Source organism: Haematobia irritans, chromosome 1, assembly GCF_050003625.1.
Source record: "Haematobia irritans isolate KBUSLIRL chromosome 1, ASM5000362v1, whole genome shotgun sequence".
NCBI classification, from domain to species: domain Eukaryota; kingdom Metazoa; phylum Arthropoda; class Insecta; order Diptera; family Muscidae; genus Haematobia; species Haematobia irritans.
In genome coordinates, this window is record NC_134397.1 from 5,446,740 (window position 1) to 5,590,918 (window position 144,179).

Genomic DNA, 144,179 nt, shown 5'->3' on the forward strand with positions numbered 1-144,179 from the left:
TGGGAACAGAGGTAGTTTAAATTTACCATAGCTCATGTAAGTTTGCAGTTTGAAAAACAGAAGCATACTGTTCGCTAAATCAAGGTTCGTCTTAATTAAATTCATTTTCTGAGTCCTCTAGTCATGATGGTTCGTCCTTCTATTAGCAATAAATTATTCCATTCCATATTTATAAGAATTAGGATGATAATTAGGAGAATTGAATGGGTGGGTCGTTTCAACCTCAAATTGGCCCAACAATTCGGCATAACACCGTCGTGGACATGCTTCATCAAACAACTAGTAACGACCTCAATGAAAATCATTAAACCAACCTTTGAAGGCAACTTTCCAAGGAGAAGAACCACGGTGTGCAATTTCCAAATATTCTCCGATTTTGCTACTTGATTTAACTTCTAAAATATTACGAACATATCTCTTCTCCAGTTGTAAAAAAATTTTTGACACTCTCACTTCCATTACAAAAATAAAATATGATTCTGTGGCTGGCAGTTATTGACGATGAAGAGTAAAATCAATCCTTCGAGCAGACTACACAGAAAAAGCCGATAAACTGATTTAAAGCCAAAATGATGTACCACGTGCGAAAATTTAACAAAATTATGCTTTTGAGATTTCTATTTCATTGGAATGTGGAAAATTTCGAAAAAAATAATAAAATTTAATTACAAATAAATATTTTTTTTTTGCAATAAAAATAAGTTAAATTTAGCGATAGTTGAATTATGGATTTTTTCAGTGTAGATCAGCTCATAGAGACAATTTCCATTCCTAACGCATAACTTCTCGAGACGTTAATCCTGGTTTTCAGCTCATTTATTAAGCTTTACCACACTTGCAAAGTAAGAACTTGTGAGGCCGCTAGAATTTAAATTGCGAACTTCACTTTTAATCCAAAAACACATGGCTAGACAGACGAACAATTGGACATCACTAGATCGACTCAGAATTTAATACTAAAGCGATTGGTATACTAAACATTAGGTCTTTTGCCATTTGGGGAAAATAAATTTCTCTTGACTGGAACTTATTTGTTATCAGCACGCTCCAACTGACGCGTGCCGTCATTCAAGCAATGCAAAACAAACCATCTTAGTTTATTTCTAGTTCCAAATATTCCAAATCTTATACACGAATAACAAGAAATAAATATGAGCATATTTAAATTATTCCACTATATTTGAGGCAAACCATATGCTCTAATGCGTAATAGTAGTCTTTGTGGTCAATGTCAAGTTTATGGGAATCCTGGTTCTACTTTATCGAGACTGCATCTAAAACCTCTCAACATACTTAAACGGACTTTCTTAAATTAAATTCAAGTTCAAGACCTGACTCAAAAGAACGCAAATGATATAAATAAGCAGATGCACAAAACAAAACTGGTTCATCCAGAATAGTTTGTTGTTTCTCACAAAATACTAGAGTAGGAGATTCATTGCGATTTACTAACATAGTGGGAATTGTTCCAATTAAGCATGAATATTTAGTGGGTGCACTGATATATACTGTTTCCATTGTATAAAACAATGAAATTAAATAGAGATGGGGTTAAAAGGAATGAACCAGTATTCGTAGATGTTGTGAAGGGAATAAATGCGCTTGCGTAGTTGTGGAATTTTTTTTATCATCAGTCTAGAGTAAACCACAACAGATAAAGGAGCCTGTTTGTCCTCATAGCAAAAATCCTCAGTTTCACTATGGAGATCAATCTGGGATTCAAAAGTTCTTTGATAGTTGTAAAGAAGTAAGGAAGACCATTTTAATGGAAACTTGGAAACATTGAAGATTTATGATAGTAACAGAATCCTGTGGAAGAATCAAGATTTCGTTTGTGATAGTAATATAATCCGATTTATCTATCTATTTTGCAGGTTCATTTTCCACAAATTTCAACAAGCCCGACTTGATACCCGGAAATATGAAGTCATTACAACCAACTGTGGACATATTAGAGGAGTTAAGCGCATTAATGCTTGCCATAAAAATCACAACTACTATGCCTTTGAAGGTATACCGTATGGCAAGCCTCCTGTGGATGAATTAAGATTTCGTTCCCCTGAGCCCATTGATCCCTGGAAGGGAATTCTTAATTGTACGCAATCCAAACCAAAACCTTTGCAAGTTAACATCTTCACCGGTCTAACCGAAGGCTCCGAAGACTGTTTATATTTGAATGTTTATACAAAAAAGGTAGGATGGATATGAGTTAGAGAAGATTTTGTTGGGACAACGGAACCTTCATTCAAGTAGAAGTGAAGTCGCGAACAACTGGTAGGAGGTTTGTTACGGTGACAAGAAGATTCAGGTTACCCTTTCTCATGTCGGCTGACATACACCTAAGGGTATGGTTATACTAGCAAATATCTTCCCAAAGTGAGTGTCAATTTTTTTTCCCCGAAGCACCGTTGAAATATCTGTAAACCGTTTTTGGAAAATATTCTTATCGCAATGTAATAAATCCAAACCGTTTGCTGGTTTGGCTGTGGCGACTGTCATGCTAGTCTTTTTGAGTAGTTATCCAGTCATTTTCTTATCTGGGTCATCCCATAGTATTTTCGACACCCTTCCGACCGTTGCATTAGTCCACATCCCGTGCCCGTTCATCCAACTCGACCCGCGGTGCTCTATTGGTATTGTATTCTCTAAGTTCATTTTCTGGCATGTCCTGGCCAGAGATGGTCTGTATCAAACTTTTTTAGGTTTGCGACTGTCGCAAAGTTGTAAACGTCACATACGTGTCGTAAATGTAGAAAAAGTAACAAAAGTCGCAAACTCAAAATACTTTAGTCGCGTCAGCTAGGCAGCAAATTCGATGATATCCAAGACGATGGTATGTGCGAAGAGAAGGTTTTAGTCCCCACATTTTCCGTATTGCCTTTTGCACGAGTACAGGGTAACCGTGGATTTTCTTGTCCTTTATTAGCTTTAAGTTCAGTCTCCTGTCCAATATAACCCCAAGGTATTTTGCACACCCACCAACGGGAATTTCGATACCACCTAAGAAAATAGACTTGACCATGGAAAAACTTTCACAAATTTCTGCAGAAACTCACAGCGAATGTCAAACTAAATTAAAAAAGGTTCAGAATTTCTTCTATTCAAAATTAGGTTTTCTACAGTAGGTTTACAACTTTTGCGACATACGTATTATACCGTCGCAAATGTATGTTGCAAAAGTCACAGTTTGTGACAGGCCAACCCTGGTCCTGGCATCCATATGATACGGATCCTGCAGTATTACGAGTATTCGTTGATCACGCTTTTGCATTGCAATACGGTGTGCGATCGAACCATAATATTTTCTATTGCCTTCATTGAAGGTACTCTCATGCATCTTCGATTCCCCGGATTCCGACACCTTTTAGAGACCACCGCTTGTCGAAAACAATCTCTTGTATCTCAAATACTCTCTTTTTCTTTACAGTTGAGTACCAAGGAAAGTCCCTTACCGGTTATGGTTTGGATCTATGGCGGAGGCTTTCAAATTGGAGAAGCCAATCGTGATTTCTATGGGCCTGATCACTTTATGACACAGGATTGTATAGTGGTAACCCTAAACTATAGAGTGGGAGTATTTGGTAACTATCATTGGCAACCCATTCACAATAGGCTTGAAATCTACTAAAGTAGATTTGAAATCTATTTCTTTAGAAGCCAAATGAAAGTTGAATCTAGTTACAGTAGATTTTGAAAGTTTAATGTGATTGAGGTATAAAAAATTCTTGGAAATACCACGATATTAATTTTATCTCCTAACATCCCTTTCAGGATTCCTATGCTTGAATGATCCCAAAATAAAAGTACCTGGTAATGCTGGTATAAAAGATCAAGTCTTGGCTTTAAGATGGATTAAGGAAAATATTTCACATTTTAATGGTGATCCCAATAATATAACAGTTTTTGGTGAAAGTGCTGGTGGAGCATCCACACACATTCTAATGCTGACACCTCAAACCGAAGGACTTTTCCATAAAGCTATAATACAATCCGGATCAGTACTAAGTCCCTGGAGTGTTACTAAGAAACATGATTGGGGTTATAGATTGGCTTGTCATCTGGGCTATAATGGGGATGACCGTGATTGCAATGTCTATGAATATTTGATGAAACAAAATCCCCGTCGATTGGCTACAAGTTCTGGCTGTCTACTTTCCAAGGAGGATTTGGTGGAAGATAATCTTTTTTGTGCTTTTGTCCCGGTGGTTGAACCATACTTATCCAGTGATTGTATAACAAATAAACCATTTGAAGAGCTACTCGTAAATGCTTGGAGCAATCATATTCCCCTAATTATAGGGGGCACTTCAGCAGAAGGTCTATTCCATTACCAATTTGTTATGAAACACAAAACTTTGCTTGAAAACTCTAAAGGCCTACGTCTTGATCACTTGCTTCCGGATGAGGTTAAACATACCAAAGTGGCTGAAGATATGCTAGCCAATTTTAAAAAGGAATATTTCGGTGGAAAAACTCCAACATACAAAGATCACCTCTTTGAATATCTGGACCTAATGGGTCATCGATCTTTTTGGCATCCCATTTATAGAACTATAGAAGCTCGAAGAGCTTATGCCTCCCAAGTAGCCACTTATTGCTATTACTTTGACTGCGTTTCCCCCACTTTTAATAATTATTCTAAAATTCTTTGTGGTGACCTAGACTTCAAAGGTGGCGTTGCCCATGGAGATGATCTGTGTTATTTGTTTCACAGCATGGTTTCGAGTAATGTGATACCTAGCCATTGGGAATACAAATCTATTGAAAGAATGATTGCTATGTGGTATAACTTTGCTTTATCTTCGAATCCGAATTGTGAAGAAATATCATCAATCACATGGGAGAGTGTGGAAAATTCAGACAATCGAAAATCTCTTGAATGTCTACATATTAAGGAAGTAGTGGAATATAGCAGACTACCTATTTGTGAAAAACTTAAGTGTTGGACTAAATTCTGTAGCAGTAATATTTAGTAGTAGAAATAAAAGTTAAAATTTAAATAAATGGAAAAAAGTCCTAACACTAGTGTTCCAAAATATAACCAGAAAAAGTCAAATTTTGGTGCGCTTTATAGGATGGTGGCAGTATTGACCAGAAAATGATGCGAATCGTTACGTGACTATAAATGGTGAGCGCTATGGTGAGACGATATCCAACTTGTTTGCCCAAAATGCAAGACCTTGACTTTCATGACATGTGATGTCACATACAACACAGCAAGCGTAACAATGGAGTTATCGAGAAGCGAGTTCCTTTCGGTACCGGTCGGCTAGATCGTGCGATTTAAGGCCTTTTTACTACTTTTTTGTGGGGCTAAGTTAAAGCTAATGCCTTTACAGACCGCTTCAATGACGCAAAGCATTTATTCGTAAGATACCGGCTGAAATATTGGAAAGAGAATTCTAAAATTGGACTAATCGTATGGAACATTTGAGGCGCAGTTGCGGGTAGTCTTTGCGTAAAATAATTTTAAATTATATGAACCATACTATCGATTCAAATAAAGATTTCATGCATTATTCTGAACTTTATGTGTTTTGTTTTGAAAAATGTCCATATAGCTCTTAAAAAATTATTGTTTACCTACATCTCGTACCAAATTTCAACCGGAACGGATGAAATTAATTTCTTCAAGATACTCAGGCGGAGAAATTTTGGGATCTGTTTTTACTGTCAACCGTTATGAACCAAGTTTTACGCGCTTGTTAAAGGGCATATACTAAGTCGAAGTCAAATCAGGGGATCAGTTTATATGGGGGCAATATATAAGTATGGATCAATATGGAAACATTTTGCATGGTGGTTACATGGAATGTATTACCAAATTTCGGTCGGATATAATAAAATTTGCCTCTCCGAAAGTCTCTGGAAGTCAAATCTGGAGATCGGTTTATATGGGGACTACCCAGCAAAAAATACTTCAGCAGTAAGACTCTAGTTTATGATCATTCCTTTACGTCATTGCAACCAATTCATGCAGTATGGATGCATAAAAGGTAGTGCTGTTTTCCTTCACGCCAATAATGCTATTCTCAAGATTATCATCTCTTCTGAGCAATAGCTCTATTATTATAATAATACAATATCTTTATTATTATAATGAGCAATTATATCAGCGCTATGTAGAAGCTGCTCTAAATCGGGACATCGCCCAAAAAATCAGCGCTGATTCGGTTGTTTTGTAAGCAGTTGGTACTGCCTCTCTCCCTTACAATCCTGGTGAAATAGTGCTCCATTTTTTGATGGGTATGTATATTTAAGGGCAATATTAGCCAATTAATGCATATTTGTTAGAGAGGATACACTTACGTCAGGTAAAAAAATTTCAACACAATCGGATAAAATTTGCTCTTCCGAAAGACAAAACTAGGGGGAGCTATAACTAAAACTGCTCCGATATGGTCCATTTCCAATACCATCCGAACAAAGTTTCATGTCGGAAGCTTGTTTCGTTCAGAAATTGGGGTGATTTCAACAGATAGATGAAGGGACGGACATCTCTAAATCGATTCAGTACTTCACCATGACCCAGAGTATATACCATACACTTTATGGTATCTGAGACCAATATATCGGTGTGTTGCCAACGGAATGATGAAGGTAGTAAACCCCCAATCCTATGGTGGAGGGTGTAACAAGAGGCACAACATGGCAAAAAGGTGACCCAAAAGTGACTCAAAGCATTATCACATCATCAGATTGAACAAGTAAGGAAAGTCTAAAGTCGAGCGGGGCCGACTATATTATACCCTGCACCACTTTGTAGATCTACATTTTTGATATCATATCACATCCGTCAAATGTGTTGGGGGCTATATAAAGGTTTGTCCCAAATACATACATTTAAATATCACTCGATCTGGACAGAATTCGATAGACTTCTACAAAATCTATAGACTCAAAATTTAAGTCGGCTAATGCACTAGGGTGAAACACAATGTTAGTAAAAAACAAGTATATACGGCCGTAAGTTCGGCCAGGCCGAATCTTAAATACCTGCCACCATGAATCAAATATTAGGGTTTCCTTTGAAATTTCAGGGGGGTTTGAGGACAAATCAAGCAGAACAGTTCAGCCAGTATACTTCCCGAAGATAAATTTAATGATTTTACCTATGAAGACTATATCAGATTCTGGATTTGTAAGAACCATTTTTGTTTGAGTTTTAGAGGAATCATTAACATCTCTTGTAAGTGTGCAAGAAAATTATAAAATAACGTCTTGATTTCAAATCTTAAATCTGTAGATTTTCACCCGCGAAGTAAAATCTGGAAGTTTTACATTGAGTTTCAAGCAATTTTCAAGATCGGTGCGCCTTCTATACTCTCAAGAAGTGAAATTTTAGGCAAATCGGATAAAAACTACGGTTTCTAGAAACCCAAGGAGTTAAATCGGGAAATCGTTTTATCGGGGGCTATACTAAAACATGGACCGATACTCACCGTTTTCGGCACACTTTTTATGGTCTCAAAATAATTCTAGATTTCGAATTTGATGCAAATTGGATAAAAACTACGGTTTCTAGAATCCCAAAAAATAAAATCATTTCTTGCACACCTATTTATAGTCCTAAACAACCTCCAACAACCACGGTTTCTACAAACCCAAAAAGTTAATTCGGGAGGTCGGTCTATGTGGGTTCTATACTAAAACATTGGCCGATACTCAACTTTTTCGGCGTATCTCTTTATGGTCCAAAAATAATTATAGATTTCGAATTTCATGTAAATTGGATAAATACTACGGTTTTTATAAACCCAAGAAATAAAATCCGGAGAACGGTCTATATTGGGGATATATCAAAACGTGAACCTATACACGCCCTTTTCGGCACACATCTTTATGGTCATAAAATACCTCTAGATTTCCAATTTCAGGCAAATTGGATAAAAACCACAGTTTGTATAAGTCCAAGAAGTAAAATCGGGAGATTGGTCTATATGGGGGATTTACCAAAACAGGACCGATACTCACCATTTTCGGCACACCTCTTTATTGTAAAAAAATACCTCCAGATTTCCAATTTCAGGCAAATTGGATAAAAACTTCGGATTCTAGAAGCCCAAGAAGTAAAATCGGGAAATCGGTCTATATGGGGGCTATACCAAAACATGGACCGATACTCACCATTTTCGGCACGCCTATTTATGGTCCTAAAATACCTCTACACGCTCACAAAAAATCGCTTCTGTAACATATACTCCCAAACATATTTTGCTTCAAGCATATACATTTTTGGGTATTGCCCAAACATTTATATGTTTGATCTCTTCCAATATATAATATGTTTGAAAGCATATTGGTCTAAACAATATATGTTTGGGTAGTCTAAGTTCCAAACATTTTGTATTTTTGCATCCAAATTCAATAATGTTGTCTTCCAAAAAACAATATGTTATTATGTGACCATATAATATGTTTGGAAGCATTTTGCATCCAAAAATATTATATGCTTAAAAACAATTCTCCAAAACAATATTGTGCTCAAAATTTTATTTATTTATTTATATATTTACAATCATAATGAATTATGAAAATAAACAGGTAATATAGGTGCTAACAACATAGGTTTTCGACCTGAATGCTCAAAATTTTGTTTCTGCCCAATTGTATATTCCCCGACATCTTTCTCACTTCCACGAGATTTTTTAGTTCTTAGCAGCTTTTTCTGTAATACAAACATTGTAGAAGAAATTAATCAATTTTATGATTTTTTTTATTTTAATTTTACCTTTTGCCGGACGGGGACTCGAACATCGGACCACACAGTTTGTAAGGATCAAAGAAGTAGCTGATCAATTGCCCAAGGAAAAATAAAATGTTAATTTTGTAATAACAAGCAACAACCACCAACTTAATTCAATATCGCTCCCTGTTAAATAGCGCTCCAAGCTACTAAACACATATATGTTAATAGGCTATTTCTAAATTAATATATGTTTGCATTCAAGCATATTATATTTACAAACATTTTATGTCCCAAACATAATATGTTCTAACATATTAACATATATGTCCCAAACATGTTATGCTAGTTTATGAACATTATATGCTTGCACTCAAAAATATTGTGTTTAAAAATTTGTGTTCCAAACATATAATGTTTATAGCCAAACATATGAAAAACAGTCTTTTTCAACCGTGTAGATTTCCAATTTCAGGCAAATTGGATAAAAGCTACGGTTTCTATAAGCCCAATACCCAAAATCGGGAGGTCGGTTTATACGGGGACCATACCAAAACATGGACCGCTGCTCACCATTTTTGGCACACCTCTTTATGGTTCTAAAATACCTCTAGATTTCCTATTTCTGGTAAATTGAATAAAAACTGCGGATTCTAGAAGTCCAAGAAGTGAAATCGGGAGACCGGTTTATATGGGGGCTATACCAAAACATGGACCGATACTCACCATTTTTGGCACACCTCTTTATGGTCATAAAATACCTCTAGATTTCAAATTTCAGGCAAATTGGATAAAAACTACGATTGCTATAATCCCAAGACGAGCTTGTGCAAAATTTCAGCTTGATTGTTTCATTATTGAAGACTGTAGCGTGATTACAACAGACAGACAGACGGACATGGTTATATCGTCTTAGAATTTCTCCCTGATCAAGAATATATATACTTAATATAGTCGGAAATCGATATTTCGATGTGTTACAAACGGAATGACAAACTTATTATACCCCCGTCACCATTCTATGGTGGTGGGTATCAAAATATGGGAAACATTTAAATCTGAAACAAACGAAACTTCGCAAAAGTTTATTTATGATTTATCGCTCGATATATATGCATTAGAAGTTTAGGAAAATTAGAGTCATTTTTATAACTTTTCGATTAAGTAGTGGCGATTTTACATGGAAAATGTTGGTATTTTGACCATTTTTGTCGAAATCAGAAAAACATATATATGGAAGCTATATCTAAATCTGAACCGATTTCAACCAAATTTGGCACGCATAGCTACAATGCTAATTCTACACCCTGTGCAAAATTTCAACTAAATCGGAGCAAAAAATTGGCCTCTGTGGTCATATGAGTGTAAATCGGGAGAAAGCTATATATGGGAGCTATATCTAAATCTGAACCGATTTCAATAAAATTTGGCACACTCGACTACACTACTAATTATACTCCTAGTGCAAAATATCAACCAAATTGGGGTAAAACTCTACCTTCTGGGACCGTATTAGTCCATATCGGGCGAAAGATATATAAGGGAGCTATATCTAAATCTGAACCGATTTCAATAAAATTTGGCACGCTTGACTATAGTACTAATTGCTCTTTTTGTGCAAAATTTTAAGGAAATTAGAGTAAAACTCTGGCTTCTAGGGCCATATCAGTCCATATCGGGCGAAATATATATATGGGAGCAAAATTTTAAGGAAATTAGGGTAAAACTCTGGCTTCTAGGGCCATATCAGTCCATATCGGGCGAAATATATATATGGGAGCTATATCTAAATCTGAACCGATTTCTTCCAAAATCAATAGGGATCTATTCTGAGCCAAAACACATAATTGTGCCAAATTTGAAGTCGATTGGACGAAAAATGCGACCTAGACTTTGATTACAAAAATGTGTTGACGGATGGACGGACATGGCTATATCGATTCAGGAGCCCACCCTGAGCATTCTTGCCAAAGACACCATGTGTCTATCTCGTCTCCTTCTGGGTGTTGCAAACATATGCACTAACTTATAATACCCTGTTCCACAGTGTGGCGTAGGGTATACAAATGTGCCGATGTTGTAATCCAGGCACGTAAGCAGAGAGGAAGTTGGAGGGGGTATGTCTTAGACACCCTATAATAGAATTTCGCTTACAATCCTCTCGGGCGCACATAAAATTGCTTATAAAATAGGACCAAGTTCTAATCAAATCCTTGATGTTTTTACAATGAATTTTATATTTTAAAATATTTTTCAAATTACATAAAGAGAAAGTTAACAATAATTTTTTTACTCCCATTTTTTATAAGCGGATATTCCAAACAAAAACTTACTACTTGCATTTCTATAAAACTTAAACATATTTTATTTGTGAACTAATAACAAATGAGGGGCAAAGATCCACAATATTAAAACAAACTCTCATTGTTTTCATGGGGAAGCACAGCCATTAATAATTTCGAAAAAAGAAAAACGAAACAAACTCAAGAGAAAACATTCTTAGCGATACTCAATGTTCAAAGTTTACATTATACATTATTATTTATTTTGTTTAATTTCATAAGTTTAGGTAAAATGGGAAGAAGAATAAAATACAAAATATTTTGTTTAAATAAAAAGATAATCAATGTTATTAATGTTTTGTCGAAATTGTAGTAAATGAATTAAATCATGAATTCACATTGATGTTTATATTTCTTAATTATTTGTTTTTTTTTTTAATTATTATTTTATTTTTTATATTTTTGTTTTTTTAAAACTTTAAATCTTTTGTTATTCTAGTTTGCTTTTTAGCTGAAAATATATGTGTATACTTAATGTTTTATAGTAATATCTTGAGTGCAAAATGCATGCGATATTTGCTACGGATGATGCTACAGCGAATACTGCGACAGAATTTTGACCCAATAATTCAAGAATAAACACTATTATTCTCACTCTGAGATAAGGTTATGGTAGATCCAGCAAATTACCCACAAATTTGTCTGAAATGCGTAGAAAATCTTTAGTATTTGAAAATTGTTCATACTGTAGACAGCACATCTTAATCACTTTCATTTCAGTGAACTGAAACAAAATTTTAAAAGTAATGTAGAGAAAATAATCATATTGAGCAAATATTTGAAATTCCGCGTATAGAAAATTTTACTACAACAAAACATATTCCCTGTGAAATTAATAATAAAAAGGTATATGGATAATATTACAAAGGTGTGTGAAACTAAAAATAAAATCATGCCGCTGATGTCACCTATGAAAATGAAATAATTTAAATTAAAAAAGAAATTTATAAGTGCTTAAAATCGTTTTAAAAAGTAATTTGTAAAAGTGCCTACTGTGCTTTGGACTATTGTTTACTTGTGCATGATCAGGGTCTTCTTCGAATGATAAACCAAATGTTTTGTGATAAAATTCGTAAAGATTAATGTGAACAATTCATACACAAGGGTGGTCCGATAATGACTATCGTGTAGCAAATTCTTCTAAATAGAGTAGTATCCTGTTGTTGCTGTTGTATTATTGTTAGTATTTTAATGTTAGAAGTAAGAGAATTGTTTGAATAGCTTTTAAAATGTTGTTTTAAGTAACCGTATAAGGCCTTTGTAAGGTTTAGTTACATATGAAAAGAAATAAAATTAAATGAAATGGTTACTATTGTGATTTTATCCAAATTTAAATGGTATTTTATTTTAGTATATGACAGTAAATTAAAATTATGAATCAAAATGAAATGGTTACTATTGTGATTTTATCCAAATTTAAATGGTATTTTATTTTAGTATATGAGAGTAAATTAAAATTATGAATCAAAATCAAAACTTATTTCAATTTTGCGTATGACGGGGAGTCGTTTTGATTCTTCGTACACTGAAAAAATATTTACGTGCTATTAAATATTACACAAACTAAATTTTAGGATGCGAAATTTACAAAATATTGAGGACAAATTCCTTTAAAATAATGAAATTTTAATTAAAATAAAGTTTATAAACTTTCCTTCAAAAATTTGTTTCATTAAATTTAGGACCAAAATTTTGTAAATTTTGCATCCCTCCGTTAAAGTCGCATGTCTTTGATCTAAGGCTAATTTTCCTTAATGTAAAGAAACATATTTTTGATTTAAAGAAATTGTCCTTAAATTAACTGAAATATTGAAACTTTAGATTTAAGATAAAAACGCTTCAAATATAGGCTAAGACTTATTTTCAGGATTTAGCGCCTTTGGTTTAAAGTTTTTTGGAATTAAAAACAAAAAATAACTTTTTACTTTGAAGTATCCGTTACAATTTGGATTTTTAAAGTGGAATTTGTTTCTACGTGAGTACCTTTGTTAATAAACCGCTAAAAGAAAATGAAAATTTGATAAGTGAGATCTGTATCCTAATTTTAATTTTATTGGTCCTAGATTTAAAGCCAGATAGGTCGCTAAAAAATTCTTTATTTTAAAGAAGCCGCACCTTTGGCTCGGAATCAATACCAAAATCCCTAAGGGAAGGTCAAAATCTTTGGATCCAAGTAAACTTTTTTTTTTGAGTGTAGTCAAAGAACAAAAATTTAGCTAAACGAAATTCTCATTTGTAATAAAGTACACAGCAAAATTATTTTTTCCTTCCACCATGAAATAAATTGATCCGAATAATTTGTATGTCAAATTTCTCCATTTACTGAAATTATCGTATAATTCATTTAAAAATTTTATCCATTTAAAAAATTAATTGATACAATGAATTGATGTTTATAAAATTGAAAAAAAAATTAAAAATTTTTAATTAAAATTTGTTTCCTAGTATCATGTACGGAGAACTCAAATTTAAAAGAGAGTTGAGTCTTGAAATAAATCTTACTTCAATTCTACACTTATTTGCCTAGGAATCAATAGACAAAACACTTTGGAACCAGCCAAACAGTTTTTGGTACATATTTTGGGGTCATGGTGAAATACTCAAAATTCGTTTCGGGAAATAACAAAATTTTATACCAGCCCATTAATTTATCCAATAAAAGTTTAAAAATACCACTCCACTTTTTAAGTGAGATATAAACCATAAAATTCTTATTATGGAAGATTTACTCAGATTAAGTTCCTAGTAGACTTAGTTGCTAATGTTTTGAACAACACTGTACACTCAAAAAAAGTTTACTTGAATCCAAAGATTTTGACCTCTCCTTAAGGATTTTCTATTAATTCCGAGCCAAATATGTGTCTTCTTTAAAATAAAGCAATTTTTAGGGATCTCTGTGTCTTTAAATCTCAGATCAGATAAATTAAAATTAGGATACAGATGTCATTCATCGGGTTTTCATTCTTTTCTTTTTTTGGAATATATTAAAAAAGATATTCATGTACCAACGAATGTCAGTTAAAACAAGTATATACGGCCGTAAGTTCGGCCAGGCCGAATCTTATGTACCCTCCACCACGGATTGCGTAGAAACTTCTACGAAAGACTGTCATCCACAATCGAATTACTTGGTTTGTGGTATCTTAAAGCTTCTTAACATCGGTTTTTAAATTGTGACTTAGTCCATACGTGGTAGAGAGCCATAATTGAAATATGGGGGTAGCTTATATGGGGCTACATAGAATTATGAACTTGATTTATCAGAGGGCTATATATAACTATAGACCGATATGGACCTAGTTTGGCATGGTTTTTAACGGCCATATAATAGCACAATGTACCAAATTTCAACTGACTCGGATGAAATTTGCTCCTCCAAGAGGCTCCAAAACCAAATCTCGGGATCGGTTTATATGGGGGCTATATATGATTGTGGATTTAAATGAATCAATAGGACCACTTTTGGCATGGCTGTTAAATATCATACACTACCACCACGTACCACATTGCAACCAGATCGGATGAATTTTGCTTCTCCAAAAGGCACCGGAGGTCAAATCTGGGGATCGGTTTATATGGGGGCTATATATAATAATGGACTGATATGAACCAATTCCTGCATGTTTTTTTCGATACCATATACTAACATCACGTACCAAATTTCAACCGATTCGGATGAATTTTGTTCCTCCAAGGGGCTCCGGAGGTCAAATCTGGCGATCGGTTTATATGGGGGCTATATATAATTATGGACCGATGTGGACCAATTTTTGCATGGGTTTTTGAGGCCATTTATTAACACCACGTACCAAATTTCAACTGAATCAGATGAATTTTGGTCTTCCAAGAGGCTCCGGAGTTCAAATCTGGTGATCGGTTTATATGGGGACCATAAGCGTAGGAAGGCCTCTGGGAGGGGGCTTAGACCCCCCCAGAAAAATGTTAGCCCACCCCCCAGAATTTGAAAACCTATTTACGATTTTACATTTTTATAAAAATTGAACAAGTATGTACTCGTACAACGCACAAGGACTTTCATGCACAATCGAATTACTTGGGTTGTGGTAGAAGTCTGATATTTATGAAATAAAGCTGTGGTTGAACTTATGATTTAGTTGAATAAAAAATAGTAATTGATATTAAAACTATTCTTTCATAAATTAATATCTTAATAATGCGGCAAAAAAGCGTCGCCAAAAAGGAAGTGAAAAAGTTCTTTTTGGGTCTGGAAGTGGTACAAAATTGACGGAGAAGCGATGAATGTAATATGAACTTGTCATAGAACGAATGTCCACCGTTTCAACAACCGTTGCAATGAATTTGCATCACTTCTTAAGGTGTGATCTGAATTCAGTGTTTTGAATGTGAATAAAAAATTTTGTGATATTTTCCCAAACATATAATTTTTATACTTTTTTATGATTTTTAATGCATTCTAACGCTTGTTTGAAACGTTTTTTCAAATATTATCGATTTTTCTATAATGGATTTAGCATTTTTGAGGCAAAATTTGAATAATTTGTACCATTTTATTTATTCTTACTCTTTTTTTAAACTATTTGAAAAAAGAAAACAAAAAATTACGCATTAAAATATAAAAAAATGAAGTAAAAAAACTTCCTTGTGTAGTTAAAATATTTAACTTCTTTGTGAGGACATTTTTGGAAGTGCTTTTAAAGTTGTGCCTTTAGAACAACTCTCAATTTTTTGCTGGGAAAAGTGTGGAACTACCCTACGGGAAATGGATCAACCACAGAACTGGTACAGGACTAGTCCCTGGTGTGTATGGACCAGTCCCAGTTCTGATCAAAACGTATGGAGGGACCGTCCACCTTAACATGGGTTTGTCATTGACGGAGTAAACTTACATTTTAGGACGCGTCTTGGACTCACCCCAAAGAACACGTCCTGGGACAATTTAGCAGGAGCAACCCATAAACAGGTCCTCAAGAACCAGTCTCGGACAAACTCTTAGAAATCGCTTTCAATTTGGGCTCCTAATCGAACCCGAAATGAAAAAAATTTTTTTTTGAAATATGTCGAACAAAAGGTTATTCTGATAATTTTATTTCACTAACGGCCATTTTCTTGTAGCTCCGTTAGGCTTTAACTGCCAGTTAATAGAAATTAAATTGCAAATATCTTCTCTCCGGTTAACTGTAACTGGCGATCTTTCAGCAGTTAAATTTCTAACTGGCATGTGGAATATATACGCAAGATGACAGATATATCCATGGTACGGTTTAAAAGTTCGTTAACTAACGGAGCACTAACGGAGTTTCATGAAAATGGGGGTAAATGTGAAAATTGCAACTAACTGGAGCGCAGGTACCAGTTCTGTGATAGGTCCGTCAGTGGCAATTTGCACCAATTTCCCGTAGGGTACTTTTAGTTGCTTTATTATAAATTGATTCTCGAGTTATTTTGATGTCTATTTTTTATTCAATTTTATGAAATAAAACATTAGTTGAACCTATAAGTTCAGTCTATAAAGTTTTAGCTAGGGGGGCTACAGCCCCCCCCCCCCCCTAGGAAAATTGTCTAGCTACGCTAATGATGGGGGCTATATATAATTATGGACCGATGTGGACCAATTTTTGCATGAATGTTAGAGACCATATACTAACACCATGTACCAAATTTCAGACGCATCGGATGAAATTTGCTTCTCTTAGAGGCTCCGCGAGCCAAATCGGGGGATTGGTTTATATTGGGGCTATATATAATTATTGACCGATGTGGACCAATTTTTGCATAGTTGTTAGAGACCATATAAAGGGTGATACGGTCAAAATTTGGTCAAGGGAAAATATTCACTTAGGTTTTCGCTTTTCCAAATCCGAATTGCCGGGCCTCACGCTTGACACCTGTCATCAGATTTTGTACAGCCACCTTGTCTACCATCTTCGCCGCAGAAAGCCAGTTTGCCTTGAACTGCTGCTCGTCCTTAGCAGTTTTTTTGGTCTTCTTTAGGTTCCGCTTAACAATTGCCCAGTATTTCTCAATTGGGCGGAGCTCTGGCGTGTTGGGAGGGTTGTTGTCCTTGGGAACCACCTGCACTTTGTTGGCGGCGTACCACTCCATGGCCTTTTTACCGTAATGGCAAGTCCCGGAAGCTATGAAAATGCTGCTTTTCAAGCCACAGGTACAGATGGCTTGCCAAACCAGATATTTCTTTGCGAACTTTGACAGTTTTATGTGCTTGAAAATATCTGTTACCTTTCCCCTTCCTTTTGCCGTATAAAACTCTTGTCCCGGAAGCTGCTTGTAGTCGGCTTTGACGTAGGTTTCGTCGCCCATTACCACGCAGTCAAACTTCGTCAGCATCGTCGTGTACAGCCTCCGGGATCGCGCTGTGGTCGTCGTATTTTGTTTATCATCGCGATTTGGAGTCACTACCTTCTTGTAAGTCGATAGTCCGGCTCGTTTTTTGGCTCGATGCACGGTTGTAGACGATACATCCAGCTTATTTGCGGCATCTCGGAAAGAGAGGTTAGGGTTTCGCTTGAAACTACCGGCAACTCTCTTTGTCATCTCAGTGGCCTCCGGTTTTCGATTTCCCCCAAATCCAGACTTCCTGGCTGTCGACAAACGTTCCCCAAACACTTTAATTACATTTGTAACGGTTGATTTGGCAACTTTTAGCGATTTTGCTTTGCGTGCGAGTAGCTCGTGCGAGTAGCTCGGATTTACGAGATGCGCGAGCAAAATTTTTCATACGCTGCTCTTCTTGCTTGGACGGCATTTTGACAACTGAAGAGTGAATGCCAAAATCAAAATAGGAGCAATATTCTACACACACATACATTCAAAATGAGGGGTGTTCCGGTTTTTTAAATGCAAAATTGAAAGAAATACGTCAAGTTTATATTGACCAAATTTGACCGTATCACCCTTTACTTACACCATGTACCAAATTGCATCCAAGTCGGATGAAATTTGCTTCTCTTAGAGGCTCCGCAAGCCAAATCGGGGGATCGGTTTATATGGGGGCTATATATAATTAAGCACCGATGTGGACCAATTTTTGCATTGTTGTTAGAGATCATATGCTGACACCATGTACCAAATTTCAGCCGGATCAGATGAAATTTGCTCTCTTAGAGTCCCCGCAAACCAAATTTGGGGGTCCGTTTATATGGGGGCTATACGTAAAAGTGGACCGATATGGCCCATTTGCAATACCATCTGACCTAAATCAATAACAACTACTTGTGCCAAGTTTCAAGTCGATAGCTTGTTTCGTTCGGAATGTTAGCGTGATTTCAACAGACGGACGAACGGACATACTCAGATCGACTCAGAATTTCACTACGACCCAAAATATATATACTTTATGGGGTCTTAGAGCAATATTTCGATGTGTTACAAACGGAAATTAACTTTTTCAATATACCCCCATCCTATGGTGGAGGGTATAAAAATCAAAATTATAACATATAATTCAAAGTAAAAAGCATTTTCTTAAGTCCAAGAAAAACTTTAAACAAAAAATGCAAATCCTTAAAATAAGTGATTTTATCTTAAATCTAACGATGGTAAAGGTCAGTTGGTTTAACTTAAGGAAAATTTCTACTTTAAGGAAAATTTGCTTTACTTCAAAGATCTCCGGCTTCAACAGAGGGATGCAAATTTCCAAAATTTGTGTTCTAAATTTAATGAAAAAAATTTTTTGAAGCTAAAATTACAAACTTCATTTTAATAAAAATTTCATACTTTCAAAGTAATTTGTCCTTAATAGTGTGTAAATGGCATGTATTTAAATTTTAAGTTGCGTAAATCTTCCCTATTAAGCCAATATTTTTTTTTCAGTGTAGGTATTTAATACGCCTTCTTTTATCTAACATCGGCTCCATATGGATTAACTTACACAACCATAATCCTCTATCATTGATTTATAGTAGAATTGTATTTGCTTTCATTTTAGATCATAAGCTATTGAAAATTGAATAGCAGACTGCCAAATTATTTCATAGCGAAGCAGTTTAACTAAAACATCAATATGGAGGTCTACCTAGATTTTATGGAAAATATACGAATGGGTGGAAAGTAAGTATGACGGAGTAACAGACATAAGGCAAAGCTAATTATCATCACTCGCACAAGATTCATAGCCCACAGATATGAACAATGCCGGACATCTACCAAAGAATATGAGATAGTGAATACACCAAAGGGTGCAGTTAAAGGAAGACAACGTCGAAATGTTTATAGGGAGCATGGTAAATATTATGCCTTTGAGGGTATACCCTATGCCAAACCTCCTTTGGGGGAACTAAGATTTAAAGCGCCTCAATCACCTGAGCCATGGCATGAGGTTTTGGACTGTACCAAATGTAAGCCCAAGCCTTCACAATTCAATTACCTCTCCAAATGGAAAGAAGGAATGGAAGATTGTTTGTATTTGAATGTCTATGCTAAGAGGGTAATGTATCCATATAGGGTTGGGCACTGATGTTTTTCTTTAAAGATTTCTTTAATTTCAGTTGCATAGCTCAAAACCTTTGCCAGTTATGGTATGGATATATGGAGGAGGATTCCAGATAGGCGAAGCCACAAGGGATTTATATAGCCCAGATTATTTTATGCAGCGTGATGTGATTTTGATTACCTTTAATTATCGCCTGGGAATATTTGGTGAGTCATTTGGTAGTCTTCTCCCAAGCCTTCGTAATAATTCTGTGTGTTGTTGTAGGTTTTCTTTGCTTCAATGATCCCGAGTTGAGAATTCCCGGTAATGCTGGCCTAAAAGATCAAGTCTTAGCTTTACGTTGGGTCAAAGACAATATTCAGTATTTCAATGGAGATCCTAACAATATCACCGTCTTTGGAGAAAGTGCTGGTGGAGCATCTACACATTTTTTGATGTTAAGTCCCCAGACCAAAGATCTATTCCATAAGGCCATTATCCAATCGGGTTCAGTACTTTGTCCCTGGACCTATACCAGCCATCATGATTGGGGCTATAAATTTGCCTGTCACTTGGGCTATAAGGGAGAGAATAATGATCAAAGTGTCTATGAATTTTTGATGATGAAATCTACCACGGATTTGATACTACGAGATCTAACTCTAATCACCAAAGATCAACATTTCAATAATTTAATATTTTTCTTTAGTCCCGTTGTGGAACCTTATGTCACAGATGAATGTCTCATTGATAGACCTTACAAAGATCTCTTGGCCAATGCATGGTCCAATAACATTCCTCTTATTATGGGATGTACTTCCGATGAAGGTTTACTCTTCTACAATGTGACTCGTAAATTTCCTTTTAGGATCAATGAATTGAATGATTGCATCAATCTCTTGCCCGATGATGTCAAAGCTTTGCGCAATGAAGATGACCTCAAAACAATGGGGTTATGCCTCAAGCAAATCTATTTTGAAGGCAAACAACCCAATGCCTCGGAACACTTTAACCAATATTTGGAACTCATGGGCCACAGAACATTTTGGCATCCTATGATAAGGACAATAAGAGCACGTTTGGAATATGCCTCTCAATCGCCTATCTACTGTTACAAATTCGATTTCAATTCAGAATTTTTCAATTATTATCGCACTCTGAATTGTGGTCGTACCGCACGGGGTGTGTGCCATTCTGATGACCTACCTTATTTATTCTACAGCGTGCTGACCGAAAAGCTTTCTACAAACACCAGGGAGTATAAATGCATGCAGCGTATGATCAGTATGTGGTATAATTTTGCCTTGACCTCAAATCCCAATTGCCAAGAAATAGAGCCGGTTGTATGGGATCCGCTTACGGATCTGAATGACTCAACGAAAGTTTTGTGGATAAATGACAATGTGGAGAACAAAGAGCTGCCAGAATATGGAAAACTTAAAGTTTGGGATGAGTTCTATAAAAAAGAGGAATTAATTTAATATTCAATTAAAAGAAAACAAACAAAGCCATCGAAGTGATGAAGTCTTAGCGCAATCTTAATAATTTAACAATAAGTTTTCCAGAAAAATCGCCTCAGGTTATGGTCACACTGGGCAAATATTTGACAGAAATCAAAATATTTAGAATTCGTCGCTACAGCCAAACCACCAAACATTTTTAGCTCATATTGGATAATTAAAACAGGGTAGAATAATTTTCCAAAACCGATATGCAGATAATTTGAAAATGCTTGTGGAAAATGTTTGACACTCATTTTGGTCAAATATTTGCGTAGTGTGACTATAGCCTTAATCTCCTTACCTTATGGGGAAGTGCAATACAGTTTCTTTCTAATCAATTAACTTTGAATTCATATACTATAAAATTCCATATAGACTCTCAGCAAGAAAACATGGAATTATTTTTAGTGTACAATAACAAATTATCTTTTAGAGATCCACATAATTTTCGCTTCACTAGAAGTTCTTTTGAGATGATATATATATATATATATATATATATATATATATATATATATATATATATATATATATATATATATATATATATATATATATATATATATATATATATATATATATATATATTTTGTCCGTGGTAGATTTTGTACTGTTTGGTAGATTGGTAGAATTCTTGATGTTTTGTTGGATTCTGCAAAATATTCCTTTTCGACTAAGAGTAACTTCACAAATTTTCTATAGAAATAAAATTTTGACAAAATTTTCTATAGAAATAAAATTTTCAATAGAAATAAAATTTTGACAAAATTTTCTATAGAAATAAAATTTTGACAAAATTTTATATTGAGATAAAATTTTGAAAAAAATTTCTATACAAAGAAAATTTTTGTTTTCGTTATTTGTCGTTTTTTTTTTTTTGTTAAAGTTTATTTTATTGTAACTACTACATAAATCGGACTTAAACTCTAAATCGGAATACAGTAAATTAAAAGTTTATTTACAAAAAATTCAGCTCGAGAGTGAGTGAGTCATATATTTGTTGGAAATTTTCGTTATATTATTTTCTTCTCTTTGTTTTATACTCGGTGATATTTAAGAAAATTTAAATTTATTGCAAAAATTTTCTAAAACAAAGGATTTATATATATATATATATATATATATATATATATATATATATATATATATATATATATATATATATATATATATATATATATATATATATATATATATATATATATAAATCCTTTGTTTTAGAAAATTTTTGCAATAAATTTAAATTTTCTTAAATATCACCGAGTATAAAACAAAGAGAAGAAAATAATATAACGAAAATTTCCAACAAATATATGACTCACTCACTCTCGAGCTGAATTTTTTGTAAATAAACTTTTAATTTACTGTATTCCGATTTAGAGTTTAAGTCCGATTTATGTAGTAGTTACAATAAAATAAACTTTAACAAAAAAAACGACAAATAACGAAAACAAAAATTTTCTTTGTATAGAAATTTTTTTCAAAATTTTGTCAAAATTTTATTTCTATAGAAAATTTTGTCAAAATTTTATTTCTATAGAAAATTTTATCAAAATTTTATTTCTATAGACTATTTTGTGAAAATTTTATTTCTATAGAAAATTTTGTCAAAATTTTATTTCTATAGAAAATTTGTGAAGTTACTCTTAGTCGAAAAGGAATATTTTGCAGAATCCAACAAAACATCAAGAATTCTACCAATCTACCAAACAGTACAAAATCTACCACGAAAAAAAAAACTGAATTAATCACAAAATTAATTGATAGAATTAATTTTTTAATTGAAATGTCTACAATCACGAAAATGATTGTATCAATCACAGTTTTAGTTGGACATACAAAAAAATACTTGAATAAAAAATTAATTGACTTCATTGGCAAATTTCAATTAATTTTTTAATTGATTCAATTAAAAATTTAATTGATGTTTATTAATGTATTTTTTATGTATTTTTAATTCGATTAATAAGTTGGTTGTTTTAAATTAATTTTTAATTAAAAATTAATACAATTTGCATGACTTTTTTAACTGACTTAGTCTTCCGAGTTTGATTAAAAAATTAATTGTATCAAATAATTTTTTAATTAAAAATGTTCAGTCATTGATTTAATAAACTTAATGTCTCTATCTTGATTAAAACAAAACTTCAACTTCAATCAACTTTTTAATTGGAAATATTTCGGTCATATTTGTTCTGTACAGTTTTGGTACCAATTGTGGCTATGAGTGTGATAAAGACACTCATTAGGATTGCCCTTAAAAATCTTCAATAACTGCTATACAAGTAAGCAAACGAGGTCCCATCCAACCAACAGCTTTCTGATGTTTATGTAGGAATTATCTGACGTACATCTAAATAACTTGTTTTTGAATTTTAATTACTTAGCAAAAATATGAACAACATCGACACCGGTTACCGGTGCTTTTTTAATGAATAAATACAAACGTCAAACATAATGTCTCTTTAACCGGTTTACATACACCACGCATGCTACCATCAGAGTGAACTAAACGGCAAACAGCTGTTATTGTTTACGAAAAAGATACATTCATAAAAACTAAAACATATAAGAACAACAACAATGCGTAAATTTTCCACCGCATCGAAAACAAAAACAAAATAATGATGTCAACAAATGCAAACTAATGCTCTCTCAGAGGGAAGAGAATGCCAGTTATACATATGAGATACAATTGCTTGAATGCGGAACAAATACACATCAGGGATGGAAAATATAGTTCTACAGTACTTTTTTCAGTACCTTTTAACACTGGCCAATAATGTGATAGAGGTGTGCACGTGACATGAAATTATCACGATTCTCGCGTAAGTCATGTCAATGGCAGAAGCATGAGTATGCGTGATCATACACTTTTTTTGAATGGGACAAGTTTTCATGAGTCGTGACATTTCTTATTGTGAGTGTGAGTCTTGAAAAGTTTTTTTTCGCAGCCAAATGAAATTTTCCCCTTTTTATTATGCCTCAGACATTTTATAAACTAAAACTGGGTATAAAGTTCAATAAGCATACACATAAGTTCAATATGAACTAAAGCATAAGACAATTCCCAAACAATAGTAAGAATGAACTACTCTATGGTTAAACTCGTCTTGATTTGGCGCCAATGATTTTCTTCTTTACTTTTAGTTCATTTTTTCTTCTATGAGAGGGTGTAATTACGTGAATTGTAGTTAAAAAGTACAGAAGGGCATTAAATTTTCCTACTTTTAACAACGCTTTGTGGAAATCTCACAATGTGGATTACATTGTGGGTGTGAGTGAGCATGAGAAAAATATTACTCACGTGCACACTTCTATAGCTATATAAAATTACCTGATTAATCGAGAAAGTTATTTGCCCAAAATTCTACCAAGAGCGTAACACTTTTTACCTTAATACGAAACAAACTATTTACTAAAATCTAATAATATTTGTAGTCATGAATACAAAATATTTTTTTTTTTTTTGAGTATTCATACAAATAAACATTTTTTAGAATTCGTTTCTATCTGATGTATGTTTTTTTTTGTATTAAAAAATTTTGTGAGAAGTACTTTTTCCTATATAGGATTTTCCATCCCTGATACACAGTGTTGTGTGGAAACAAAATACCTATGCAAGAACCCTACAAAGCAAGAAGCGTGAGAGAGGGAAAGCAGAGAGCATTTTGTTTCAATATAATTACATTGCTGGTGATGACACAATAGTTTTATGCATTTTTATTAGCAATAAATACTCCACAGAAAAATACCATAGTTGGCGATTATACTACACGTATTACATTATACTATTATTAAATTAGATGTACAAAGTGAAGAGAAATCGGAACAAACTAATTTTTGTAAACTAAAATAAATATTATCAATGATGTAGACGTCATTATAGAAAGTATATTTAATGTACCTTAGTACACCCAGACTGGCATATGATAATTCCAACCATCTTTCAAGAGCAAAATTTTATTTTTGAACAAGTAAGGAAAGTCTAAAGTCGGGCGGGGCCGACTATATTATACCCTGCACCACTTTGTAGATCTAAATTTTCGATACTATATCACATCCGTCAAATGTGTTGGGAGCTATATATAACATAAAGGTTTGTCCCAAATACATACTTTTAAATGTCACTTGATCTGGACAGAATTTGAAAGACTTCTACAAAATCTATAGACTCAAAATTTAAGTCGTCTAATGCACTAGGGTGGAACACAATGTTAGTAAAAAAAATATGGGAAACGTTTAAATCTGAAGCAATTTTAAGGAAACTTCGAAAAAGTCTATTTATGATTTATCGCTCTATATATATGTATTAGAAGTTTAGGAAAATTAGCGTCATTTTTACAACTTTTCGACTAAGCAGTGGCGATTTTACAAGGAAAATGTTGGTATTTTGACCATTTTTGTCGAAATCAGAAAAACATATATATGGGAGCTATATCTAAATCTGAACCTATTTCAACCAAATTTGGTACGCATTGCAACAATGCTAATTCTACTCCCTGTGCAAAATTTCAACTAAATCAGAGTTAAAAATTGGCTTCTGTGGTCATATGAGAGTAAATCGGGCGAAAGCTATATATGGGAGATATATCTAAATCTGAACCGATTTCAACCAAATTTGGCACGCATAGCTACAATGCTAATTCTACTCCATGTGCAAAATTTCAATTAAATCGGAGTAAAAGATTGGCAACTGTGGTTATATGAGTGTAAATCGGGCGAACGATATATATGGGAGCTATATCTAAATCTGAACCGATTTCAATCAAATTTGACACACTTGACTACACTACTAATTGTACTCCTAGTGTAAAATTTCAACCAAATTGGGGTAAAACTCTGGCTTCTGGGACCGTATTAGTCCATATCGGGCGAACGATATATATGGGAGCTATATCTAAATCTGAACCGATTTCAATAAAATTTGACACACTTGACTACACTACTAATTGTACTCCTAGTGCAAAATTTCAACCAAATTGGGGTAAAACTCTGGCTTCTGGGACCGTATTAGTCCATATCGGGCGAAAGATATATATGGGAGCTATATCTAAATCTGAACCGATTTCAATAAAAATTTGGCACGCTTGACTACACTACTAATTGTACTCCTAGTGCAAAATTTTAAGCAAATTAGGGTAAAACTCTGGCCTCTGGGGCCATATAAGTACATATCGGGCGAATTATATATGTGGGAGCTATATCTAAATCTTAACCGATTTCTTCCAAAATCAATAAGGATCTATTCTGAGCCAAGACACATACTTGTGGTAAATTTGAAGTGGATTGGACTAAAACTGCGACCTAGACTTTGATTACAAAAATGTATTCACGGACAGACGGACATGGCTTATCGACTCAGAAGCCCACCCTGAGCATTTTTGCCAAAGACACCATGTGTCTATCTCGTCTCCTTCTGGGTGTTGCAAACATATGCACTAACTTATAATACCCTGTTCCACAGTGTGGCGCAGTGTATAATGAAGATTATATATCATGTGGCAACCATGTTAATGTCTCAAAAATTAAGTATGAGATTTCGGCAACCATGTAAAGGGTGATTTGTTAAGAGCTTGATAACTTTTTAAAAAAAAAACGCATAAAATTTGCAAAATCTCATCGGTTCTTTATTTGAAACGTTAGATTGGTCCATGACATTTACTTTTTGAAGATAATTTCATTTAAATGTTGACCGCGGCTGCGTCTTAGGTGGTCCATTCGGAAAGTCCAATTTTGGGCAACTTTTTCGAGCATTTCGGCCGGAATAGCCCGAATTTCTTCGGAAATGTTGTCTTCCAAAGCTGGAATAGTTGCTGGCTTATTTCTGTAGACTTTAGACTTGACGTAGCCCCACAAAAAATAGTCTAAAGGCGTCAAATCGCATGATCTTGGTGGCCAACTTACCGGTCCATTTCTTGAGAAGAATTGTTCTCCGAAGTTTTCCCTCAAAATGGCCATAGAATCGCGAGCTGTGTGGCATGTAGCGCCATCTTGTTGAAACCACATGTCAACCAAGTTCAGTTCTTCCATTTTTGGCAACAAAAAGTTTGTTAGCATCGAACGATAGCGATCGCCATTCACCGTAACGTTGCGTCCAACAGCATCTTTGAAAAAATACGGTCCAATGATTCCACCAGCGTACAAACCACACCAAACAGTGCATTTTTCGGGATGCATGGGCAGTTCTTGAACGGCTTCTGGTTGCTCTTCACTCCAAATGCGGCAATTTTGCTTATTTACGTAGCCATTCAACCAGAAATGAGCCTCATCGCTGAACAAAATTTGTCGATAAAAAAGCGGATTTTCTGCCACTGATTTTGGTAATAAAATTCAATGATTTGCAAGCGTTGCTCGTTAGTAAGTCTATTCATGATGAAATGTCAAAGCATACTGAGCATCTTTCTCTTTGACACCATGTCTGAAATCCCACGTGATCTGTCAAATACTAATGCATGAAAATCCTAACCTCAAAAGAATCACCCTTTATATGTTTGCCGAGAAAACGAAAATGTCCCATGGTCACCAGAGATGGTCTCTATCAAGCTTTTCTAAAGGGTGGTTAAAATTTCAAGGGCCGATGTTGATTTAGAATAAAATACAAACTATACAAAATATCGGCCAAATGGGCGCCGCGACCTCGGTGGTACACCTTCATCCGATGGTCCCAATTTTCGATGACGCTGAGGCATAATGGAGGTTCTATGCCGTTAATGTGCCGAATTATCTCATCCTTTAGCTCTTGAATTGGTGCTGGCTTATAGACGTACACCTTTTCTTTCAAATAACCCTAAAGAAAAAAGTCCAACGGTGTCAAATCACATGATCTTGGCGGCCAATTGACATCGCCATTACGTGAGATAACACGGCCATTGAATTTGTTGCGCAAAAGAGCCATTGTTTCGTTAGCTGTGTGGCAAGTGGCACCGTCCTGCTGAAACCACATATCGTCCACATCCATATCTTCCAATTCGGGCCATAAAAAGTTCGTTATCATCTCACTATAGCGAACACCATTCACAGTAACTGCCTGACCGGCCTCATTTTGGAAAAAATACTGCCCGATGATGCCGCCAGCCCATAAACCGCACCAAGCAGTCACTCTTTGTGGGTGCATTGGTTTTTCGACCATCACTCTTGGATTCTCATTCGCCCAAATGCGGCAATTCCGTTTATTGACGAATCCACTGAGGTGAAAATGTGCCTCATCACTGAAGATGATTTTCATCGAAAATTGATCATCCACAGTTGCCATTTCTTGGAACCATTTAACACAATGTTGGATTGTGTATCTCTCCATGGTTCAAATTGAGTAAATCAGAAATAGAGAAATGTCAAATAAAATTCGGAAAAAACTTGGCGTTTAGGTGTGGTTTTAACACAATGTTGGATTGTGTATCTCTCCATGGTTCAAATTGAGTAAATCAGAAATAGAGAAATGTCAAATAAAATTCGGAAAAAACTTGGCGTTTAGGTGTGGTTCACATTCAACATCGACCCTTACAATTTAACCACCCTTTAGGTTTGCGACTGTCACAAAGTTGTAAACGTCGTAAACATACATTCACATAAATGTAGAGAAAGTAGCAAACGTCGCCAACTCAAAATACTTCAATCCCTTCAGCTGGGAAGCGAATGATATCCATGATATGTGCGAAGAAATTGCAATTCTCAGGAATGTTCATAAAGTTATTAACGTATTAAAAAAAAAAACAACTTGAGAATAGAGTTATTTCAATTGGAGACTCCAAGCCAAAATTACTATGAACTACTTGATGGCGTAGTAAACGAGACGGTCGATATTCGCTCATCTTTTCTTTTTACATTTTGTGCAGAAACTGGAAGGAAGGAAAACTACTTAAATCTTGCATAAGTGAATTTATGTTTAGAGAGAATTTTATAAAATCTTTTTTTTTTTGCTTATTAGAGCCAATTTCCATACTAATTAAAATTTAAAAAATTGTATCTAATCATTCGCTGATGCAACTAAGGCTTGGGTGGACTTTATGGACACGCAAACACAGAAAAGTTTGAAGTTGCGAATGAGAGATGTAAAACTAGTAGAGTTTTGAATAAATACAATATAAAGCATTTTTGCATGCCTTTTATCGGGGAGCCTAACTAAATTAAATTAAACAAGTATATACGGCCGTAAGTTCGGCCAGGCCGAAGCTTATGTACCCTCCATCATGGATTGCGTAGAAACTTCTTCTAAACACTGCCATCCACAATCGAATAACTTAAGTTGCGGCAACGCTTGCCGATGGCAAGGTATCTTAAAACCTCCAAACACCATCTTCTAAATTTTATGTAAGTCCATACGTGGTATATATTAAATCAAAAAAGATCGATCCAATACGTATATAATTCAGTTTGACAAAGTAGACATAAAATTTTGACAAAATTTTGTACAGAAATAAAATTTTAACAAAATTTTCTATAGAAATAAAATTTTCACAAAATTTTCTATAGAAATAAAAATTTTGACAAAAATTTCTACAGAAATAAAATTTTAACAAAATTTTCTATAGAAATAAACTTTTGGCAAAATTTTCTATAGAAACAAAATCTTGGTAGATTATTTTTGGCTCGAGTGGCAACCATGATTATGAACCGATATGGACCAATTTTTGTGTGATTGGACCAATTTTGGTATGGTTGTTAGCGACCATATACTAACACCACGTTCCTAATTTGAACCGGATCGGATGAATTTTGCTCCTCCAAGAGGCTCCGGAGGTCAAATCTGGAGAACGTTTTATATGGGGGCTATATATAATTATGTACACATATGGACCAATTCTGGCACGGTTGTTAAAGATCATATACTCACACCACGTTCCAAATTACCACCGGATTGGATGAAATTTGATTCTCTTGGAGACTTCGCAAGCCAAATCTGGGGATTGGTTTATACGGGGGCTATTAATTATGAACCGATGTGGACCAATTTTTGCATGGTTGTTAGGGGTCATATACCAATATCATGTACCAAATTTCAGGCGGATCGGATGAATTCGCTTCTCTTTGAGGCTCCGCAACCCAAATCTGGGGATCGGTTTATGTGGGCGCTATATATAATTATGGACCGATGTGGAGCAATTTTTGCACGGTTGTTAGATACCATATACCAATACCATGTACCAAATTTCAGCCGGATCGGATGCAATTTGCTTCTCTTTGAGGCTTCGCAAGCCAAATCTGGATATCGGTTTATATGGGGTCTATATATAATTATGGACCGATGTGGACCAATTTTTGCATGATTGTTAGAGACCATATACCAACATCATGTACCAAATTTCAGCCGGATCGGATGAAATTTGCTTCTCTTTGAGGCTCCGCAAGCCAAATCTGGGGATCGGTTTATATGGGGGCTATATATAATTATGAACCGATGTGGACCAATTTTTGCATGATTGTTAGAGACCATATACCAACACCATGTACCAAATTTCAGCCGGATCGGATGAAATTTTCTTCTCTTTGAGGCTCCGCAAGCCAAATCTGGGGATCGGTTTATATGGAGGCTATACGTAAAAGTGGACCGATATGGCCCATTTTCAATACCATCCGACCTACATCGATAACAACTACTTGTGCCAAGTTTCAAGTCGATAGCTTGTTTCGTTCGGAAGTTAGCGTGATTTCAACAGACGGACGGACGGACATGCTTAGATCGACTCAGAATTTCACCACGACCCAGAATATATATACTTTATGGGGTCTTAGAGCAATATTTCGATGTGTTACAAACGGAATGACAAAGTTAATATACCCCCATCCTATGATGGAGGGTTTAAAAATATTCACAATTTCTTTAATTCAAAATTTTTATTATTTTTTTTTTTAGATGTCACAAAAGTCACAGTTTACGACAGGCCAACCCTGAACATGTTTGGGGTGATCATAATCCTTTTCTGTGTGGACATATAAAGGTACAAGTGATTATGTATTAGCCTGTCATTACTGATTTTTATTGGGTTATATCGATTCACCAGAGATGGCAACATGTGGTCGTCAATATAAAAAGTGGATACAAGAATGCTTAGTAAACCGATATGGTAATTTTGAACAAAAATTGTCTATATGAAAAAATTCTTTTTTTTCTGAATTTCTTATATCTGTTATGTACATTTTTTTACCAATTGGTACAATTGTACAACTAGTGTTGTCTTGCCAACACTTCCATTCAAATGCAACAGCTATGGAGAGAGCGTAGTTGAATAAAAACAAACTCTGAGCGTAAACCCATTGGGACAGCCGATAATATCTGTAAGCAAGTACACCAACGATAATGGTATATCTTTATACAACAGTTTTTATTGTTGTCAATTATTCTCGTATTTTTTATTTAGATTGCAAGCAGGTTGGTCACAAAACGGACCGAAACTCATAATTAACCCTTACAACGATAATTCGAAGGCAAGGGTTCGTTCGCCAAACCTACCAAGCCAAGAAAAAAACTTTTAAGTGAATAAAAGTGAATAACTGATTCATTACGTTGGCAAATAAATAATTTGTACGAGAAATGTCAGCTGAGTAAGTGCAAAAACTATTTAACTAAAAAGTGACAACTATACCAAAGTCTTTAAATTTCTAGCACTTTAGTAATAGATACAAGTCTGGGTAGCGTAAAGGGACAGAAATGTCAAGGCATTTATGGCCATGAATTCTATAGCTTCGAGAAAATTCCTTTTGCTGAAGTTCCCGTAGGAAATTTACGCTTTCTTCCGCCCCAACCAAAGAAGCCATGGACGGACATTTTGGATTGCACACAGCCAGCGTCAAAACCAATGCAAACTAATCCAATGAATAATCAAATTGAAGGCAGCGAAGATTGTTTATATTTGAACATTTATGCCAAACAGGTTTGTAGACCACCACACCATAGCATAATCTTGTGGCCAAGAGATCACAACAGATTATCTCTTTTTAAGAGAATGCTAAGAGAGCCTTATAATTATTTAGTAAAGAGAGGAAGATACAGTCATTTTGCTTTAAACTGAGAGAATATAATAATATCTCTTTTAAATTGCTCTCCCTCTATCTTGTATTAAAAGTAATATATACTCTTTTGTGTTTTCTTTTTTCAGTTAAATTCTAATAAACCTTTGCCAGTCATTATTTTTCTCTTTGGTGGAGGTTTTGAAAAGGGTGACCCTACCAAAGCTTTACATGCTGCTGATTATCTGATGATGAAGGATCTGATCTTTGTTACTGTGGGCTATCGTTTGGGACCTTTTGGTATGTGATTTAAGAGGCTATACGAAATTATATTTCTAAAGAAAATAATTAATTTCTAGGATTTCTGCAATTTAAAACTCCCGATCTGAAAGCTCCCGGTAATAATGGTCTAAAGGACCAATTAATGGCTTTGCAATGGCTAAAACAGAATATCAGCAATTTCAATGGTGACCCCAATAATATTACACTAAGTGGCGAAAGTGCTGGTGCCGCCTCTGTTCACTATCTCATGTGCAGCCCCTTGGCCAAAGGTCTTTTCCACAAAGCCATTTTAGTGTCTGGCAATATTCTCTGTCCTTGGGCCCATTCACCTTTGGAGAACTTACCCTATCGTTTGGCCAAAGCTTGTGGTTATGACAATGCTGCCGATGATGAAAAATCAATATTCGCATATCTGCAACAACAGCCTGCAGAAAATCTACTAAAACCCTATTTAAATACAAAAGAAGAAAACCTCAATGATTGCCTATTTACCTATGGACCTTCGATAGAGCCATATCCCACAGATACATGTTTGATTCCCAAACATCCAGAATATTTGGTGGGCGAAACCTGGGGTAATGAAATTCCTGTTTTGATGAGTGGAACATCATTTGAAGGTCTCTTAATGTTTGCCCGTGTCCATATGGCACCATTTCTGTTGACCGAATTGGAAGATAATCCCCAGCACTGTCTGCCATTGAGTTTGAAATTGAAATATCCATCCGGTTTACAAACTGAGTTGGGCAAGAAAATCAAATACACACATTTTGGCAATGAAAAGGCTGTCATGGCAAATATTATGAAATATTGTGAGGTAAGTGGGGAATTGATTTTTATTGACTTCAAAAAACAAAAAAAAAAATCTTAAAAAACTCAAGGTAGAAATAAAAGAAGACTAACTAAATTTATCATGCAGATAAGGAATATGGTCTGCTCATACGTGTTTCAAGAGCATTATGTAACTTTTCACCGGGAATATGGAAAATTTGGTCGCAAAAGTATTGTTTCCTCTAAATATCATTATAATTTTCATATGCGCTTATTGAACAAGAAGAAGAAGAAGGAAATTGATACTATTCAATTATTGAAAAGAAAATGCCAGTTACCAATCTATCTATGCATTTCATCACAGGCTATAACGAATTTCCATAGGTTTCAGTATAAATCTGGCGTGGGCAAATGATTCATTAGGGGGTTTTATAAACTAACTTCTTATAGAAATTACATACTCGAATTTTATTTATTTTTTGTTCGCTAAAAATATACATGCTTGCCGAAATAAAATGCATAAATCCCAAGTAAATAATATAAGTGAGACAAACATGTTTTATGTTCTTCGTGAAATAATATTGAGTATTGGATTGTTCTCTTTTTCTCACCTAGCTCACTTGCCCTTAATATAGTGATTACAATATCTAAAGGCATAATAAGTTTACTAAATGATAAATGAGATACATATGCCTTTTGTAGAACTTCTTTTTTCTAAGATCACAGGGATTTAATTTTTCCTGATTTGGGCTACCATACAAAGAGTGTTCTACCACACGCAACCATGTTACGAGAGCAAAATCTTATTTTTGGACGGTGACCATGGAACATTTTTGTCGCAAGAATGTTGTTTTCTCGGCAAACATATATATGGTTGCCGAAGTCAGACATATGCTTTTTGAGAAAATAACATGGTTGCCGCAAACATGTTACATGTTCTCCGTCCAAAAATAACATTTTGCTCTCGAAACATGTTTGAGGTGATCATATTCCTTCACTGGGTGCAGACTTGTGGTTTTCGTGTTTTTATATATTTTAAAAATTTTTCGTTAAATATAAAATACATATTTACATTTATCTCATAAATATTGTTCTCCTCTTTCTTTTATGAGTATTTATTCACTACTTTTTGTTTTCGTCTTCTCCACCTTAGTATGCCTCCCATAAAGTGTTTTGGCATCCAATTCTACGCTTGCTGAAAGTACGCACGAAACCTGGTACACCCATGGCCGATACCTACCTGTATCGATTTGATTTCGATTCACCAGATTTCAATCATCAACGCATCAAATACTGTGGCAAAGAGATGCGTGGCGTGGCCCATGTCGATGATCATTCGTATCTGTTCTATGGCAATTTCTCATGGAAACTATCTCCAGAGACAGATGAATACAAAACCATTGAACGCATGGTTGACATATGGTATTCCTTTGCTTTGCAATCAAACCCCAATGGTAGTTTTCGGGAAGAACTCAATGCCCCTTGGTTACCGGTAATAAAGCAACAGACAGATGGCAATCTCAAATGTTTAAATATCAGCAAGGAATTGAAGGTGATGGATTTGCCGGAGATGCAAAAGTTAAAGGTGTGGGATAGTCTGTACGAGCAGGAGGATGTTAATGGCAAATTGAATGGATGAAATGGAATAGTTTTGAAAGAAAAACGTGAATTTACTTTTAAAGCAAACTGGAGATATTTAATTTGATATAAAATGCTTGTTTATATTTATTATCTAAATATTAAAATTGTATATTGATTGCGAAACATTTTGATCAATTTATTTTAGAAATGCTGAATTAAAATTAATTAAAAAAACAATACAATAAATAAAAAATAATATAAAACGTGTCGGCTTTAAAAAGTGGTCACTTGCCACTGAACCAAAAATAGAATTGGGCAGCACTCATTGAAAAGAGAGAAATTCACCACTCGTATTACAATGGAGTCTAAATGAAAGACGCGTCTATTTTCTATTTGATTTCCCTTGCGCTGAACTGAACTAAGATGATAAATTCCTTTAGTACTTTAAGAACCTGATGCTTCAAACCCATGGTGGATGGAATATGAAGATTACACCTAACTAATTTTGACACAGGCCTCATTTGTGTATTACATCAATTGATAATGATTGATGTTGATATTAAACTGCAAACATAAATGTTTTCTTGTGTGAATATGCTAATCTTATCAAAAGTTTTAAAATTGGTGTTGATAAATTTCATGCACCTAAATCTAGCGTCAACTTATCGGTCTATTAAACGGGAGCTTTTAGTCTTAATACGAAGTCGCTTGATTAAGGTTCTTTATTTTTTTTAGTAATTGAAATGGCAACGGGGTAAGTTATTCCAAGAGATCTAAAGAAAATATTAGAAAATATGTATTACAGAAAGAATTAAAGAAAAAAAAAAATTAGGAGACAACAATTTTATAAAATAAAAAAATAAAAATAATCGAGAGATAGAGCTAAAAAATATATCAACCCCACTTCGAAAAAAGTTAAGTCAAATTTATGAAAGATTTGCCCTACATGGACTGAATAGTCTAAGTGAGCTGAAAACTTCAATATATTTTTTTAAATAGTCTGTATTATTTTTGGAGGTCAATTCAATTCAAAATAACTTAAAATTGTATCATATTTCCTTACTAAAGCACTAAAATTTGTACATATGCTGTAGCGAATCAATGTGGAAACTATGCATATTTCATTTTGAATTTTCTTAGATTAATTCTACTTTTTCAATTTATAAAAAATTTATTAAACCAGTTTAGATTGAATACAGGAATACTTTTTCTTGTATAAAACAAATCACTATGTTCAAAAAAAATTATTAATGAAAAGTAGGGGTGAAAAATGGGTCAATTTGAAAGGTATAACAGGTTGGTTGATAAGTCCCCGGTCTAACAAAGAAAAACACATTTTTTTTTGTCAAAATTCGTTTTTATTATTCAACATAGTTCCCTTCAAGAGCGATACAATGATTATAACGACCTTCAAATTTTTTGATACCATTTTGTTAGTACTCCTTCGGTTTCGCCTTAAAATAGGCCTCAGTTTCGGCGATCACCTCTTCATTGCAGCCAATTTTTTTCCCCTGGGAGCATCGTTTTGAGGTCTGCGAACAAGAAAAAGTCGCTGGAGGCAAGATCTGGAGAATACGGTGGGTAGCAATTCGAAGCCCAATTCATGAATTTTTGCCATCGTTCTCAATGACGTGTGGCACGGTACGTTGTCTTGGTGGAACATCACTTTTTTCTTCTTCATATGGGGCCGTTTTGCCGCGATTTCGACTTTCAAACGCTCCAATATAACAATAACGCCATATAATAGTCACTGTTGATAATCGATAGTCACTTCTCAAGTTAATCGATAAAAATTATTCCATGCGCATCCCAAAAAACAGAAGCCTTTACTTTGCCAGCGGACTTTTGAGTCTTTCCACGCTTCGGAGACGGTTCACCGGTCGCTGTCCACTCAGCCGACTGTCGATTGGACTCAGGAGTGTAGTGGTGGAGCCATGTTTCATCCATTGTCACATATCGGCGGAAAAACTTGGTGTATTACGAGTTAACAGCTGCAAACACCGCTCAGAATCATCAACACGTTGTAGTTTTTTGTCAAATGTGAGCTCGCGCGGCACCCATTTTGTACAGAGCTTCCGCATATCCAAATATTGATGAATGATATGACCAACACGCTCCTTTGATATCTTTAAGGTCTCTGCTATCTCGATCAACTTCATTTCACGGTCATTTAAAATCATTTTGTGGATTTTTTTTTATGTTTTCGTCGGTAACCACCTCTTTCGGGCGTCCACTGCGTTCACCGTCCTCCGTGCTCATTTCACCACGATTGAGTTTTGCATACCAATCAATTATTGTGGATTTCCCTGGGGCAGAGTCCGGAAACTCATTATCAAACCAAGTTTTTGCTTCCAACGTATTTTTTCCCTTCAGAAAACAGTATTTTATCAAAATTCCTTTTTTTCCATTTTTTTTACAATAACAAAAGTTGCTTCACAAAAGACGCTCTATCTAACAAACTAATTGACTTACAGACGTCAAATTTTGACACGAATCATTTGAAGGTAGGTACTATATAAAAATAGTATGCATTTAATACTAGCAACACCATCTCAGACCCAGACTTATCAGCCAACCTGTTAATTCTCGTATGTAATTTCCATAAGAAAAAAAATGGAAGTTGTTTCACAAACCTTTCGTGTTCTCCCGCAATTTTTTCCGATTCCGTTGAAGTTATTATTTTTTTTTTTTAAATACGCTAATTCACTGTTTAAAGTGAAATATTAAATTTTGGACAATTAAATATGTCAAAAATTTACCCCCGCGGGGATTTGTATACATGTGGCAGTTGAATTTGTCGCTTCCATGGAAATTAATTTGGGAATATCAATTTTCTGTTCAGTCTAAATGAAAACATATATATTTTTACAAAAACATGTGCCGAAATTAATAAAATAAAAACGGTTAATTATTAAAAAAAATTAAATAAAAATTTGATAAAAAAAAATTAACTGTTCGTGAGATTTCAACCATCGTTCTTCATTTTTTCTATTCATAACAATAAAAAAAATTCTCGAGAAGTAGTTGCAATGATATGCCTTGATGTCATATTACGATCATAAAAATAAAAAGTGAAATTGATGGAAATTTTTTTTTTTCAAATTTCTTCACTCAAATTAACTTCCAAGGCGCAACTTCTAAAGCAATGCAAAGGATCCAAAAAAGGGAGTAGTTCCCTCGTATGACAAGTTCATGTAAAAATTCATTGGATATGATCCAAGTTTGCACTACTTCTGGATCACAAATTGCGGAAATTGACATAAAAGGACCCAAATTGAATCATCTCACCCCGCCATATCCACACTAAAGACTATGGAAATTAAACTCGGCCATCGATGAAACAGGTGTATAGTAAGGCTTGTGGAGATTCGTATTTGGCATTTTATTTTCAATAACTTAATAATACTGATTTCTTAATCTTCATGTCCAATAAGCTCGTATTAAAATTTTAATAATATCGTATGTAATTTAATTTTTATTTTTAATATTTGCAGTTTAATTAGTTAGTTCATCCCCTTTAAAATGATTTATTTGTAATATTTATAAGTCATCCCATTTAATTCTCTTAATCTTCATGTCCAATAAGCTCGTAATAAAATTTTAATAATATGTATTTTTTTATTTAAATTTTATTTTCAATATTTTTTGTTTAATTAGTTAGTTCATCCCTTTTGAAATGCTTTATTTGTGATATTTATATGGCATCCCTAACATATGCTTCATTTATTTTTCGTTTGGTCATTTTTTTTTTTTATACAAAAGTTCCATGGAAAATCCTATAATCCAAACCACTTGCGGTAAAGTGCGTGGCAAATTGGCGGAGAATATGTACGGATATAAATTTTACTATTTCGATGGTATTCCTTATGCCCAGCCACCGGTAGGTGAGAAACGTTTTAGAGCTCCCGTACCAGTATATCCTTGGCCTTTGATTAAAGATTGTACCAAATCGCCAAATAAATGCCTGCAATGGAATCGTCGTATTAAAAAAATTGAAGGATCTGAAGATTGCCTATATCTAAATATAAGTGTAAGACAATTAAATCCAAGACCTCTGGTTCCTGTTATGGTTTATATTCATGGTGGTGGCTTCAATACGGGCGATGCTACACGGCGAGCATGGGCCCCCGATTATTTTATGATGAAAGATGTGGTTTTCATAACCATAGGTTATCGATTGGGAATGTTTGGTAAGTTTTTCGCTCAAGTTTTGTGTTTCCTTTATAGATCACTAAAACAAATCCCCCTATTAGGTTTTGCCCATTTCAAGGAAAAACCTTCGAATGTTGCCGATAACTGTGGCTTTCTTGATATCATTTTGGCTTTAAAATGGATTCGGGATAATTGCAAGAGCTTCAACGGAGATCCCGATAATATAACATTATTTGGTCACAGTTCTGGGAGCCAAACAACTCACATGCTAATGCAAAGTCCTTTATGCAAAGGCCTCTTTCACAAAGCCATTTTATTGGCTGGCTACAGCATGGACTTTCATTTCACCTTAAGGTTCGAATATCGTTTGGCCAAAACTTTGGGCTTCGAAGGAAGCGAAGATGATCAAAAAGCCCTTTGCGAGTTTCTCACCAATGTCGATGCTAATAAACTCGTCAATTTTGACGTACTCACTGGGGAGGAGAAAATGTTGTACCCAAGCAATAATATCTTTCCCGTATGGCCAGTTCAGGATGACATCGTTATAGCCAAGGATTTCGTTTTGGCCCAAATAAATGCTTGGAGTAATAGCATCCCGGTGCTGATGGGTTCGAACTCGAGCGAGTCTTTGATGCTACTTCAAATTCTAAAAGGCAATGACAAAATGTTTGAGATGTTCAAAAAGGTGCCCAAGCTTATGGTACCTACCTCTCTCCGGAGGTTAGATGACCAAGAAATAATACAAGAATTGGCCAATAAGATAAAAGAAATTCACTATGGAGACAAGGAACTGTGTGCCGCTAACTATGAATGTGGCGTAGAGGTAGGTTCTATACCCTATAGAGAATTGTATGAAATTACCTTTAATTAATCCTCTGCCTTTTTATATCCATGATAGGTTGAGTCCTACAGTATGTATCACGAACAACATCGTCTGATACAATCTCGTGCAAAATATGCTACTGCTCCCACCTATGTTTATCGTTTCGATTTTGACTCGCCCACATTTAATTTCTATCGCAATCGATTTATGGGTCTTGGAGCCAAGGGAGTGGGTCATTGTGATGAATTGGGCTACATATTCGTTTTACCGGACACCTATAAAACGGACACCAAAACCCCAGAATATCGTTGTATTGAGCAAATGATTGAGACTTTATATACATTTGCCAGGACATCGGATCCCAATAATCCCATATTGCAGCCTGCCTATTGGGAACCAATTAAGGCAGGTACAGTGCCGCAGGTCCTGAATATCAATTATGAGTGGACCAAAAGTATACCTCAGCCTGAATATGAGAAATGTTGTGCCAGAGATGAAGCTTTTAAAATATTGAATAAAGATTTGTATTGAGAAAAATAAAGAGTTGGATGTTTCTGTGTTTTTGAGAAAATTGCAAAACAATCGTTTATTTATGTGCGAGAGGAGAAAATCTACAATGTTCGGTTCTCAATCCACAATTTTTGACAATAACAGCCCTTCGAACTAACTCTAAACTGAAATGTTAAAAATCAATTGTATTAATTTGTTCATTGATGCTAAGAACACTTTCATTAAGAAAATGAAAATTTTCGTTAAGTGTAAGAAACATTTCGTTGTTTTATGGAAAATGCGTCATACTTATGGAAAATGTCATTATATTTACGAATTCGTTTCATTGGCTCAATTTTAATTGCACATTTCGTTGACATATATGACTATCGGAAAAATATGCCTCTGTCCGTATATCTACCTACTTGTGTTACTCAATTTTTATCCGAAATTCAGTCAGTCGAAACTGACTATGGTATGTGTTACCCTATGTTACCTAAGTGTGGCGTTCGGCACACTTATATAGAACGTCCATCTGCCCGTTCGTCTATCCACCTACTATTTATACCCTGCGCCACACTGTGGAACAGGGTATTATAAGTTAGTGCATATGTTTGCAACACCCAGAAGGAGACGAGATAGACACATGGTGCCTTTGGCAAAAATGCTCAGGGTGGGCTCCTGAGTCGATGAACACATTTTTGTAATCAAAGTCTAGGTCGCAGTTTTAGTCCAATCGACTTCAAATTTATCACAAGTATGTGTTTTGGCTCAGAATAGAACCCTATTGATTTTGGAAGAAATCGGTTCAGATTTAGATATAGCTCCCATATACAGTCGAAGCTCTGTTTAACGAATATCCCATTTAGCGAAAATCCAATTTAACGAACGTCAAAATTCTTAACATTGAGTATTCTAAATAACGAACAATTGAACAAAATTTACGTTCGATTTAACGAAAAGGCTTTTCATCTTAAGAAAATAAACAACAAAAAATAAGCAATATTTGACGATTGTGAGAATGGCTTAAGTCCTTAGGAAATGCCCACAAAGTACGGCATTCCCAAGATATTTAGATTCCATTAAAATGTTTGAAAACACATATTCAATGGCCGGGTAGCTGGTAAAGTTAGGTTAGATAGAGTGGCGAAGCTTCGCTACGGGAAATGGATCTACTACAGAACCGGTACAGGACCACTTCCTGGTTTGAATAGACCAGTCCCAGTTCTGGCCGAAACGTATGGAAGGGACCGGTCACTTCAACACGAGTTTGTCATTGACGGGGATAAATTTACACTGCAGGCCACGGATTGGACTCATTCCAAACTACATGACCTGGCAGAACTTAGTAGGACTAGACAGGTCCTCATGAACCTGTCTGGGACAAACCCTTAAGTACCGGTATTATTTTGATCATCCAAATTGCATCAGATAGAAAAACTTTTGGACTATGTTGGCCAATAGGTAAATGTCTAGATCAAAAAAAAAAAAAAAAAATTAAAATAAAGAGAGTATAGAAATCAATAAATTATATGAAAATTTAAAAACTACGACAAACTCGAGCACTGATACTAGTCCTGTAATAGGTCCGTTAGTGGCAATATTTCGTAGGATTGCCAGTTGGACAGGTGGTGAATTTTTCTCTTAATAATAAGTGCTACCCGATTCTATATTTAGCTCAATAACAAGGAAAAGAAGATAAACTATGAAATACACAGGAATGTTAACATCATTAGTGAGAGGGATAAACTACCGCTGAAAAACTTTTTTGGTGCTCAGTCGAAACGGCATCTAGCGTTGAGAGTACATCTATGCCGACAGGAGCAGCGGAGTAGTGGTGTATGTAAGACGTTTTAGGAAGATGTTACCATGAACACTACCTATGCCTGGCCATTCTTGAAGCCGGGCACTGGAAACAAATTAGGCAATTCGTCTAAGAAGTTAGAGAACACAAATTATGACATGGGTGTATATAGGCCCCCATACGACAGCGAATCTTGGATCCTATTTTCAATCTAACCTAACCTAGATATATGAAGTTCATCAGGATTATTTTAAGTATTGTTTTTTAAGTGTCTCTGTGCTTTAATTTTTTGAAATGATTATGAATTTTTACTCATCTGGTAAAAAAACTAAGATTTTCAATAAAAGTTAACATTTAATATTCCCGTTCGATTTAACGAATTTTTCTAAATAACGAAAGGGCCTGACAATATATCGTTCGTTAAACCGAGCTTCGACTGTATATATATTTCGCCCGATATGGACTTATATGGCCCCAGAAGCCAGACTTTTACCCTAATTTACTTAAAATTTTGCACAAGAAGAACAATTAGTACTATAGTCAAGTGTGCCAAATTTTATTGAAATCGGTTCAGATTTAGATATAGCTCCCATATATATCTTTCGCCCGATATGGACTAATACGGTCCCAGAAGCCAGAGTTTTACCCCAATTTGGTTGAAATTTTGCACTAGGGGTACAATTAGTAGTGTAGTCAAGTGTGCCAAATTTTATTGAAATCGGTTCAGATATAGATATAGCTCCCATAAATATCCTTCGCCCGATTTACACTCATATGACCACAGTGGTCAATATTTTACTCCGATTTAATTGAAATTTTGTACAGGGAGTAGAATTAGCATTGTAGCTATGCTTGCCAAATTTGGTTGAAATCGGTTCAGATTTAGATATTGCTCCCATATATAGCTTTCGTCCGATTTACACTCATATGACCACAGAGGCCAATTTTTTGCTCTGATTTAGTTGAAATTTTGCACAGAATTAGCATTGTAGCTATGCGTGCCAAATTTGGTTGAAATCGGTTCAGATTTAGATATAGCTCCCATATATATGTTTTTCTGATTTCGACAAAAATGTTAAAAATACCAACATTTTCCTTGTAAAATCGCCACTGCTTAGTCGAAAAGTTGTAAAAATGACTCTAATTTTCCTAAACTTCTAATACATATATATCGAGCGATAAATCATAAATAAACTTTTGCGAAGTTTCCTTAAAATTGCTTCAGATTTAAATGTTTCCCATATTTTTTTTTTACTAAAATTGTGTTCCACCCTAGTGCATTAGCCAACTTAAATTTTGAGTCTATAGATTTTGTAGAAGTCTATCAAATTCTGTTCAGATCGAGTGATATATAAATGTATGTATTTGGGACAAACCTTTACATATAGCCCCCAACACATTTGGCGGATGTGATATGGTATCGAAAATTTAGATCTACAAAGTGGTGCAGGGTATAATATAGTCGGCCCCACCCGATTTAGAATTTCCTTACATGTTTTTTAATAAAATTGTGTTCCACCCTAGTGCATTAGCCGACTTAAATTTTGAGTCTATAGATTTTGTAGAAGTCTATCAAATTCTGTCCAGATCGAGTGATATTTAAATGAATGTATTTGGGACAATCCCTTAACTATATATAGCCCCCAACACATTTGACGGATGTGATATGGTATCGAAAATTTAGATCTACAAAGTGGACCCCGCCCGACTTTAGACTTTCCTTACTTGTTTTTAGTTAATTTTTATCCGAGCTCCACTGAGGCGAAATTGATTACATGTTACCCAACCCTAAGCCTACACAAGTACTGGTCGCTATGACACATTTAGTAACACAACTAACTTATTTATGCCAGTAGCAGTTCATTTTCTTGTTTACAAACTTTCAAAAACATTTTGATCTATTTCTTTCAGAAATAAAATATTTCACATTTGGCTGGAAAACCACAGGTCGCTTTTGTTAGAGCCCTCCTACAGTTAAGTGTGAATAAATATTTTGCTTCTCGTACTGTGTAACACCGCCAGTATCAGGGTACCGCTTTCAAAAAGTTGACGAAAAACTAGAAAGGACACCTGAAATGATCCAAAGATTTTGATCGAAATCTATGACGCTGTGATAGAAACTTGCTCGTGAGCTGAACATATCGCAAGAACGGATGCAAAACAAATGAAAAATTAACTTGGGCTAAAGCCATTGAAGTTCCAAAAAGTGTAAGGGCTCAACGGCTCAAGACTCAAAAAGTTATATTGGAAAGAGGCAAGGAGTTACTTTACTTGCCCGAAAGAGGCCAGTCGTAGCTTGTGCAACCCTCTATATGTTCATAAATTTAAATGTGAACGCTAGTCCAAACGATAATATAAGATTTCGGTTCCAGCCTTCTTGAAATTTGATATTACTATGTTTTTTGTACAATGGAAAGAAGCAACAAGTATATACAGCACTAAGTTCGGCCGGGCCGAATCTTAAATACCCACCACCATGAACCAAATATTAGGGTTTCTTTGAAATTTCAGGAGGGCTTGAGGACTTGAGGACACTTCCCGAAGATAAATTTAATGATTTCACCTATGAGGACTATATCAGATTCTGGATTTATAAGAACCCTTTTTGTTTGAGTTTTAGAGGAATAACTAACATCTCTTGTACGTGTGCAAGAAAATTATAATATAACGTCTTGATTTGAAATCTTAAATCTGTAGAAGTAAAATCTGAAAATTTTACATTGAGTTTCAAGCAATTTTCATGATCAGTGCGCCTTCTACACCCTCAAGAAGTGAAGTCGGTCTATATAGAGGCATTACCAAATGGACCGATAAAAACTTAATCCGATACACGTTTTTGTGAGCCTAAAATACCAGAATATTTACAATTTCAGGCAAATAGGATAAAAACTTCGGATTCTAGAAGACCAAGAAGTAAAATCGGGAAATCGGTATATATGGAGGTTATACCAAAATATGGACCGATACTCACCATTTTCGGCACACCTCTTTATGGTCCTAAAATACCCCTAGATTTCCAATTTCAGACAAATTGGATAAAAACTACGGTTTCTATAAGCCCAAGACCCCAAATCGGGAGGTCGTTTTATATGGGGACCATACCAAAACATGGACCGATACCAACAATTTTTGGCACACATATTTGTGGTCCTACAATACCTCTTGATTTCCAATTTCAGGTAAATTGAATAAAAACTGCGGTTTCTATAAGCCCAAGAAGTAAAATCGGGAGATCGGTCTATATGGGGCCTATCCCAAAATATGGACCGATACTCACAATTTTTGGCACACATATTTGTGGTCCTACAATACCTCTAGATTTCCAATTTCAGGTAAATTGGTTAAAAACTGTGGTTTCTATAAGCCCAAGAGGTAAAATCGGGAGATCGGTCTATATGGGGGCTATACCATAACATGGACCGATACTCACCATTTTTGGTCATAAAATACCTCTAGATTTCAAATTTCAGGCAAATTGGATAAGAACTACGATTTCTATAAGCCAAAGACCCCAAATCGGGAGGTCGGTTTATATGGGGACTATATCAAAACCTGGACCGAGATAGCCCATCTTCGAACTTGACTTGCCTGCAGACAAAAGACGAGTTAGTGCAAAATTTCAGCACGATTGCTTCATTATTGAAGACTGTAGCGTGATAATACAGACAGACAGACAGACAGACGGGCATCGTTATATCATCTTAGAATTTCTCCCTGATCAAGAATATATCTACTTTATATAGTCGGAAATCGATATTTCGATGTGTTTCAAACGGAATGACAAACTTATTATACCCCCGTCACCATCTATGGTGGAGGGTATAAAAAGGTATTCGTTCCTAGAGTAGGTCTTTTTGAGATTATAACTTGAGGAACACATTGAAGGACATGAGGAATTTTTGAAATGCAGCATAGCCCAGTAAAAGCATAAAAATCTCTCTGGCAAGCGGACATGCTAATAATTTTATCATGGCGGATCTCTTTCATAAGCACAAATGCCTTTACCAAAATGAAGAAAATACCTTTTGGCTTAAAAAAGTACCTTTTCGAAGCTGATTCAGCAAATTTCAAGAATCTCTGTGGTTAATTATCCCGGTACAATGTCCGAAAACTCATCATTAAGGTGAGGTGTGTTGAGTACTACCCAGAGAAGGAATATGATTACCACTTAAAGCAAAATGTTATTTTTGAACGGTAAACATGTAACATGTTAGTCACAATCATGTTATGTTATCAGACATTAGGCCTCTGATTTTGACACCCATTTTATGGTTAGCGATAAAACAACAATTTTGCTGCAAAAACTTTGTTTTTCTCCCCACCCAAAAATAACATTTTGCTCTAGGAGGCGATCATATTCCATTCTCTTGCGTCTATACCTCGCAGACACAAAGAAAATTTTATTAAAATAGAGTCAACGAACACTTTCATTAAAACAATGATAATTTTCATTCATAGTTGAAAAATTATAATGAAAAGTTTAATTACATTTTGTATCGCTGGTTCAATTTCAATAGCACATTTATTAGGAAGCTGTTTCTACCATTGATGTATAATCTAATACCTCTTTTGGAAATATTATTTTTTTAAGATAAATAAAAAAATTTCTTAAAATTAATCTCAAAATATTCCTTTAATAGAACCCTAAAAAATCCCTGGAGTTTTTGTAAGGTAAATCACAGTTGGCTTAGCCCAACTTTTCAATTGTTCTCATTTGTTTTTAAGAGAAACATAATCGCTATCGGTGAATAAAATGAATTTACTACTCGAAACAGATAAGGGGTACAAACACACAAAAACTGTATAGTGAAAGCTCGTCGTTCAAAGATGTTTGTCGCGAGTAGGTTAGTATAGTGGCCGATGTCCAACCATAAAGATCGATATGAGTGAGGAGTAAGTCTTTGTATTCCAAACACGAAATATGACTGAGTTAAATTCATTTTTTTTAGTTTAAAACATGAAGTAATAACCCTACCAGTGGGCCAGGTAAAAGGTGTCCTAAGGAAATCCATATACGATGATGACTACTATAGTTTTGAAGGTATACCCTATGGTCAACCACCTGTGGGGGAGCTAAGATTCCGAGAACCCCTGGAAGCCAAGCCCTGGTCGGGAGTAAGAGATTGCACCAACTTCAATATCAAACCCATACAAAAAAATCCCTTAACTGGAGTTGTTGAAGGATCCGAAGATTGTTTGTATTTGAATGTTTATGCTAAAAAGGTACTGTTTTCTTTTTTTTTCGAAATTATTAGAGCTTTTTGTTTTGATACTCCTCTTCGATATTAGCTACAGTCGGCTACACCTTTGCCTGTTATGGTTTGGCTATATGGAGGAAGTTTCCTATTTGGTGAGGCCACCAGGAACTTCTATAGTCCCGATTATTTTATGAGTGAAGATGTAATTATGGTTACCCTCAATTATCGATTATGTTCATTGGGTAAGTTTCCATATCGCTTATCTCTATTTTAGGTGCTATCTTTAAGATTACAGATATGAAATTGTTCTAATCATTGTTGTTTATTTTAGGTTTTCTTAGTGTTGAAGATCCAGCAGTACAAGTGCCTGGCAATGCAGGTCTTAAAGATCAGATATTGGCATTGAAATGGGTTAACAGTTATATTCAGCATTTCAATGGAGACCCCAATAATATAACACTTTTTGGTGAAAGTGCTGGGGCAGCTTCAACTCATTTCCTAACGGCCACACCACAAACCAAGAATCTGTTCCACAAGGCTATTTGTATGTCTGGAACAATGTTAAATTCCTGGAGTATTACCCCACCCAAAGATTATGCTTTTCGTTTGGCCCAAGAACATGGCTATAAAGGTGAAAATATTGATTCTTTGGTCATCGAGTATCTGCGATCGATTGAACCTGAGAAATTGGTAGTGCACAATGTTCTCAACGATGAGGATAGACTCAATGGTGCCTCATTTGCCTTTGGTCCCTGTATAGAACCATATGACTCGGACCATTGTGTTTTATCTTGTGATCCTAGAAACGCTTTAGAAACTGCTTGGACCAATGATATACCCATAATATTCAGTGGTACATCTGATGAGGGTTTACTTATGTATCCTAAATTGAAAATGCTCCCATTGATATTGAAAGCTCTTACGCTTGATCCCGAGAGAGTTTTACCTTACGAAATAAGAGCAAAAAATGATAAAAGCACAAATCTTCAAATGGCCAAAAAACTTGTGCAGACACATTTTGGAGAAAAGCAGCCCAGTGAATGTTCTTTGGATGATATTATACACGTGAGTATTGATATGATTTTCAGGCAATGAATTCTAGATATAATTTATCTTTCCAGTATTATGGTATCAAATTATTCTGGCATGCCGTTCATCGGTCCGTTCTATCACGTTTGGCCACAGCCCGAGGACCCACATATTTATTCCGTTTTGCCTATGATTCGCCCACATTTAATCATCATCGTAAAAGATTTTGTGGAACTGATGTGAAAAAAGGTGTGGCCCATGCTGATGATATTTCCTATTTGTGGTATGCCATATATTCCTGGAAATTGGATAAAAATTCAATGGAATATAAAACAATAAGAAGAATGATAAAGATTTTCGTAAATTTTGCTAAAAGTTCGCAGACTAATATTCAGAACATTGAATTAGATGATGATGGAGCTAGCAGTATTAATTGGAAGCCATTACAACAATCGGATCCTTTTGAAGTCTTAAATTTGGATGAGACACTAGAAATAAAAACCCAACCGGAAAAGAAAGATTTTTTAGTATGGGATGAACTCTATGAGAAAGATCAACTGTACTAAATATTGAAATGCATTTTTTTTCTTCTTCAAAAATATGATATTGTTTTATAAGAGTATGAAATAAAAATTATTTTAACCGGATAAAAATCACCGAAAATTTTAAAATTAATTATATTAACAAACAAGTAAGCAAAGTAGAAAGTCGGGTGGGGCCGACTATATCATACCTTAAACCACCCTTACTGAATTAGTAATCATAAACATTTGTGGGGTAACATTGATACAGGTCTGGGAGATAAACCGCAGTTGCATATTTAAGAAAATTAAGGGGTATATGTCTATGGGTGCTTTGTGTCAATCTGACTATAGCTCATAGTCAATGTTGCCAGGGAAAATGTTCGGTTTACCTTACAAGGACAAACAAAGTTCCCTACTTTCCCATACAATTTTCCCTACAATATTTTTCGTTAAATTTAAAAAAATTTACAAAACAAAAAAGGTTCTAAGTACTTTATTATCTTAAAACATGAATATGCAACGTATATAATTTAGAATATAAATTTGTATTACCACCACGGTTGCCACAGTTGGTAGACTTCTACCCAAATTAGTAATCTGTTTTGTTAAATCTCTATAAAAATAAAATTTTGGAAAAAAGTTTCTATAAACAAATTTTTGTGAGAAATTTTTCTATAGAAATACAATTTTGACAATAAATTCTATAGAAATAAAATTTTGAGAAAAAGTTCCATAGAAATAAAACTTTGAGAAATTTTTTTTTGTAGAAATAATATTTTGAAAAAAAAAATTCTATAGAAATACAATTTTGACAAAATTTTCTATAGAAATAAATGTTGACAACATTTTCTAAAGGAATAAAGTTTTGACAAAAATTTATACAGAAATATTTGTTTGATAGATTTGTGGTAATTTGTGGTAATCTTCAAATTTTATTAGATTTTTTTTTGGCACGAGTGGTAACTGTTATTACACACATTGTTAAAGATCAAGCCTTGCCGGCTTCTAATTTCCTCCTCTAGAGCCACCAAAATATAAAAATTATTACAAATTGTGTTGAGTGAAAATGTCCTACATTGTGGCCCTACGTCCCTACAAGACGCTAAATATTAGAAAAACCCTACATATAGTGAATTTCCCCTACCTCTAGCTGTGTTAATATTGCACCTACGGAGTTAGTATGCCACTAATATTGAGCCCATTATTAAAAAAGAGAAAATCGTTCAATTAGTGTAGGTAATAAATACAAATTTTTAAAAATCGAGCAATATTCTTATGTAAGAGCTACAAGTACGTATAAATACGATCGGCTAGTAAAGGGTGATTCTTTTGAGGTTAGGATTTTCATGCATTAGTATTTGACAGATCACGTGGGATTTCAGACATGGTGTCAAAGAGAAAGATGCTCAGTATGCTTTGACATTTCATCATGAATAGCCGAACGATCTGCCACAACGTCGAATTTTCAGTGAATGGGCCCTAGAAAAGTTGGCAGAAAATCCGCTTTTTTATCGACAAATTTTGTTCAGCGATGAGGCTCATTTCTGGTTGAATGGCTACGTAAATAAGCAAAATTGCCGCATTTGGAGTGAAGAGCAACCAGAAGCCGTTCAAGAACTGCCCATGCATCCCGAAAAATGCACTGTTTGGTGTGGTTTGTACGCTGGTGGAATCATTGGACCGTATTTTTTCAAAGATGCTGTTGGACGCAACGTTACGGTGAATGGCGATCGCTATCGTTCGATGCTAACAAACTTTTTGTTGCCAAAAATGGAAGAACTGAACTTGGTTGACATGTGGTTTCAACAAGATGGCGCTACATGCCACACAGCTCGCGATTCTATGGCCATTTTGAGGGAAAACTTCGGAGAACAATTCATCTCAAGAAATGGACCGGTAAGTTGGCCACCAAGATCATGCGATTTGACGCCTTTAGACTATTTTTTGTGGGGCTACGTCAAGTCTAAAGTCTACAGAAATAAGCCAGCAACTATTCCAGATTTGGAAGACAACATTTCCGAAGAAATTCGGGCTATTCCGGCCGAAATGCTCGAAAAAGTTGCCCAAAATTGGACTTTCCGAATGGACCACCTAAGACGCAGCCGCGGTCAACATTTAAATGAAATTATCTTCAAAAAGTAAATGTCATGGACCAATCTAACGTTTCAAATAAAGAACCGATGAGATTTTGCAAATTTTATGCGTCTTTTTTTTTTAAAAAAAGTTATCAAGCTTTTAACAAATCACCCTTTACATCAAAATTTGAAATTTGAGTAACATTGATTAATATATAAGAGTACTATGGCCAAATTTGGGAAAATGGAGCGATGCATATATATGGAAGCTATATCTAAATCTGAACCAATTTGCATAATATTTTGAGGGTTTGAATAAAGCTACAAAAGGTTAGCTTGTCCACGATTTGAGTGAGATCGTTTAAGAAAAGAGGCCTGTATGGTCAAACATAAGGTTATTAGGGGCGAATTTTTCAAAATTGGGAGAACCATATATGGGAGCTATATCTACATCTGAACCGATTTCGATGAAATTTTTCACATACCGTTAGTACTATAGGGGACTGGATCTAGCCAACTTTGAGTAAGATCGGTTAATAAATAAGGGTTCACTGGCCAAATTTGGGAAAATCGGGCTATACATATATATGGGAGCTATATCTAAATCTGAACCGATTTCGATGATTTTTTGCACATATATTTAGTGCTATAGAAGATTACATTTAGCCAACCTTGAGTAAGATCGGTTGATAAATAAGGGTTTTATGGCCAAATTTAGAAAAAACGGGCGGTACATATATATGGGAGCTATAGCTAAATCTCAACCGATTTCGATGATTTTTTGCACATATAGTTAGTGCTGTAGAAGATAACATTTAGCTAACTTTAAGTAAGATCGGTAGATAAATAAGGGTTTTATCGCCGAATTTAGACAAATCGGGCGGTACATATATATGGGAGCTGTAGCTAAATCTGAACAGATTTCGATGATTTTTTGCACATATAGTTAGTGCTATAGAAGATTACATTTAGCCAACTTTGAGTAAGATGGGTTGATAAATTAGGGTTTTGTTGCCAAATTTGGGAAAATCGGGCGATACATATATATGAGAGCTATATCTAAATCTGAACCGATTTGGATGAAATTTTGCAGACTTGAAGGGCAGTGAAAAAGATTACCTTTTGAACCGATTTGGATGAAATTTTGCAGACTTGAAGGGCAGTGAAAAAGATTACCTTTTGCCAAATTTGGTGAAGATCCGTTTGAAAAAAAGCGCAACATGACCCCATTTGTCGAAATCGGGCGATACATATATATGGGAGCTATATCTAAATTTGACCCGATTTCAAATTCAATAGCGTTCGTCCTTGTGCCCAAAAAACTCCCTGTACCAAATTTCATCAAAATCGGTTAATAATTGCGACCGGAATCCTGTGAACAACAAATACATGGACAGACGGACGGACGGACACCAAGCGCTAGATCGACTCAGGAGATGATTCTGAGTCGATCGGTATATATTTTATGGGGTCTAAAATCAATATTTCTGGTAGGCACATTTTTTGGCAGATCAAACTTATTATACCCTGACCACTATGTGGTTTAGGGTATAAAAAGTCGAAAATCAAATCAAAAATTAAGTTAAATTAAATTTCGACAATAAAAACTGAAATCTAATTTTTATATACTTTTACTACACAATTTTTTTACTTCATGATTTCTTATATTAATGTTTCATTTAAATCAAGTATTGTTTTATTTTTTAGTAGGTAATATAGCTATAACTTAGAGTATACTTTTCACTGAAGTTTTTTTATACGGTATAACTACTTGCCTTATGAAATAATGATCATTTAAACGCAAAAAACGTTTGGAAAAAGGGTATTACAAACATTGTTCTTTGAATTTCTTTGAAAAATTCAAACTTTTACCACAAAACAGAATTTCACAAAAAAACTTATTATTTTTACAGTAATATCAAGAACAAATTATTTCTGGCTTCAAGTATTAAAAAAGAAAAATTTTGAAATTTTGTTTTTCTATAAAAATTTGCCAACATTTTCTTTCTTACGAAAAATTTTCTCAAAATTTTTAAATTTTTTATTACTACGCCCTAAAAAATTTCTTAGAAGACACAGCAGTAAAATCTCCTAAAATAGCGGAAATCTGCTGTGTCTGCAGAGAAATAAAATTTTGAGAAATATGTACACTCAAAAAACAGTTTACTTGGATCCAAAGATTTTGACCCTTCCTTTAAGGATTTTGGTATTGATTCCGAGCCAAAGATGCGGCTTCTTTAAAATAAAGACATTTTTTAGGGACCACCCTGGCTTTAAATCTAGGATCGATAAAATTAAAATTGGATACAGATCTCATTCATCGAATTTTTATTCTCTGTTGGCAATATATTAATAAAGGTATTCATGTACAAACAAACTCCAGTTTCAAAATCCAAATTATGCCAAGTATTTCAAAGTAAAAACTGTTTTCTTAATGCTAAAAAAAACTTTAAACCAAAGATGCAAATCCTTAAAATAAGTCTTAGCCTATATTTGAAGCATTTTTATCTTAAATTTAAAAATTCAATATGTCAGTTGAGTTAAAGACGATTTCTTTAAATTAAAAATGTTTTTCTTTATTTTAAGGAACATTTGCCTTACTTCAAAGATCTACAACTTCAACAGAGGGACGCAGAATTTCAAGATTTGTGTCCCAAATTTAATGAAAAAAATTTTTGAAGCAAGGATTATAAACTTTCTTTTAATTAAAATGTCATTATTTTAAAGAATTTTTCCTTAGCATTGCGTAAATTTCGAGTCCTAAAATTTAAGTTACATAATCTTCCATATTAGGTCAATATTTTTTCAGTGTATAAATTGTAAAATTGGATTATTTGCAAAATTTGTATTCGTTCGTAAGAAAGCTTTTGTGTCCCCAACAATATGGTATATAAATAGAACTGCCCGGCTGTATGCGTGGCTATATTGTCTGCTGATTATAATAAGACCTGCATGACCCAGTGGATAGTGTGATATATGAACTATATGGTCCACTGTTTTACTCTCCGCCTGGACCAATTGTTCTATATTTGGAACTTTGTAATGCAGTTTGATCTTCCTTAGTGTTCAAAGTTCCAGACTTATTGATTTAACTTTTGTTATGCCCCCATTAAATATGAAAATCTGATGTAAGGTAACCGAGACCGTCTAGTCATTATTCCTAACGATACGGCATTGCCACGTGTATGGCTCAAGTGCTCTTGGTAAACAGTTTTTCACTTCAGATACGTACTCAGTACTCTGGGCTAAAATTGGCCTCCGCCTATTCTAAATTTCAACTCAATGGAATCGGTACATCCTAATATATATTCATGCTATTCAAATACCAAATTTAAAATTGTTTAAATAATAAAGAATAACACAAATTTTATTACCTCCGAGATCTTATCGTGACAATTTTAGCTGCTACTTCTCGCATGTGAATGAAACCATTTCTGTTTACTTAGTATCAGTCATTCAAAGTTTGAACGAGCTAACTGTTCGCAAATGTGAGTTTCTATATTGTGAATATTCCTAAAATAATTTTCGAAAATTTGAAAATTATCTTTATATTTTAAGGTTGATGTATCAAGAATTAAGTCTTCCTGTAGGACAGATACGTGGTTGCTTAAGGACTACAATATACAATGAAAGTTATTATAGTTTTGAAGGTATACCCTATGGCCAACCACCTTTGGGTGATTTACGTTTTAAGGAACCCCAGCCCGCTGAACCTTGGGATGGTGTAAGAGATTGCACAGATTTCCATATAAAACCAATACAAAAGAATCCTTCTACGGGAAATGTGGAAGGATCGGAGGATTGTCTCTACTTAAATGTTTTCACGAAAAGAGTGAGTATTTTGAAGACTTTTCTAAATTTTATTTTAAATTATTTTTTATTTTTATTATTTGTTAATTTTGATTTAGCTTCATTCAATTATGCTTTTGCCTGTTATGGTTTACATTTTTGGTGGAGGTTTTAGTGCTGGATCTGCCACTAGAGATTTATATAGTCCTGATTATTTCATGGAAAAGGATGTGGTTATTGTAACACTCAACTATCGGGTCGATTCATTAGGTAAATAACTGGAAATTACAAAGTATATATGAATGGCCCGGTCGTAAGTTCTAGAATGGCCCGGTCGTAATATTAGGTAGCCAGCCCGATGGATAAATCGGGATTCCTCTACTTTGAGAACATCATATCTATGGTAAAATGGATGGGCAGCCAATGCTATATTGACTCAGTATTCGGGGGTTTAAAAAGACCCTAGCTATGAACACAAATTAAGTCATCGATATGTAAAAAGTGCCGAGTAGGCCAAAATTAGGACTATACCAAGAGAATCCAAATTTTCAGACAATTTCGAACAATACATTTTGAAAACATTAAATCGTTATTTCTATAAGAAGTCAGGTCCAAAATGAATCATCTACCCCTGTCAGATCTTTACTGAAGGCTATGGAAATTCGTATTAGCCAGCAATGAAGCATGTATAGCCAAGCTTGTGTAGATTGATATCTGGTATTTGCTTTTCAATAATTTACCAATACCAATTCCTTCAGCTAAATGTTCGATAAGCTCGTATGAAAAATTGTAATTGTATGTATAATAATTGATTTGGACCATAGACAAAGAAAATACAAAGCCTTCATTTGATAATTCAAAATGATTTCGTTTATTTGCAGTGCGCAGTCATTCCACTCAATTGCGCAGTCAAGTGACTCAATTTCTTTTTTTGAAAACGAGAATTACCGTACATACGGCCGTAAGTTCGGCCAGGCCGAAGCTTATGTTCCAAATATCAACCGGATCGGATGAATTTTGCTCTTCCAAGAGGCTCCGGAGGACAAATCTGGGGATCGATTTATATGGGGGCTATATATAATTATGGACCGATATGGACCAATTCTGGCATGGTTGCTAGAGACCATATACTAACACCACGAACCAAATTTCAACCGGATCGGATAAATTTTGCTCCTCTAAGAGGCTCCGGAGGTCAAATCTGGGGATCGATTTATATGGGGGCTATATATAATTATGGACCGATATGGACCAATTCTGGCATGGTTGTTAGGGATCATATACTAACACCATGTACGAAATTTCAGCCGGATCTAATGAAATGTGCTTCTCTTAGAGGCTCCGCAAGCCAAATCGGGGGATCGGTTTATATGGGGGCTATATATAATTATGGACCGATGTGAACCAATTTTGGCATGGTTGTTAGAGATCATATCCTAACACCACGTACCAAATTCCAGCCGGATCGGATGAAATTTGCTTCTCTTAGAGGCTCCGCAAGCCAAATCGGAGGATCGGTTTATATGGGGGCTATATGTAATAATGGACCGATGTGGACCAATTTTTGCATGATTGTTAGAGACCATATACCAACACCATGTACCAAATTTCAGCAAGATCGGGTGAAAGTTGCTTCTCTTTGAGGCTCCGCAAGCCAAATCTGAGGGTCCCTTTATATGGGGGCTATACGTAAAAGTGGACCGATATGGCCCATTTTCAATACCATCTGACCTACATCAATAACAACTACTTGTGCCAAGTTTCAAGTCGATAGCTTGTTTTGTTCGGAAGTTAGCGTGATTTCAACAGACGAACGACGGACATGCTCAGATCGACTTTATGGGGTCTTAGAGCAATATTTCGATGTGTTACAAACGGAATGACAAAGTTAATATACCCCCATCCTATGGTGGAGGGTATAAAAAGGTGTGTATGTTTAGAATTTTATATGCTACAATATTTGGTGTTTCATCAAGAAAACAAATTAAAGCCAAATTAAAAAATCTCTCATTTGCAGATGAAAAAGTGTCATCTACGGTGTGCAGACAAACTACAGCGCTGTGAATTCACTTAAGATGTCTATACCTTCCTTGGTCTATGTTTGGACAAGAAACCAGCCTGCATTGATATCAGGCTAACATAAAAATAATTAAATCCAAATAAATATTATTTTATATCGAATTTACCAATATAAAAAGACTTCTGCTAATACTTATCGGGACCAACGTGAATCGGAGAATATAATACGTCTTATACAGTGAGCGTCAAAAAAGGGATTGTTTTTGTTTGGACGAGTTAATTTTTGGATTTTTAGAGTATATAAGTAGAGACTTATATACTCTATAGGTAAACGAAATAATGTTTAATAAAATCATAGTATTTTGAAACAAATTCCTATGCACACTTTATTATGATGCTCACTGTAGATAGTAAAAAATTTAAATCGAATGACCAGCCCCTCGAGAGGCAACATTAATACATGACCCTATTCCAGATACATCAGTTGGATGGCATAAGATTACCTGAAATTGTAAATGTTATGGACATTAAATTAAAAACTAACTCGAATATTTATTATTAGAAATCTAAAAGTCGAAGTTCCAAACCAATCGAACTATACATTTTGATAAGTCTCTAATAATTTTCTGAAATTTTGCCCTTATATTTCTTCTTAAGAAATTAATTTTTCTATTTCCCATAGGCTTCCTCAGTGTGTAGTGGAACGTTTTATACTCAATATAAATTTTATTTATTTGTTAATTTAAAATTATTCTTTTTCATTTATTTTCTATAATGCCATAAGCTCATCGAAAATATTACTGGGTAAACTTTGCACCTGAGCTTTACTTTGTGTTAATTCCTGGGATAGGCCTTATATCCAATTCATTGATTTTCAATATTAGTTGTATTTTTAGACAGCGACAGACATGGGCTAATCGTAAATTTGTCAATGAGAAGAAGAAACGAGAATTGTGCTATGCGTGAGAATTTTTAGAGACTATGTTTTCTTAATGATTCATTTCATTCATCCATTAATTTTGTTTTTGTTACGATGCATTTGCATTTTTTTTCTTTCTTTCCATTCATGAATGACACCGTTTCGTCGTCCGTCCGTGCAGCTGACTTTAGTTAATTTTTGATCGTCTCTTACATCAATTGCTCTAGTGAGAAGTTACGTGGCAAACTCTTAATAGATTTATTCAAAAATATTTTGTGGAAAAATATAATTAAAATAATAAATAAATCGGTCATCGTGTAACAAATTGAAGTTGATAATTTTTAATATAAAAGTGGGATTTTATGGTATTTTTAGTACCAAGTGGATTATATGTTGCCAGAGTGAATTAGCCAACTTAAAAAATATTCAAGCATATTTGACGTTTTGTCTTTACACGCGATTGTCAAAAAATTTCATGCTTCAAGCTGAACCAAGAATAGCGAAAATTCTTCTTTCTTCAAACTTCCGGCAAACGAGATCAAATAGTTTATTCCAGTCAGCCTATAAAAATAATCGAAATAGTGATCCGATTTAAAAATCCCAATCCTGCGTCATACATTTTAAATTGAATATTTAAAAGAATCTGAAAAGCATATGTAAAAACTTGGCAATAACATTTTATAAGATCCAACGTGATTATACCCTTTTTCGATAAGACTTCCCAAACGTTGAGTCTGTGGTGCTGTAGTCCAAGAGCACAAGGAAAATTCCCAAAAAGGTCCCACAACACGCGCCAGACTGAAAATATCCTTACTACACCAGAGACAATTTGAGATCTTCTTACCCACAGGCATTGTTCGAGAAGTTGCGTAAAAAAGGGCACAGACAACATCAATCAAATCTCATCGTATTTGCAATTTTCTTTCAAGACTTCCATCGTGAACTCCACCTTGAATCATATGGTGCACATTATTTAATATTAATGAGTTAGCTGGTTTCGTGCTGATTTCATGAGTCCCGATAATCTCAAAATCACCCAAACGTGATCGTTAAGGGCTTTTTTAATCTTTAATAATACCATTTTTTTCTTCGGATATGAACTAAATTTAATGAAACGTAATGTTATTTTGTTTGCCGTACTTTAGTTCAATTAAATCAAAAGCAAAAGTTTGAAACAGAATTAACAATTTTTGGTTGAATCGCTATTGAAAAATGAAACCTTCATTTCTTTAAAATAGCAATTCAATTATGTACTTAAGATAATTTAGCTAAATACTAATTTTTAAAATAATTTTCCTAATGTTGGCATAACTACTGAATATGTCATCACAAATTTAATTTCATTTCTTTAAAATAAAAATTTAAACAATAATTTACCTAAATCGTAAATTTTTAAATAATTTTTCTAATGTTTACCAGATTCTAAATATTTGATCACAATTTCACTTCCATTTCCTTAAATCTACAATTTAATTATGTAACAAAAATAATTTATCTAAATCCTAAATTTTAAAATAATTTTTATAATGTTTGCCTATCTACTAAATATTTAATCACAAGTGTATATCCTATCCGAAGCAAAATTCAAAAACAAAAAAATCTCTCATGCTATAAAAACAGAAATTCTACTTCCTAAACAAAAACCATAAGCTAACATACATTGTTCCATAAAGCCAGCAACTACGCAGAGCATGCAGAAGGCCTTCATCATGACTGGACGCCGCTGGTAAGTGAAACACATGGTGATATTTCTACTATTTATACTATAAAGAAAAGAAAACAAAACGAGCTGAGTCAAGAGAGCCTATAGTGAGGAGAGTACATCACTCGTACATACTTATTTACATAAATATTTTTCATTGATGATTTAAGACTCTCATTTATTCGCGCATAATGTAAGTCACTCTTTGTTTACTATAGCCCTCACCTAAGTTCTTCTTCACTCTGCCTCATAGTATCTGAAATTTGGATAGATTTCTGTTGTTTTGATTATTTCCCTTGTTTTTGCTATGTCTTTTTTTATTGTAATGAAATCAATAACCCATTAAGGGCTATGCTATTTTGATTTGATTTGAATTTTGCTATATAGGAAACCTTTCAAAAAATTTCTTAATATATAATTCTTAAATAATGTTTAAAATAACTTAAATATTCGTATATAATTAATTTCTAAATCTATTTTTGAGCTATGTATGAATTTTCTATAATGTGAATAAAACATAATTAATGATAATGAATTGGTAAATATTGATTTACGTTTTCTACTATAGGGATGTTCAAATAAATTTGGAGTGAAATTAGTTAGGGATCCTAAAAAATATTACCACTTAGGATTACGGATGGTGAGGGTTGTGAGTTTGATTTCTCAAAAGCATCGGAGAAATCTTTTCCAATTTGTAAGTTTTCGAAAGTTAGTTTTATATCGCATGTTCATTAGTCTCTCGTTTTTATGAAATTAAAAATTTACCATCTTCCGGTCCATTTTTTTTAAATTTATTTTTTTTTCCATCATTTAAAATTGTGGGTACTTCGAACTAGGGAGTCTATAATAATAACTGTTTTGTGAACCCGGCTCGTAGGGAAAGGGACAAGAACCCCACCCAAGACTGTTGCTAGTTTCAATAATGGCTCCCGTGGTCCTCATTCCGTTCGAGTTCAATGATGCTTTAATCATATCGAAAATTTCAATTTCAATTTTGTTCGTGTACATTACAGTATTTGGCGCCCAACGTGGGGCCGGAAGAGTTATATTACATAAATTTTCATTATTTTTCCATCTTTTTATTTCATATAAAAAAGGGAAATTTTGACTCTTTATCCTAGAGACTTTATGTGGTAAATACTTACAGGAACCCTTCTGGATATTTCAGGAGCTCGAAGTTTACTTCAACTTATCTGACCGTCGGTGTTAATGTGAGATTTTTCATTACATAATGTCCTAGTTTAATGAGAATCATAAATTTTCCTAGAACTTGGTATTCTAAAATCTAGTTGTAACAAGGCTTAGATATCAGCACCTGCTCAGCGACCGGATCTCATTAATTTAGCAGATGCATTTTAATGACTATTGTTGTGTAGACGGGAGATCTATGTCCGAAACAATTTCCAAGCTGGTTTGTCTATTAGAATTAATTTTAGGATATCCGTACCTATAGACTAATAATTGATTCATTTGCATATTTTATTTTTCGAAAATCATACATTTCACTCCTATTTATGATCATCACCTGGTAGAAGACGTTGAATTTTTTATGATTTAGAAACACAAAGTCTCGAATATATATTGTTTTTTTTTCGAAGATTTTTTTCTGTTTGTTTTGACATTGACACACTTTTTGTTGAATAACACGATTGTGTGAGCGGTACTTTATTTGAGTTGACATTTTGACTATAATTAAATGCTTTGAAATGGCTTCTCAGTAGCAATCACAAGGCGTTGGTGATCTTCCTGTTCCTTCGCCGGAAGACACTAACATGACTTTTTCTATTTGTCGGATATGCAATGAGCCTTTAATTGAGGGTCAGGACTGCTTAGTGCTGAGCCAATGTTCGCATCCCTTTCATAGGCCATGCATCGAAACTCATTTAGCTTCAACAGCGGAATGTCCCATGTGCAAACGGGCATGCCAACTTAATGAACTTAGAACCTTTACGGTTTCATCGAAACCGCCTCCAAAGGTTCATGCAAAGCGAGGTAAAGGTAGAGGGGCAATGTCTAAGAGTTATAACACTCGTAGTGCTATTAGAAATTTATTTCAAGCGCCAGAAAATCCTCCTTTAGATATAAGCACTAATGAGGCAGCGGACGCTATCCAAACGCCTAACAAAAATACCGGTACAAGAAATCAGAATTTTTCAATTTCCCCTTTTCAGCACCACGTTCGAGCCGCGAATCCACCAGGCATTGACTATACAGAAATAAGTAGGTTGATTGAAACGAGTGTAACTCGTATACTACAAAATATGCAACTTTCGCCACAACAGCCTGCACATGGCACAAATAATTCAGATATACCTGATTCTAATTTAAATGTTCCTACTCAAGGGCGTGAAAACAACGTCCTTGGAAACAATAATAATTTACCTATACACAATCCACCCAATAATTTTCCAAATGTTAACGTAAACCGCAACCGACCACCTGAGGCAAATTTTACGAATTTACAATTCAACATAGGCCCAAATGAGGTACCACGTTCCTCTGGCTTTCAGAATGCTAATGGTTCACCCAATGGTTTTTCTAGCATATATAGCTCAAATGTACAGGCCGACAAGGTGACATCAATTATACAAAATTGGAACCTTAAGTTCGATGGTTCGTCAACCGGCCTTAATATAGACGAGTTTTTATACAGGATCAAAACCCTCACGAAAGAGACTTTTAACGATGACTTTTCAGTCATTTGTAGAAATTTGAACACCCTTTTAACTGGTAAAGCGCGCGACTGGTATTGGCGCTACCACAAGCAGGTACCAGCTATTACGTGGGATAATTTTTGTGTTGCCATTAAGGAACAATATAAAGATATGAAATCCTCTTTCGATATTATCGAAGAAGTTCGTAACCGTAGACAAAGACCGGGAGAGTCTTACGATAGTTTTTTCGATGCTATTTGCATGATAGCCGATAGATTGCCGAGACAAATGGCAGAGGAAGAATTTATTGAAATAATTGCCAGAAATTTGAGACCGGAAATTAGGCAAGATTTGCTATACGTGCCCATTCATTCCCTTTCACATTTACGAAAATTAGTGCAAATGCGAGAAAATTTGTGGAGCGATGAGCACGTACGGAAAACCTTGACCCCACGTAATCTTAATCAAACTTTTCCTACACGTCGTCATATTTCTGAATTAGACCATGAATCTCCTCCTGCCGAGGAACTTAAATATTCAGTTGATGCCCTTGTTAAAAAAGAATTTAATGGTAATTGCTGGAATTGTGACAGCGTTGGCCATCACTGGCAAGATTGTCTTGAGACAAGGACCATCTTTTGTTATGGTTGTGGCACAAAAAATGTGTACAAACCGAAATGTGCTAAATGCAATTCTCGTAGCCAACTTCCAAAAAACTTGTAATTGATGGGTCCGAAAACGGACCACCTCTAGATTGCAATGCCAGCCATATTGAGGATAAAGAAAACGTTGACTGTAACCCAATCGCGACAGATTCCAAATTGAAGAGTATTTCAATTTTAAAACGGACAGACAAATTACAGAATTTTTCACACGATGACACCAGTCCTTTAATATTTCCTAAATTACCTTATCATAAACGATGGGAATTGTATATGAAAAAACGAAACGAAATATTCAACGTATCTTCGATCACCAATCGGAAAAAGCCCAAGAGGTCTACGATTCGATTTAGAAATTTTTATAGAATGGAAAAAATTTCTAGGAAAATTCGTGTTTCTACAATAATATCGAACCCAAAGGACATGAGATATTATGCCCAAGTTTCTTTTTTAGATTTTCGTGAATTTGGACTTTTAGATAGTGGGGCAAATGTAAGTTGTATTGGTGGCGATTTAGCCAAACAAGATTTTACTAAATTCCCTAATTATTTTATGATAAAATCCTATGTTAATACTGCCGATGGCAAGGGACAAAAAGTCCTTGGTTGGATTGATGCCAATATATCATTTAGAGATAAAGTCAAAAGTGTAAGACTTTATGTAGTCCCCACCATTTCTCAACGCCTAATCCTTGGCATTGATTTTTGGAAAACATTCGACCTAATTCAGGACGTTTTTAAATCTGCAGACATTCTTGCTATGAATAGTGAAGGCATTTGTACACCAGAAATTTCACCTAATGTTGGAAAAGAGATGGCAGAGATTGAAGACAGTTTTTATAAATTAACCCATTTAGAGCGTAGGCAATTGGATTCTGTAATCGCTCTTTTCCCCAATTTTGAAGTTCAAGGTTTGGGACGGACAGACTTAATCAAACATTCTATTGATGTTGGGGACTCCACACCAGTGAAACAGAGATTTTACCCTGTTTCACCGGCAGTGGAGAAACTAATGTTTAAAGAAATTGATAGAATGTTAGATTTGGGTGTCATCGAACCTTCAACTTCACCTTGGAGTTCGCCGATGCGCTTAGTGGTGAAACCTAACAAAGTCCGGCTATGTTTGGATGCGCGACGGTTAAATGCGGTAACAAAGAAAGACGCTTATCCGCTTCCAAACATAGAGGGGATATTTTCCAGGTTGCCTAAGGCCAACATCATCACTAAGCTTGACCTTAAAGATGCCTTCTGGCAAATTGGCCTAGATGAGCGGTCAAAGAGTCTCACGGCATTCACAGTCCCGGGCAGGCCACTGTACCAGTTTACAGTAATGCCGTTCGGGCTGTGTAATGCCCCGCAGACAATGTGCCGTCTCATGGACGCTTTGATTCCACCAGACCTCAGACATTCCGTCTTCGGCTACTTAGACGATCTTATTATTGTATCTGAAAATTTTGGTACCCATATTGAGATACTAATGAGATTGTCTAGCCAATTCCGCAAAGCAAATTTGACCCTAAATGTGTCAAAAAGTAAATTTTGCGTTACCCGCGTTAACTATTTGGGCTACGTTATAGGCGGAGGGGGCATAACAACCGATCCCGAAAAAATCACAGCTATAACCAACTGGCCAGTGCCCAAAAACTTGAAACAAGTTCGTGGATTCCTGGGCCTAGCTGGTTGGTATAGGCGGTTTATTCGGAACTTTTCGTCCGAAACATTCCCTATAACGGAGGTGGTGTCTACAAAGCGGAAATTTAAGTGGACTGATGAGGCTCAAAGAGCTTTTGATCATGTCAAGTCACTGCTCACCTCTGACCCAGTGTTATATAATCCGGATTTCACAAAGAAATTTTACTTACACTGTGATGCAAGTGACTTTGGCATTGGCGCGGTCCTAGTGCAACATGACGATGAGGGCAATGAACGCCCTATAGCCTTCATGAGCAAAAAACTGAACACCGCCCAACGTAACTATAGTGTTACTGAGCGGGAATGTTTGGCGGCACTGGAGGCTATAAAGCGTTTCAGGTGTTATCTGGAATTACAAGAATTTGAGGTGGTGACTGATCATTCCAGCCTTCTGTGGCTGATGCGGCAAACAGATTTAAGTGGTCGACTTGCAAGGTGGGTCTTTAAGCTGCAACCATACAAGTTTACCATCAGTCACAGAAGGGGGAAAGATCACATAGTTCCAGATGCACTCTCCCGAATACCCGTTGATGAAATATCGGCCTTGGGACACATAAATCCTGGCATAGATTTGTATTCGCCACACTTCAATGATATTGACTACCAAGATTTGAGAAATAAAATTAGTATGAACCAGAATAAATATCCGGACATAAAAGTGGTTGACAAATTTGTTTATTGTCGAACGGAACATTATTCTGGGGATGAATCCCAAGAGGAAAATAGTTGGAAATTGTGGATTCCTACGAAATTACAAAACGAGACTATAGCGAGGGCTCACGACTTGCCGGAAACAGCCCATGGGGGTATGGGGAAAACCCTTGAATTATTACGACGGACCTTCTATTGGCCAGGAATGGTGCGAGACGTGAGGAATTATGTCCGCAATTGCGAAGTGTGTAAGACCACAAAAGCACCCAACATGGTATTGAAACCACCATTAAGTAACTTGCCGGAAACCGTCCGCCCATTCCAGAGGCTATATGTGGACATCCTTGGTCCATATCCAAGGAGTAAAGGGGGATATATAGGAATCCTTATTGTCCTGGACCATTTTTCAAAATTCCATTGGCTCTGTCCATTGCGAAGATTTACTTCCTCGCCCATCCAGGATTTCCTTTTGAAATACATATTTCATGTGTATGGTGTTCCCGAAACATTAGTTAGTGACAACGGGAGTCAGTTTCGATCGAACGACCTGAACGCTTTTCTTACGACCTATGGGGTGAAACATATTTATACGGCCCTATACTCGCCACAAGCCAATGCGTCCGAGCGGGTAAACCGTTCGTTGATTGCAGGTATAAGGGCGTATTTGAGAGACAGCCACAAAGAATGGGATGAGAAGTTAAGTCACATCAGTTGTGCGCTACGAAATTCGGTGCATCAATCGATTCAATGCTCGCCCTATCATGCTTTATTTGGGTTCAATATGGTGACCCATGCGTCATCATATCGACTTTTAAAGGATTTGAAAATATTAGATGAACCTAAAGTAGCTATCGATCATGGCGACCGTCTTCAACTTCTTCGAAACGATATAAAAGGATATATCAAAAAAGCATTTGACACGAATCGAAATAACTACGATCTTCGCACTAGACCTCAAGCATTTCAAGTTGGTCAAATGGTATATCGTAGAAATTTTGCACAGAGCAATTTTGAAAAGTCATTCAATGCAAAATTAGCTCCCGTTTTTATAAAGGCGAAGGTTAAAGAGAGACTAGGACGGCATTATTATATTCTTGAAGACGAAAATGGCAAGAACACTGGAACATACCACGCAAAAGATATTCGGAGTTAGCGTTCATTTTTCCATCTAATTAAGATGCGAATATCTTTCTTAATTATCCGGTTTGTAGTGGAACGTTTTATACTCAATATAAATTTTATTTATTTGTTAATTTAAAATTATTCTTTTTCATTTATTTTCTATAATGCCATAAGCTCATCGAAAATATTACTGGGTAAACTTTGCACCTGAGCTTTACTTTGTGTTAATTCCTGGGATAGGCCTTATATCCAATTCATTGATTTTCAATATTAGTTGTATTTTTAGACAGCGACAGACATGGGCTAATCGTAAATTTGTCAATGAGAAGAAGAAACGAGAATTGTGCTATGCGTGAGAATTTTTAGAGACTATGTTTTCTTAATGATTCATTTCATTCATCCATTAATTTTGTTTTTGTTACGATGCATTTGCATTTTTTTTCTTTCTTTCCATTCATGAATGACACCGTTTCGTCGTCCGTCCGTGCAGCTGACTTTAGTTAATTTTTGATCGTCTCTTACATCAATTGCTCTAGTGAGAAGTTACGTGGCAAACTCTTAATAGATTTATTCAAAAATATTTTGTGGAAAAATATAATTAAAATAATAAATAAATCGGTCATCGTGTAACAAATTGAAGTTGATAATTTTTAATATAAAAGTGGGATTTTATGGTATTTTTAGTACCAAGTGGATTATATGTTGCCAGAGTGAATTAGCCAACTTAAAAAATATTCAAGCATATTTGACGTTTTGTCTTTACACGCGATTGTCAAAAAATTTCATGCTTCAAGCTGAACCAAGAATAGCGAAAATTCTTCTTTCTTCAAACTTCCGGCAAACGAGATCAAATAGTTTATTCCAGTCAGCCTATAAAAATAATCGAAATAGTGATCCGATTTAAAAATCCCAATCCTGCGTCATACATTTTAAATTGAATATTTAAAAGAATCTGAAAAGCATATGTAAAAACTTGGCAATAACATTTTATAAGATCCAACGTGATTATACCCTTTTTCGATAAGACTTCCCAAACGTTGAGTCTGTGGTGCTGTAGTCCAAGAGCACAAGGAAAATTCCCAAAAAGGTCCCACAACACGCGCCAGACTGAAAATATCCTTACTACACCAGAGACAATTTGAGATCTTCTTACCCACAGGCATTGTTCGAGAAGTTGCGTAAAAAAGGGCACAGACAACATCAATCAAATCTCATCGTATTTGCAATTTTCTTTCAAGACTTCCATCGTGAACTCCACCTTGAATCATATGGTGCACATTATTTAATATTAATGAGTTAGCTGGTTTCGTGCTGATTTCATGAGTCCCGATAATCTCAAAATCACCCAAACGTGATCGTTAAGGGCTTTTTTAATCTTTAATAATACCATTTTTTTCTTCGGATATGAACTAAATTTAATGAAACGTAATGTTATTTTGTTTGCCGTACTTTAGTTCAATTAAATCAAAAGCAAAAGTTTGAAACAGAATTAACAATTTTTGGTTGAATCGCTATTGAAAAATGAAACCTTCATTTCTTTAAAATAGCAATTCAATTATGTACTTAAGATAATTTAGCTAAATACTAATTTTTAAAATAATTTTCCTAATGTTGGCATAACTACTGAATATGTCATCACAAATTTAATTTCATTTCTTTAAAATAAAAATTTAAACAATAATTTACCTAAATCGTAAATTTTTAAATAATTTTTCTAATGTTTACCAGATTCTAAATATTTGATCACAATTTCACTTCCATTTCCTTAAATCTACAATTTAATTATGTAACAAAAATAATTTATCTAAATCCTAAATTTTAAAATAATTTTTATAATGTTTGCCTATCTACTAAATATTTAATCACAAGTGTATATCCTATCCGAAGCAAAATTCAAAAACAAAAAAATCTCTCATGCTATAAAAACAGAAATTCTACTTCCTAAACAAAAACCATAAGCTAACATACATTGTTCCATAAAGCCAGCAACTACGCAGAGCATGCAGAAGGCCTTCATCATGACTGGACGCCGCTGGTAAGTGAAACACATGGTGATATTTCTACTATTTATACTATAAAGAAAAGAAAACAAAACGAGCTGAGTCAAGAGAGCCTATAGTGAGGAGAGTACATCACTCGTACATACTTATTTACATAAATATTTTTCATTGATGATTTAAGACTCTCATTTATTCGCGCATAATGTAAGTCACTCTTTGTTTACTATAGCCCTCACCTAAGTTCTTCTTCACTCTGCCTCATAGTATCTGAAATTTGGATAGATTTCTGTTGTTTTGATTATTTCCCTTGTTTTTGCTATGTCTTTTTTTATTGTAATGAAATCAATAACCCATTAAGGGCTATGCTATTTTGATTTGATTTGAATTTTGCTATATAGGAAACCTTTCAAAAAATTTCTTAATATATAATTCTTAAATAATGTTTAAAATAACTTAAATATTCGTATATAATTAATTTCTAAATCTATTTTTGTGCTATGTATGAATTTTCTATAATGTGAATAAAACATAATTAATGATAATGAATTGGTAAATATTGATTTACGTTTTCTACTATAGGGATGTTCAAATAAATTTGGAGTGAAATTAGTTAGGGATCCTAAAAAATATTACCACTTAGGATTACGGATGGTGAGGGTTGTGAGTTTGATTTCTCAAAAGCATCGGAGAAATCTTTTCCAATTTGTAAGTTTTCGAAAGTTAGTTTTATATCGCATGTTCATTAGTCTCTCGTTTTTATGAAATTAAAAATTTACCATCTTCCGGTCCATTTTTTTTAAATTTATTTTTTTTTCCATCATTTAAAATTGTGGGTACTTCGAACTAGGGAGTCTATAATAATAACTGTTTTGTGAACCCGGCTCGTAGGGAAAGGGACAAGAACCCCACCCAAGACTGTTGCTAGTTTCAATAATGGCTCCCGTGGTCCTCATTCCGTTCGAGTTCAATGATGCTTTAATCATATCGAAAATTTCAATTTCAATTTTGTTCGTGTACATTACAAGTGTCAAAGATCCCTCGCTGCAAATACCAGGCAATGCTGGATTAAAAGATCAAATATTGGCTTTGAAATGGATTAAAAAATACATACGATACTTTAATGGTGATCCTGACAATATAACTCTGTTTGGCAATAGTGTTGGTAGTGCCTCAGTACATTATCTCACGGCAACGAATCAAACCGAAGGATTATTTCATAAAGCCATATGCATGTCGGGTACAATGCTGAACTCAAGAGCCACTACACCGCCTAAGGATTATGCCTTCCGTTTGGCTCAACAACATGGCTATATGGGTGAGAACATAGATCGCCAAGTGGTGGAATATCTAAAATCTTTAAAAGCCGAAAAATTGGTTCAACACAATTTACTCACCACTGAAGATAGTCGTAATGGCATAAGAATTACATTTGCTCCTGTTGTGGAACCTTACGACAGTCCAAATTGTGTAGTTTCAAAAGACCAAACGAAGCTCTTGCATACTGCTTGGGGAAATCATATACCTATAATTTTTGGTGGCACAGCTGATGAGGGTCTCTTGTTATATTCTCAAATTAAGAATTATACAGATGTTATTGATTCATTTCTTAGGGATCCAGCCACAATTTTACCATATCCTGTAAAGGAAAATAATAATGAAACTATGAATGTAGAATTGGCAAAAATTCCATTTGATTTACATTTTTCAAATAAGGAGAATAATATTCATGATGTAATATATGTAAGTTTTGGAATTTATATTGTAAATCAAAAATTTCCTTGATTATTACTCTCTTTCTTTTTTTCCTTTTAGTATTACAGCATTCGTGACTTTTGGCATGGCTTCCATCGATCTTTGTTATCCCGCTTGACCTGTGCAAAAGCTCCCACCTATCTGTATAGATTTGCCTTCGATTCTCCCACATTTAATCATTACAGGAAGAAGCAAACCTCTGGTGAATTGACATCAGGTGTAGCTCATGCTGATGATCTATCGTACATTTGGTATGCAGATCATTCTTGGAAATTAAAAAATACATCTTTGGAATATAAAATGATAAGAAGAATGATAGATATTTTTACCAATTTTGCCAAGCAAAGACAATATGATTATAAAACAGTTCCACAAGGTGGCGAGGACGATGCCCCATTAATATGGAGACCTTTGAAAAATTCAAATCCTTCCATTGCTTTAAATATTAATGAAAAGATGGAAATAAGAGAAATCCCAGAACACGAAGATCTTTTGGTATGGGACTCAATATATGCCAGCAACAAAGGATTATTGTTTTAAAAAAAATTAGTGAAGAAATTTCCAAAGGAAATAATTTAATAAATTCCTATAAAATAAATATAATTTATTTTTCTTAAAAATGATCTCCTATAAAAATCGAATGTATAATTGGAATCCCTATTCACTTTCATGATTGGTCATTGGGGGTTTCTCTTAAATTCCATTGTGAGCGTGAAGGTAAGAGAAATACATACAACAAGTAAAAAGTAAATTAAAGAGATTTGGAGGAAATTAAACGTAATACTGCATCTACCCTTCTCTTTTAAAGACTTCCATGCACATGAAAGTTCACCTCTTTACAGTGTTGCCAACTCCCCAAGGCCAAAAAGCACCAAAAATATATTATAAATTGTAACATACCACCTTCCACCACAAAATCGAAAATTAAATGCTCTACTAACTACAAAAAAAAAAAAAAAAAACTTCCGAAGATGTACCTATTACAGAACTTTTGTGAATTGAATTTTAAGACGTTAAGGTGGGTATTAAGATCGAGTTTAGCTGCTAAAATAGTCATTTTTTGACAATTACAATTTCTTTAATAATTCATTTTAAGGAATACAAACTTTGTGAAAATTAGCTTTTGGCTATTCCCCATCAAGTTATAATAAAATTTGCAGCAAATATGCATAATTTTATGCCTTTTTTACTGATATAGTTTTCACTTTAGCGGCAAAACTCGACCTTAGTACTCACCATTATGAACCGCTATTCAAGTATACACTTTGATCAGTTTTAATGCTTTCGTCCAATTCATTTTGATCAGTGATGTTTTTCAACTTTCAAAATATTTATATATGGAAGGAGTCTATATTAATATATGGAATGAGTCTTATGTCAGTTGTGCGTGCTTTTGTGAATTTAATACAAACGTTTTTAATGACATCTTTACCAAATTCGAAAATTCGACACTCATCGCTCGACTTTCCTACAGAATACCCTAAATAGCAATATTAATTAAAAAATAATCAATACCAACTTCATAACAATCAAATTCTATATTTGGCAATAAATTTGAGTTTCTTCGGCTCTTGAAAGTCTAATCAAAATTTTTGTATCAATTAAACTTAATACTGTTCAAAATAAAAAAAAGCACCAAAAGCACTAAATGAAAATGCCAGAAAGCACCAAGATGGTGCTTTTTTTTGAAAAGGCACCAAAAAGGCAATTAGGTGCTTTTTAGAAATCAAAAAGCACTAAATTTGGTGCTAAAAGCACCAAATTGGCAACACTGCCTCTTTATTAGCACTTGTTTCTCATACAATCTCTTTCAAAGAGACTATCAGAAAAATACAAATAAAATGCAAAGTGGTGTCGTCGTATTTAATTGTACGATCTTGTGTATAAGCGCGGAAGAGTAACAACAAGTTATTAAAAAACAGATAAGGAAAGTCTAAAGTCGGGCGGGGCCGACTATATTATACCCTGCACCACTTTGTAAATCCACATTTTTGATACCATGTCAAATCCGTCCATTGTGTTGGATGCTATATGCACGGTTAGGTTAGGTTAAAGTGGCAGCCCGATTAAGTTTCAGGCTCACTTAGACTATTCAGTCCATTGTGATACTACATTTAACTAAAAGTACCTATTACATATGGGCACTTCTAGTTTTAACCACTGAACCTTCTCTATTATTTTCTTTTGTTGAACCAACAAGATGGTTCCAAAAACATTAACAAACTGCTTAAGTTAACGTTTTCCAGGTCCGCCAGTAATCTAAAGCTATATGCCCCTAAATTCTAAATTATTCTAAATTCGCCTATCAGGCATCGACCCGTTATAGCAGATATCAGGAGTGATATCTGACGTCTTGAGAACACTAACATACCTAGTGTGCGGTTCAAGTTTAAATGGGGCCATATTTGCTTGGTGTCGTTACAACAAGAGCTTGCAGGTTGCCAGAGACATACCAACAGATTCTAGTTCCCCTGGAATATGTAAGGTAGTTCCTAACGTTGCTAACTCATCCGCTTCGCAGTTCCCCGGTATGTTCCTATGGCCAGGCACCCATATTAGGTGAATATTGTACTGCTCAGCCATCTCGTTGAGAGATTTGCGGCAGTCGATGGCCGTTTTCACTTTAAGGAACACAGAGTCCAAGGATTTTATTGCAGGTTGACATTTTTTCCGACCACAGCGATAGCTCGCGCAACCGCACAGCCGTTGTTGCAGCTGACTAAATGCTTTATAACTACACTGATATTTTTCAGATCTCTGTTTTTAAATTTTCTTTATGAAATTGAATTAAGTTTTTAATATTACTAATAACAAAAATAAACGAATATCACGCTAGAACGTGTTAAAATCTCGAATATGGGTGTGTTTTGTTCTGAAATTCCCTGAAGTTCGCTAACGTGAACATTTTCCTAACGTGAACTCTCTTGGTTTTAATTAGTTCACGTTACCGCGAGTGCACTGTAATACATTTTACTGAAAATATATATTTTAAATTTTTGCATTGGATCATTCCCCATCAAGTTCTAATAAAATTTGCAACAAGAAGATATAATTTAATTCTGTTTTTGCAGATTTAGGTTTGATTTTAGCCGCTAAAATCAAACCTAAAAAACCAAACTCGAACTTAGTACTCACCTTTAAAGTCAATAATCGAAATAATAAAGAATAAAATTAATTGCTTCACCAGCATTTTTAATAATAAATACAAGAAAACAAGTGATTCTATACTACCAGGCTATGTTTTAATGTACTGTTATTTGATACCTCTCTTAATTAACAGTCTGTGTTATTTCGCTATGTTAGAATGAACAGCTGGTAGTCTCTTGGTAATTGAACAGTCTAGTGAAAGAGAGCAACGAACTAACAACTGGATTATGCATTGGTGGTAAGTTTAGAGAATGAATACAAATAAAGCATAAACAAATAGCTTCTCTTATATAAAATACTTGGAATTATTAATTAGAATTCGTCTTCTCTAATTTCATAAACAATTTTACTAACTTTTTTGATTTTTTTTCAGATTTCCTTCACCTAACACTAGTGCTTTGAATGTTCGAATTGAATTAATACGTTCTCTTAAACACAAACAAGAAGAAGCAACTGAGAATACCACAATGTTATTGAAAACATGTGTTACTGTGAATACTCTTTTAGCAAGAGAACTTTACCATAGCAGATACTTTGGTCTCGGTTCTACCGCAAGAAATGCACTCAGATATTTTAGTTTAAAGCAGAATAGTCTAAGGTGCTTTAGTGGTGGCAAAATGGAAAGCGGGTAAGTGAATTTGAAGAAGAAAAAAAACAAAAAATATCGAAATTGCATGGAGAGGTGTAATGGAGTGTGTGTGTTTCATTTGCATGCAATTATCAGAGATCAACAAAAACCAATTGTGCCAACTAATCAAGGTTTGATAAGGGGTGCTAAGAATAAAACTATATATGGAGATGATTATTATGGTTTTGAAGGAATTCCCTATGGCGAACCACCTGTAGGCGACTTAAGATTTAAGTCACCATTGCCTGCTAAGAATTGGAGTGATGTCAAAGAATGTATGGAATACGAAGGGAAACCCATGCAACGTAACTATCAAGGAGAAATTGAGGGTTCTGAAGATTGTCTCTATCTGAATGTTTATGCTAAAAAGGTATGGTTTTTAATAAAACAAAAATGTTTATAGATTTTTGTAAAAAATATTTCTATACCTATTTGCAGTTGAATCCCCAACGAAAACTTCCTGTAATGGTTTGGATATATGGTGGTGCCTTTAATACCGGTGGCTGTATAAAGGCCAAATATGGACCCGACTATTTTATGCAGAAAGATGTTATATTGGTTACATTCAATTATCGTTTATCTGTTTTGGGCTTTCTAAGTCTTAAAGATCCTGCCCTAGAAGTTCCCGGCAATGCTGGTCTCAAAGATCAAATTTTAGCTTTGAAATGGGTTAAAAGTAATATACACCACTTTGGAGGCGATATCGATAATATTACGGTATTTGGAGAAAGTGCAGGATCAGCTGCTCTGCACTACCTTTTGTGTACTGATCACGCCAAGGGCTTATTTCACAAAGCCATCTGTATGTCAGGTTGCGTTCTAAACAATTGGGCATTTAGAGAAAATACCACCGATTTACCCTATAAATTGGCATGTCTTAAAGGTTATAAAGGTGAAAAGAATGATCGTTCAGTATTGGAATTCCTACAAAATTGTCCGGCCCAGGAATTACTACATATGGATAAACTTAATGAAGAAGCTATACTTCAAGGTGGATTCTATGCCTTTGTACCTTCTTTAGAGCCTTATGAGTCTTGTGATACCATAGCAAGAAAACCCCTATTAGAGTCGATGAAAACCTCATGGGGTAATAATATACCCATGATGATTGGAGGAACTTCATTTGAGGGATTGGTAAGATATCCCATAATCAAACATAAACCAGAGATTTTAGAAATCTACAAAAAGTCTCCACATATGCTAATGCCTCTTGAAGTATTAAAGGGCAAATCGGAGGATGAACAAATATCTCTAGCTAAGACTTTAGTTGATCTTTATTTTACAAATGTAGAAAACAATAAAAAGAAATTACTTATGAACCACCTTGATGTAAGTATGCTATTGAAAAATACGATACAAGAAAACTAAGCTCTTTAATATTTTATCTTGCAGTATTGTTCCTTCCATTCTATTTGGCATGGTCTACATCGTCTGGTAATATCACGTCAACGTTACGCCAAAGCTCACACCTATCAATATCTCTTCGATTTCGATTCGCCCACTTTCAATCATCATCGGAAAATGTTTTGTGGATCCGATATAGAAAAGGGTGTGGCTCATGCCGATGATTTGGGTTATATCTTTCATTCATATCATTCCTGGAAACTTGATCGAAATACCAACGAGTTTCTCACCATACAGCGTATGGTAGATATGTGGACCAGCTTTGCCAAAAATTCAAATCCTAATTGTGAGCATACCAAAGAATCAGAATGGAAGACTCTGAAGGAAACAAATGCCAACAAATGGTTGAGAATATCAAATGATCTTCAGTTCGAGGAAATGTCCGAAGAGTTTAACCATAAGCTAGATGTCTGGAATGGTTTATACGGTGAACATCTTTTGTAAAATGGGAAATATTAATTCTAACTGGTTAAAGGAACAAGGAGCAAAGTTATTTACAATAAAATAAATGTTTGTTATATATTGTTGGTATGAAAGGGCAAAAATGAGTTGATCTTTGAATTTGGGACCAGAAAGCTTAGATGACCAACGATGTGGTACTGTGTAAAGCAGTACACTAATAGAAAAAATTACGTTCCATAGTCGTGAACGGACGGTGACAAAATAAAACGGAAACGTTCAAAACGGAATGTTCACAATTTCGTCCACGGGCGTTCACGATTTCATGAACGGCATTTGCTTTTCTTTGGCCATGAAAAGTCTTAAAATAATCGTTAGACGTTATTATGGCAACTCCCTCGGTGGTGGAATGGGCTAAGGCGACTGTTAACGCGTACCGTGCAGAAAACACAGGTTCGAGTCACGCTAGCGGAAATCTTTTTTTAATTTTGTTTATAAAGTCGTAACCATAACATTTTCAAATCATGAACGCTGGTTGTTGTTTTGACAACGCATGAAGTCATTTTATCGTTGTCAGATTGACACCGCCTGTTCTCAGTTTGACATCACATGTATGTTGATTCACTTTCATGAACGAATCGTTTTGAAATGACCACGTCGCGCATGATTTTTTCTATGAGTGTATGTACTGTAATGTGGGATCAGTGTGATGGTCAGAAATTAGGTTCATCCCATTTATAACGAAAAATTCAGAAAAAAACTCCATGGTATTCATGGCGCTACAAAACTGTAATTTATCGCATAAAATGTATTCTGTTTAAAATAAATTTATTTTTGAATGTTTCATTAGCTCACGGAAATTTTGCTGATACCAAGTATGCCAAAAAAAAATGTAATGAACTATATATGATATAAAAATCCAATTATTATAGCCATAAATTTAATGGAAAAACTTTCTTGCTTGGTATATAGTAAGAACTACGGCATAGTTAATATGGTAATGATTTTGGAGCCAATGATATTTCTTTACTGTTTATTATTGCTGTTATGAGACGGAGGAATTTGGTACATGGCAGTGAAAAATTCAAAATCTCAGTAGATTCTTGTTATTTAAACAACTCTGTAGGGAAATCTCAATACTGGAGTACAAATTAGCTCAATTTTCGCACGTGTTAGTTCATTCTTCCCATAAAACAGTTCACTTTTTTCTGGGTGTATCGGTCTGTGGTCATCATTTGGAGGAGAAGTAGGATAAATATCGTAAATCATAATTAAATAGCTACAATTTTAGTTGATTTTTTCCACAAAGACGTTTATTTATCCCTTCAAACAGTTCTTTTGTTTCAATATATGATGCAATAATGAAAATTTCCGTTTGTTTTTTAAATATATTTTTAAGACAAAATAAACGAATAAATAGAGTTTTTCTCGATTAGAGAAATAATATACATTTTCTATTTTATTTCTAATGTTATTAAATATAAATATAGTTTTATTTAAAATATTGATTTTATTTTCACATTATAGTTACTTCCCATGCGATTTGTCATGGAATGCCTCGTGTATATAAACAGCACACCTCTCTCCCTCTCAAATAACTTGTAATAAAATAGCTTATTTTTATCTTAACAATTTGTTTACACCGCACCCGATTTATATTTCAAATACACCTCTCTCTATCTCTCTCAAAAAACAAATGCTCTCACACCTTGAAGTGAGTCTCTTGAACTGTTGTTGTCAAACGAGTTCTATGTAAAACACAAACAGCTGATGATTTAAATGTTTGTGCTATGCGATCGAATCGTTTAATAATTATAAACAAATAAACAAAAACCGGCATTTGTTGTTTTCATTGGGCAGTGTGAAGGCGTAAAAGAAAAGCAAAAAACATCGATCAAAGTAACAACAATAATATATACCAAATCGTTGTGGCCAAAAGTAATGAAGGCATAAACATATAACTTTTTTTAATCCATGAGTTTATTGTGTGAATTATTTATATTATAAACATTCAAGAGTATGTAGATAAGTATGTACATATTAAAGAAAAAAATACTTTAATTTTCTGCCAAAACAAATTGAAATGGCAATGACAGCAGGCCACCATTAATAAAATTTATATAAAACTTTCCTCGTTCGCCTCAAAAGCCAAAACAAGTGGGGCGGTTGGCGCTTAACAGCATGCTCATTATGTATTCGGGGAGGTGAGTGTCATTTACTGATGGCTCTGTTGGCTAGCTGCCGTTTACCACGTGTCAGCGTTAACATAGTGTTACCCTGCATGACGTTAATGGCTACAAAATGTTATTGTTAATGCCTGGATTAGAGAGATATAAATCAATTTTGGACATATAAACCCAAGGTGCGAGATCACACACATGCATGTATATATGTAGAGAAAAATAATTGCAGGGGTCATATTCATAGGTAATATTAAATATTTTCACGGGAGGGATATAACATTTTTGTCGTGATAATAAAGATAAACCCTTTCTTTTTGAGTGTAATGGATACTTGTACTTTTTATTTGACTCCCTATAAATATTTTAGCCAGAGTGAGGCTTGTAAAACTAAATTGCTTCAAAGTCCAGTTTATTCTAAGACACTCGTATAAATGAGGTCTTCCAATGCTTAGCAAATGGCGAGGAATTTTGTCCTTGTGTTATGGGGAATTAATTGTTGATCAACTCTAGTATTTTAATAGAATATTCGAAGCTTATTCTTATGTTCTTGTTGTTGTTCTAGCTGCTGCTCAAGTGGGCATGACGAAGTTTTCAATAACATTACGCTTTTATCAAGTGGATGGATACATGCAAAGTTCCATAAATCTGAAAACACGCAATGATAGCCCATATCGTGTGGTCGACGGGGGGTGGGCGGGGGTATTGAAAAGGCCTTTATAAAAATGGTCTTCCATATGAAAGAGTTTTCATTAAGAGGTGTTAATTTGATATTCAAAGAAAATTATAATTTTATGAGATAAATAATCGAATTTTTATTTCATAATATAGAGAACGACATGAAGGCCGGTACTCTGTTCGGTTTTCGCGTTGAAACTCCATACAAAACCAAAAAATGCGAAAATTTTGCGAAATTTTTTCCATTTGTGATACTTTGTTTTTTCGTGTTGAAAAACTGACGTTTATAGCACGGCGCCATTTGCAATGTGAATTAAGAAATAATTTATTTATTAAAAACTATTTGTGCGGGTTTATAAATCAAACACGGACCATATTTTTGTTCCGAAACTATACAAAGGATCAAAGGCATAGCAGATCAATTGCCCAAGGAAAAATAAAATGTTATTTTGTAAAAACAAGCAACACCACCAACTTAATCCAATATCGCTCCCTGTAAAATAGAGCTCCAAGCTACCTAAAAAAACGCCGCTTTCTATGTGCGAAATAATGGTTTCCATAAAAATTTTTCGCAAGAATGAACATAGTACCGGCCTTGAGGGGTTAAAAATGAAGATTGCTATGAGCTAAATGGCCTCCACCGCCAGCTTTCAATACTATATTCTTTTCATGAAATTATACATAACCAAATTAAATATTAAATATATTTGAGCTTTATAATCGACGCTGGCTGTTGGCGAACACAGAAAAAAAACAGTAAAATGTTGTTTGAGAAAAATTGGGAGCTATATCCAAACCTCAGCCGACTTATAACCAAAGTCGGTGTGAAATAATTGACAGTTAGTTTAAGTCACCAATAATTTTATGGTCGAGACTGGCATCATGTGAGCAATTACAATATTTTTTAACCGTAGACCGTGCTAATCTAGGTCTGAGACACGTATGCGTTTTTTAGTTTTCCGCTCTCACTGAAAATGTATTTTTTTTTTGTTACACAATAAATAAAAGTTTATGCAAAAATATGATAAGGATTTGTATACACTGAGAAAAATATTGTCGCGAGGCCAAAGATTTCATGTCCTTAAAATACGAATTTTGCTTAGCAACGAAGACACATTCGTTGATTCGAAAGTTGATAAACTTTTCAATGAAGTCGTTTTTTCCTTATAATTAAGTGATTCGAACTAAAAATGGGTATCATAACATGAAAGAAGAATTTATTGGAATAAAGTCACCTTGACTTTAATTATTCAGAAAAATTCCTTAAAATTAATGAAATTGTCTTCAAACTTGTTTTCTTTTTTGCATCTTGACTGCAAAGCAAAAATGTGTTCAACAATAGGAAATGGTTTTCAACACTTTATTTTAAAGACATTTTAAACTTGAAACATAGCAAAATTTCTACTGGAAGTCGGGTCTGAATTTAAAAACTTATGTTGTCGTTAACACGTTTGTAAAGGACTGTGATAGCGTATGAAGAAAAAGAAAACTCGAAAAAACCAACAATTAAAATTTGCTTCCTAGAATCAAGTACGCAAAACTCAACATTAAAAGGGTATTGTGTCTTAAATTTGTCCTTCCTTGAATTCTCCACTTCTTTAGCTCGGAATCAATACCAAAATCCTTAGAGTAAAGACAAAATCTTTCGAACTGGCCATGCTTTTTTTCAGTGTAAAGAATCTGTGTAAGTACAAAAAATTGAAAAAAAAATTAAAAAATCAAAAATACTTTATGGTAACATAATAAACTATGATACGTATCCCAGCAAAAAAAGAGCTTCCAAAAAAGTAGTTTGGATCCCCAATCTGTGATCCGGAAGTAGTGCAAACTTGGATCATCTCCTATGAATTTTACATGGGCTTGTCATAGGACGGAAGTACTCCCATTTTGGATCCTTTGCATTGCTTTAGAAGTTGAGTCCTGGAAGTTAATTTGAATGAAGAAATTTAAAAAGCGAAATTTTTTCAACCAATTTCACTTTTTTTCATCAATATGTTTTATTACACAATTATTTTCCTATTATCTAATTTTTACAATTTGAAAAACTTTTTCGCTCCGACCAGGGAATGAACCTGGGTTTGCTGGCACCATAACAGAACGCCTTAGCACACTCAGCCACAAACGCCATTGAACATAAAGCGTCGAAAGGTCAATTCAAATGTTTGTGATATGATCGTAATACGACCATAAGCGTAGGAAGGCCTCTGGGGAGGGGGCTTAGACCCCCCCAGAAAAATTTTAGCCCCCCCCAGAATTTGAAACTCTATTTATGATTTTTCATTTTTCAATAAATGTCAATAGTTTTTTTAATTTTTAGAAAAATAAAACAAGTATATACAATTGCACAAAGTTCCGCTAATGACTTTCATGAACAATCGAACTACTTGGGTTGTGGTAGCAGTTGCCGATGGCAATGTTTGAAGTCAGATATTTATGAAATAAAGCTGTGGTTGAACTTATGATTGATTTAGTTTAGTCAATTTAATTAAAAAAATAGTAAATGATATTAAAAAATTCTTTCATAAATTAATATCTTAATAATGCTGCGAAAAAGCGTTGCCTAAAAAGTAGTGAAAATGTTCTTTTTGGGTCTAGAAGTGGTGCAAAATTGGCGGAGAAGCAATGAATGTAATATGAGCTTGTCATAGGACAAATGTTCACCGTTTCAACAGCCGTTGCAATGAATTTGCATCACTTCTTAAGGTGAGATCCGAATTCAGTGTTTTGAATGTGAATTAAAAAATTTTGTGATATTTTCCCAAATAAATAATTTTTATATAGATTTTATGATTTTTAATGCATTCTGACGCTTGTTTGAAACGTTTTTCCTCGAATAATTTCCAAACTTATCGATTTTTCTATAATGGATTTAGCAGTTTTGTGGCAAAATTTGAATAATTTGTACCAATTTATTTATTCTTACTCTTTTTTTAAACTATTTGCAAAAAAGAAAACAAAAAATTACACATTAAAATATGTAAAAAAATGAAGTAGTTAAAATAATTGAGGACATTTTTGGAAGTACTTTTAAAGTTGTGCCTTTAGAACAACTCACAATTTTCTTGCTGGGAAAAGTGTGTAACTACTTATAGTTGCTTTATTATAAATTAATTGTCGAGTTATTTTGATGTCCAATTTTTTATTCAATTTTATGAAATAAAACATTAATTGAACCTATAAGTTCAGTCTATAAATTTTTAGCTAGGGGGGCTATAGCCCCCCCTAGGAAAATTGTCTAGCTACGCTAATGAATACGACACCAAGGAATAATATTCTAATTGCTTCTCGAGATGTTCTTTATTAGTATGAACGAAAAAATAAGAAACGCAGGTTCAAATCTCACCAGCGGCAATTTTTTTATCAAATATTTTTCTAAATAATTATTTTTTTTATGTCATGCATCGTTTTTATTTTTTATTTCCGGCATCTATTTTCGTATAAATATATTTTTTCCCTTAAATATCAACAAAAAATTCTCGATCCGCTTTAGAAGAAATGTTTGTGGACTTGTCCAAAAGGACTGCATCGGAAGATGAAAAAATTCGATGGGGGATTCTGGGATGGGCTTTAAAAGAAATGTTTGTGGAACAGCTTCCAATTTTTTTTTGCTGGGATGTTTCTTATCTTCCGTAACGTTCAGTAATAAGCTTTCTAGAGTTAATCGCACGAGCCTTCACAAAAAAATTATTTTCTCCAAAACGAAATTTTAGACCAACGAAGTTTTCTTTTATTGATAAAATTGTCACTATAAGGCAAATAAATCTTTGTTAGTGGTGCCACCTTTGTCCTCAAAGAATTTTGTTTTCCAGAGAGAAAAAAATTTTAACAATAAATGAAAATTTTGTTGGTCTAGAATTTCGTTTCACAGAAAAGAAATAAATTTGTTACGTGTGATTAAGACCTTCCTAGGTACAAACAAGTAGAAGTACACTCAAAGAAAAAATACTTTACTATTTTCTTTAAGATCAAATAAACCCGAAAGAAGAGTTTTTAGCTTCAAATGATAAATTTGTTTGTCTAAACTTTCGTTCCTCAGAAAAGAAAAGACTTCTTTCAGTTTAGACAAAAAAAAAAATACCAAAACTAAGTGAAAACTATTCAATGAAAAATTAATTGATTCAAAAAAAATTGTTGTATCAATTACTTTTTAATTGGATCAATTAATTGTTTGGCGATTGACTGTGATTGTAGAATCAATGAATCAATTAATTTTGTGATTGAAAACAAAAACAAAATTTTTCTGTCTATACCAACCCTCTTTAAAGGCCTTAAATTGGAAGAAGGCCTTTTAATTAACTCCACTGTTTACCATTCGTCGGTCTCCCTCCTCAACAACCACTAACCACTGCATATTCGTCTAGGGATTCAGTGGCTCTTTGGGGATCATTTGTTTGGTTTTTATTGTTTTTGTTGTTAATCTATCAACCACCACTGCTGATCGTGGAGCTGCTGCGACTATCGTCAGTCCAGCCAATGTTGCTGCTGCTATCATTCAACAAAACCCCATCCAGTGAGACGTTGCTTTGAGACTTTTCGAAAATCGTATTTTCAGTTTCGATCTTCAATTCGTGCGTTTCAGTTGTTACTTTTGTGGCTTCCTCTAGTCGTTCATCCTGCCTCCAGGCCACCACATCTACTATATCCATGTGGTTCAGTGATCTTTGAAAGACAACAGGACGAGGGAAAAATTAAAAAAAAAAAACAGAAACTAAAACAATCATCAAGTCCAGCTGCTTATTTTGAAGTAGATTACACGCAAATTTTTTTTGTTATTGTGTGGTTAAAATACTTTGGTTGGTTCCATATCTTTGGGTATATTTATCTCGTGAAAGGCGTTGTCCAGCTGTTTAGTAGATATCCAAGTGCAACGGATTTACTCCCACTTCAATTAAAATGAATTTCAATGTCAGCTTCTTGGAGAAATTAAGATGGAAAATTAAGTGAGTATTCTTAGAGGAAATCTCAAGTGTTGGGTGTGCGGGTTAGGGGGGCTGTGAAATAAGAGACCATTAAAGAGAAGCCATCTATAGGATGGGTGTGAGTGTGTGTGTGCGTAAATATCAAGTGTGCCTTTATATGATAAAAAAAGTCTACTTTAAATAGGGTATATGAGTCATTTCAAGTATCTTCTACATTTGTCGGTATAATTTATGAGTGATGGTTACAAATCAAAAAAAAAAAAAAACTGGTCTTGATTGCCTATCAGAATAAATCCAAATATGGAAAATAATAACAAATAGGCATTGTAAAGGGTGATTTGTTAAGAGCTTGATAACTTTTTTTAAAAAAAAACGCATAAAATTTGCCAAATCTCATCGGTTCTTTATTTGAAACGTTAGATTGGTCCATGACATTTACTTTTTGAAGATAATTTCATTTAAATGTTGACCGCGGCTGCGTCTTAGGTGGTCCATTCGGAAAGTCCAATTTTGGGCAACTTTTTCGAGCATTTCGGCCGGAATAGCCCGAATTTCTTCGGAAATGTTGTCTTCCAAAGCTGGAATAGTTGCTGGCTTATTTCTGTAGACTTTAGACTTGACGTAGCCCCACAAAAAATAGTCTAAAGGCGTCAAATCGCATGATCTTGGTGGCCAACTTACCGGTCCATTTCTTGAGATGAATTGTTCTCCGAAGTTTTCCCTCAAAATGGCCATAGAATCGCGAGCTGTGTGGCATGTAGCGCCATCTTGTTGAAACCACATGTCAACCAAGTTCAGTTCTTCCATTTTTGGCAACAAAAAGTTTGTTAGCATCGAACGATAGCGATCGCCATTCACCGTAACGTTGCGTCCAACAGCATCTTTGAAAAAATACGGTCCAATGATTCCACCAGCGTACAAACCACACCAAACAGTGCATTTTTCGGGATGCATGGGCAGTTCTTGAACGGCTTCTGGTTGCTCTTCACTCCAAATGCGGCAATTTTGCTTATTTACGTAGCCATTCAACCAGAAATGAGCCTCATCGCTGAACAAAATTTGTCGATAAAAAAGCGGATTTTCTGCCAACTTTTCTAGGGCCCATTCACTGAAAATTCGACGTTGTGGCAGATCGTTCGGCTTCAGTTCTTGCACGAGCTGTATTTTATACGGTTTTACACCAAGATCTTTGCGTAAAATCTTCCATGTGGTCGAATAACACAAACCCAATTGCTGCGAACGGCGACGAATCGACATTTCACGGTCTTCAGCAACACTCTCAGAAACAGACGCAATATTCTCTTCTGTACGCACTGTACGCATTCGTGTGGTTGGTTTAATGTCCAATAAAGTAAACTGAGTGCGAAACTTGGTCACAATCGCATTAATTGTTTGCTCACTTGGTCGATTATGTAGACCATAAATCGGACGTAAAGCGCGAAACACATTTCGAACTGAACACTGATTTTGGTAATAAAATTCAATGATTTGCAAGCGTTGCTCGTTAGTAAGTCTATTCATGATGAAATGTCAAAGCATACTGAGCATCTTTCTCTTTGACACCATGTCTGAAATCCCACGTGATCTGTCAAATACTAATGCATGAAAATCCTAACCTCAAAAGAATCACCCTTTATTATTATAGTTAAGTCGGTTACCATCTATGATAGCAACATAAGTTTTACAGTGATATGAGTTTAGGTTATTTATTTTTTTATTTTATTATTTATTTTTATTATTTTTGCAAGTATTAAATATGTATTTTATGTTATGTGGTGCTGTGTTATTATCATATTTATGGACGTGTATTTGTTTTGCCAATGTAAATGACAATAAATTGAATGTCCAATAATAAAAAAAAAAATAATCCCTGATGAGGCTGGAAATAATATTTGTTATATTTGCATTTAAAAATGACCTTGAAAGCCCAGAAAAAAAATATATATATATATATATAATCAGAAAAAGTTCGATAAACTAAATAATCTTGTAGAATGATATAAATTTGAAATATTAACAATTACACAATTGTTTACTTAATATTTCAATTTGATAAGCATTAAAAAAATTATTCAAGAGTTAAATCCTTATTTAATATAAACTAGAGGCGATTCTTAAATTAATTACAAAATATCCATTGACAATTACATGATATTTGTTTTATTGACATTTTTTTGTATTGTTTACAAAACACCAAAAGTATTTGCATCGGAGTTTAGTAAAAAAAAAGAAATTTATTCATGATGGAGGTCAAAAGCAATATTGTGATTGCGTTACATAGAATTAGACAGAAATTTTATTTTTCATAAACTTCCATAATTTTTTTTTCATAAACTTGAACTAAATTATACAGTCATTGAATTGTATACCCACTTTTAGTTCATAAAAAATTAGCGTGATTTCAACAGATGGTCGGACGGACGGGTATAACTAGGGTAGGTAGGGTAGGTTAAGTGGCAGCCCGATGTATCAGGCTCACTTAGACTATTCAGTCCATTGTGATACCACATTGGTGAACTTCTGTCTTATCACTGAGTGCTGCCCGATTCCATGTTATGCTCAATGGCAAGGGACCTCCTTTTTATAGCCGAGTCCGAACGGCGTTCCATATTGCAGTGAAACCACTTAGAGAAGCTTTTAAAACCCTCAGAAATGTCACCAGCATTACTGAGGTGGGATAATCCACCGCTGAAATACTTTTTGGTGTTCGGTCGAAGCAAGAATCGAACCCACGACCTTGTGTATGCAAGGCGGGCATGCTAGCCATTGCACCACGGGCATAACTAGATCGACTCAGAATTTCACCGCGACCCAGAATATATATACTTTATTGGATCTTAGACCATATTTCGTTGCGTTACAAATATGTGGTGGAGGGTATAAATTAAAATCATAATTGAGTTTTTAAAAATATTCAATTAAAAATTTAATTGATTCAAGAAATGTTTTAATTGAAACAAAAATTAATAGTATCAATTAATCATTTTTTAATTGCATAAATTTAATTTTTAATTGTCTTTCAGTTATTTTTTTAATTGATACTATCATTTCTGTGATTGAAAACATTTCAATTAAAAATTAAATGGATCAATTAATTTCATGATTGAAGAAAAAAAATTGGCCAATGTTGCCAATGTTGGCGCAGGGTATAAATAGATAAAATGTTTGACATACCATCTTGCTAGCTGTAATAGGATTAAGATTTCGAAACACAAAACCAGGAGAGCGGCGATCGTTTTTCAATGCTGGAAAGATTAAAATGGGAGTTCGGTCAAAAATACAAAAATACTAAATACTCAAGTAGTAAAATTGGGTGATAGGTCAATATGAAGGGAACCATCACATTTATGGGATATATTGTCCAAACAAGTGATGAACACTGGTTAGGGGGCAAAATGTACGCCCGAGTCCTCACGAAATTATTTCATAATTGTAAAAATATATCTTAGTCAAGCTAAGTAAAACTGATAATTACCATTGAGTCCCCACAATAAAATCCTGTCTACCTTTCTAGTCCATATGCTCGATTTGCAGCCAACTGTATGTCGTTTCTATTTTAAATGTTGAAGATGCACTGTTCTTCTTTTTTATTTATTTAGAAATAAAAAGAATTTCATGCAAAACTTATTTACTATACTGAGCCGATTTCCAAAGAATCTTAAAATTTATGGAAATTCCTCACCAAATCTCCATGCCAAAAATTTCGTTCCAATTCGCCAAAAATATCCCCAAATTGGGGGAAGTGCCACTACAGTGACTCAAAAATAATACTTTCTGTAGCATAGTTTTTCTACAACAGACATACTTTTAGGCTTTGCGCGTGTGCATGTGTTGCTCTACTCCATTTCATGGTTCTGGGTCCAATTAGTAATTTTGAATTTACACTTTAATTTTTGAAATTAAAGATAGAAAGGATGTCAAATATGTCGCCGGGGTACCGTGGTGCTTTGTGTACTCAAAAAGTAGCAAGAAAGTACAAAAATGTAAATTTTATCAAAAAATAGTTTAAGTTTAGGCCGTACCTGTTTATAAGCCACAGGTAATCATACACGAAAGCAAAAAATAAATATACTCAAAATAAAAAAAATACTTAAATCATTATGGCTCTAAAAGAAGAATGGCATAAACTGTCACAAAATAATTATTTTGAGAAATTGAAAAAAACTGTCATATAAATTGTTGATATAATAAAATAAAATAAACAAATTTGTTTAATTTTAGAATCGTGACAGCAAAAATATCAAAATATTCCCTTGTTCCATGATATGTTGTTGGTGATAACGAAAACACATTTATAAATCGTTTGCGATATTTTTTCAAGTGTTTAATCATTTAGATGGAGGTCATTGGTTTAACACAATTGGGTTTTTATGGCGAATCTCCAAATAATAAGGTGAGATTGTCTAAGAATTTCAACTCACTTTTGGTTCAAACTTAACACCAAACATAGTCAAACGAAGTTTAAAATGTTTGAAAAAATTTTTTCTCAGTGTTATCATGATATTAAAATAACTTCAATTTTCATAACAGCTTAATGTGTTAAGCATAGAGAAATTACATTACAGCAACCAAATGATGATTATGTCAGAAAAGTTGTAATCAAAGTGCCTACTGAAATCTGTCAGATATTATATTTCAGAATCTGTTGATGCATTGCATTCACAAATAGGCTAACACTGAAGGCAAAAAATGCAACAACCACAATATTGTTATTTTTTTATTGTATCCATTAGGATTTATATGGCAGCGTACCCGTAATTTTTTTTAATATGATGATGTATAGAAAAGCAAATTCCCATTATCATATGCGGTGGTACATTTATAGCCATTGTATAGATGCGGCTAGAATTTTTCATTGCATGCCATAGGCTTAACCACACCCACTGAGAAATTTAAAACATTTCGAAAATATGATACTTTTATCAAAGTCAACATAAACAAAAGACCTAAAATGATTAGTTTTTAAACATTTTATTAAGTGTATGTATGTCGTCGATGTACTTTTGTGTGCCCAAGGCGAATTGTATTCATCAAAAAGCGACATGATATCAATTTGAAGCACATTTTAAATTGACATGGATTACTTTTATCGTTTATTATTGTTTTATTTAAATGTTTTTGTTAGAACATAAAAATTCAAATTAAATTTATGTATCACTATAAATTTAATTGTAAATTAAACAATTATTTTAAATTTGACTTGTAAGAAACTTTTCGATTATATCTACATATGTTTTTTTTCTCCTTGACGTTAAGTGTGGTAAAAAATTATTTATATATGCTAAAATAAAGGGTGATTTGTTAAGAGCTTGATAACTTTTTTTTTTTTAAAAACGCATAAAATTTGCAAAATCTCATCGGTTCTTTATTTGAAACGTTAGATTGGTCCATGACATTTACTTTTTGAAGATAATTTCATTTAAATGTTGACCGCGGCTGCGTCTTAGGTGGTCCATTCGGAAAGTCCAATTTTGGGCAACTTTTTCGAGCATTTCGGCCGGAATAGCCCGAATTTCTTCGGAAGTGTTGTCTTCCAAAGCTGGAATAGTTGCTGGCTTATTTCTGTAGACTTTAGACTTGACGTAGCCCCACAAAAAATAGTCTAAAGGCGTCAAATCGCATGATCTTGGTGGCCAACTTACCGGTCCATTTCTTGAGATGAATTGTTCTCCGAAGTTTTCCCTCAAAATGGCCATAGAATCGCGAGCTGTGTGGCATGTAGCGCCATCTTGTTGAAACCACATGTCAACCAAGTTCAGTTCTTCCATTTTTGGCAACAAAAAGTTTGTTAGCATCGAACGATAGCGATCGCCATTCACCGTAACGTTGCGTCCAACAGCATCTTTGAAAAAATACGGTCCAATGATTCCACCAGCGTACAAACCACACCAAACAGTGCATTTTTCGGCATGCATGGGCAGTTCTTGAACGGCTTCTGGTTGCTCTTCACTCCAAATGCGGCAATTTTGCTTATTTACGTAGCCATTCAACCAGAAATGAGCCTCATCGCTGAACAAAATTTGTCGATAAAAAAGCGGATTTTCTGCCAACTTTTCTAGGGCCCATTCACTGAAAATTCGACGTTGTGGCAGATCGTAAGTCTATTCATGATGAAATGTCAAAGCATACTGAACATCTTTCTCTTTGACACCATGTCTGAAATCCCACGTGATCTGTCAAATACTAATGCATGAAAATCCTAACCTCAAAAGAATCACCCTTTATATGGGATTACTTTAATTAGATATTGAAATATTGATTTTAAGAAGATCTAACGATTTCCGTCTCTACGTCCGTCTGACCGTCAGTATGTCATAATCAATCTGAAGTCTCAACAAATATATACAGCACTAAGTTCGGCCGAGCCGAATCTTAAATACCCGCCACCATGAACCAAATATTAGGGTTTCCTTTGAAATTTCAGGAGGGCTTGAGGACTTGAGGACACTTCCCGAAGATAAATTTAAAGATTTCACCTATGAGGACTATATAAGATTCTGGATTTATAAGAACCATCTTTGTTTGAGTTTTAGAGGAATCATTAACATCTCTTGTAAGTGTGCAAGAAAATTGTAAAACAACGTCTTGATTTGAAATCTTAAATCTGTAGAAGTAAAATCTGGAAATTTTACATTGAGTTTCAAGCAATTTTCATGATCAGTGCGCCTTCTACACCCTCAAGAAGTGAAGTCGGTCTATATGGAGGCATTACCAAATGGACCGATAAAAACTTAATCCAATACACGTTTTTGTGAGCCTAAAATACCAGAATATTTACAATTTCAGGCAAATCAGATAAAAACTACGGTTTCTAGAAACCCAAGGAGTTAAATAGGGAGATCGCTTTTATGGGGGCTATACTAAAATATGGACCGATACTCACGTTTTCGGCACACCTCTTTATGACCCGAAAATACCTCTAGATTTCCAATTTCAGGCAAATAGGATAAAAACTTCGGATTCTAGAAGCCCAAGAAGTAAAATCGGGAAATCGGTCTATATGGGGGCTATACCAAAATATGGACCGATACTCACCATTTTCGCCACACCTCTTTATGGTCCTAAAATACCTCTAGATTTCCAATTTCAGACAAATTGGATAAAAACTACGGTTTCTATAAGCCCAAGACCCCAAATCGGGAAGTCGTATTTGTGGTCCTACAATACCTCTAGTTTTCCAATTTCAGGTAAATTGAATAAAAACTGCGGTTTCATAAGCCCAAGAAGTGAAATCGGGAGATCGGTCTATATGGGGGCTATACCAAAATATGGACCGATACTCACAATTTTTGGCACACATCTTTATGGTCATAAAATACCTCTAGATTTCAAATTTCAGGCAAATTGGATAAAAACTACGATTTCTATAAGCCCAAGACCACAAATCGGGAGGTCGGTTTATATGGAGACTATATCAAAACCTGGACCGATATAGCCCATCTTCGAACTTGACCTGCCTGCAGACAAAAGACGAGTTTGTGCAAAATTTCAGCACGATTGCTTCATTATTGAAGACTGTAACGTGATTACAACAGACAGACAGACGGACGTCGTTATATCGTCTTAGAATTTCTCCCTGATCAAGAATATATATACTTTATATAGTCGGAAATCGATATTTCGATGTATTACAAACGGAATGACAAACTTATTATACCTCCGTGGTGGGTATAAAAATGGGGGCTTCAAGGCTTATACTCAGTGATGCCAATTTGGTGCTTTTAGCATACTTGAATAGTGGTTCATAACTTCATAGAATGACAAAGTCAATGCACAAGAGTTGTATAATACATATCTTTTTTTATTGAGCATTTAATTTTCAATTTTGTAGTGGAAAATGGTATGTTAGAATTTATAATATATTTTTGTTGCTTTTTGGCGTTGGGGAGTTGGCAACACTGCTTATACTTTGGAACGCATTTATATTGTAGCAAACCAGCTTCAAGGGTAGGCTATATAGTTTGATTTTATTATACAGTTATTATATAGATATATTTCCCTATTTACATTTTTGAAGACCTAGATTATTCACGCAATATTTTCAAATAATTTATCATGAAATTAGGAAAGTAATATTATTTTAGAAGAGTAAAAACATATGCCAAAAATTATTACAATTATTCAATTTTTTTATATAGGACTCACATAGAGCCCCTAAACATATATAAAAACATGTAAGGAAAGTCTAAAGTCGGGCGGGGCCGACATTATTATCCCCTGCACCACTTTGTATATCTAAATTTTCGATACCATTTCACATCCGTCAAATGTGTTGCGTGCTATATATAAAGGTTTGTCCCAAAAACATACATTTAAATATCACTCGGTCTGGACAGAATTTGATAGACTTCTACAAAATCTATAGACTCAAAATTTAAGTCGGCTAATGCACTAGGGTGGAACACAATTTTAGTAAAAAATATGGGAAACATAAGTAAACTTCGCAAAAGTTTATTTATGATTTATCGCTCGATACATATGTATTAGAAGTTTAGGAAAATTAGAGTCATTTTTACAACTTTTCGACTAAGCAGTGGCGATTTTACATGGAAAATGTTGGTATTTTGACCATTTTTGTCGAAATCAGAAAAACATATATATGGGAGCTATATCTAAATCTGAACCGATTTCAACCAAATTTGGCACGCATAGCTACAATGGTAATTCTACTCCCTGTGCAAAATTTCAATTAAATCGGAGTAAAAGATTGACCACTGTGGTCATATAAGTGTAAATCGGGCGAAAGCTATATATGGGAGCTATATCTAAATCTGAACCGATTTCAACCAAATTTGGCACGCATAGCTACAATGGTAATTCTACTCCCTGTGCAAAATTTCAATTAAATCGGAGTAAAAGATTGACCACTGTGGTCATATAAGTGTAAATCGGGCGAAAGCTATATATGGGAGCTATATCTAAATCTGAACCGATTTCAACCAAATTTGGCACGCATAGCTACAATGGTAATTCTACTCCCTGTGCAAATTTTCAACTAAATCGGAGTAAAAAATTTGCCTCTGTGGTCATATGAGTGTAAATCGGGCGAAAGCTATATATGGGAGATATATCCAAATCTGAACCGATTTCAACCAAATTTGGCACGCAGAGCTACAATGCTAATTCTACTCCCTGTGCAAAATTTCAACTAAATCGGAGCAAAAAATTGGCCTCTGTGGTCATATAAGTGTAAATCGGGCGAAAGCTATATATGGGAGCTATATCTAAATCTGAACCGATTTCAACCAAATTTGGCACGCATAGCTACAATGGTAATTCTACTCCCTGTGCAAAATTTCAACTAAATCGGAGTAAAAAATTGGCCACTGTGGTCATATGAGTGTAAAGCCACCGTGGTGCAATCGTTAGCATGCCCGCTTTGCATACACAAGGTCGTGTGTTCGATTCCTGCTTCGACCGAACACCAAAAAGTTTTTCAGCGGTGGATTATCCCACCTCAGTAATGGTGGTGACATTTCTTAGGGTTTCAAAGCTTCTCTAAGTGGTTTCACTGGAATGTGGAACGCCGTTCGGACTCGGCTATAAAAAGGAGGTCCCTTGTCATTGAGCTTAACATGGAATTGGGCAGCATTCAGTGATAAGAGAGAAGTAAACCACTGTGGTATCACAATGGACTAAATAGTCTAAGTGAGCCTGATACATCGGGCTGCCACCTAACGTAACCTATGAGTGTAAATCGGCCGAACGATATATATGGGAGCTATATCTAAATCTGAACCGATTTCAATAAAATTTAGCACACATGAATATAGCACTAATTGTACTTCTTGTGCAAAATTTTAAGCAAATTAGTGTAAAACTCTGGCGTCTGGGTCCATATAAGTGCATATCGGGCGAAAGATATATATGGGAGCTATATCTAAGTCTGAATCGATTTCTTCCAAAATCAATAGGGTTCTATTCTGACCCAAAACAGTACCTTGAGCCAAATTTGAAGGCGATTGGACTTAAACTGCGACCTAGATTTTGATTACAAAAATGTGTTCACAGACAGACGGACGGACGGACAGATGGACATGCCTAGATCGGACATGCCTATATCTAAGTCTGAATCGATTTCTTCCAAAATCAATAGGGTTCTATTCTGACCCCAAACAGGAACCTGTGCCAAATTTGAAGGCGATTGGACTTAAACTGCGACCTAGACTTTGATTACAAAAATGTGTTCACAGACAGACGGACGGACAGACGGACATGCCTAGATCGACTCAGGGACCCACCCTGAGCATTTTTGCCAAAGACACCATGTGTCTATCTTGTCTCCTTCTGGGTGTTGCAAACATATGCACCTGTTCCATAGTGTGGCGCAGGGTATAAAAATCAAAATAAATAAAAATGTATTTCGACAACTTTTTATACATTATAGCATTGTGTTAACACCCCTTTATGTAGTAGGATCTTTAAATGAAGCCTAAAAGTATGCTTTACTATTTTTAATAACAAAACAATCTCTTTATTACTTTCTCACCACGCAGGTGTGTTGAAAATAAAATTTTAAACTACCGCCTTATTACCAATGAAACGCATATTGTCGATACGGAATATGGAAAAATTAAAGGTGTTAAACGATTGACAGTCTACGATGACTCATTCTACAGCTTTGAAGGTATACCATATGCCAAACCTCCTGTGGGCGAATTAAGATTTAAGGCTCCACAACGTCCTGTCCCTTGGGATGGAGTTAAAGATTGTTGTCATGCTGCCTCCCGTTCGGTTCAAACAGATTTCATATCCGGCAACTCAAGTGGTTCGGAGGATTGTTTATATTTGAATGTCTATACGAATAATGTGAGTTTCATTTTTCAGACATATTTTTTTGTAATAATGAATTAAGTTTCCTTTTTAATTTTTTTTTTAGTTAAATCCTGATACAAAACGTCCCGTTTTGGTTTTCTTCCATGGTGGTGGTTTCATTTGTGGCGAAGCTAATAGAAACTATTATGGCGCTGATTATTTCATAAAGAAGGACGTTGTCTTCATAACTGTGCAATATCGTTTAGGGGTGTTGGGTGGGTATTTAGTTTAGCCTCAATTATAATCACAAAAAATATAATGAAACTGATTATGTGAAAACCTACAAAATTTCTAGAGAATTGGTGGTAATCCTGTAGATTAGGAAGTGGGAAAAAGGATTAATAAATAACCCTATTTAGAAATATAGACGTACCTAGCCTATATTAACATCTGAATGAATTACCTGGTATGAAAACTGAGTAAAATCGAAAGAGTTGAAAATAGGAAGGCGATACATTTATTTTGGAAATATATTTGCATTTGATTTAGTTAGTTTCGATTTGGGCCAAATACTTCTTGGAATCTCACGACAGTATAGAAATTTACAATTCAAACTTTTAAACAACACATATATTGAGAGACGGATGCACAGCTACACCCAAATTCATTCAGGAACAATGGTACACCACCGTGGTGCAATAGTTGACATACCCTCTCTGCATACAAAGAGTCATAGGTTCAAGTCCAGTTTCAATCAAACATCAGAAATTTTTCGGGGATGGATTATCAACTCTAAGAAATACTAATGACATTCCTTAGAGTTTCAGAGCTTCTCTAAGCGATTTCACTGCAATGTGAATACCCGTTCGGACTCGGAAAGGGCTGTCCCTATACTTAACCTAACGGTGCACTACTGTTGTGATACATTTGACACCCTTTTCAAGCGATTATACTCTTGTACCTCTAAATGCCATGCTTGTTACATTATTGAGTGCGTAAATTTTAATTCCGTGGCGATTACTGTTGTAATCGATTTCCAACACTAAAGCACTTTTCAAAATTAGGGCATTTTACTGTGGCACGTGTTTCACCTGAGACTATGCAGTGAAATTTTTCAAAAGCAAACAGGATTACAGTCCTAAATAGTCAATTTTAAGGAGCATTTGAATAAAATGGTGATTAATGATTTTTGGAATAATCTCATCTTATGTAAATATATATATTTTTTAATTTTGTTTCCATGTATAAATCGAAAAAACAAAAAAAAGAAAGCATTTAAATATTTGATACCAATTTTTTTGAACGAAGAAGTGCCACTTTTTGTTTAAATATATCTCTTTAGCTTAGTGGCAATTATATTTTGTGTAAACTTTTAACCTTAACCCTGCTCACGAAGTGATTCTGCGTGAACACTAAATAATATGGCGTCTACGATAAATATTTCTTATATACTGAGCTCATAGTAGAATAAGATATAAAAAACCAGTTGAAAAATGATTTTCGTTTCTTCAAGGTTTCCTAAGTTTAAATTCGGAAAATCTCAATGTACCTGGAAATGCTGGACTAAAAGATCAAGTTATGGCCTTGCGATGGATTAAAAACAATTGTGCTAGCTTTGGTGGCGATCCCGATTGTATTACTCTATTTGGTGAGAGTGCTGGAGCTGCCTCCACGCACTATATGATGATAACTGAACAGGCTCGTGGTCTATTCCATCGTGCCGTTTTGATGTCTGGAACTGCTATGTGTATATGGGCCCATACTCAATGTCAACATCGTGGTTATACTATTGCCAAAAGAATTGGTTACAAAGGAGAAAATAATGACAAGGATATCTATGATTTTCTAATGAAAGCAAAACCCTATGATCTGGCCCGAGAGGAACACAAAGTTTTGACAAACGAGGAACTTCGTGATAAGGTAATGTTTGCCTTTGGTCCCACCACGGAACCTTATGAAACGCCAGACTGTGTTTTGCCCAAACCAAATCGAGAAATGCTTAAAACTGCTTGGGGTAACTCAATACCCACTTTAATAGGGAATACCTCGTATGAAGGTTTACTATTTATATCAGGTAAGTTTAATACTTATACGAAGGCATTTAAATATTAACCCTTTTTATTTTATAGTTGGAAAACAAAATCCCCATCTAATTAAAGAGTTGGAAACATTCGAATGTTATGTACCCGGTGAGTTGGTAGTTGAAGATCGCAGTTCTCCAGAATCTCTTGAAATTGCATCGATACTTAAGAAATTGTATGTACGTGGAGAGACACCAACATTGGAAAGTTATACAGAAGTGAGTATCATATTAAGAAAAAAATTTATTAAAGAAACTTTTCAATCAGTCTACATTTCTCCTTGAAATTGGATATACACACTGATAGAACAAGTTTCGTTATATTAACGAAATGTTTAATTAAAAGTGAGCCAATGAAACAAATTCGTTAATACAATGAAAATTTTCGTTATTATAACGAATTTTCTGTTAATCAACGTAAAGTTTCGTACTATTAACGATTTATTTCATTGTATTAATGAAAAATGTTCGTTATATCAATGAAAACTTTTCGTTGGCTCAATTTTAATGAAATTTTCTTTGTGTGCAGGATAGGAACCCAGTTTACCTACAATAGACATTCTTCTCTGCATACTCAGGCAAAATAAATGTACATTATAATAAAGGAAGGGGTAGAGAAGGGAGGCGATCATGTTCCTCCCTATAGGAGGTGATCATATTCCTTATCTGAGTGTAGAGAAGGCAGCCACCGTGCACTGGTAGAAAAATGTTTCGTACTATTAACGAACGGGCTTCGTTGATTATTTTTCGTTAATATTACGAAATTTTTCGTTATAAGAACGAAAGTGATCGTTAATACAACGAAATCAATCGTTAAAAGACAATTTTGTGTTTTGGTTTTTCGTTATATTAATCAAACATGATTCGTTAATATTACGAATATTAACTTTGTAATTTTTTCAAAAATTAGAATAAAATTTTTTTCCAAGATGAAATTATTATAATCATTTGCACATAGAGAGTAACTTTTGGAAACTTTTAGCCCTTAAAACAGTCGTTTTATATACTTCGAAACTGGAATTGAAAATTTCACTTATAAAACGAAAGCGATCGTTAATATAATGATATGGATCGTTAAAAAATAAATTTTAAATTGTTATATTTCGTCACATTAATATGTTCATTAATAATACGAATGGGAGTTTGAGTATTTCTGCCTCTCCGTACTCTCTCTCTCTCTCTCTCTCTAAAACGTCTCTCCATACTCTCTCTAATGCGTCTGTAGCGTCTATGTAATTTGTACATACACATCTAAGCATGGCAACAAGCACATGTTTGCGTGTGCGTCTTGAAAAACAAACGGTAAAAAGTTCAACAGAAAACTTGTCTGATGGGCAAACCTTAACAACATTTACGTTCTTTTCGCTGAAGAGTGCACAGGCTTATTACAGTTTCGTTGTGAATACTAGACATAGTGAGTTAAATTGGTGTTGTTTGTATATTCGCAAGAAATTTAGTGTAAATTTTTAATCTTTAGTGAAAATGCCACGGGGAAGTGAACTTTCAAATGAAGAAGGCGGAACAATTGCCGTAATGAACCTTGGTTGCAAAAATATATTGGATAAATGGACACGGCGATACGATTATCATTTTTTGGTCTTAGAAATTAGAGGCTTTTTTTCTTACGTGAAAGTCACACTATATGATTATCAAATTACTTAATTTATCAATAAATATTATTTCCTACTGTACGAGTATATAAAACCTATTTCAAATATCTCATCAAAAAATAATACACTACCAACGACTACACTCAAATGCAATAATTGGTTGGCTTTCATTAATACAATGAATGATTTTCGTTCATACAACGTATAATGAATAAATACAATGAATAAATTTCATTCATACAACGAATAATATTCGTTAATACAACGAAAAGGCTACGTAATAGCAACGTAATTATTCGTTAATACTACGAAATGTATTCCATAACGGGTTTCGTAAATATAACATAAAATTACGTTGTTATAACGAAATGCTACGTTGGTTGACTTGTAATGAAGAATTTCTTTAATACAACGTAGAAAATCATCGTATTAACGAAACTTTTTCTACCAGTGTGGTCATGGGTTCCATCCGCTCTCAGTAATGCTTGTGACATTTCTGAGTGTTTCAAAGCTCCTCTATGTCCAAACATATTTTAAGAGAATAATTTAATGTTTGGAAAGGGAACATTTTTATCTAACTAAAAAGTGGGCTAGTACGAAAAAAGTTGCCACTATAAAAATATCGCTTGATAGAGGTGGCGAATGTAACTCTAATGGTGCAAACGTTTATTAATTCCTCTAAAGAGTTTTGTATATTTCGTTTAAGATTTTCATAAGAATTACGATCACTACCTTCACAAAATAGTCCATTTTTCCATATGTCGCATATCTAGGATTGTCCGTTTTTCGCCTAAAAGTATGCAATGACAGTTCCCTAGTAATTGAACTGGATTATATCCCTGAATTATCAATTTTGTGAAGCACATTTTCATGAGATGGAGAATGGACGATTTTGATAATTAAATTTAGAAGTAAATTGAAAAAAAAGTAAAATAAAATATTAATACTATCTAAAGTCCTTATATAACTGAATGAAATTTGTGATATTTTTTCCAAATGAAAAAGAATGACCACGCTATCGCTATATCTATACTGAAAGAGGAGTTTCCTTTTTGGAGGAACGAAATCTAAGACAAACATTGTTTTCTTTTGAAACTAACAAATTTTAAAAGCAAATAAAAAATAGACAATTGTGGCATCGTTTTTCACAGATTCGAGTTTATTTGCACTTACTTAAAACTAATTTACATTAAAAGGGAGTTTCATTTGTCTAAAATTTCATTCCGAGGAAAGTATTTTTTCTTTGGGTGTATAACAGGGGTTTATCTAATTAGTATTTAAATATCTCTGCGAAATAATAAATATTGATTAAATAATAACTTTTTAACATTACCTTAATTTTTTCAATTATAGTTATGCTCAGATTTCTACTTCTGGTATCCAATGCATCGTTTTCTGCAATTACGATTCAATCATACTGTCGGCTCGCCCATCTACCTATATCGTTTTGATTTTGATTCCGAAGAGATTATTAATCCCTATCGAATTATGCGTTATGGACGTGGTGTTAAGGGCGCTAGTCACACCGATGAATTGACTTATCTCTTCTGGACTATGCTCAGCAAACGTATGCCAAAGGATAGCCGTGAATATAAAACCATCGAACGAATGATAGGCATTTGGACACAATTTGCCACTACGGGCAATCCATATAGTCCCGAAATAAATGGCATGGAAAATACCACATGGGATTCATTGAAAAAATCGGATGAGGTCTACAAATGCATGAACATTGGCGATGAGTTGAAGTTTATCGATTTGCCAGAAATGGAAAAATTGAAAGTATGGCAGAGTGTTTTCAATAAGAAGCGGGAATTGTTTTAGGTCGCAGGCAAAATGTTTTAGTGTACAGTTTGTAATATAAAAAAATATTATCATTTTGTTTTATTGTTATATGTAAACAATTCTTATTTTTTATATTTTTTATGTAATGTATATAAACTGTTATAGTGTGTTTTTTTTTAATAAAAGAAAATAATTAACCAACAATGAAGTATTTAAAGACAAAAATAAAATGGACCAAGTTGTTTTGTCTACTTTTTAGAGAGGGAAGATGTAAAGAACAACCAATCTGTAGATGGAGATCTAAACATTACTACGAGGGTGGTCTGATAAGAGCATCACTAGAAATATTCACATTCTTCGGTAGACGATTGTACTGCACTCCATTTTCTAGAAAATTTTAAAAAGTAATATCATTCGGTCTTTCTATTCTTGTTTTTGGAAGGCCAATTACAAAATATAATCAAAAGCGTTTGTATGCCGCATATGGTGCCTATTCTCCTAATAAGCCACATTCAAGTGCTCCGAACATAATCCGAAGAAGGTCTCAAGACATTGTCTGTAACTCACGTTGAATCCCGTTTGTATTCGTTCGTGTGCATGTGACAGGAAATTGCCGTAACTCACGAACGGCGTGAGTTTGCGTGAGCATGATTAACAAACCAAATGTCGTGAGTGAGCGTGACTCACGAAAATAATTTCTTCGTGAGTGAGTGTGAGTCACGAAAATAATTTCTTCGTGAGTGTGCGTGAGTAACGAATTTCGAAAAAAAAACGCACACGAAAATAATCCCGCTTACAAGTTGAATTCATTTACAATTTTAGTGACACCTACGATGTTAAGAGTTTAAAACGTGCTCGATTTTAATCATGCTCATGTTTGCAGCATAAGCGTAGGAAGGCCTCTTGGGAGGGGGCTTAGACCCCCCAGAAAATTTTTAGCCCCCCCCCCCAGAATTTGAAAACCTATTTACGATTTTACATTTTTCTAAAAATTAAACAAGTATATACAACGGCACAAAGTTCCGCTAAAGACTTTCATGGACAATCGAATTACTTTGGTTGTGGTAGCAGTTGCCGAAATCTGAATATTTATAAAATAAATCCGTGGTTGAACTTTTAATTTAGTTGAATAACTAAATCTAAATAGAAAGAATGTTCACCGTTTCAACAGCCGTTGCAATGAATTTGCATCACTTCTTAAGTTGTGATCCAAATTCAGTGTTTTGAATGTGAATTAAAAAATTTTGTTATATTTTCCCAAATAATTAATTTTTATATTTTTTATGATTTTTAATGCAGTCTAACGCTTGTTTGAAACGTTTTCCCTCGAATATTTTCAAAAATTCTATAAAAATTTCTATAATGAATTTAGCATTTTTGTGGCAAAATTTGAATAATTTGTACCATTTTATTTATTTAAATTTTTTTTTTTTAAAGAAAACAAAAAATTACGCTTTAATATATAAAAAAATGAAGTAAAAAAATTTCCAGTGTAGTTAAAATAATTAACTTCTTTGTGAGGACATTTTTGGAAGTGCTTTTAAAGTTGTGCCTTTAGAACAACTCCCAATTTTTTTGCTGGGAAAACTACAACTGTGGAACTACTTTTAGTTGCTTTATTATAAATTAATTGTCGAGTTATTTTGATGCCTATATTGTTATTCATTTTTATGAAATAAAACAATAATTGAACCTATAAGTTCAGTCTATACATTTTCAGTTTTAGAGAAATCATAAATATATCGTGTATATGATGAAATAACGCCTTGATTTGAAGTCCTAGAAATAAATTCGGGAGTTAGGTCTATATGTTGGCTATACCATGGACCAATACTCACCACCTCTTAATGTTCCTCAAATACCTCTAGAATTCCACTTTCAGACGAATTGGGCGAAAACTACGAATTCTAGAAGCCCAAGAAGTAAAATCGAGAGATTAGTCTATATAGGGGCTATACCAAAACATGGACCGATACGGAGCATTTTCGACACACCTCTTTATGGTCCTAAGATACGTCTATATTTCTAATTTCCCAAGACGTAAAACTGAGAGATCGGTCTATATGGGGGTTATACCAAAAAATTTACCGATACACCTCAATTTCGGCACACATATTTGGGGTCCCAAAATACCTCTAGATTTCCAATTTCCGGCAAATCGGGTAAATACAGTTTATAGAAGCCCAAGAATAAAAATCGGAAGATCGGTCTATATGGCGACTGTACCAAAACATGAACCGATACGGACCATTTTCGACGCACCTCTTTACGGTCCTAAAATACCTCTAGATTTTCAATTTTAGGCATATCGCATAGTAAATACAGTTTCTAGAAGCACAAGAAATAAAATCCGGAGATCGGTCTATATGGGAGCTGTACGAAAACATGAACCGATACGGACCATTTTCGACACACCTCTTTAAGGTCCCCAAATACCTCTAGATTTCCAATTTCAGGCAAATGGGGTAGAAAATACAGTTTCTAGACGCCCAAGCAGCAAAATCGGGAGATCGGTCTATATGGGGGCTATACCAAAACATGGACCGATGGGCACCATTTTCGGCACACCTCTTTATGGTTCTCAAGTACCTCTAGATTTTCAATTTCAGGCTAATTGGACAAAAACTACGTTTTTCATAAGCCCAAGACCCCAAATCGGGAAATCGGTGTATATGGGGACTATATCAAAACTTGGACCGATATAGCTCATCTTCGAACTTGACCTGCCTGCAAACAAAAACCGGATCTGTGCCAAATTTCAGGACGATAGCGCAATTATTGAAGGCTGTAGCGTGATTACAACAGACAGACAGACGGACATGCTTATATCGTCCTAGAATTTCTCCCTGATCAAGAATATATATACTTTATATAGTCGGAAATCGATATTTCCATGTGTTACATACGGAATGGTAAACCTATTATACCCCCATCGCCATTCTATGGTGGTGGGTATAAAAACGGAACCACTTGGTGAAGAAACAATTGTTTTTCACCATGATAAATCAACTATCCGCACCCTCACTCCACCACTGTAATGGGTGATTTAATTTCTCTAGCCATAGATAACCTTTAGGCCTCAACTGTATTACCCTGATTTTCTGGACTATCCATGCCCTACATCACCTCCGACTGTTACTTACTAGATATTACCCAGGGGGCCTTCCCATTATTACATTCTTTACCCTACCTTCGGATCAGATAATTTACTAACTAAGAAGAAATTCTGTCTCTGGAGTGAAATTGTTGAAAAAAAATTCTTATAATTGTCAAATAGCTCTTCTAAAAGCAAATAACCCCCAATTCATGAGAAACGATAGGGAGCCATCGTGAAGTAATTGTGTATATGCCTAGCTTGCATTCAAAGGGTCAAAAGGAGGTCTTTTGTCATTGAACTAAATGCAGAATCGGGTAGCACTCATTGATATGAGAGAAATCCACCTCCTTTGGTATCACAATGGACTGAATGCTCTAAGTGAGCCTTAAATAAGGAATGATGGAACGATTGTCTCTAATCTGTTTATTTGCCTTTAAAGAAATTTTTTAACAAAAAAAGAAAATTTCGTTAAAAAAAATCGTTTTCCAGAAAAGAAAATATTCGTCAATGTACACATATGTTATGTATATATCATGTATCACAAAATCTTGTATTGTTTTCTATAAAAACAACTCACATTACCTGGAACTATAAAAAAACAAGTATAAACGGCCGTAAGTTCGGCCAGGCCGAATCTTATGTACCCTCCACCATGGAATGCGTAGAAACTTTTTTTCTAATTTGTGAGTTAGTCCATTTAGACAAAAAATGTATGTTTAGGTAAGTCTACAAATAATTACGAAACGATATGGACTTTTGCACGGTATGTAGGGAGCCAGAATTAAAATAAGGGAGTCGCTTATATGGGGGCTATATACAATTATTGATATGGACCAATTTTTGTGTGATTGGGGATCGATTTATCTGAGGGCTATATAACTATACACAAATTTCAACTGACTCGGATGAAATTTGTTCCTCCAAGAGGCTCCAAAACCAAATCTCGGGATCGGATTATATGGGGGCTATATATGATTATGGACTGATATGGACCACTTTTGGCATGGTTGTTAATTATCATATACTACCACCACGTACAAAATTTCAACCAGATCGAATGAATTTTGCTTCTCCAAAAGGCATCAGAGGTCAAATCTGGGGATCGGCTTATATGGGGGCGATATATAATTATGGTCTGATATGAACCAATTCCTGCATGGTTGTTGGATACCATATACTAACAATTGACCGATTTCGACCAATTTTTGCATGGGTATTTGAGGCCATATATTAACACCACGTACCAAATTTCAACTGAATCAGATGAATTTTGGTCTTCCAAGAGGCTCCGGAGGTCAAATCTGGTGATCGGTTTATATGGGGGCTATATATAATTATGGACCGATGTGGACCAATTTTTGCGTGGTTGTTAGAGACCATATACTAACACCATGTACCAAATTTCAGCCGGATCGGATGAAATTTGCTTCTCTTAGAGGACTCGCAAACCAAATCGGGGGATCGGTTTATATGGGGGCTATATATAATTATAGACCGATGTGGACCAATTTTTGCATGGTTGTTAAAAACCATATACTAACACCATGTACCAAATTTCAGCCAGATCGGATGAAATTTGCTTCTCTTAGAGGCCTCGCAAGCCAAATTTGGGGGTCCGTTTATATGGGGGCTATACGTAAAAGTGGACCGATATGGCCCATTTGCAATACCATCCGACCTACATCAATAACAACTACTTGAGCAAAGTTTCAAGTCGATAGCTTATTTCGTTCGGAAGTTAGCGTGATTTCAACAGACGGACGGACGGACGGACGGACGGACATGCTCAGATCGACTCAGAATTTCACCACGACCCAGAATATATATACACTTTATGGTGTCTTAGAGCAATATTTCGATGTGTTACAAACGGAATGACAAAGTTAATATACTCCCATCCTATGGTGGAGGGTATAAAAATAGTTTGCATGTAGTTGCTTATCAATTCATCATTACAATATAATTTTTGATATTCTTTACACGTAAACGCCTACTATTGTTTTTTTGTATACCCCCCAAAACTTAATTAAATACAATATTTTCAACGAAATAACCATTTGATATTATTACTTATTTGAAGATAGAATAAACGAACAATCCCTAATGGAAACATTACCTCCAGTTCATCGAGCAATTACAAATGTTACGTTAGTGCAACAATAGAATTGCAATTTTATTACATATTTATAAAAAAGCATGTATTTATAAAAATATAAGCAAATCGAATAATAAAAAAGTAAATACAAAACAAAAATCTTTTATTTACAATCGACATGCAATGGGCTTTTGTTGCATGTTTGGTCAGTTTAACAATAAATGACCAATTCCTACTAATTGCATATTCAATATAAAGCAATACCTGTATCCAATTGTTTTTATAGCAAAATATAAAATTATAAAAAAATATAGACATTGTCATATTACAAGAAAATAATCTGTTTTATAGCTGGCATTTTAATGATAACCTTTTGCGGGCTTTTGCATTTTTTTTGCATGTCCAATGTAAGTGATGATTAACTTGAATTGGCAAATTACCCATCAAGCATATTATTGATTTTGCATACCTATTAGAATTTCTATTCTCGTCATTATTCATTTCTTGGGAAAGTACACTGAAAAAACTGTGAACCCACCAGGAAAGAAAATTTTAGTTAGATTTAGAAAAAATATATTAATTTTGGAAAATTTTAACTAAACTGTATTAGAAACGCAGATGTCACTCCGATTTCGAAAAACTAAGTAAATAATTTTCGATAAATTCAAGAAAATTTATTGGACATAATTAATTTTTTTTCGCTTGTTAAGGAAAATTTCGAAGTTTGAAAGAAAAAATTGGAGTTAAAAATTGCAAGAATGTCTTTAGTACCATACGAAGTTCATGACGGGCTCATTACTGGTAAAATTTACAAATTTTAAGAAATTCTGAACTATTTTGTGGGAGACCCGAATTTAGTTCATCTTTATGCTTCATTTGTGTAAAAATTTTTCCTCTGTTTTAGTTATTTTAACTAACATACGCAAAAAATTGTTAAAGTCATGGAAACTTTATTAAAACGTAATAATTCCATGAACTAAAATAGAATTAAATCAGCTTTAGTGAAATATAGGGTTCACTTTTTTTGAGTGTAGATTTTTTTTTCAAATTCTGCGAAATCCTGCAGAAGACCAAACACTTTTGTCATCAGTTCTCAATAATGTATCTGTAACGCACAACTGGAGGTGTATTTACTTTTAATGGCATCTGATAAGAGAGAGCATTTCAGAAGCTAGTTTCTTGGAATCATATTTTTACGAGTCACCTAAATCAGTTCTAAATTCGATTCCCAAACTTCCTAACACTACAATAATTATGTCGAACATATACATAAAAAGTTTGCACTTATGTTAAATACATTTTAAACTTAAATGAGTTTGTTTTTCAGTCAAATGAAACCTTTTTCATGTTAAGTGAAACCCTTTATTTTCAAAAAGATTCTTCTTCAAATCTTCTAACTTCTTCTACTCATCGGAAAAAATTGTTTCCTTGAGTTTTTTCTATATCTACATGCAAAAAAATAATTCTTTTCTCCCAAATTAAATTTTAGGCAAACAAACATCATTTCCCATTTTCTTTTCGCTGTAAGGTAGTCTGTTTGGAAGAAAAGTATATAATTTTGTGATAAAGGTTGATTCTTTTATAGGTGGTAAAAACAATTTCATAAAGACCATCTCAAAAAAATCGTTTATTGTTAATTGCAATTTACCTCACATCTTTCTTATTCAACAAGTTTTTTTGTAGTTCCAGCAACTTTTTCTGTAATACAAACAATGTACAAGAAATTTTTCAAGTTTATAATTTTTTCTTTAATTTTACCCGAACGGAGAATTGAACCGCTGACCATACAGTTTGTAAGCCAACACACTATCCACTAGGCTACGTAGCTGTCATTGTCATCAACACACGCATATCGCTAGAGACCACAAGCAATGCATACAGTTAAGCTGTTATATTTATGGAGCATACTTTTGGCGCCCACGAGCCGATGTAAAGAAACTTTTCTTTTCAACAGAAACATATCTTTGATGGCCACCGTGGAGCAATGGTTAGCATGTCCTCCTTGCATAAAAAGGGCTTGGGTGCAATCCCTGCTTCGATCGAACACCAACAATTTTTATACCCTGCGCCACACTGTGCAACAGGGTATTATAAGTTAGTGCATATGTTTGCAACACCCAGAAGGAGACGAGATAGACACATTGTGTCTTTGGCAAAAATGCTCAGGGTGGGCTCTTGAATCGATATAGCCATGTCCGTCTGTCCGTGAACACATTTTGTAATCAAAGTCTAGGTCGCAGTTTTAGTTCAATCGAATTTGGCACATGTATGTGTTTTGGTTCAGAATAGAACCCTATTGATTTTGGAAGAAATCGGTTCAGATTTAGATATAGCTTCCATATATATATTTCGACCGATATGGACTTATATGGCCCCAGAAGCCAGAGTTTTACCCTAATTTGCTTAAAATATTGCACAAGAAGAACAATTAGTACTATAGTAAAGTGTGCCAAATTTTATTTAAATCGGTTCAGATTTAGATATAGCTCCCATATATATCTTTCGCCAGATATGGACTAATACGGTCCCAGAAGCCAGAGTTTTACCCCAATTTGGTTGAAATTTTGCAATAGGAGTACAATTAGTAGTGTAGTCAATCGGTTGAAATCGGTTCAGATTTAGATATATCTCCCATATATAGCATTCGCCCGATTTACACTCATATGACCACAGAGGCCAATTTTTAACTCCGATTTAGTTGAAATTTTGCACAGGGAGTAGAATTAGCATTGTAGCTATGCGTGCCAAATTTGGTTGAAATCGGTTCAGATTTAGATATAGCTCCCATATATATGTTTTTCTGATTTCGACAAAAATTGTCAAAATACAAACATTTTCCTTGTAAAATCGCCACTGCTTAGTCGAAAAGTTGTAAAAATGACTCTAATTTTCCTAAACTTCTAATGCATATATAACGAGCGATAAATCGTAAATAAACTTTTGCGAAGTTTCCTTAAATTTGCTTCAGATTTAAATGTTTCCCATATTTTTGTACTAATATTGTGTTCCACCCTAGTGCATTAGCCGACTTAAATTTTGACTCTATAGATTTTGTAGAAGTCTATCAAATTCTGTCTAGCCCCAACACATTTGACGGATGTGATATGGTCGGCCCCGCCCGACTTTAGACTTTCCGTACTTGTTTTTATTGGATTCGACATTACATACTACTGCATTAAATTTTTACTATGAAACTTCAAAATGTGTTAATAAAAATTTAAAAAAAAATGATAAAACAAAAGAAAAAACCAAACGTTTTCGGTACACGTTTTCCAAACGTGTTTTTCTTTTCGTTTATATCTATATCTATGGTAGTAAAATTGTGGACTTTAGTTACATATTAGCTTCAATACTATCTTGAACTTTAAACTAAACTATCATTCATCTTCGAATAGTTAAAACAAAAATAAACCCTTATATCGTATTTGAATATTTATAAATTCAATATTTAACGTGACATAGCAATAAAACAAACCTATAATGGAACATCCATCCCTCCCCATACCCTCTTAGCACAACCGAACAATAATTTAACGATTAATCCCTGGGTAATCACAAATAAATTGTAAAAGGTTTTGGATTGGGGCAATAGAAATGAAATAGTAAAGTCTATAGAATTTTAGATTAGATTAATTTCTAGTTTTGTCATACATACGAATATACTATTATTTAGCTAACCACACATGTACATACACATATATAAACTTTTGTGCACGGAATATAAATCATGGGGGTTTAATTAGGATTTAGAAATTGAAAATTTATCGACATCTCTGGCTTTAATATTCTAGTGATTGAACATTGGATATCTCTGATATAAGAAAATGATTAGATATCTTTACAACAATTGATTTGATGAGGGAGTATTGCAAATGCTTTGTGTGAAATTCGATTTTAAATATATAAATAAATAAATAAAAGCAATCAATCAATATAGTTTCACAATTTTATTCTTCTATGTTACTCGTAAAATGATACATTGTTGTTAGGGTGGATCATTGTATTTGGAAGATGACACAAGTAAATACATTAGGACAGTTATATTTATATTTGGGGTGCCCAAATAACCGGTTTTGAAAAGACAATTTTCGGTTTATCCGAAGATCAAAATTTTTTAAAATCCGGTTTTCGGCTTTTAATTTTGCTGAAAACCGATTAAAACCGAAAAACGCTGATTTTATTCTAACTAATAAAGAATTAAAAATTCATTGTAATATTATGAACATTTTAAAACAAACTACGGATTAATCCATGCTGTACTTTCAGTTTGATAAAAAAAATTAATGCAGTTAAAAAGCTCCCTTTGCAAAGGATATTTTCGTTTATATATATTTTGTTTTGTTTTTCAAACTTGACACTGAAAATACTCGTTTACTGATGGAAAATGTCGGACTATATGTCTTCAGTGCATTGTATATACCGAAAGAAATTTTTTCTTTTCGGCGGGGCGAAATTTTAGACAAACTACATTTTAATTCGACTCAAAAATTTTCTTTGCAAGCAAATAACATAGATTTGAGCTAATCGTCGAATTGTTTCTAATAAAGTGTGGTTTATTTTCTCTCAAAGGAAGGGCAAAATATTGTTTCACTACAATTTCGATCTGGAGGAAAATATTTTTTCTTGTGGCTCAAGTTTAACTTTCAGTTTTATCGAAGAATGAGTATAGAGTGTAGTGTTGCCTTTCATCTTTAGTACCTCTCTAGAAAAACTTCCATTTTCAGTAGAAAACAAGTATATACAGCAGTAAGTTCGGTCGGGCCGAATCCTAAATACCCACCACCATGAATCAAATTTGAAGACAGATCAAGCAGATCAAGGTTTGAAGACAGATCAAGCAGAGCAATTCAACAAGTACACTTCCCGAAGATAAATTTAAAGATTTTACCAATGAAGACTATATCAGATTCTGGATTAATAAGAACCATTTTTGTTTGAGTTGTAGAGGAATCATTAACATCTCTTGTAAGTGTGCAAGAAAACATGGACCGGTCCATCACCATTTTCGGCACATCTCTTTATGTTTCTAAAATACCTCTAGATTTCCAATTTCAGGCAAATTGGATAAAAACTACGGTTTCTATAAGCCCAAGACCCCATATCGGGAGGTCGGTTTATATGGGGACTATACCAAAATATGGACCGATGCTCACCATTTTTGGCAAACCTCTTTATGGTTCTAAAACACCTCTAGATTTCCAACTTCAAGTAAATTGAATAAAAACTGCGGATTCTAGAAGCCCAACAAGTAAAATCGGGAGATCGGTCTATATGGGGGCTATACCAAAATATGAACCGATACTCACCATTTTCAGCACACCTCTTTATGGTCCTAAAATTCCTCTAGATTTCCAATTTCAGGCAAATTGGATAAAAACTATGGTTTCTCTAAGTCCAAGAAATAAAATCGGTCCTAAATTCCTCTAGATTTCCAATTTCAGGCAAATTGGATAAAAACTATGGTTTCTCTAAGTCCAAGAAATAAAATCGGGAGATCGGTCTATATGGGGGCTATACCTAAACATGGACCGATACTCACCACTTTTGTCACACCTCTTTATGGTCATAAAATACCTCTAGGTTTCCAATTTCAGGCAAATTGGATAAAAACTACGATTTCTATAAGCCCAAGACCCCAAATCGGGAGGTTGGTTTATATGGGGACTATATCAAAACCTGGACCGATATAGCCCATCTTCGAACTTGACCTGCCTGCAGACAAAAGGCGAGTTTGTGCAAAATTTCAGCACGATTGCTTCATTATTGAAAACTGTAGCGTGATTACAACAGACAGACAGACGGACATGGTTATATCGTCTTAGAATTTCTCCCTGATCAAGAATATATATACTTTATATAGTCGGAAATCGATATTTCGATGTGTTACAAACGGAATGACAAACTTTTTATACCCCCGTCACCATTCTATGGTGGTGGGTATAAATATAACAAAATTGATAGAAATTTCATTGAATTGCTGGAAACCGGTTAACCAATGTTCAAAACCCGGATTTCGCGATTCACTGAAAATGCCAGTTTTTTATACCCTCCTTTGTCATTCCGTTTGTAACACATCGAAATATTGCTCTAAGACCCCATAAAGTATATATATTCTGGGTTGTGGTGAAATTCTGAGTCGATCTGAGCATATCCGTCCGTCCGTCTGTTGAAATCACGCTAACTTCCGAACGAAACAAGCTATCGACTTGAAACTTGGCACAAGTAGTTGTTATCGATGTAGGTCGGACGGTATAGCAAATGGGCCATATCGGTCCACTTTTACGTATAGCCCCCATATAAAAGGACCCCCAAATTTGGCTTGCGATTGCTCTAAGAGAAGCAAGTTTCATCCGATCCGGCTGAAATTTGGTACATGGTATTAGTATATGGTCTCTAACAACCATGCAGAAACTGGCCCATATCGGTCCATAATTACATATAGCCCCCATATAAACTGATCCACCGATTTGGCTTGCGGAGCTTCTAAGAGAACCAAATTTCATCCGATCTGGCTGAAATTCGGTACATGGTGTTAGTATATGGTCTGTAATAACCATGCAAAAATTGGTTCACATCGCTCCATAATTATATATAGCCCCCATATAAACCGATCCCCCGATTTGGCTTGCGGAGACTCTAAGAGAACCAAATTTCATCCGATCTGGCTGAAATTTGGTACATGGGGTTGGTATATGTTCTCTAATGACCATGCAAAAATTGGTTCACATCGGCCCATAATTATATATAGCCCCCATATAAACCGATCACCAGATTTGACCTCCGGAGCCTCTTAGAGGAGCAAAAGTCATCCGATCCGATTGAAATTTGGTACGTGGTGTTAGTATATTGTCTCTAACAACCATGCCAAAATTGGTCCATATCGGTCCATAATTATATATAGCTCCCATATAAGCCGATCCCCAGATTTGTCCTCCGGAGCCCCTTGGAGGAGCAAAATTCATTCGAACCGGTTGAAATTTGGAACATGGTGTTAGAATGTGGTCTCTAAGAAACACACAAGAATTGGTCCATATCGGTCCATAATTATATATAGCCCCCATATAAACCGTTCCCCTGATTAGATCTCCGGAGCCTCTTGGAGGAGCACAATTCATTCGATTCGGTTGACATTTGCAACGTGGTGTTAGTATAAGGCCCCTAATAATCATGCCAAAATTGGTCCATATCGGTCTATAGTTATATATAGCCGATCCCCAATCACACAAAAATTTATCCATATCGGTTCACAATCATGGTTGCCACTCGAGCCAAAAATAATCTACCAAAATTTTATTTTTATAGAAAACATTGTCAAAATGTTATTTCTATAGAAAATTTTGTCAAGATTTTATTTCTATAGAAAATTTTGTCAAAAATTTATTTGTATAGAAAATTTTTTTCCAAATTTTACTTCTACACACATTTTATTTTGTCAAAATTTTATTTCTATAGAAACTTTAAACTTAATTATATACGTATTTAATCGGCCTTTTTAGTTTAATATATACCACGTATGGACTATGTGGTATATATTACGGTGTTAGGATGTTTTAAGATACCTTGCCATCGGCAAGTGTTACCGCAACCCAAGTAATTCGATTGTGGATGACAGTCTTCACTAGAAGTTTCTACGCAATTCATGGTGGAGGGTACATAAGCTTCGGCCTGGCCGAACTTACGGCCGTATATACTTGTTACTATCTGGTTTTGGGTTGTGTAATTTAATTCGTTTAATCGGTTAACTGGTGTCGGTTTGACATACACACATAAATTGGTCTATATTGACTTCCCCTAATTACCCTTTCCAATTTTCTCAGATTTTTTGAAGAAAATTTTACATAATTCCCTTCTACATTATTATTCCCCTTGTGAAGTCCTATCATTCAAATCGGCGTAATTTAAGTATAAGAAATTTTATTTACACCACAATATTTCATTCAGAATAAATACCTAACTTTATAATATTTTAAGACTCTCTAAAAAATATTTTTAATTATATTTTTTCGATGTATGCAAAAAAAAATGATGAGAAATATAAACGTGCTTGGTTGATAAAATTTATAACGAAGAACTACAGTGAACATGGAACATTTTGGTCATATCAATATTGCGACTGTCAGCAATTTTAAAATCGATAAAAAAAGGGAAAACAAGTAAAGACCTCTGACAGGTGATAAAAGGGTGGACTTTGTGGTAGGATGAAGGAGAGAAGACACTGGGTATAATAGTCTAGCAAATATTCCAGAAAACATGTGTACAAAAGCACACGACCAAGGTGGTTTATAGTTTACAATAATCAATAATTGATATTTATTAAAGACTTAATGTGGCAAATAGGAAAGCATTGGTCGGCTTTTCTAAAATCTCTTCAGTTAGGCTACAAACTGAAATTGATTTTCTATCGAAAAAGATTTCTTTTCAAGATTCAAGTACTTTGGCTAAGTTTGATGACCTTTTCAAAGAATAAAATAAGCCACTTGAAATATAATTCTTGCAAAACGGAAATATATTTTTGTAGATGAAAGCTCTCATTTTAATTGAGTGGAAAACATTTCTATCGAAGGAGCAATTGAAATAATGGGCAATAAGTCGAAATATGATTGTGAGATATACTCAATAGTGGTCAGGTAAGAAAAGAAGTCACTTAGAAATGATGTCCTTAAAGCAATATTAACAAAGGTACTTTCATAAAGGCTTTTAAATAAAAGCTATAAAACAATTTCCTTCATTATTTTCCAATAATATCTGAATTAAGGAGTCATCTGTTGTATATACTCTGCAAGGAAATTTAAACACCTGTTGTCATGCTATGATATTAAAACAACACAACCGTTGCTTGGTATTGACAAGACTCCGTCGTAGAGGTGAAGGTAAGTTTACCATAATTGCATGGATATGACATGGATATATGAGTGTGTTGTGATACATGTGCTTGTGAAAATGTATGAGTAGATGATTGCTCTCTTTCATACTCTCTGAAGAAAATTGCAACCAATAACATTGTGATTTACCACCACAAAATGTTGAAAATACTCCACTGGTATGCGGTTCTCAGTGCTCTAAGCACTTGTGTTTGTGTTTTGCGTTATGGGTTATACAAATACACAAAAATATAAACATGTGTAAAAATACACACAAGGTTTATATTCTATACAGTTGTGTAATTGTGAATAAATTTCGATTAGACAGACTAACTGACCTAGGTATATTTTAAAATATTTTTTCACTTTCTTCGGAATTTATTTTTGGCTTAAGGTGAGTATTAAGTTCGAGTTTAGCCGCTAATTTTCACTAAAGTGAAAACTAAATCAGTAAAAAAGTCATAAAATTATACATATTTGTTGCAGATTTCATTATAACTTGATGGGGAATATCCCAAAGCAAATTTTCACAAAGTTTGTATTCTTTAAAATGGATTATTAAAGAAAAGTAATCGTGAAAAAATACGATTTTAGAGGCTAAAGGTGGGTATTAAGTTCGAGTTTAGCCGCTAAAATCGTCATTTTTTCATGATTACTTTTCTTTAATAATCCATTTTAAGGAATACAAACTTTGTGAAAATTTGCTTTGGGCTTTTCCCCATCAAGTTATAAAAAAATTTGCAGCAAATATGTATAATTTCATGCCTTTATCTTACTGATTTAGTTTTCACTTTAGCGTTTTTAGCGGCTAAACTCGAACTTAGTACCCACCTTAGACTCGAACTTAATACCCACCTTTAATTAAAATTTTTAAAATAATGAAAACAACAAAAAAATTTCAAATTTTTACTAACATATATAATTTGGCCTTAATATACGCCTAGTGAATTATTTGATCAAGGAGCAGATAAATAAAATGAATGAATCTCAAGGAATTTATAAAGGTTTAATAATACCTTGAGCCACTACCCAGCAAAAAAACCGTCGCCAAAAAAGTAATGAAAATGTTCTTTTTGGATCCGGAAGTGGTGCAAAATTGATGCAGAAGCGATGAATTTAACATGGGCTTGTCATAGGACGGAAGTCTTCCATTTCAACAGCCGTTGCACTGAATTTGCATCACTTCTTTAGATTTGATCCGAATTCAATGTTTTGGATGTAAATTAAAAAATTCTGTGATATTTTATCAAATAAATAATTTTTAAAATTTTTGATAATTTTTAACGGATTATAACGCTTGTCGGAATTGTTTGACCTCAAATATTTTCAAAAATTCACAGTTTTTTTTCAAATTGGATTTAGCATGTTTTTCGACTAAATTTTAATTATTTGTCCCATTTTATGAATTCTTACTCTGTTTTTAGCCTATTTGAAACAAAAAAAAATATTAAAATTACCCATTAAAAGTGTGAAAAAACCAAGTTGTAAAAATTGAATTAAAAGAACTTCCTGGGTTGATAAAATAAAGAACATCATTGGGAGTACATCTTCTAGAAGCGTTTTTAAAGTTGTGCCTTTGGAAGAACTTCCAAATTTTTTTGCTAAATATGTTATGAGGGCATGCTCCCCAAAAAAGTTATTTCCTCAAAAAAAAAAAAAAACTAGTTTAAATAATTTTATCTGGAGTTGCTAGAAGGACATACCAATGTCTCAAACTTAATTTTACGCATATCGAATGAAAAAAAAATGAAATGGGGAATTAAATAAAATAATTTATCAATCAGTTTTTGTAGCTGTTAAGGGGCGAATGCTATCATGTAGCGGATTTCAAGCTGCTTAGATTTAAAAAAAAACTATTCAAAGTTTATTATTATTGTGCAAACAATATCTCTAACCCTCGCAATTTATTCCAATATGAAGGTTGCCTTTTATTTGGGGTGATTGGGCAACCTTAGTGTTGCAATCTGCTACCTCGTATAACTCAATATTGTTACATTTTGAATTTATGTTTGCTAAATATTTGCACCGAAATGTGCTTATCACTTTCATCATTCTCTCCCATAAATGATTTATCAAAGTGTGTTACATGTGTGTGTGTGTTTATATTTATGTATGTATATGTTTTTGAGGCTGATAAAAGAACAAAATAGTAGCTTAGTGTCACAATGAAAGTACATTTTGTTATGGTGAGGACTCTAAGCCTTGCCATGGTGTATCATTTTTGTTGTGGTATTAAATTGTGTTTGTCATTGTGGCTTGATGGGGATCCCAGAGGAAAAAAATGGTGATAGTTTGTTTCAATTAACAGGCCCGATAATATTTTTGTATCATTTATTAATAATTTAAGAAAGTTTTTTGATGAACTTAGAATTTCACCACGACATAGAAATTGTTTATGGTTTGTGAGGTCTGAGACCAATAATTCGTACTAGCTGTATCGAAAGTTAATACGATATTTCCTAAGCACTTACAGGGCACTCGCAGTAACGTGAACTAATTACAACCAAGAAAGTTCACTTCAGCGAATTTCAGAACAAAACATTGCAATATTGGGGAGTTTTACACGTTCTAGCGTGTAAAATTTAATTCATGAAAAAATTTAAAAATAAAGATCGGAAAAATATCAGTGGGTATGGAATTATAAAGCAATTTAAATTAATAATTATAATTCACGCAAAAACCTAGTTTGGTTTTTCATTAAAACATTCCGTAGGTGTATTTGAAATTGTATTTGACATTGTGAATCCGCCTTTAACGTAAAATTTCATGTGTTTCCGCATTGCGGAGTAGTTAGTGTCCGAAAAAGCGTGTTCACGTTACCGCGAGTGCACTTTATAGTGAAACTTCTCAAAATTGGAAACTCTTAAAAGCGGATACTTCTCAAAAGTTATCATATTAAAACTAACCTCTCTAAAAACACCTCCCTAACGTGGACAAAATTTAGGCGACCGTCCACTATTTAGAGGTTTCGCTGTATTCGTCCTTGTAGAAAAAAAAAACTTGGCTACATTATCTTCATCTTAAAAACCATATATCGCATAAAAAACATAGATATAGAGTCGATTTCACTAGGCTAGAACTAAAAAGCATGCCTTCATTAATTAAAACATGGTCAGACTAGAGCTAAGAAGGCATTGCTTTGCCACTGGACATCATACCATATTGGGTGTGTATAAAATTATGCATGAATTTACCGCTCATAATATGCCACATTAATATTCACACTAAAAACAAGAGAACACCTATCTATATACACTCCCTTCCATCTTGTCAAGCGATGAGAATTTTCCAAAACACTGTGGTGAGTGGTGAGCGACTCACTCGCATAACCCAATCAACATGAAACAAAAACAATAATGATACGACAAAATGATTGTGCTAGCAGGAACATCAACATTTAATTCTAAGTGAATACTGAGAGCAAGATAGAAAGAACACTGTGCTATGTGCAAAGCTCCAGGCATACAAGCGACCTACACATACACACAGTACCTATTGAGAATAGATTTTTTTGTGTTGTTATTTTTTCGTTCGTCGTTCATTTTGTTGGTCAGTGTGTGCTTTTAACATTGCAAACGTTGTTCACTTTAGTTCAGTTGGCGAACAACCCTTGTGCAAAAACGTTCGGTTTTTTAGTCTTCGTCGAGACTCAAAAGCAAGCAAAAATACTCGACGTTTAAGGAGATGTACATAAAACAACAACAAGAACAACACCACCACATCTAGAAGAAAGCATAAAACAAACACCACAAGCAACGGTAGCAAAAGTAAAAATTTTAAAGTGGAAAATAGGAAGAAGAAAAGAAAACATAAAGAACAAAACATCAACAACAACACCATCTCATTCGCATTATTTTGGGTGGTGTGGCGCTCTGATTTATAAACAAAAAGAAATCGACAAAGACCCTAGCATAAGAAAAACAAACGAAACGAAATAAAAACAATTTCGGCTAATTCGTGCTTATTTGCACCATTCTTGTTGGTATGGGGCAGCGAGTGTGTGTGTGTGCGTGAGACTCGTGCGTGTGAATCTTGTCGACTTGTTTTCCTGTCTATACCCTTTGGCACTTATGTTTATTCTATGTTGCTGACTTCGGAGAAGAGTTGGACTAAAAACAATAACAGCTAAATTGCTTTGGTGGCAACAAGTGCTTAAATCCCAGTCTACAGATTTATCTCGAGTAATATATCCACAACAAAAAAGTCGAGTCGAGTGTTTTTGTTTATCCAATTGCTGTTACATTGATTAAGTGGAGTTGCTTTCATGTTGCATCCAAAGACTCTTAGAGGCTTATAAGTAAACGTTTGCGCTAACTCATTCTCCCTATTTCTTGTTATTGATTTTTCTCCAAGTTATCGCCACTTGGTATGGTCACCCGTAGCGTATGAGTGTTACTGACGGTGCAATTTCAATGAAATCGCTTTAATACAAGACGTTAGAGTTATTTTTCATTTAGTTTCTTTTAATTTCAAAGTGATTCGTTTTAACTAAAAACCACAACAAAATGTCATTTGATATACCGTTAGCGGATCAAATGCGGATAGCCGTAAAGTGAGTATTATCGATTTATGTTAACTGATTGAAAACATACACTATAGATTATAGTAATATAATATAGGATTTTTTTCTACAAAATTTTATATCCGTACAGAATACAAAACTCCATAAAAATTTTATAGTATATTTTTAAGTGTAAAAGAATTGTGTTATTTATAATATAGTGGGATAAAAACTAAATGGCTTAACTAAAACAAAATAAGGTTTGGACTCTTTTTTTACCACTACAGCAACATGTTTACCATTTTATTTGTAATAATTTGAATAGACTATTTTCGGTCATACAAACTTATATGCTTCATTTAATTAACTAAAAATTAACGACAATTTAAAATTAAAAATTAAACTTATAATTTATAAATCATAAGGTTGGGACTTAGATTATATAATCTACCTTTCTTAAAATACTTTTTTTTCAAATTTATTATTAACCCTTTGACCCAAAAGACAATAAACTCTAGTTCCTCATTAAGTTTACATTTATTTCTCGATGTTATTTTAAAGTAGAGACTTTACGGCCATTTTCATGTAGCTCCGTTAAGCTTTAACTCTCAGTTAACAGAAAGAACAAGTAAGGAAAGTCTAAAGTCGGGCGGGGCCGACTATATTATACCCTGCACCACTTTGTAGATCTAAATTTTCGATACCATATCACATCCGTCAAATGTGTTGGGGGCTATATATAAAGGTTTGTCCCAAATACATACATTTAAATATCACTCGATTTGGACAGAATTTGATAGACTTTTACAAAATCTATAGACTCAAAATTTAAGTCGGCTAATGCACTAGGGTGGAACACAATGTTAATAAAAAAATATGGGAAACATTAAAATCTGAAGCAATTTTAAGGAAATTTCGCAAAAGTTTATTTATGATTTATCGCTCGATATATATGTATTAGAAGTTTAGGAAAATTAGAGTCATTTTTACAACTTTTCGACTAAACAGTGGCGATTTTACAAGGACAATTTTGGTATTTTGACCATTTTTGTCGAAATCAGAAAAACATATATATATGGGAGCTATATCTAAATCTGAATCGATTTCAACCAAATTTGGCACGCATAGCTACAAAGATAATTCTACTCCCTGTGCAAAATTCCAACTAAATCGGAGTTAAGAATTGGCCTCTGTGGTCATATGAGTGTAAATCGGGCGACCGTATTAGTCCATATCGGGCGAAAGATATATATGGGAGCTATATCTAAATCTGAACCGATTTCAATGAAATTTGGCACACTTGACTATAGTACTAATTGTTCTTCTTGTGCAAAATTTTAAGCAAATTAGGGTAAAACTCTGGCTTCTGGGGCCATATAAGTCTATATCGGGCGAAATATATATGGGAGCTATATCTAAATCTGAACCGATTTCTTCCAAAATCAATAGGGTTCTATTCTGAGCCAAAACACATACTTGTGCCAAATGTAAAGTCGATTGGACTAAAACTGCGACCTAGACTTTGATTACAAAAATGTGTTCACGGACAGACGTTCGACTCAGGAGCCCACCCTGAGCATTTTTGCCAAAGACACCATGTGTCTATATCGTCTCCTTTTGGGTGTTGCGAGCATATGCACTAACTTATAATACCCTGTTCCACAGTGTGGCGCAGGGTATAAAAATGGAAATATCTTCTCTCCAGTTAAATTTAATTGGAAAATTGTCAGCAGTTAAGTTCCTAACTGTTATATGGAATGTATAGGCAAGATGGCAGATATATCTATAAGTCGGTTTAAAAGTAAGGCCATTTGGTCAAAATTAAAGAATCAAGTTTTCAGAAAAAAAAAATCATATAGCTCTTCAAGTAATTGAGCTAGGTCCTCAAAATTACAATTTTTGTTCTACATGATGTTAGCACAAGTGAAAACAGAAGAAACATTAAAGATTTTTAGTTTAGGTTTATTTCGGTAGTGGAAGGGTTAACATTGTTATAATAAATGTTTTTTATAGCTCATGGGCTCTGTATGCCAATGCTCTTTTTATAATATATATAATGCCCTCCACCATAGTAAGGGGGGATGGTTAGTGTTGAAGCGAGTTCAACAAGCTTCAAATGGAAGACGTCAGTCAGTCCCATGTTAATATGTACTCACGAAGAGTACCAACGGATTCGCTCCAAGAAATCATATATTCTCTTAATATTAACTCTTTCTTTATTATTTTTTACTTTCTTTTGTTTTTATTAATGTTTTCAGAGAGTAATGATTTCATCTCCTTTTGCTATTTATCATTTGCTCTTATGACTTATCATCCTATTTTCGTTAAGTTTTACCGTTTTTTCCCTAACGGCTTTGTTTAATATATTTTAAGTTTAGTTATGATTTGCAACTCTAAAGAATAGGTCACGAAGACCTCAATAAATGAATTTGTAAAATTGTAACTCCGACTCTTTGATTTGCGATAAGGGTTAGGCCACGCGCGCCCAACGACGTGTGTGAACAAAATTAGTACGATTTCTAGTCCATCTACGTGTGGGCAGAAATCCAAAACAACAACAATTCAAAGCCCTTTCAATCTATAACGCGTAGGTCGAAAGGCATTTAAACAGTTAGGTTAGGTTAGGTTAGGTGGCAGCCCGATGTATCAGGCTCACTTATACTATTCAGTCCATTGTGATACCACCCACATTGGAGAACTTCTCTCTTATCACTGAGTGCTGCCCGATTTCATGTTAAGCTCAATGACAAGGGACCTCCTTTTTATAGCCGAGTCCGAACGGTGTTCCACATTGCAGTGAAACCACTTAGAGAAGTTTTGAAACCCTTAGAAACGTCACCAGCATTACTGAGGTGGGATAATCCACCGCTGAAAAACTTTTTGGTGTTCGGTCGATACAGGAATCGAACCCTCGACCTTGTGTATGCAAGGCGGGCATGCTAACCATTGCACCACGGTGGCTCCCAGTTGACGTAATGTCTGGTGTACGTGATGTCAATATATGGCCTCTAATCACCATGTAAAACTTTGGTCATATCGGTTCATAATTATATATAGCCCCCATATAAACCGACCCTTTGATTTTATTTCTTGAGCCTCCTGGAAAGCAATTTACATCCGATCCGGTTAAAATTTGGCACGTGATGTTTGTATACTCTTTCTTCTAATCATAAAAAAAATTGATCCATATCGGTTCATAATTATATATAGACCCATATAGATCGACCTCCAAAACTTTACATAACTGAGTAGCCAGATGTAGGAAGAAATTTCATACGATCCGGTTAAAAATTTGCCCAAAATTGATACAGATCGGTTCATATTCATTTATAGACTCCTCTACATAAACCGATTATGAATTGAATCGACTTATATAGGTATTAATCTGTCTTTTCTTGTCTAACATAGACTCTGAATGCACGAACTTACAACTTTGGAGACAATGTTAAGAAGTTGTAAAATACCTTGTCATCGGCAAGTGTTACCACAACTCAAGTAATTCGATTGTTCTTTAATAGAACTTTCTGGGCAATGTAATAAAATATCAATATGAAAATATTATTAAGCTGTGTTTGACAAATACAACAATGAACTTGGAAACAGTAGTTAACCCTGGACAGTCATCCTTCGTCAAAATGACGACGCGAAATTTCATTTTCGGTTTAAAATGCATTTTAGTCGATTGGGAAATGATAAATTTAAGTTATACTAATTCAACAATTGTATAAATTTTTGTTTTATACTAATTAAAAACAAATTGAATAAGAAAATAAACTGAATTTTTGTTGTTATTTTTGCTTACGATGTAAATTATAGCGTCTTGAAATAAGCAGTAGTCAAAATGACGAAGGATGACGTTTGTGTACAAAAAAATAAGGATGACTTTCCAGGGTTAAAGACTTATTATAAATAAAAAGTGTATTAGGTGGACTTTTAAGACATATCTAATAAACTGATGGCACTACTATCAGCTATGAGAAGAACAATTGGCTTGCAGCCATTGAAAGAACTATAACAGGAATATTGGTTAGAGAAAAGGAGACTTTTCAAGCAAATACTTCTAGAGTCAGCACTTAAAATTACCCATTAAATTTAAGAGCTATTTTGTGTTGCTTATTATTGAAATTCTCTTGCACCGAAGATCAAAAGTAAATGAGAATTTTTGAATCGATTGTAGAAGCAAACTATGAAATTCATCAATTTTGTATAGTATATTAAATGGCCTTGTATGATAATAGTAGATTTAAAGTTTACCTTAACTTTTTTGAATATGAGAGTTAAAATTTATTTGTTGACAATAAATGGCTCTTTGAATAAACTTTTTTTTTTGTTAAACAGCACTAAAGTACCTATGTACGTATTCAAATATTGTAGATGGTATATCTCTTAACTTACATATTGTATATGAGTTGACAAGGAAAATATTCCGTATAACATCATTAATCGTAAAATTTAAATTATATCACCCTATCCCCATCCATATTCATAAGAGACCATTCTCGCATATTTTAATAAACCAGAGAATTCTAAAGTTGGTTCCTTGGCGTTGCGTAGCATGGCGTTAAATACTTACTTCACAGAGTATGAGTATATCAACTTAATACTTACGTCTTAAAATATAAAGCATTAGTATAGTGATTTGATAAGTCGATATGATAAGGTTCTTTTTTTTTTTTTTGTTTTTATCACTTCAGAATTCATACTCAAAATTATAAATATTTCTGCGAAGAGATTTCATGTCATAATTAATGAATTGTATTCAAACATTTTGTTATCTAAACAAAAATAATAAAAAGTGTTATTTAAAGAGATAGGCATATCCGTAACAATTTATGATGTCACTGGCGACTAACTTGCAAACAATTTTGATTGTCTCAATTTATTTAAATGTCTAAATTTATTTAGCAGACAATTGTGTTTTTTTTTGCGTCAATATTTTCTTATGATTGCTCCTAGTGTACTGATAACATAAAACGCATTGTCTAGTAAAGATTATTGGTGACCTATGTGTCTGCACCTAAAACGGATTTAGAAGATTTTTGGGTGAAGAAATCAATTAATCTTTGCTTTGATTTTTGAAGAATGATAATAAAAATCTATTTCATGATTGAAAAAATAAATATTATATGATATGGGCTCATGCTATGGACATACGAGTAGATGCCATTAGGATGCATTACTGCGTTTTTTTGGAATAAAGAATAAAAAGAGGGGAGGAGGAAGAGTTTTCATAAAAAGAGTCTCTAGGTTCTATTCCACGAAATTATGAAATAAATCCAAGACTTTATTTTTTTGACTCAATAAGAGAAAAATATACATTAGCCTTTGTTTAGAATTTCACAAAAAAAAATCTTCTACTATGGTCATAAATCATTAGGGTTTTCATAATAAAATTGTTTTATAAATATTTGTAAATAGATGAAATTCATCCATTTCATTTATTTACAAATATTTATAAAACCTACACAAAAGACAATACTTTCCTGAGGAACGAAATTTTAGACAAACGAAATATCCCTTTGTTATAAAGTATTATCTTTAAGAGCAAATATATCCGTCGCATCAAACGTCGCAATTATTTTTTCTAATATGGTTTATTTTGTTTTAAAGTAAAACTTCTAAGTGTCAACAGTTTGTCTAAAATTTTGTTCGTCAGAAAAGAAAACTTTTCCTTCAATGAATAATATAGATAAAAAGTATGTTTATTGTTAAGAAATTATTTGGGTTTGAAAAGTTTCTTTATATCAAATTCATTTGGCATTAAAGTATTTTTTTAATTTGCGCATATAAGCCGGGTTTTACTTTAATTGAATTTAATTATATAGTCCATCTTTTATTAAAATTATAACATGTGTAATTTAGTACAGCTGTAACATTTCTCTTTACTTGAAATTGCACACTGTGAAGGTTACTTCACCTCACAGTTTGTTACACTGAAACTAGTTTGATTGTTTCTAATAAACCATCATCTGCTAAAGCTTTAAGTATGAGTGCACTGACACTGTTTAGTACATTGTTTTATTAATCATCAGTTTGTTGATTAATTCATATAGAAAATTACATACCTATGAGCGCGAAGTTAACGATTAAAATCATTTTAATTATCTCCTTTAAACTGTTGTGTTTTTAATTCACAGAAAACAATTAAGTCATTATAAAACGTGTCTTCTAAAAATCAAGCAGCTATTTTTAATGTAATATATTAAAGACAAATTATATAGCCTTCTGTATAGTACAACTTTAAAATGTTAATAAAAAATATTAATTTTGATTTAATTAATTTGCAATGAGTTATGACCTGTTGTAATTATATATATGTTAAAGTTGTAATTAATGTAAGTTTTACAAGATCTAAAAGATGAATAATTTCATTTACGAGTATTATAGATATTTTGGAAATTTTTGAAGCTTGAAATTTTTTTATAAAGAACTTATCAAGTAAATATTATTTTAATATGTGAGCTATTGAAATCGAAAACGATATGAAACAGATTATATTATACACGGACGAAAACGACTGTTCATATGTTTGGGTGTAAAAATTATATGTTTGGAACTCAAATTTTTTAACACAATATTTTTAAATGCAAGCATATAATGTTCATAAACTAGCATAACGTGTTTGGGACATATATGTTAATATGTTAGAACATACTATGTTTAGGATATAAAATGTTGATAAATATAATATGCTTAGATGCAAACATATATTAATTTAGAAATAGCCTATAAACATATATGTGCTTAGAAGGAGAAACCTAGAGAGTATGCTGCAAGTAAAATAATGGATGTAACCAATTGGTGCCTTAAAAATATATCCACACAATGAAAATTTCATTAAAATTTTTTTCTACCAATGTATGCCCTAAGTTGAAACATAGTATGTTTGAACAATACAAACAATATTTTGTTTGGACCAATCCTGAAATTACATGGTCACCACACAAAAATAACATTTTGCTCTTAAAACATGTTTGAGGTGATCATATTCCTTCTATGGGTGCAATTGAAGTAATTTTATTGATGATAATTTCACGTAGTGATATAATAATCCAACGAAAAAACTTGTATGTTCTTCATCAGTCATTAATTTAAAATTACATCCAAAAATTTTCTTCTAGAGGTGGACATAATTTTCTTCACAAAAAAAATTATTTGAGATGATATATAAAAATTTTAATTGTTTTAATTTTACTCTGTATAAATCACAGTAAGGATAAATTTTTAAAAAACATTTCAAAAGTACCTATACCGACCCATATGTTGGCGGACTGGGAATTTGTCATAAAATTTTTGCTAATTATTACATATTTAAGGAGCCAGCGTGTTGCAATGGTTAGCATGCCCGCCTTGCATACACAAGGTCATGGGTTCGATTCCTGCTTCGATCGAATACCAAAAAGTTTTTCAACGGTGGATTATCCCACCTCAGTAATGGTGGTGACGTTTCTGAGCTTCTCTAAGTGGTTTCACTGCAATGTGGAACGCCGTTCGAACTCGGCTATAAAAAGGAGGTCATTGAGCTTAACATGGAATCGGGTAGCACTCAGTGATAAGAGTGAAGTTCACCACTGTGGTATCACAATGGACTGAATAGTCTAAGTGAGCCTGATACATCGGGCTGCCACCTAACCTAACCTACATATTTAAATAGAGATAACAGTGAAGTCAATAATTTTTTTTTTATAATTTTTCTTTATGTTTTAAATTATATCTTAAATACTGAAAAAGTATAACATCTGAAGAACTAGTGCGGAATGGGGAGAACTAATGCGAAATCGGGAGTCACCGTAGTGCAATGGTTAGTATGCCCGCATTGCATGCCAGTATGCCCTTGGGTTCTATCCCACCTTCGACCGAACACAAAACAGATTTTCGGGGTTGAATTGTCTCCTCTCAGTAATGCTGAGTGTTTCAAAGTTTCTGAGTGTTCCAAAGCTTCTCTTCTCAGTGATAAGAGAGAAGTTCGCCACTGTGGTATCACGATGAACTTAATTGTCTAAATGAGCCGGCAATATCGGACTTCCACTATACCTAACCTCTCCTAACCACGGTTGCCACAAATTCTACAAAAATTTTACATTGTTACTGTTTGGTAGATTGGTAGAATTTTTTACGTTTTGGTAGATTTTGCAAAGAAGAGAAACATCTTGACAACATTTTCTGTATAAATTAAATTTTGACAACATTTTTATAGAAATAAAATTTTGAAAATATTTTCTGTCGAAACAAAATTTTGAAAAAAAAAATTCTGTAGAAATAAAATATTGATAAAAATAAAATTCTCTATAGAAATAAAATTTTGATTAAATAAAATTTTCTATAAAAATAAAATTTTGATACAATTTTCTATGAAAAACATTTTGCAAAATAAGATGTTGTTTTGGTAAGATATTCTCCCAATTTTGGTAGATCATTTTTGACTCGGGTGGCAACCGTGGAATTTTTAAAAAATAATAAAACTAAACTAAAGCTAATTAGCTTTATAGGGAATAATTTAAAATTGCCATAATTTCTATTTTTCGTTTGTTTTTTTTTTTTTGTCTGTGTACAATCTACTCCTTGCTTTAGTTCATTCCTCACTTGTATTTTTTGTACAGTTTTTTTTTATGTGCCATTTACTCAAGAATTTCACATATTTGAACCATTAATATATTTAATAAATTTTGCATATTGCAAGGCAAGCAACCGCGTATATTTTTCATTGACACTTTCAAAAGTTTAGATTTTTATCTTAAAATCTCTATTTGAGCAAGCATGCAATATACATACTAATATTTTTTGTTTGTACACCCACAGAAAAATATACTTTCCTCCGGCAAAAAGTTTTAGACAAAACGAAATTCCCTTTCGTTATAAAGTATAGTTTATCATAAATTCGAGTTCATTTACTCTTAACGAAAATACTTTACAATAAATGAAAATTTCATAACGCAGAAAAGTGTTTTTTTTTCGGTGTATAATGATCCATAAAACATTCTATAAGATGACAAATATTCATTAGGCTCCTAACATATTGATTTTCGCATCACAGAAAAAATTGTTTTATGTGCAAATATTCAAAATACGCCTTTACCAATTTGTGTTGTACGGTTTGGCCTTATTAGTTACTACTTCTAACCTCAAATGAACGTTAAAAATATTCATAAAAAAGTTTTTATCAGCTCAACTAATTTCAATACATAATTATTCTTCACTTCAAAGCCTAAATTGTTGCTGTAATATGATCTCAATTTTTCCATTGATTACGTTCAATTGGTTCACCTCCTTTGGAACAAAACAAGGAAACAAAATACAAAACTTTTAGAGTTTGGAATAATTGGCTAAGTGATACCCCGCTATAAACAATGAAGTGAATATTAAATGTGGAATATTTGAAAATTCGCATCCCCAGTAGCTCTTCATTAATCGAATATGAAGCAAAGAAGGCAAAATAGGAAAAATTACCTGGTGAATCCTTCGTCTGATTATGGTCGAAAACAAAAGTTGAAATTTGAAACTTTGTTTTGTTCGTATTTTTTGCGAGTTAGATATTTAATTAGAATTTCACACTTAACTGGATAAGAGCATCTCCTTCACCAGCGTTACATCTTGAGGGTTGAACCGCATCCAATATCGGCTAATTAAGATGAATGTATCGTGTCAAATTTTAAGCGTTAGCAATAAACGGAAGGTGTTTTTAAGTTTTAGGTTACACTATGTGAAATCAATATTTGAGGGTGGAAAATCTATGAAGTAAAGCTTATGTCAATTATAAATTTACTAATTTAATTTTTTAATTGGGAATATCAATAATTGTGAAAAGATTTTTATGCATAACCATGAAAAATACTCCACTAACCCTCAACTAAGCAATGTTCCCTTGGAATATTAAAAAAAAAACTGTATTTGGAATTTGGTTTAGCCTTTTTTTAAATAAAATTTTATTATAAAATTCAAATAGTTTTTATTCTTTAAAATACATTATTAAAAGGAAAAAATTTAAATTTTCGCTCAATAATGGAAACATAATACCGGCCTAAAAAAATTGTAATTATGATATATGACTAGATGTACTAATTAGTATCGGGAAGTGATAAACCATTGTAGTTGATATGATACAAAAAAAAAACAGATTTATGCATGAATAAAAATACAGAGCGTTCACAGGGACCTTAGCACCCACCAGAGGGTTAATGGAGGAAAGTTCACTCCAAAGGAAGTCTACGAAAATTATTTGTCGTTGTTTTTTCCCTATGAAACTACAAAAGGTTTATACTAATGGAATAATGTCGCTATGGAAATTATGGATTTTTAAATAATCTTTTTTAATAAGTGTCCTATATAACAACTCAGCAAAAAAAGAGCTTCCAAAAAAGTAGTGTTGATCCCCAATTTGTGATCCGGAAGTAGTCCAAACCTGGATCACCTCCAATGTATTTTACATTGGCTTATGACAGGACGGAAGTACTCCATATTTGGATCCTTTGCATTGCTTTAGAAGTTGTGTCTTAGAAGTTGATTTGAATGAAGAAATTAAAAAAAAAAAAACTAAAAACCAAAATTTTTTCATCAATTTCAGTTTTTATTTTTATCAATATTTGTTGTTATACTTTTATATTCATATTATTTAACTTTTACAATTTGAAAACAATTTTGTTCCACCGGGGATTGAACATGGGTCTGTTGGCACCATAACAGAACGCCTTAGCACACTATTAAACACGATATGAGCCACATCGGGCTGCCACCTAACCTAACCTAAACACGATGCATCCAAATGTCTATTCAAGTGTCTGTTATATGAACCTAATATGATACCAAGGTAAAACATTCTAACTACTTCCTGAGATGTTTTTTATTATTATGAATGAAAAAACAAAGAACGCTGGTTCAAACCTCAACAGCGGCAATTTTTTTATTTATTTAACTCATTTTACAACCAAGCCGAAATGGCCATATACGGTTACAGGGATACTCAAAATAAAGAATTACATTAAATTTACTTAAAAAAATTATAAAAATAATTAGGACTACAATCAAGGACTGCAAAAACTTGACATTATTACACCTTATTACTAAGTATATATCTTACTACTATATGGAGACTACGTTACAAAAACAATTTGATATATAAATATAAAAATTTAGGAATTGATTACTACTCTCAAATGCCTACTAACGCAGGTTATTAACCAATAGGTTTAATTATTTGCAACTAAAAATTTAATATTTTAAATAATATATATTTTTATGTTAACAATTTTTAATCCTCGAACTTATATATTTGAGTTATTTTATATTTTATATTTGATTTTTAATTTTTGTTTTTTATTTAATAAAAACTAACTAGGACTGCATAAACTTGACATATAGTTGCACCTTAATACTAAGTATATATCTTAGATTAAACAGCGTTGGGAACTACAATATGTATACTACGTTACAAAAACAATTTGACATATGTATATAAAAAAGCAAAAAAAAAAAAAAATTAACTGATAATTAGGAATTGATTATTATCAAACATTTTTTTTAATAATATTTTTTATGTTATACATCGTTTCTTTTTGGTTGTTTTTTGCATATATTCTTGTATACATATATTTTTTTCTTTAAAAATCAACAAAAAAATAAAAAAAAATTGTCAAAATTTTTCAAAAAATTGGAAGTGAAAAAGTGGAATTGCATACATTGAAATCCTTGCTAGGACAAAATTTTTGAATTTTACTTTTATTATTTTTTTACTTTTTTATTGATTTTATATTCTTTTTGCAAAATTTAATTGTCCAAAACTTCAATTTTTGCTTATAATGGCCTAGATGCATACATTGTAAGACTTGTCCAAAAGCACTGCTGGAAGTGGAAAAAATCGATGGAGGTTTCCCGAGATGCGGTTTAAATGAAATGTTTGTGGAACAACTTAAAATTTGTTTGCTGGGTTGCTATTTCGATTTACTGAATTAAAATTCCAATGAAATATATAAAATATTGGAAAAGTGGCATCACTATAACTTTCAGTCAAAGCGCCTCCATTTTTCTTTTTCATATTTTAAGATATATTGCTGAATTTATAATTTTTTGAAATTAATATGTCACTCCTTTGCATTATGACTTGGGCATCGTCAGCTACCCCAATAAACCCTACTGAAAACACCTCTAAATCCACTTTTCTGTTATCTATATTTCTCAGTATTTTACATTTTCGATATTGTTTTCTCCTCTATATTGAAATTTTCAAACTACTTCCACTACTGGGAAAGTTCAGTTGAAATTTGTACAAAGTGCTTATATTTAATATACGAAAATTGTGTGGAAGTTTGATTAGAAATACGAAGAGAAATTTTCCGACAACCATGAATGATTACTAACTTTACAAAACTCTCCGGCGAAGGTATAAGTAATTCGATGTATCTGAGCTCTGTTTGCTATTATCTTTTTATTGATGACATTGTGTAACATGAATTAATCTATAATCAATAAAGTAATTTAGTGTTTATTCGAACAAAGCTCGAACAAAACATAATAAATTAAGTTTGATTTTTGTTAACCTACAATACGTCTTATGGACTCTTTTTAATCAGCTTGAATGGCCTTTTCTTATCTGGAAAATTCTATCACCTAATGTTAAATAATAATTACAATTATTATAACCCCCTTTCTATTAACAGAAGCTAGGGTCTATAGTTATCATTGTCTAATGATTCTATGGAAGTCCATATATCTTGAGTCTTCGACCCCGCCACCCCCACAAACGCCAACTGTACTTTTATTGAGGCAAATACTTGAACTTTCTATTTCCCGCAAAAGTAGTTCAATGAAGGAGCTGTCAATGGATAATGCGCATATCTAGGCATAACATTTATATAAATATTTAAATACATATATGTACATACATACTACATATACTATGTAGCATATACATACATTTACTACTCAAGTATGTATATCAAATGAAAAATTATATTAAGAAGACATTTAAGTAGATGAGCATTAGCTTAACTACTAGACTGACACAGAGACAGATAGACAGCCAGTAAAGCAAGAGAACGGTTAGATAGACTTGAAACAGAACAATTGAGTGGCATTAGGGTCTTCATTATTAAGCATAGAGGGAGGTACATCAGAAGCCGGATTCCGTAATGCTATTTATAAAATTAGTATTCCATTTGCTCTGAGATAAGCTTTGAAAAGTCACTTAATACGATTTAAATTAAAACACAATAGAATACATTACACACAAACACACACACCCATACGCCATACACCATATGTGAATGTTGTTTTGGTTGAATGTGCATACATTATGTCTCTAACATCCAAAGTACATATGTAGAGAAGAATTTCGCTGACTGGCATTAAGCATCCATATATGTAGTGTTTGTAAGTATTTTACAGCCAAGCCTCTGTAGAAAATATTCCAGTAGAAAAGAGAAAAAAGAACTATAACAAGTATATACGGCCGTAAGTTCGGCCAGGCCGAAGCTTATGTACCCTCCACCATGGATTGCGTAGCAACTTCTTCTAAACACTGCCATCCAAATCGAATTACTTGAGTTGCGTTAACTCTTGCCGATGGCAAGGTATCTTAAAACCTCCTAACACCGTCTTCTAAATTGTAAGTAAGTCCATACGAGGTATATATTAAATCAAAAAAGACCGATTAAATACGTCTATAATTCAGTTTGACAAAATTTTCTATAGAAATAAAATTTTAACAAAATTTTCTATAGAAATAAAATTTTGACAAAGTTTTCTATAGAAATGAAATTTTAACAAAATTTTCTATAGAAAAAAAATTTTGACAAATTTTTCTATAGAAATGAAATTTTAACAAAATTTTCTATAGAAATAAAATTTTGACAAATTTTTCTATAGAAATAAAATTTTGGTAGATTATTTTTGGCTCCAGTGGCAACCATGATTATGAACCGATATGGACCAATTTTTGGGTGATTGGGGATCGGCTATATATAACTTTAGACTGATATGGACCAATTTTGGCATAGTTGTTAGCGACCATATACTAACACCACGTTCCAAATTTGAACCGGATCGGATGAATTTTGGTCCTCCAAGAGGCTCCGGAGATTAAATCTGGAGAACGGTTTATATGGGGGCTATATATAATTATGGACCGATATGGACCAATTCTAGCACGGTTGTTAGAGACCATATACTAACACCATGTTCCAAATTTCAACCGGATCGGATGAAATTTGCTTCTCTCAGAGGCTCCGCAAGCCAAATCTGGGAATCGGTTTATATGGGGGCTATATATAATTGTGAACCGATGTGGACCAATTTTTGCATGTATATAAGAAAGCATATACTAACACCACGTTCCACATTTGAACCGGATCGGATGAATTTTGCTCCTCCAAGAGGCTCCGGAGGTCAAATCTGGAGAACGGTTTATATGGGGGCTACATATATAATTATGGACCGATGTGGACCAATTTTTGCATGGTTGTTAAAGGCCATATATTTACACCACGTACCAAATTTGAACTGAATCAGATGAATTTTTGGTCTTCCAAGATGCTCCGGAGGTCAAATCTGGAGAACGGTTTATATGGGGGCTATATATAATTATGGACCGATGTGGACCAATTTTTGCATGGTTGTTAAAGACCATATACTAACATGATGTACCAAATTTCAGCAGGATCGGATGAAATATGCTTCTGTTAAAGGGCCCATTTATATGGGGGCTATACGTAAAAGTGGACCGATATGGCCCATTTGCAATAACATCCGACCTACATCAATAACAACTGCTTGTGACAAGTTTCACGTCGATAGCTTGTTTCGTTCGGAAATTGGCGTGATTTCAACAGACGGACGAACATACTTAGATCGACTCAGAATTTCACCACGACCCAGAATATATATACTTTATGGGGTCTTACGTGTTACAAACGGAATGACAAAGTTAATATACCCCTCATCCTATGGTGGAGGGTATAAAAAGGGAGTCCCTTAGGTTAGGTTAGGTGCAGTGGCAGCCCGATATTTCAACCTCACTTAGACTATTAAGGCCATTATGATACTTCACCTAGTGCTGCCCGATTCTATGTTAAGCTCAATGACAAGGGACCTCCTTTTTATAGCCGAGTCCAAACGGCGTTTCACATTGCAGTGGAACCACTTAAATAGAAAATAATTTATAACAAAAGTGAATATCGTTTGTCTAAAATTTCGTTCCTGAGGAAAGTATTTTTTCTTTGGATGTAAATGTATGACAAAAATCTACTGTCAATTGTGTGAAGATGTGTTTGTCAGGGTTGGGGATTTCGCCCATTTGGGGATATGTTTTCGATGAAATTTTTGAGTCGTTCATCGGTCTCCCCGTGTTGTGTTTCGAAATCGTGAACTTGTTGCAACTCCCAACCTGGCATGACAAAAAATTTATATTTTCGTAAATTTTTGAATTAACAAAATAAATGAATAAAAACTTGTCTAAAAGTATTGGGGCTTTTCGTGAGGAATTTTAGGAAAAGAAAAGCGTCCTATTTGGGGACAAGAGCCAGAAAAATACTGAAAACACTGGTGTGAAGTTAAATTCTTAACATTTCTAGTTACTAAATTGCTTTTATTGCATTCACTATAGTTTCTAGCATAATATACATATTCTTCGAGTCTCCTCTGTTTATTTGCATATGTACAATATATGTGTGTCTGGGGGAGTGTGTGCATATTTTTTTGTCGTATTTTAATATACAAAGCAATCACTGATTACGAACAATGAATGAATTGTGCGAATGAACAAACGCACGAATGAACCCACGAACCTCAATAGATGAGGAGTTAAGATGTTCCCCTTACTGTTCATCACTTTATTCTTCTTCTTCTTACTCTACTAAAAGAGGCCCATCTGTATGTAAATGATCCATAAATTCAACACTTGTTTCATATTTTCTATCAATAAGAAGGAGTGAGAGACACCAAGAAACAATCAGGCAGACAGACAGACAAGCAAAATGATACTCAAAGTGTGGATTTTCATAACGATGTCATTGATATATGAAACTGATTATATTCTTTTGATTCCTTATATATGTATATATGTCTTAGATTTTATTAATTCCATAATAAAATATAGTGTATCCATTTACTCACTTACTATACTTGCAAATGAGCTGGCATAGAGTGTATGTTGATGTACTTACCGTTAAGGAAGTTGAACAGTAGATACCTAAAGGTGATTATGTGTAGATGGATGGAATGAATTGGTAGCTTCTGAGATAATCTATTCAATGTATTCCACTTATAGGGAGTGGTAGCCAAGTTCATTAAAATCATTGTGAATGATTTATGAATCGAGGGAATATGAGGGAAGATATTCAAAAAAGAAATTAATTTGTGGTTAATGATACTATAGCTCCTGGTAATCATCTCAATTTTAAGAAGTTTTAAATTTAATATGATACGTATACATCGATTTATATACGACCGTCCTTCTGTTAATTTGACGAACATACTTTTTCTCTGTTGACTAGCAAACAAATTTGGAAGTTTTTTGCTCTCCTAGAGGTGGACTTAATTTTAACTTCCTCTAAAGGGTGTTACGATCAAAATTTGGTCAAGGGAAAACGCGTGTAAATCGGTGAAATCGTTTATTTAAAATTCAGGAAAAATATTCAGTTAGGTTTTCGCTTTTCCAAATCCGAATTGCCGGGCCTCACGCTTGACACCTGCCATCAGATTTTGTACAGCCTGTCCACCTTCTTCGCCGCAGAAAGCCAGTTTGCCTTGAACTGCTGCTCGTCCTTAGCAGTTTTCTACACACACACACCTTCAAAATGAGGGGTGTTCAGTTTAGTCTTTTTAGACAGTTAGTCCTTAGCAGTTTTTTTTGGTCTTCTTTAGGTTCCGCTTGACAATAGCCCAGTATTTCTCAATTGGGCGGAGCTCTGGCGTGTTGGGAGGGTTCTTGTCCTTGGGAACCACCTGCACGTTGTTGGCGGCGTACCACTCCATGGCCTTTTTACCGTAATGCAAGATGCCAAATCCGGCCAAAACAGTACGGAACAACCGTGTTTCTTCAGGAAAGGCAGCAGACGTTTATTCAAACACTCTTTCACGTCAATTTCTTGGTTGGCAGTCCCGGAAGATATGAAAATGCTGCTTTTCAAGCCACAGGCAAATATGGCTTGCCAAACCAGATATTTCTTTGCGAACTTTGACAGTTTTATCTGCTTGAAAATATCTGCTACCTTTCCCCTTCCTTTTGCCGTATAAAACTCCTGTCCCGGAAGCTGCTTGTAGTCGGCTTTGACGTAGGTTTCGTCGTCCATTACCACGCAGTCAAACTTCGTCAGCATCGTCGTGTACAGCCTCCGGGATCGCGCTTTGGCCGTCGTGTTTTGTTTATCATCGCGATTTGGAGTCACTATCTTCTTGTAAGTCGATAGTCCGGCTCGTTTTTTGGCTCGATGCACGGTTGTACACGATACACCCAGCTTATTTGCGGCATCTCGGAGAGAGAGGTTAGGGTTTCGCTTGAAACTACTGGCAACTCTCTTTGTCGTCTCAGCGGCTTCCGGTTTTCGATTTCCCCCCGATCCAGACTTCCTGGCTGTCCACAAACGTTCCCTAAACACTTTAATTACATTTGTAACGGTTAATTTGGCAACTTTTAGCGATTTTGCCAGCGTGCGAGTAGCTCGGATTTTCGCGATGTGCGAGCAAAATTTTGATACGATTCTCTCCTTGCTTGGACGGCATTTTGACAACTGAAGAGTGAATTCCAAAATAAAAATAGGAGCAACATTCTACACACACACACCTTCAAAATGAGGGGTGTTCAGTTTAGTCTTTTTAGACAGTTAGTCCTTATTTTGGCGATTTTGAATCATTGGTCTAAATTTTTAACTTCGAAAACATAGACGAGAAAAAAAGTATGAAAATTCGATAAATGATATATGTATACTATTTTTAATGTTATTGATCCTAGATTTAAAGCTAGATATGTAACTACAAAAAGTATTTAATCTAACGAAGACGCGTCTTTGGATTTTTTTGCGGTTTTAATTTGAAATGAAAACATTAGAACTCCTTTAAAAGAACTTCCAAATTTTGTTGCTGGGACTCTGTATAAATAACGATCTCTCTGTTTTACGTATTGTGCAGCATGAAGGCGAGTTTTGAATTAAATTGGCTTATTGTTGTTTTCAAATTTAATTCACAGAGTGGCATAGGACATTACAATTAATTTTTAGATAAACATATCAAAGACTAAATTCAATTTAAAATCTATTTTATAATCTCTACATACTCATCTTTTTCTATTAGAAACGTTTTCCTATCAATCAAGACAATATTTTCAAATACCCGTTCTCCCATATATGCACTTGCATTACAATTTCCCACAATCAATTTTGCTAAAGGTCAAATAGTGGATGTGTGTATCTGGCATTCGCTTAAAAATAACACAAAATTGCTTTGGGGGGGTCATAGAAAAAATTATGAACAATCGAAATATTTACACACTGTCAGTTCCAAATACAGTTGAACTCCTTTTCTCGCCCCCAGCATTTTGTCTTACTGTAATATTGTAGACTGATTTTTTTCAATTGTTTGTTGTTTTTTTTTTTTTTCTTCTGTGCTTCATTGCAGTTACGTCAAGTTCAAAACTAAACAGACACGTTTGCGTTCCGATGAAAAAGTTATCGCCCAAACAACTTTTGGCAAAGTCAAAGGCGTCAAGTGGCGCTCCATTTATGGCCACTGTGAATACTTTAGTTTCGAGGGTATACCATTTGCCAAGCCTCCTGTGGGGGAGTTGCGTTTTAAGGCCCCCGTTGAACCGGAACCCTGGTCTGGTATCAAAAGATGCACTCACGTGCGTTCCAAGCCATGCCAATACAACATCATCATGAAGCAGTGTCAAGGTCAAGAAGATTGTTTGTATTTGAATGTTTACACGAAACAGGTAAGTGAAGGTGAATTATGCAAACGGTGAATTACCATTCCTCATTGGCATCGGGAAATCCTTCAAGGAAACATGTTGATTTTTTATTATTTTTTTTTTTTTAATAATTTCAGCTTAATCCCAGCAGACCAATGCCAGTAATGGTTTGGATCTATGGAGGCGGTTTTCAAATGGGTGAAGCCTCAAGAGATCTCTATAGTCCCGATTATTTAATGATGGAGAATATTGTTTTGGTTACCATTGCCTATAGATTGGGGCCTCTAGGTAGGTAATAGATTTATTTGGATACCCTTAAATTAAGGATTTATTGTATTTTTTATTTGTGAAATGAAAAAGCATTTTGGCCTTGTCTTTGGTTTTGATTCACAACCCTCTTCAACTAATAACTGGAATTTGTTTTCATTTATGAAGACCATAAACATGATATACGATATGTGAGCTTGTCTGTTTTCGCATTAGCAAATTTTATTCGTTGTTTGTGGTATTTTTTTTCGCAATGATGCCAAACGATGTGTGTAAATATTTTTAATTGTTATTTAAATGTATATGGCTACCCATAGACAAATTTAAATGAAAAGAAATTTATTTTTCTTTTTAGAGCATAAATTCTAAATGTTTGTTTACCTTCATAACCATAATAAGATGCTAGAGTCTCTTTGATCGTAACAAAACTTGTTGGAGCAATATTATATTTACGCAATTTGGCATTTTGGAATAAAAAACAAGAAACTCATTGGACATATTAGACCAAAGAAGTGGAGTCAAAGAGATTCCCCAAATAGTAAGAATTTTTCAAACAAATAACGACAAAAAATCTACATTTTTGAATGTGAATAGTAGGGTCCCGCAGAATTAGTAAACATAAGTATTTGTGCGGTATCATTGAAAATGTTTGGAAGCTAAACCACGTAGTCCATACCTGGTATATATTAAACTTAAAATGGCCCATTAAATACGTATATAATTAAGTTTGACAAAATTTTCTATAGAAATAAAATGTTGACAACATTTTCTATAGAAGTAAAATTTGGACAAAATTTTCTATAGAAATACGATTTTAACAAAATTTTCTATAGAAATAACATATTGATAAAATTTTCTATAAAAATTAAAATTTTTACAAAATTTTCAAAAGATTTAAAATTTTGTCAACATTCTCTATAGAATAAAATTTTTTGACAACATTTTCTATAGAAATAAAATTTTGCCAAAATTTTCTATAGAAATAAAATTTGACAAAATTTTCTATAGGAATAAAATTTCGACAAAATTTTCTATAGAAATAAAATTTTGAAAAAATTTTCTACAGAAATAAAATTTTGCTAGATTATTTTTGCTCGAGTGGCCCAATTTTTCTGTGATTGGGGATCGGCTATATATAACTATAGACCGATATGGACCAATTTTGGCATGGTTATTAGCGGCCATATATTAACACCACGTTGCAAATTTCAACAGGATCGGATGAATTTTGCTCGTCCAAGTGGCTCCGGAGCTCAAATCTGGGTATCAGTTTATATAGGAGCTATATATAATTATGGACTGATATGGACCAATTTTTGAATGGTTCTTAGAGACTATATACTAATACCATGTAACAAATTTCAGCCGGATCGGATGAAATTTGCTTCTCTTAGAGGATCCGCAAACCAAATCTGGGAATCGGTTTATATGGGGGCTATATATAATTATGGACCGATATAGACCAATTTTTGCATGGTGGTTAGAGACCATATACTAACACCACGTATCAAATTTCAACTGGATCGGATGAATTTTGCTCCTCTAAGAGGCTCCGGAGTTCAAATCTGGAGATCGGTTTATATGGGGGCTATATATAATTATGAACCGATATGGACCAATTTTTGGATGGTTGTTAGAGACCATATATTAATACCATGTACCAAATTTCAGCCGTATCGGATGATATTTGCTTCTCTTAGAGCAATCGCAAGCCAAATATGAGGGTCCGTTTATATGGGGGATATACGTAAAAGTGGACCGATATGGACCAATTTTTGCATGGATGTTAGAGACCATATACTAATACCATGCACCAAATTTCAGCCTGGTCGGATGAAATTTGCTTCTTTTAGAGCAATCGCAAGCCAAATTTCGGGGTCCGTTTATATGGGGGCTATACGTAAAAGTGGACCGATATAGACCAATTTTTGCATGGTTGTTAGAGACCATATACTAACACCATGTACCAAATTTCAGCCGGATCGGATGAAAGTTGCTTCTCTTAGAGCAATCGCAAGCCAGATTTGGGGGTCCGTTTATATGGGGGCTATACGTAAAAGTGGACCGATATGGCCCATTTGCAATACAATACATCAATAACAACTACTTGTGCCAAGTTTCAAGTCGATAGCTTGTTTCGTTCGGAAGATAGCGTGATTTCAACAGACGGACGGACGGACATGCTCAGATCGACTTAGAATTTCACCACGACCCAGAATATATATACTTTATGGGGTCTTACAGCAATATTTTGATGTGTTACAAACGGAATGACAAAGTTAATATACCCCCATCCTATGGTGGAGGGTATAAAAAGTGTAAATCGCTCACGTAGTGTGGGTAATGTTCTCGTATAATTTCTGGGGTTGTTAACGATTTTTTCGTCCAATTTTCGGACACGATGCAATACTGAGGTACTGAGCAATGGTGTAAGAAACCAAAGTTTTATTCACAATTAAATACTCGAGGATTCTAATTATATCCTTTTGTGGTTTTATAAGCCAAATATAAACCAATTACACTACTTTACCTGAATTCCATCACGAATAACCTTATTTCTGAATGAAATAGGTCAAAATGCTTTGGTGTGCTTATAAACAATAAAATCAACTGTCACCGGAATAAATGTTAATCTACATTTTCCTTTCTGGTGAAATCACTTTTTATTTGAGTGTCGTTTTAACGCCTATGATTTTCCCTTTCTCCTCGCTCTAGGTTTCCTCTGTTTGGATGATGAAAAATGTGAAGTAGCCGGAAATGCAGGCCTTAAAGATCAAGTTCTCGCTCTACGATGGGTGAAAACTAATTGCCACTTTTTTGGTGGTGACTCAACAAATATAACAATTTTCGGTGAAAGTGCTGGTGGAGCATCGGCCCACTATCTTATGCTGAGTGAACAAACCAAAGGATTATTCCACAAAGTCATAGTAATGTCAGGTAGTGCCATGGCCCCCTGGGCTAATATTCCACGATTAGACTGGGCATATCGCCTGGCTAAAGCCACCGGCTATAAAGGAGAAAACAATGACAAATCTGTTCTGGCCCATTTGAGAAGAGTAAAACCCAGAAATATGCTGAAAGTATGTGATAATCTTCTGACCATGGAGGAGCGACTGCAAAAACGTTTGAACTTTAGTTTTGGTCCCTGTGTGGAACCATATCACACTGATCAATGTGTCATATCAGCGGAACCCTTGCAATTGCTACGCAATAATTGGGGTAACACCATACCTCTGCTGATTGGAGGTAACTCATTTGAGGGTCTTCTAATGTTCCCCGAGGCCAGAAAATATCCTGAACTATTAAATCAATTGGGCGAGGGAGAATGTTTGCCACCCCTCGATGCAAACTTGAGCGATGAAAAGCGTTTGGAATATGGACAAATGTTGAAACAAGTCTATTTCGGTGATAGACAACCCTCCTGGGAGACTATTTTGCAATACAGTGATGTGAGTATTCCTAGTGTCAAGCATATATTTCATAATAAATCTACTCTAGCAAACTCTTTTGGCCTTGGCCAAAAATGTAAGAGTTTCCTAATAGCCTCTGTTGCTTGTTATTTTTTTCTTGTTTTATTGCAGCTATTTTCATACAAATATTTCTGGCATGGCATTCATCGCACACTGTTAGCACGTCGCCAATATGCCACAGCTCCAACCTATCTGTATCGCTTCGATTTCGACTCGAAACATTTCAATTTTATGCGCATCATCACGTGTGGCCGTAAAGTACGTGGCACCTGTCATGCCGATGATTTATCGTATCTCTTCTACAATGCTGGAGCAAAGAAACTCAAGTGTCGCACCGCCGAATACACCACCATTCGTCGAATGGTGGCCATACTGGCCAAATTCGCTGAATACGGTGACCCCAATATACCGTTAACGGAAGCCATGGTCAATTGGTCAAATGCCCTCGATACTGGCAGCCGCAGCCTCAGTGGTAGTGACAGTGGCAGTGGTAGCCCTACAACAGGAGGTGGCATATCCAGTGAAAGTGACAGTAGCCAACATGAATTTAGTCCGGCCAAAATTGTTGCTGTTGAAACAGCACCTGAAAATGATGATGGTTCTCCGAATTTAGACAACAAGGATGGTAGCACAAATGTTTTGTCGAAGGACCAACAATTACAGCAGCAGCAGCAACAACAACAGAAAGACCACAACTATGATCTAAATCATACACACAATCTTAGCCACTGGCCACCTATACCATTGGCCAGTAATGAGGCAATTGATGGCGATGGCATCGTATTCAAATGTTTGAATATTTCCGATGAGCTTGAAGTGATTGATTTGCCTGAAGGTGAAAAATTGAAACTATGGGATAGCATGTACGAGGATAAATCTCTATTATATTAGTAAAGAGATATCTATTAATTGTACAACTACCCGGGCTCTCCAATAAGTGTCAGTGGTGGGTGTGAGTAAGAGAGAGAGAGCGAGTACATAAATATATCAAACATTAGCTGTATATACAGTTAACATAGAGGTATTTATATTAGTGAGTGACGAGAGATATCTCAATAACCATTCCCTATGTATGAGATGTGTAAAGAGTGCACTGTGCGTTACCCAGCCAGAACTGATTATGTTAATTTTTTTTTATAATAGAGAGAAAGAGGGACGAAGGATATTACCAAAAATATTGCATTTTGTTATTATTGCATGTTATAAAAGAGTTGATATAGACTTGAGTTAGTTTTATTTTCTTCTCCAACTTTTGTAAAGATTTATGAATATAATAAAAATTGTTCGTATTACATTTCTTAAAATTTAGCACCTATTATTTCTATTTTTCGGTTTTTGTATACTGTAAATGCTTTAGAAATTGTTGAAATAATATTTTTAATAAATTTTAACTTCTAACAAAGCTTTAAAATTTGTGATGACAAAAAAAGTGCAACAACTTTTCTGAGAATTTTTGTTATTTTAAGATTTTTAATTTGATTTAATTGGAAAACTATGTTGATATTATTTTACATTACTGGAAGCAATGTAAGACTAGTTTAAGCATTATCTGTGAATATTATATTGTAACAGAAGTTGAATAAATATAATAAAAAAAAAAAAAATAAAATAAAATAAAAACTATGGTATTTGCGATTTATTTAATTTAAATTTTTAAAGACTTTCTAAGATAAGTTTGGATTATAGAGGATATAATTGGTTTACACTTAGACCATAATGGTCCATTGTGATTCCACATACACAGAAAAAAGTCCGTAGTTAAACTAACACCTATCTTGACTTATTTTTAATGCAAAAAATTATTTGTTTATAGTTAAATGTTATAATTTTCCACAGAACTATGAAATATTCATGTTTTTAAGTATCTCTCTATAGTAAAAATGGTCATGATTTTGCACCCATGATTTTTTCTTGAATTTTAGTTCAGTTTTTCTTGTATCAGGTGTAGTGTCGTGAATTGAAGTTAAAAAGTACACAAGAGTAATATTTTTTTTGGGTTTAACAACGCTTTGTGGAAATCTCAAAATGTGCAATACAATTTAGTTCAATTTTCGTAATACATTCTTCCTATAAAAGTAGTTTACATTTTTTCTGTGTAGTTGTTTCTCTGTTCTTCATAATCTATCTTCCTCCCATCATATTTGCGTTTTTAAACGAGTTTTCCAGTTTTTCCATCCAAAAACCTCTTCATTACCCACTAGTCCATAATGTACCTACTAGTCCATAAGGTACCTAGCAAAGAGTAATGTTATGCTGTTCAGTGAGAACTACGACAGTCTTCGTGACTATCTTCGACGTTAGGTTTGTATTACCCAAGGACTTTAACGCTGCCTTACTATCGATGAAGAAGTTGATATTGCTTCTAAATATCGGCCTTTTGCATTGTCAAATACCTCCACCTGAAATATGATGCATCCGCTGTCCATTTTATATAACTCCCTATTCCCAACTCTTCGCAGTGAATACCACCTCCGGTTCCTTCAACCATTTTCGATCAATCCGTATAAATATTCAGATCCCCAGAATGTAGCACCATTCTTCCCAATTTTCAATTCATGGGATTATCGATTTCAACTTGCCTAATATACCGAACACCAAAAAGTTTTTCAGCGGTGGATTATCCCACCTCAGTAATACTGGTGACATTTCTAAGTGTTTCAAAGCTTCTCTACGTGGTTTCACTGTGGAACGCCGTTCGGACTCGGCTATAAAAAGGAGGTACCTTGTCATTGAGCTTAACATGGAATCGGGCAGGGCTCAGTGATAAGAGAGAAGTACACCACTGTGGTATCACAATGTACTGAATAGTCTACGTGACCCTGTCAAAGTTTTCCCATAACCGGCAATTCTTTCATTTTATGTCCAACACAAAATCGCCCATTCTATCCAGAATTCTTTTCGAATAAAATTTTTAAATTTTTTTTTTGAGAGTGTATAATTTTGTTTAAATTCCCTAAATCAAACTTCATTCGAAATAAATGTGTACTCCCGCAACCTTCAGCAATCCAACGATTTTTCATATTTCCAACACCAAACAAGTGCCTTTGGCTAAATGAAAATATAGCGTAGAAAGAAATGAAACAAACATTAACTAAAATACATTCACATCAATTTTGATGAAATACAATTTATGTTTACAATGCCACAAATGAGGCAAACTTCAATTGAAATGAAAACAGGACTTGCACAGTCCAGTGGTCGCTTTAATAGCTGCTACTACCACTACAACTCAAACAACAATACCGGGCTATATGGGAGGAAAAAATGCGTGTCTGATGGATATTGAAGTAACACGGAGGACTTCATTCATCATTGCGTCTGTATATTGGCTTGTGGTAGGACGGGGGGAAGAATCCCTACTTCATTCCACATCAGAGAACCTTTTAGTAATTGAGCACTCATACATTCATTTTGCTGGTGTGTATGTGATATTCGTGCCAGGACTAATTGTAATTGAAGGGCAACAGGAATCACCTAGTCTCCTCACTATGCGATTTTGTAGAATTATAGAAAACCTCGCATCACTTTACTATGAGGCCACACATGCTTGGCAGCGATAACAAATTGTACAGACATGTGCCCAGAGTAAGGGATACACACCAAGGCTTAATTAGTAAATATGCCTGTCCATATGGGCAGGGTAGTATGGTCTCAATCATTCCAGTTCCTAGGAATTTGTTAATTTTTTTGACCATGTTTTTTACTCTTTTTTCTCTCCTCTCTCTGTGTCTATGGCTGGCTGTGTTGATCCGCATCGAAATGAAGCAAATATTTTATTTTGCATACCTTAACTTTGAGTCAAAGTGTAATTTGTCTTTGAGTTCCTAATTTGTTGGTC

General features: G+C 34.2%; 8 protein-coding genes across 8 annotated transcripts; all 8 read left to right on the forward strand.

Moving 5' to 3' along the window:
- The first annotated feature begins 1,651 nt into the window (after positions 1-1,651).
- On the forward strand, positions 1,652-5,468 carry LOC142220095 (esterase B1-like). The gene is made up of 4 exons (XM_075289024.1): positions 1,652-1,747; positions 1,875-2,193; positions 3,428-3,581; positions 3,772-5,468. The coding sequence occupies exons 1-4, from the start codon at positions 1,701-1,703 to the stop codon at positions 4,971-4,973; spliced, it is 1,722 nt and encodes a 573-aa protein (XP_075145139.1). The 5' UTR covers positions 1,652-1,700; the 3' UTR covers positions 4,974-5,468.
- Positions 5,469-11,706: 6,238 nt separating this feature from the next.
- LOC142221306 (uncharacterized) lies at positions 11,707-34,781 on the forward strand. Its single transcript, XM_075290984.1, has 10 exons — positions 11,707-11,874; positions 18,956-19,077; positions 19,135-19,453; positions 19,515-19,665; positions 19,724-20,916; positions 31,299-31,309; positions 31,544-31,811; positions 32,037-32,187; positions 32,247-32,983; positions 34,091-34,781. The coding sequence occupies exons 2-10, from the start codon at positions 19,031-19,033 to the stop codon at positions 34,574-34,576; spliced, it is 3,363 nt and encodes a 1,120-aa protein (XP_075147099.1). The 5' UTR covers positions 11,707-11,874; positions 18,956-19,030; the 3' UTR covers positions 34,577-34,781.
- Positions 34,782-35,217: 436 nt separating this feature from the next.
- On the forward strand, positions 35,218-48,666 carry LOC142221315 (uncharacterized). The gene is made up of 8 exons (XM_075290992.1): positions 35,218-35,272; positions 38,281-38,708; positions 38,772-39,493; positions 39,569-40,020; positions 46,736-47,009; positions 47,076-47,226; positions 47,316-48,049; positions 48,106-48,666. Exons 1-8 carry the CDS (start codon positions 35,262-35,264, stop codon positions 48,577-48,579), a joined length of 3,246 nt encoding a protein of 1,081 aa, XP_075147107.1. The 5' UTR covers positions 35,218-35,261; the 3' UTR covers positions 48,580-48,666.
- A 5,388-nt stretch (positions 48,667-54,054) lies between these two features.
- LOC142220099 (esterase B1-like) lies at positions 54,055-70,122 on the forward strand. The gene is made up of 6 exons (XM_075289029.1): positions 54,055-54,100; positions 54,171-54,444; positions 54,521-54,671; positions 57,103-57,115; positions 68,847-69,561; positions 69,634-70,122. Coding segments are annotated over exons 1-6 (1,635 nt in total). The 5' UTR covers positions 54,055-54,098; the 3' UTR covers positions 70,114-70,122.
- Positions 70,123-72,849: 2,727 nt separating this feature from the next.
- LOC142220096 (esterase B1-like) lies at positions 72,850-75,297 on the forward strand. The gene is made up of 5 exons (XM_075289025.1): positions 72,850-72,958; positions 73,094-73,348; positions 73,445-73,718; positions 73,787-74,677; positions 74,741-75,297. Exons 2-5 carry the CDS (start codon positions 73,188-73,190, stop codon positions 75,194-75,196), a joined length of 1,782 nt encoding a protein of 593 aa, XP_075145140.1. The 5' UTR covers positions 72,850-72,958; positions 73,094-73,187; the 3' UTR covers positions 75,197-75,297.
- A 7,213-nt stretch (positions 75,298-82,510) lies between these two features.
- Positions 82,511-99,362, forward strand: alpha-Est7 (alpha-Esterase-7). The gene is made up of 6 exons (XM_075289026.1): positions 82,511-82,949; positions 93,425-93,737; positions 93,808-93,958; positions 95,197-95,757; positions 95,813-95,982; positions 98,727-99,362. Exons 1-6 carry the CDS (start codon positions 82,903-82,905, stop codon positions 99,195-99,197), a joined length of 1,713 nt encoding a protein of 570 aa, XP_075145141.1. The 5' UTR covers positions 82,511-82,902; the 3' UTR covers positions 99,198-99,362.
- On the forward strand, positions 96,037-97,529 carry LOC142220098 (uncharacterized). Its single transcript, XM_075289027.1, has 2 exons — positions 96,037-97,177; positions 97,241-97,529. Exons 1-2 carry the CDS (start codon positions 97,021-97,023, stop codon positions 97,423-97,425), a joined length of 342 nt encoding a protein of 113 aa, XP_075145142.1. The 5' UTR covers positions 96,037-97,020; the 3' UTR covers positions 97,426-97,529.
- A 17,430-nt stretch (positions 99,363-116,792) lies between the features above and the next one.
- On the forward strand, positions 116,793-141,964 carry alpha-Est8 (alpha-Esterase-8). Its single transcript, XM_075289030.1, has 5 exons — positions 116,793-117,763; positions 136,313-136,628; positions 136,742-136,892; positions 139,587-140,320; positions 140,453-141,964. The coding sequence occupies exons 1-5, from the start codon at positions 117,717-117,719 to the stop codon at positions 141,230-141,232; spliced, it is 2,028 nt and encodes a 675-aa protein (XP_075145145.1). The 5' UTR covers positions 116,793-117,716; the 3' UTR covers positions 141,233-141,964.
- The last annotated feature ends 2,215 nt before the right edge of the window (positions 141,965-144,179 follow it).

Excerpts from the sequence above, each read along its gene's own strand:
- alpha-Est8 (XM_075289030.1), top strand. The coding sequence starts at position 117,717 with ATGTCATTTGATATACCGTTAGCGGATCAAATGCGGATAGCCGTAAA. Across the intron at positions 117,764-136,312 it reads CAAATGCGGATAGCCGTAAA|TTACGTCAAGTTCAAAACTA; the intron begins GTGAGTATTATC and ends GCTTCATTGCAG. Across the intron at positions 136,893-139,586 it reads CTATAGATTGGGGCCTCTAG|GTTTCCTCTGTTTGGATGAT; the intron begins GTAGGTAATAGA and ends TCCTCGCTCTAG.
- alpha-Est7 (XM_075289026.1), top strand. The coding sequence starts at position 82,903 with ATGAATTTCAATGTCAGCTTCTTGGAGAAATTAAGATGGAAAATTAA. Across the intron at positions 93,959-95,196 it reads ATATCGTTTAGGGGTGTTGG|GTTTCCTAAGTTTAAATTCG; the intron begins GTGGGTATTTAG and ends CGTTTCTTCAAG. Across the intron at positions 95,983-98,726 it reads CATTGGAAAGTTATACAGAA|TTATGCTCAGATTTCTACTT; the intron begins GTGAGTATCATA and ends TTTCAATTATAG.
- LOC142221315 (XM_075290992.1), top strand. Across the intron at positions 39,494-39,568 it reads ACTATGAATGTGGCGTAGAG|GTTGAGTCCTACAGTATGTA; the intron begins GTAGGTTCTATA and ends TATCCATGATAG. Across the intron at positions 40,021-46,735 it reads ATATTGAATAAAGATTTGTA|TTTAAAACATGAAGTAATAA; the intron begins TTGAGAAAAATA and ends CATTTTTTTTAG.
- LOC142220095 (XM_075289024.1), top strand. The coding sequence starts at position 1,701 with ATGGAGATCAATCTGGGATTCAAAAGTTCTTTGATAGTTGTAAAGAA. Across the intron at positions 1,748-1,874 it reads TCTTTGATAGTTGTAAAGAA|GTTCATTTTCCACAAATTTC; the intron begins GTAAGGAAGACC and ends TCTATTTTGCAG. Across the intron at positions 3,582-3,771 it reads CTATAGAGTGGGAGTATTTG|GATTCCTATGCTTGAATGAT; the intron begins GTAACTATCATT and ends CATCCCTTTCAG.
- LOC142221306 (XM_075290984.1), top strand. The coding sequence starts at position 19,031 with ATGGAGGTCTACCTAGATTTTATGGAAAATATACGAATGGGTGGAAA. Across the intron at positions 19,078-19,134 it reads AATATACGAATGGGTGGAAA|ATTCATAGCCCACAGATATG; the intron begins GTAAGTATGACG and ends CACTCGCACAAG. Across the intron at positions 32,188-32,246 it reads CTATCGTTTGGGACCTTTTG|GATTTCTGCAATTTAAAACT; the intron begins GTATGTGATTTA and ends ATTAATTTCTAG.
- LOC142220099 (XM_075289029.1), top strand. Across the intron at positions 54,445-54,520 it reads TAAATGTTTTCACGAAAAGA|CTTCATTCAATTATGCTTTT; the intron begins GTGAGTATTTTG and ends ATTTTGATTTAG. Across the intron at positions 69,562-69,633 it reads ATATTCATGATGTAATATAT|TATTACAGCATTCGTGACTT; the intron begins GTAAGTTTTGGA and ends TTTTCCTTTTAG.
- LOC142220096 (XM_075289025.1), top strand. The coding sequence starts at position 73,188 with ATGTTATTGAAAACATGTGTTACTGTGAATACTCTTTTAGCAAGAGAA. Across the intron at positions 73,349-73,444 it reads GGTGGCAAAATGGAAAGCGG|AGATCAACAAAAACCAATTG; the intron begins GTAAGTGAATTT and ends TGCAATTATCAG. Across the intron at positions 74,678-74,740 it reads TACTTATGAACCACCTTGAT|TATTGTTCCTTCCATTCTAT; the intron begins GTAAGTATGCTA and ends TTTATCTTGCAG.
- LOC142220098 (XM_075289027.1), top strand. The coding sequence starts at position 97,021 with ATGGCAACAAGCACATGTTTGCGTGTGCGTCTTGAAAAACAAACGGTA. Across the intron at positions 97,178-97,240 it reads CGTTGTGAATACTAGACATA|TGAAAATGCCACGGGGAAGT; the intron begins GTGAGTTAAATT and ends TTTAATCTTTAG.